Source organism: Vicugna pacos, chromosome 13, assembly GCF_048564905.1.
Source record: "Vicugna pacos chromosome 13, VicPac4, whole genome shotgun sequence".
Classification (NCBI taxonomy): domain Eukaryota; kingdom Metazoa; phylum Chordata; class Mammalia; order Artiodactyla; family Camelidae; genus Vicugna; species Vicugna pacos.
The window spans coordinates 65345544-65467439 of NC_132999.1; the positions used below are offsets into that span (position 1 = coordinate 65345544).

The following is a 121896-nucleotide window of genomic DNA, read 5'->3' on the forward strand; positions in this document are numbered from 1 at the left end:
CATGGTCACTTCCATCCACCGCCCCCCCCCGCTCCTCAGCTATAAATTCCCACTTGTCCTTGTTGTGTTCAGAGCTGAGACCAGTTCTACACCGAGGTCTCTTTTCCTCGATGGCAAGAGCCCTAAATACCATCTGATTTTACCACTTCAGCTGCTGCCTGGCTCTGGTTCTTTCTGACAGGCTCCACTCTCGCCCCCGCCCCAGGGTCCAGGGTGGGTGCCAGCGACCCACCGGTAGGCTGACTGGCCAAGGAAATTTGACTTTTGTTAATTGTGATAAAATTTATGTACCAGAACATTTAACCATCTTAACTGCTTTAAGGGCACAGCTCAGTGGCATCCAGCATCTCCACACTGTGGCGCAGCCACCACCACCGTCTCGCTCCCTCTCTTCCTGCAAAACTGAAGCTCTGTCCCCATTAAACACTGGCTCCCCACTCACCCTCCTCCCAGCCCTGGCCCCCACCACCCTACTTTCTGTCTCTGAGTTTGACTACTCCCTTGTACCTCATACAAATGGATTCATACAATATTTGTCCTTTTGTAACTGGCTTATTGCAGGTGGCATAATGTACCCAAGGTCCTTCCATGTGGTGGCAGGTGTCAGAATTTCCTTCCTTGTTCAGGTGGAATAATATCGCACCGTATAGATGGACCACATTGTGTTTATCCAACATGTTCATCCGTCCATGGACACTTGGGTTGTTTCCACATTTTGGTGACTGTGAATATTGCTGCTGTGAACACAGGTGTACAGCTATCTCCTCGAGACCCTGCTTTCAATTCTTTTGGATAAATACCCAGACGTGGGATTGCTGGATCACATGGTAGTTCTATTTTTAATTTTTTGAGGAATTGTCGTATTGTTTTTCACGGCAGCTACACCACTTCACATTCCCACCACCTGCGCACAAGAGCTCCCATTTCTCCACGTCTTCGTCAGCACTTGTTGTTTTCTGTATTGCTGTATTTTTGTGTGTTTTTGATAGGAACCATCCTAACTGGTGTGAGGTGGTATCTTACTGTGGCTTTGGCCTGTGTTTCCCTGATGATTAGTGACGTTTCATGTGCTTGTCCATTTGTCTATCTTCTTTGGAAAAATTTTTCATACAAGTCCTTTGCCCTTTTTTTAACATTTTTATTGAGTTACAGTCATTTTATGATGTTGTGTCAAATTCCAGCATAAAGCACAATTTTTCAGTTATACATGAACATACATATATTCATTGTCACATTTTTTTTCACTGTGAGCTACCACAAGATCTTGTATATATTTCCCTGTGCTACACAGTATAATCTTGTTTATCTATTCTGCTTATGCCTGTCAGTATCTACAAATTTTGAAAACCTAGTCTATCCCTTCCCACCCCCGCCCCCTTGGCAACCACAAGTTTGTATTCTGTGTCTATGAGTCTGTTTCCATTTTGTATTTCTGTTCTTTTTTTTTTTTTTTTTGAAGATTCCACATATGAGCGCTCTCATAGGATATTTTTCTTTCTCTTTCTGGCTTACTTCACTTAGAATGACATTCTCTAGGAGCATCCATGTTGCTGCAAATGGCATTATGTTGTCTGTTTTTATGGCTGAGTAGTATTCCATTGTATAAATATACCACATCTTCTTTATCCAGTCACCTGTTGATGGACATTTAGGTTGTTTCCATGTTTTGGCTATTGTAAATAGTGCTGCTATGAACATTGGGGTGCAGGTGTCATCCTTAAGTAGATTTCCTTCTGGATACAAGCCCAGGAGTGGGATTCCTGAGTCATATGGTAAGTCTATTCCTAGTCTTTTGAGGAATCTCCACACTGTTTTCCATAGTGGCTGCACCAAACTGCATTCCCTCCAGCAGTGAAGGAGGGTTCCCTTTTCTCCACAGCCTCTCCAGCATTTGTCATTTATGGACTTTTGAATGATGGCCATTCTGACCGAGGTGAGGTGATACCTCATTGTAGTTTTGATTTGCATTTTTCTGATAACTAGTGATATTGAGCATTTTTTCATGTGCCTATTGGTCATTTGTATGTCTTCCTTGGAGAATTGCTTGTTTAGGACTTCTGCCCATTTTTGGATTGGGTTGTTTGTTTCTTTCTTATTAAGTCATATGAGCTGTTTATATATTCGGGAGATCAAGCCTTTGTCATTTTCATCATTTGCAAAAATTTTCTCCCATTCCGTAGGTTGTCGTTTTGTTTTACTTATAGTTTCCTTTGCTGTGCAGAAGCTTGTAAGTTTAATTAGGTCTCATGCCCATTTTTTTTTAATTGGATTGTTTTCTTGTTGTCGTTGAGCTGTGGGAGTTCTTTATATATTCTGGATATTAACTTCATATTCAATATATGATTTGCAAACATTTTCCCCCACTCCACTAGGCTACCTTTTTATTCTGTTGATAATATCTCTTGATTCACAGAAGTTTTTCATTTTGATGTAGCCCAGATAACCTGGCTTTGAATTTCAAAGCCCAGTTTTTTCTCTTTTTTTTAAATTGAAGGCTAGTCAGTTTACAATGTTGTGTCAATTTCTGGTGTACAGCATGTTTCAGTCGTATGTACACACACAGATACTCGTTTTTATGTTCTTTTTTCATTATAGGTTACTACAAGATATTGAATATAATTCCCTGTGCTGTACAGTAAGACCTTGTTGTTTATCTATTGTGTATATAGTAGTTAGTGTCTGCAATTCTCGAACTCCCAATTTATCCCTTCCCACTCCCTTTCCCCCAGTAACCATAAGTTTGTTTTCTATGTCTGTGAATCTATTTCTGTTTTGTAAATAAGTTCATTTGTGTCTTTTTTTTTTTTTGGCTTCCACATACAAGTGATATCATATGGCATTTTTCTTTCTCTTTCTGGCAACAAGCCTTCGATTCCATCCAGGGCCAGCCTCATATGCGGTCCTGGGGACACAAAGAAAGACCCAGAGCTGCCCTCAGTGTGCAGGGTGGACGGACCCACAAAGGGACGAGAATGAATGGTCACACCTCGGTTGTGGCACCTACACAAAGCTCCCTGGGAAACACACAGGCACACGTGCACACGACAGAGGAAACCATGAGGAAAGCTGTCTCGTGACGGAGGAGACGTTGGGTCCTCTGAGGGCAAAATACTGCAGCCATATCAGCACAGAAAGGATGCTGCTGCCATCAAGTCATCAGCCACTACACTGCCCCCCAGTGGTGAGCAGAGGGAACTCAGGGAGCAGAGAAGCAGGCAGCCTGCCCTCTGCTGCCACCCACAGCGGTGCCCTCCGAGGACTCAGGATGGGAGAGCACAGGACACCGGCCCTGGACAGCGAGGTGCACATCAAAGGAATGGCTTCAATGAGCCCAGACCTTTGCACCTTCCCATACATAAAGCGCTAAATTCCTTAACTTGAGCTGTCGGTTCTCTTTAATTAACAGTAATCTTGATGTTCCGACTTCCTGGTCTTTGTTACAAAAACTCATACATCCTGGCTCCTCCCTTGTCACTTCGGAGCAGTCCCTCAGAGCCGAGAGGCTGTCCTCCTGGTTCGAGTCCTCAGAATGTCCGCCAAATAAAAAGTAACTTTCAACTTTCAGGTTGTGCATTTTATTTCAGTCAACAGCCCTGCGTACAAAGGGTCAGCCCAGGTCCCCAGGCAAAGGGTGGCTCCCTCAGCCCGACTGAAAGACAAGTGACAGTAGAAGGCCCCCGGCTTAAGAGGCAGGACACCAGAGAGGTGGGCTGGGGACTCTCTCCCTCCCCAACACTGAACCCCAGAACCTCACTAAGGCCCAGGGCCCGTCCTCCCCTGCGGCCCACGACCTGCCGGGGACCTGACCGGACCTGGAGGTGCGATTCTCCACTGTCTGTGGACGAGTAATGACCCATTTGTGTGTGCAAGACTAGTGCTCAGATTAATTAAAGGGCAAGGGTGGTTCTAACCATCTGCGCTAATCGCGGGCAGGAACTTAGAAACGGACCGGCCTCACCTGTAGCGCAGGGATCCCACCCACCCCTCCTGGCATCAGAGTGCGAATACATCTCTCCAAGAGACTCAGCAACACCAGGAAATCACTGCTGCCCATTCAATGAGGCTAATTCTAAATGTTGGGCTGGGTGGGGGAGGGGCAACTGTCAGCCACCAGCGAGGAGAAGAGGGGCCTTCCCCTCAAGTTTGGGGGAAGCGCGTCTCTGTCTGGCCCCTCTGCTGCTGCAGCCCCCTCCCCACCCCCCGTGGGCCTGGGCCACTGCTCATGCTGGGACGCAAGCCTGAGGGGGCGGGATGGATGTTCTGGGTGTAACTAATGCAATGGGGAAATCAGGTCAGACACTGAGCACTGGAGGGAGGTGTTCAGAGACGCAGCCCTGGGCCAGCATCCGCTCACTTCTGCCTGAGCAGTGTGACAAAGACGGGACCCGGGCAGCCTGTCCGGGGGGACCTGGGCTCAGCAGGCAAAAGCCAGACCCCCTCTATCGGGCAGGGTCAGGAGAGGGCTTGGAACCTCCCACGTTACCAAATCTTGTCACCCAAAACGTACCCAAAACTCACCGAGCCAGTGTAAACTGGGAGTACAGGGGGGAGGATCAGCAGGATGAGAGCAAAGGGGAAGCTGTTAAGATGGAACTGGAAACGAATTACTGCCCAAAGCACGCGCAGAGACCGCCTTGGCACTGGCTAGGGAGGGTCCGCAAAATTAGCTCCCAGTGTGCGCATGAAGATACCAGGAAGCAAAGCAACTGCTCTGCTTTATCCCCCCCCCCCCCCGCTCACTGAGAGCCCAGCACTGCCCATCCCCACCGCTCACTGAGCACTTACTACCGGCCAGATGCTACCATGCATCTACCAAAATCCATCAAATTGCACCTCTGAAATACGCGTAGTTTACTGCACAGAAATTATACCACAGTAAAGCTGTTAAAATAATAACGAAATAAAAGCCGCACACACAGGATGCGATCCAACCCCCACTTATCCCCACATTGCAGAAAAGGAGACGCAGCCCCAGCGGCACGTCTGAGGTCACCCTGCTGGCCAGCAGCCCGACCAGGATTCACACCAGATCCATCCACCGCGGACGCTCCAGCTTTTGAGCATCCTTCTGAAAGGAGCCGAGCGGGAGCCTAGGTGGTGGAGTGCTGCGCTGTGCTGCTCGAGACTCGCACTTACCAGCACTGACTCGAGTTCATCAGAGACAAACAAGGAGGTTTTTGTCCCGTGAGGTTTTGCCCCAATCTCACACAGTCCCACCGCCCCATCTGGAGCCTCTGCCCCGCCTGGCAGTGCGGACTCGTCCTTCCCAGGAGGAGAGACGCCACCTGGGGGAAGGCAGGCGGCTGTGCGGGAGCGACGGGAGCGCCTGGGCTGAGGTTAGCTCCGTGATGGCACACGATGGAGAAGGATGCATGGGTTTTGGGAACTAAATCATGCCCTGTACACAGCCTATCGATTTTTGCTTTTCCTCGGTGGCTGGAGTCGGGAAGGCTGCCTTTGCATGAGCTTTCTGGTGGCTCTCACCCCAGGGGAGACCAGGAGGGGCCTGTGTTTGCTGAAATTAGAGCGCTGGCCCAGAAAGCACACGTGGGAGGAGGAAGTGGGGAGCGGGTGGGAGATGCTGGGGGCGTCAATGGGGGAGACAGACGGGAAGGGAACTGGGCAAAGGCACGTGGAGCTGGGGGGTGGGCAGGGAGTGGGGCTTATAGTGAGCAGGGGCGCCTTGCCTTGAATCCCGTCAGGAACACAGAGACCCTCACGCTCAGGAGCCCCACAGGCCCCGCTGGACAAACTGCTCCGGGTTCCCCGGCCCGTCTCGCCTTTGCCCTTGACGTCGGGCCAGGACTCGGGCTCTAAGTCATTGCTCCTGGGGGTGCAGGCTCCCAGACCCCACCCTCCACCCGAGGGGCCTGTGAGTAACCCTGGCTCGCCCAGGCTCCCCCTGGCCGGGGACGAAGCCCTCCCCCCACCAGGGGCACCAGGTGCCCTCGCCTTTGCTTCTGCCCCCGGCCTGGCTGTGGATAAGAGGTTTCCTGGTTCCTCTGGAGGATGGCGTTCACGTGGCCTGAAAGAGACGCCCCCTCGCCAGTGGGCCTGTGGCCCCACGTGCCCAGATCCTGGCCCCCTGCGTTCAAGCCCCTGAGGCTTAACTGGGTGGGTGGCAGCTCTCGTGTGCACCTTGCTTCACACACACCACGAAACTCACCCTCCTCTGGGACTGGCACTGACACCACCACTGGCCGTCTGTCTGTCTGTTGTCACCACTCCTGTCCCTGCGCTACACAGCGTAACGTGGCAGAAACAGCAGGTGTGCGCACTGAAGCAGGAAGCACCGACGTGTGTGACCTCGGGAGTCACTGCCCTTCCCAGAGCCTCCGTTCCCTTCTCTGCGCATTAGATCCATGAGCGCTTCTGGGACCTTGGTCGCACGGCCGCCCCCACCAGATGAGCAGCAGGAGAGGTGGACGCGAAAGCGCTTTGTAACCGGTTGGCAGAGCGCCAGACCCAGGTGTGGCCGGACGCTGGTGCATCCGGGCTGACGGACACAAGAACTAGGGACGATTCCAGGCGAGGCCCGGCCGCCCCACCCCGCTCCACGCCATGCAGACGGAGACCCCACTGCGAGCTCGGTGTAAAGGGGGAGAGACAGAGACCCTGGAACGTCCTCCAGCGACACCGACCAGATAGCAGTGCCACATCCTGGGGGCAGGGCCGGCTGTGTGGGGTGCAGCAGTCAGGGACACGGAGTGGGGCTTGAATGAGAGGGGGCCGAGCCTGAGGAAGGTGTGGGGAAGAAGGTTCCATCCGGGCAGAGGGGCAGAGGCCTGCAGTGCCGTCTTGTGGTGTCCTGGGTATTAAACTGTGTCCCCGGATTCCTGCATTGCAGCCCTGACCCCCAGTGTGATGGGGTGCGGACGTGGGGCCTGGGGGAGGCGATCAGAGTGAGATGAGGGCTTGGGGCACTCACCCAGGACGGGGTGAGGGCCCTTGCAGCAAGAGGAGGAGGGACCAGAGCTCGGCCTCTCTCACACGAGGACACACTATGAGGGGGCCGTCTGCAAACCAGGAAGAGATGCCCACGAAGACCCAGCTCCTCAGCCGGCCGGCCTGCAGCACCCCGAGGAGTGAAGTCTGCATTACCCACTCCCCATCCCCACTATTTCTTTCAGCAGCCGGAGCTAAGACAGGGGTCTCTGCCCGGCTTTGGCATCAGGGTCACACTGGCCTCGTAGACTGAGTCAGGAAGTGTTTCCTCATCTTCTACTTTTTGGAAGAGTTTCTGAAAGTCCTGGTAATGATTCTTCTTTAAATGCCTGGCAGAATTTAGCAGTGGAGCCACCGGGGCAAAGGCCTGCAGAGCATGTGTCTGGCATGTTCAGGGCCCAGTCAGGAGCAAGTTGGTGTCACTGGGGGAAGAGATGGGGATGGGCAGAGGGAGCCACTGCATGCAGGGCCCTGTGGCAGCGATGAAAAACATGGGGATGTGCGGGCACAGGTGGCAAGATCCGCCTTGCGCACGAAGGAGCCCTGTGTCTGTGGGCACGGTGGACAGGCCCCGGCGGGGCAGCGAGGGAGGCCAGGAGGCCCAGAGCCTGGGCGGTGGCTCTCAGCACACCGCACTGCACATGTGAGCTCATCGGAGTGGATGCCGATCTGGTCCCCTTCCTGGAGCCCAGGGCAGTGGGGAGTCAGCCGGGGCTCACCTCCCAGCCTGCCCACCTGGCACCCCCACGGACCCCGGCCCCACAAGTGGGTCCCAGGACAGTGAGGACTCCAGAGAGTGTGTCTCCTGCCACCTGGAAAGCAAAAGCCACGCTTGCTGCAAACCATGACAGCCCCTGACGTGTCATCAGAGCCGCCGCATGAAGCAAAGAAGGGGAAAAAAAGACAATTTACAATTGCAAATTGGGACTCCTCATTCCAGCCTGCGCAGTAGGTAATCCAGCGCACGGGACAGATGGCGAGGACGCGTTCCAGGAACGTGTTATGACACATCACTGAGCAGCGGAGAGCAGACGGCTCCGGAAAGGATGGGCTGCCTGTCACCCTCCTTGAGGGGCTCCTGGAGGAACGCTGGAGACGGGGGCTGGGACAGACGCAGAAGCTCCGTCCCTCTGTGTCAACTACCGCCCGGGGGGCAGAACCTCGAGGCACAGTGACCCGAGAGTCACAGAAACACAGATCACACATCGTGCGGTGTTTTGGGGACCAGACGCTCCCTCTGCCACATTTTAAATCCAGGACAAGGACACGGCGCCTCCAGGAGTTGTGCCCAAACCTACCCCAGTCAGTGTCTCAGCAAAGAGCCCGGCTCAGGGTGGGGCCCCAGGGCGAAGGAGAGAGGCCCTCACGGAGAGGAGAGGGAGGGGGGCCCCCAGCAGCCTCTGCAACTTATGCAAATGAGAACAGGTGTGCGCCAACCCAGCCCTGCTGCCATCGCAGACGCACAGCTTGGGTCTCACCAATGCCACCAGCAAGGCCTTCCTCACTCCCAAACGCTGCTCATTTTAGGAAAAATAACTGTCCCCACATGAATGGGTTTTCTTAGTGACTGTATTGTCTGCCATTCCTGCTCCCCATCTCCCCGGAGCTCATTCACGTCCGTGGGGATTTGAAGGCCTGTCACCCGCAAAGGCCAAGGGCGATGGCAAAGCAGGTCCAGTGGGGACCCTTGGAGGGAGGCCGCAGCTCAGAGACCCGGCCCCGGGAGGCGGGTAGGGGACAGTCAGGGCCAAATGCCAGCCAGACGACACAGTGCTCCGGCCTGAGGCCAGGGGCAGGGGAGCCCAGGTGACACAGGACAAAGAGCCAGGCAGGTGGGACCCCACGGCCCGGGCCAGCCCCAGAGTCAAGGGGAGATGGGGGTGCGGAGGGAAAGGAGATTCCCCGGAGGTGGAGGGCCAACACCAGACGTGGCAAGGGGGCAGCTCGGGGCTCAGTCAGACCCAAGCGAGCCCGGGAATGTCTGTGTCTGAGTCCTCGGTGCAAACTGAAGCCTTCAATGAGCAGCTCCCGAACTGTCCGCAGGCAGGAAGAAGGAAACACAGAGACTCGGCGGGGCCGGGGCACCAACCGGCAAAGGGGTGCAACGGGGTGGGGGGCTCCGGCCCCTTCTCAGGAGCCTCTCTGCTCCAGGCCGCCCCCGGAGCGCCCACGTCCCAGCCTGAAGGCAGGGAGAATGGACGCACAAGGGTCCGGGGGGCTCTCGGGGCCGGCTGCTCCTCTGTGAGGCGGTGAATGTTTTCAGCATGAAGCCCATGAATCTCACAGAGTTTTCTGGATGCGCCGCCCACACCTCCCTCAGAGAAAAGAAGCGATTGATAATCCCGACAGCGGAAACAGGAGGTCCCTGAAAGGTCATCTGAGGCCGTGCCGGGCCACCCTGGGACTTGCGCCAGGCCGGTGGGCCTCACTGGGATGTGGGGAAGGCCCTGGAGGGCCGGCTGGCCGGCCGCAGCTCGGGCAGCATGTCCCCGGCTGTCCTCTCCCTGTGGAACCCGCTCCCGGCCCCGGGACTCCAGGAGGGCAGGACCCCACCCGGTTCCCAGAGGCTGAGCCCTCTCGGCCTCGCCCCACCGCGCAGAGGAGCGGGAGGCCTGTGTGCAGCTCCACGGTGGCTCCAGACACGTGGCCTGTCATTGTCACCAAACACGCAGCGCGGCCTTGGGGCGTCACCCTGGCGAGTGGGACTCCCTCGCTCCCTCATTCACTTATTCATGTGTGAATTGTGTAACTAACTCCACAAACGTTTACGGAAAGCTCTTCAAAGGGAGAGACGAAGGCGCAGGCAGAATTCCTGCTTAAGCCTCTGTCTTGCTAACTCCCAGGCGTCATGGAAGGTCTTAGGGCCACTTTGCAAAGCTGCTCCCAGTTCATCCAACCAAAGGCCCAGCAGGCTGGCCACAGAGGCCACGGGTTCAAACCCCGAGGCACTGTCTTTGAGCCTCGAGATGCCACTTTATCGCTGGGTGAACTTGCTCAGGCTGCCAGAACAAACCAGCAGAGGTCAACGGGCCTCAACAGCAGGGGTGTATTTTCTCACGGCTCTGGAGGCAGGAAGTCGGAGATCAGGCTGTCGTTGGCTTTGGGTCCTCCTGAGGCCTCTCTCCCAGGCCTTCAGACGGTGCACTCCTGTCTGCACGTCTGTGTCTAAGTGTCCCCTTCTCGTAAGGACACCAGTCATCGGGTCAGGGTGCCCCCAGTGGTCTCGTTTGATCATGTCTGTAAAGACCTATTTCCAAATAAGGTCACACTCACACGTCCTGGGGCTGACACTTCTACATTCGGGTTTGGGGGACGACAGAGCTCAGCCCACAACTGTCTCTGAGCCTCGTTCTTCTCTCTACTGACCAACTCTCCCCCAGGTTGGGGCCTGAAGGGGCCTGGAAGGGCTCGATTAATGGGAGAAACGGGTCTCCCTCTCCAAAGACAGGCGGCAGGAGACGGGCCTGGGTCTCCACCGCCCCCGGAAAACATGGCTCTTGGAGGGCACCAGAGGACGTTAGCACTCGAGCTGCCAGCAGAGAAAATCCTTTAAGAAAAGTCAAGCTGCCTTGAAGAGACACAAGCACAGGGTCAGAATCATGGCACTGGCCCATTCATTTCGCCCCGATAATTATGCCGCCTGCCTGGCCAGCGGGTTGGATGCTAATGGGGACCGGCTCTTCAGAGGTAACAGAAAAAAATTAGAGCAAAAAAGGCCGCCCCTGGCTGGGAGGGGTTTTGGCATTTCATCTGAATTCCATAATGAATAATTTATATAAAGGCTTTCCGGGAGCCCCACACGCCACAGTAAATGCTCCATGAGAACACACGTGAATATCTCAACGTCGATTCCTCTCTGGTGGGTTCAGCTGACAGCCCAAACCAGATTCGAGTGGCTACATTCCTTATGTACGAAAAATAGCATAATCTTACTTTTATTTGCATTTTCCCAGGCATCGGGGGGCAATGAATTTGAGGGGCACAGGCAGAAAATGCTGCTCCTGTCAGACCCAGGAGGGAATTCAGGAATCCCCCTGAATCTGGGAGCAAGAGGTGAGGAGAGGGGGCTCAGATGACTGCACCTCCTCACCTGCCAAGAGCAGTGAGAAGAGAGCATTGGGGGGAAGAGACCCCTGGTTCCCAGGGCGCGAGCTCCGGGCCGTCCTGGGCCAGGCGGGGTGCGGGCACAGGGTCTGGAGAAGTCCCCAGTTGTCCAGCTTGGGAAGAGGGGTCCAGAGTGCAGGCTTGGGGTCAGAAAGGTGGATTTAAATCCCCTCCCTCGTGGGCTCCTTGGCCTCTCCCAGCCTGCACGGTCTCACTTACCAAACAGGGAAGAGGGCCAACGCTCAGGACTTGGCGCAGGCGTGAGGGTCTCATGAGGTGCTGTGGGCAGCCAGCCTGGCCCGCACGCTGTCCCTCACGCACCACGAACGCTGGCCCAGCGGACAGGTGCGCGGGGGCGGCGGCCCGGCCCAAGCCCTGAGCAGGCGCCACTGAGGACCCCCGCCCTCCGTGTGCTTCTGACATTACTGCTCCCACGGCAGCCAGGAGGGCGGTCCTGACTCAGCAGCAGCCTCCTCCTCACCGCCCCCCCCCAGGGAGGGGCTCACAGAGCCTCAGCATTAATGCCCTCTTGATCTTTGATCCTCCTCTTCTGTGGCGTCACCTCTTTCTGCTGGTGGACGGCCTGTGCATGCTCAGCGGTACTTCAGCACCAGCAGACGCACACGTCCCCCTGCGGGCTCATGGCCCCCTGCCCTGTGCAGGTCCAGAGGGGCGGGACTGGGGGCCAGGGGAGGAGATGGGGAAGAGGACACCCCAGGCTGCAGCTCTGCCCTTCCCGCCGCAGCCAGGTAGGTGGTGGTCCTGGCTTCCAGGATTCCGTGCCACCTGCCTTTCAGGGACTCTGGGAAGGGCCAAGGGTGCATGAGCAGCCCGTGCTCTCTGCCCACTGAGGATGCCAGGCCCTGGAGGGAGAGGGCAGAGATGCGGGCAGAGGGAAGGTAGGATGGGGAGGGACCCGGTGCCCTGGGTACCACGGAGAACATCCCATCTTGAAAAGACCTTGCTGGTCATCCTTAGGCATCCTTGGATCTCAGTAGCCTGTCCTGTGGATGCAGGCATCAGCCCCCAGCCCCATCACTGACCAGTTGGGCAATTTTGGACAAGTTTCTTAATTTCTCTGCACCTCTGTTCTCTCAGCTCTGCAATGGAGTGATTGCAATTCCTTCCCAGGGGAAGGGGGTCCCGATGGGACTGTGCCCATGAAGCTCGAGGTACAGAGCCCACGTCACTCCAAGTATGCACCCAAGAAATGTGGGTTGTCATGTATAACCCACTTGTTTAGGGGAAAGAGGCAGAGACCTGGGGTAGGGGGGGCGTCCCATCGTCCCTCAGTGGGTCACTGCCACACAGGTTACCTCTCCACTCCGTCTTTCCCCCAGGACCCCGTTTTGGCCTGGTGCCCACTCTCCTCTCCTCCATACTCGCTATGGACTCGGGAGGCCATGGATGAATCCTGCTTGGCCAGTCACAGTTTGCCGCCCTCCCCACTGGTTAATATCTCAGCCAGTCGGCACACGGATGCCCCCGGTGACTGGTGCAGGTTCAGGAGCAGACGTGTGACTAGGCTGGCCAACCAGATGGGCGAGAAGGACTTTCACTCCACCATCTTTCTCCCTCTGGGCATGAATGAGCGGCTTGCCCCACCAACAGCTGGCAGTGCCCACCTCGAAGCCACGAGAAAGGGTGCCTGAGGACAGAGAGGCAGAGCCCAGGGGACCACAGAACCGGGGAGCTGGGGCCCTGACGACGCCGTGCCTGCCGCCCACCTCGCCCCAGAACCTTATCCGAGACGATGCATCTCGTCAGGGTTAGGCCGCCTGGACTTGGCTCCTCCGTTACTCACGACCCGAGGCGTCCTCACCGGCATGAGTCTCAGACTCATTCGTTCGTTCTTCATTCATTCATAATGTCTTCACTGAAAACTCAGTGCAGCTGGGCACTGTCTCCCTAGTGCAAGGAATAAAAACCCCAGTTAGGAAAAGCCCTGTGTCCCAAGTGCTCACAGCCCAGGAGGGGAGACAGACAGACACGCACCATCCAGCGAGCACAGCATGATGAGGGAGGGTCTGGCCGGCACCTGAGCAAGCCTGGCTGAGGGAGGGGTGGGGCTGGGGAGGGGCGGGGTCTGGGGGAGGGGCGGGGGAGGGGGGAGCCGGCTCAGGGAAGGCCCTGGTGGAGGCGGCGCTGGCTTCCCCTGCTCCAGTCGTCTCGCGAGACCCGTGCCTCTTGGTTGGGCTGTTTCCCTCGTGGTCCCTTGGAGGGGCCGTCTGACTACTGAGAAAGGCCCCCTGTCTACAGAGGGAGGGGGTCTAGACCTCCGGGCCCCTCAGAATTCGCATCAGCAGAGGAGCACACAGTGGGATAAAAGGGGAAAAAAGTCACGGCCAAACGAGGGTTTCACCAGAGCTCTATTCTAAGCTTTCTGAGAAAGGTCACCTCCGGTTTTGAAGACCCACACAAAGCACTGCCAAATTTAACGCAAACTCAGCCCTCGCTGTCCTAGAAAAGCCCTTGCGAAGAGCCTTCTGGAGCTCCCTGCTGAAGCATGATGGCCGCAATGCCTCTAATGGGGCAGGGTGACAGCGGGGTGGCCGCCCCACTGCCTGAGCTCGACCTCACCGCTTGCAGCCAGGTGACCACTGCAAGGCTCCGGCACCTTCTGTGAAAAACAGGGTAACAGTGGTGCCTACTTCTGAGAATGAATGTGAAAACTGTACAGATAAGAGAAGGTAATTCCTGAGACGCAGGGAATAAACACGGTGAGCCCAGAGATCAGCCACCGGCTCAGCTGGGCAGGTTCTCAGGCTGCAGCGCAGGGGCACGGACCCAGGCAGAGAGGGGAGGGGTAGCTCGGTGGGAGAGCACACGCTTGGCATACTTCGGGTCCTGGGTTCAAGCCCCAGCACCTCCTCTATGAATCAATCAATCGATCGATCAAACAAACAAGTAAACAAACAAACCTAATTACCACCCTCCCAAAAAAGTTTAAAATTTTGTAAAAGAACCCAGGAAGAGCCCAGGGGACCCCAAGAGGAGGAGACAGAGCTGAGAATCCAGCGAGACCAAGGCACCCAGCGTTGACAGGATAGAGCACTGGCAGGAGGGAGCTGCAGGCAGAACTCTGAAGGGCTGCAGGAGGCCCCCTTCAAGTGTCCAGCAAAGGAATTCCCAGTGCACGTGGGTGAGGGGACGGCCCGCCAGCGCAGGAAGAAGCCGCCAAAAGGGTTAGTGGGAACAGTGCCCAACGCTCATGCGGGGCTGCAAACTGCTACCATTACCCACCATCGGACTGTGAGTTCCCATCCTTCGTGAGACGCTGGGTAGAGCGCTTAGCGGGGTCTGGTCTCAGCCATCGGGATTTCTTATCCCCAGACCAGACGCTGATCTGGTCCGGGAGCAGTCGCCAGGGGTAGTTGCTGCTGGTGTGCTGGTCCCACCCAACCAACCTTAAAAGCAAGACCTGAGAGGGTCTGAATGCTCCCAAACAATGTGACCGCATCTCAGAACAAAGCTCGGGACTGCTTCAGGTCTATAAATGAACATCCAGCAGCCAGCAATGTAAAATGCAAAGTTCCGGTGTCTGGCAGCCAGTCCAAAATGTCTGGCATGCAAAGAGGCTTGAAGACAGAACCTACAATAAGAAGAGAAATCCATCAGATCAGAACTGACGAAGACGTCAGACTTAGCAGGCAAGAACTTCTTTCTTGAGTTATTGAGGTCAACGCAGTACTGAAGGAGGAGGACAAAGCTGGAGAACTGATCTGCCTTCAAGACTCACTGTAAAGCTATTGTGATCGAGACAATGTGGGTCAAGACCAGTAGGTGAAAAGTAGACAAACAGGTCAATGGAACAGAATAGAGCCCAGAAATAGACCCACAAAAACACAGTCAACTGATCTTTGACAAAGGAGCCCAGGGACTACAACAGAGCAAAGAGAGCCTCCTTGACAAACGGTGCTGGAACCGCTGAACGTCCACAGGCCAAAAAACACATGCAGCTGCGGGACTCACAGCCTCCACAGAAATTAGCTCAAAATGGATCACAGACCGAAATGTAAAGCGCAAAGCCATAGGCCCGAGAAGGTAACATGGGACAAAGTCTAGAGGGGACCCTTCAGCTACGACGCCAAAAGCGTGAGCCGTGAAGTAACTGGCGGATAACCGGGCTTCATCGAAGCGGAAAACGTCTGCCCTGTGAAAGACAGTGTCAAGAGAACTAAAAGGCCCGCTCAGACGACAGGAAACACGCGCAAAGGCACACTGCATAAAAGGCTGTTACCCAGGGTACACAAGGAACTCCTGAAACTCAGTAATAAGGAAAAAAATTAATTAAAAAAATGGGCAGGAGGCCTGAACAGACACTGTGCCAGAGAAAAGGTGCAGATGGAAAGTACCCATGTGAAAAGATGTTCCACAGTGCATGCTATTAGAAAAACTCAAATTAAAACAAAAATGAGAAACCACTGCACTCCTATCAGAATGGCACAAAAAAGGGAAAAGTCTGTAACACTGGCAACACGGAACGCTGGTGAGGAAGTGGAGCAACCGGAGCTCTCATTCATTGCTGTGGGAACACAACATGGGACAGCCGCTCTAGAAGACAGTTGGGTTGTTTCTTACAAAACTAAGCATATTCTTACCGTGCGAGGCAGCAAGCATGCTCCTTGGCCTTTACCCAAATGGACTGAAAACTTACGTTCACACAGAAGCCTGCACATGGATATGTAGAGCAGCTTTATTCATAACCGCCAGAACTTGGAAGCAACTGTGATGTCCCTCAGCAGGTGAATGGATAAATAAAGTAGGTCGTCTGAATGGAGTAATATTTAGAGCTAAAAAGATATGAGGTATCAAGCCATGAAGAGACATGGAGGAAACTTAACCTGAGATTACTCAGTGAAAGAAGCCGATCTGAAAAGATGACATAGGTAGGATTCCAGCTCTGTGACACTGAGGCACAGGAGACAAATGGGACAACGAAGGCTCAGTGTCTGTCGGGAGTGGAGGAGGAAGGGATGAGAAGGCAAAGTGCGGGGGTTTGTTGGGATGGTGAGAACACTCTGCATGAGCTCACGGCGACGGGGGAGAGCACACAGCTCAGCGGTAAAGCGTGCGCTTAGCACGCACAAGGTCCTGGGTTCAATCCCCAGCACCTCCACTAAAAAATTAATAAAATAAAATAACATGAGATCACTGTGACACATACATGTCATTATATGTTTGTCCAAGCCCATAGGACGTGCGCCACCAAGAAGGAACACTAAGGAGAACTGTGGACTCTGGGTGATAAAGACGTGTCGATGTAGGTCCTTCCTTGGTGAAAAATGTACCAGCCTGGTGAGTGATGCTGATCGTGCAGGGGGCTCTGCGTGTAGGGGGCACAGAGTACATGGAAAAGCGCTGTCCTTCCCTCTCAATTTCTTGTGAACCTGAAACTGATCTAAAACATAAAGGCTTTTTTAAAAGAAGAAAAAAGTTATGACAACTGTATCCCATATATTCAGAAAGTTATAAACATGTAAAATATTTTAAAAGACTCAAGTCAAACTTCTAGACGTGAAAACCACAGTATCTGAGATGAAAAATACACCAGGTGGAATTAATAGCAGATTAAGCCTTGCAGGGGAAGAGGTGAGTGAACTTGAAGACAAAGCAATAGAAATTACCCCAAACAAACACAGAGGAAGAACAATCTTTAAAAAGTGACAGAGAGTTTGTAAACTGGAGGATCCCACGTGGCCTCACCCTCCGGGCAGGAATAAGTGGTTTCTGCACCAGCGTTGTCCACACAGCCCTGGCCCAGTCTCCAGGTGAGCCTGGGGACCATCTGGACCACCGAGCTAACTAGTCACCTCCGCCTCCCCGGGGGCAAGAAACGTTGTCAGGGACAGCCTCCACTCTGCCCTGCAAGAGCACAGCCCCCGGAGTGGGACCGCTCTGCAGTTGGCCGGCTGTGTGGCCTTGGGCAAGTTCTCAACCTCTCTGTGCCGGGCAGATGGGGAAAAGGGCTGTGCCTGCATCACCAGGTGGTGTGAGTGCCGGGTGAGCTAAGGAAGCACTCTGGACGGTTGGGAACATAGGAAATCCTCAGAGCTGTTCAAGGCAACTGGCCAAGACATGGCTTCTCCAGCCCAAAAATGCTCCCGGGGCACAAACCAGCTCTCCACTCCCCACCTCGCCACCAGCAGCGACTTCCTCTCCACCTGCCGCCCCTCCCGGAAGGAACAAAATAACGGCTGTTTCAGTGTCGTTATTCTGGGGCTGCGGGAAAAAAGCACAGAGACTGGGCAGCTTCACCAACAGGATTTAGTCTCTCACTGTACTGGAAGCTGAAGTCCAAATTCAAGGTGTCAGCAGGGCTGGGTCCTTCCGAGGCTGAGGGAACGACCTGGCCCAGGCTCTCTCCTTGGCTCATAGGTGACTGTCTTTGGATTCACAAGCTTTCGCCCTGAGTGGATGTTTCCATGCCTGAAGTTCCCCGGAAGGACTCCAGTCCCGCCGGATTAGGGCCCATCCTAATGGCCTCATTCAATCTTAACTGCCTCTTACAGACCCCGTCTCCAAATGGGGTCACAGTCTGAGATACCAGGGACAAGGACTTCAGCACGTGAATCTGGGGAACACAATCCACCGTGTAGCCCACCCTCTGGGGTTAATGCCTTTTCCTGCCCGCGAGCTCAGGAAAAGGGGCCTTCGTGGAATAAGACAGGACCAATTATGAAGGACAGGGTGGCCTCAGCGTGACTGTAACAGAGCTTCTGGTGTCTGGTGCCCCCGAAATGGCCTTGTGTGTGTATTTCTCGCTCCACTGGCAGGTGGAGGGGGAAGACCAGTCCTTTGCAGTTGTGGCTCTTGTGCCTGTAGATTTGGGAAGAAACCAAGCAGATGGCGACATGGAGAGCCAGCAATGGGTGTCCTGTGTCCAGGCGCCTCTGCAGACAGCAGATCCAGACACACTACACCCGGGGTTCAGGGGGCTCCCCCACCGCCAGCCACAGAGCCCCACCAGCCACAGAGCCCTGCCAGCGTTGCACACGTGCGACAGGGTGCAGGGTAGAAGCTGAGTTCCCAAGTTGTCTGGGTCGCATTTCCCACCCCAAGAAGAACAACATTGACCAACAGACACACATGACAATATATAAAACAGGTAAACAACAAGGACCTACTGTACCTCAGGGAACTATATGCAATTTCTTCTAAGAACATAGAATGGAAAAGAATCTGGAAAGAAAAATACGTATGCATGTATATGTACAACTGAATCACTTTGTTGTACACCTGAAACTCACATTGTAAATCAACTTCACTTCAATAAAAAAATTTTTGAAATAAAAGGAACAAAATCACCAGGCAATTGCACTCTGGTTAGTCTCTCTGCTTCTTCCCCGGTTCCTGGAACGACCCCTGTGCTGGCAGCTGCCTCAGAGGGCAGCCCCGGGACCCCAGTGACTCGCGGCTGGCTCCAAGGATGACCCCAGGAACTCGTCTCTGGGGCAGGAAGTGGGGTCCCATTGGTCTCCCAGCCAAGACCACCCGGAGGCATCCTGGGAGGTGCTGTGGGTGGGACCTTAGTAAGCTGCAGCATGAGATATGTATCCACTTACACCAGCCTAAGTAATTTAAGTTCGCTGGAAATCAACATCCTGTTTCCATTTTCAATGAGCCTTCTGTAAAGCAGCCCCTCTGTCACTGTCAGGGGCTGGGAGCAGGAGCTTCCAGAGCCCGATGCAATTTTAATCTCCCTCCACAAACGATGCTGAACAGTGCACCACGTTCGCCCAAGGCTGGAGGAGCTCGGCCTTTCAGGCCACACAAGGCCCACGTTCGCGAAGGCGGCTCAGAGCCGTGGCTCCGCCCGCTCCCCCGACCGTCCGGATGTCAAGGATGCTTGTCACGGGCTGTGTCGGCTGACTGATGCCCCCCCCACCAAAGATGCCCCCCGTCCTGGTCCCCGAGCCCTGTGACTGTGTCACCTTACATGGCAAAAGGGGCTTTGCCGGTGTGGGTCAGGTAAGGATCTTGAGGTGGGGGTTATCCTGGTTGCCTGTGCGGATGAAGGCTGTCCCCTGTGGGGGAGGGTACAGCTCCGGGGTAGAGTGCTTGCTTAGTGTGCACAAGGTCCTGGGTTCCATCCCCAGTGCCTCCACCAAAAGATAGATAGATAGATAGATAGATAGATAGATAGATAGATAGATAGATAGATAGATAGATAAATAAATAAATAAATAAATAAATAGCAAAGAACATCTCCTGCCCTGTCAGCAAACAAAGGATGTTGCGGCATCAAGCCAGCGGCCACTGCAGCCGCCCCGACTGCACCCAGAGGGGGCCCAGGACGGAGGAACGCAGGAGTGCTGGCCCTGCACAGCGAGGTGCGCGTCAGAGGGGTGGCTTCCAGAAGCCCAGGCTCCTGCATCTTCCCCCACACAGAAAAGCACTAAATTCCTTAATTTGAGGCGTCTGGTTTTCTTTAATTAACAGCCGTCTTTTGACGTTCCGACTACCTGGTCTTGGCGGTAAAACTCCTGTGTGTCCTGGCTCCTCTGTGGCAGTCTCCCGGAGCGATCTGAGGGGCCACCTCCCAGGCTCGAGTCCTCAGAAAGTCCACCAAAGAAGATACAGTGCTCAGCTTCTAGGCTGGACATTATTTTCCATCAACACCTGGGTGGCCCGATGTCATCACAGAAGCCTTGTAAGAGAGGCAGCGGGGGTGGCAGTCAGTGGGAGAGGCTGTGCCACGGGCTTTGCAGACGGAGGAGGGGCCGCAAGCCAAGGACCACGGGAGCCTCTAGAAGCTGGAAAAAGCAAAGAAATGGATTCTGCCTGGAGCCTCCAGAAGGAACCATCCTGAAGACCCATTTTGGCGGCCTGGCCGCCAGATGGTAAAAGAACAGCGTTGCGGGGGGCGAGGTGGGAGGGTGTTACAGCCACAACAGGAACCTAACACCATGAGCATCCCTTTTCCAAACTTCCCCCCCAAACTCTTGGTCGACACCGGGCCCCTGGGTTCTCCGGACACCGCTCCAGGTTTGCCTCTGGTGGCTTCCCGGCCCCATGACCTCAGGCAGGCGCCTGGTTCTCGGCTCTGGTGTTGGGCCGTCAGTGTGTCCGGGCAGCAGGGCATGGACCGGGGCAGCCGTGCGCCCGCAGCCCTGCCTCCCGGGCCACACACGCTGCATTTGGAGAGCGCTGGCCACAGTGCCCGGCCCAGCAGACCTGCCTTCCGTGACCACTGCCGTCTGTCTGAGACTGCGCCTCCAGGAAGGATGACGCAAGTCACGCCCACGGCCCAGGGAGGGATAATTAAGGCTGAAGTTAGCCGGCTCCGGCTGGGTGAAGGGAGGGCTCAGGCCGACCAAGTCCCACACAGGGCTCTGCAACACCAGGTCTAGGACGATGACCTTGGAGGCCAGACAGAGGGTGGGAACATTTCCCACCCCCTCCAACCCCCGAACCCGCCTCAGAGAGAGAACCACACTCCCCTGAACGTTTGGCTCATGTATCCAAACTTCTGAGCCCCAAGGGGCGTGAGGAACGGACTGGGCCCCTGCCCTCCAGAAGCCTGGGGTCTGGACAGACACAAAGGGCTGAGCAGGGGACCGAGGTCCGTGGAGCAGCCCCGCCCCAAGGGCGGGAGGGCTCCCCGGAGGGGAGTGGGCCGGGCTCTGTGTGAACCGCATCTTCTGGGCACACAGCACCTGGTTACAAACTGGTTTCCTGGTGGTCTCAGCCAGGAAAGGTGGCTGTCATCTGGCTGTAGACAGACGTGTCCACAGCTCGCTGTAATTCAGAAATCTGTGGGAGGTGGGGAGGACCACCCAGGCCGGGGGGCTGCCGGGAGGAAGTGGACCCAGGGGCTGTTGAAGAAACAAACCAGTTGGGAGGCTGATTCTCTGAAGGGCCAGGAGGGACAGGGAGTTGCCGGTGACTGGGCAGCCCTGAGGACAGGGGGCCATCGGCCAAGACCAGGGTGCAGCCAGGGTGGGGCTGGGGCTGGACTTAGGGCGTGAGCCGGGTTGCGGCTGCAGCCTGTGAGGCCCAGCAGAACCCCTGTGCGGAGGCGCAGGCAGCTCAGGAGGCCACGAACAGTCAGAGTAAGACAGGCCGAGAGGCCTCTCTGAAGAGCAGAGCCTTCCTCCCACCAGCGGGAAGCTCCCTCCCCATCCCTGCTCTTCTCTGCCTGCTGGCAGCCGGGGACATCACCTGCCATTCCCCTCGCCCACAGTGACAGGGCAGCGCCAGCCGCAGAGGCGCTACTGAAGCAATCAATCGTCCGGAGGATGGGGGGTGCTCTGCCCCCGGGGGTGGGCTGCAGGCACGCTGAGAGCCCTGGCCAGGCGGTGAGAAGGGGAGACATCTGAGGGCAGGGCACCGCACCCGGCCCCTCACAGTGGCCCTGGGGTCAGTCTCTCCAGAAAAACCCTCAGGACAGCGAACTTCAAAAAGGACGAAATCCGGTGGCCTGTCTGTGGCTCAGCTGGCAGCTGGCAGAGTGTCTGTAACAATTTCAAACTTCTGCTTAATCCCTCCAACTCTGGGTGTCTTACATAATCTGTTTGTCCATCGCTGGGGAAACCTGCAGTGCGCTGGGCAGGCCTGTCCCCGCACGACCCAGCCTGCAGGACCTCAGGACCGCAGGACCGCCGGACCGCAGGACGGGGCTCCCCTCCTCCCGGCCAGCAGGCTGCTCCAGACATACTTTCCACAACTCGGCCCCGGGCCCTGGGCAGATGGGTTTCCAGACACCGCCTGGTGCCAAGTGATGGACAAGGCTGGCTCCTCTGACACCTTGTAAGAAGCTGGGTGCCAGCGGTGCCATCCCTCCCCAGGACACCCCCCCGAAGGCTCCGGGCCTGTCTGTCTCTGTCTGTTTCTCATTCCTCCTGCCAAGCCCACCTTCCTACCCATACTGTGTGACGTCACGGGATTCCCAGCCTGTCACGAGGAGAGTGAGGACCCGGGGAGGGGCCCCTGGCGTGACTCTGGAGTCCTGAACCATCTCCAGATTGTGACCCTGAGAAGATGCAGGAAGGCCAGTGGTCCAAGGAGCAGAGCCAGCACCGAGCACCAGGGCCTGAACCCAGGCTGGTGGCTGGGTGGCCTGGGCACGCTGCTCCTCCCTCTTTCGGGGGCCCCACTTGTCTCAGCTGGAAACTGGGGCAAGGGCAGCACGTCCTGCCTCCCAGACACTTTCTCGAGGCCCGGTGGGCAGTGTGGACACCGTTGCTGGTGGTGCTGGTAGGGAGACGGGCTGGAGCAGCTGGCTGGCTTGTCCCAGGCCCTCAGCTAGGCAGCAGAAGAAACAGGACCATGCTGCCTTTCAGAACAGCAGTCCAGATCCCAGTGTGGGCAGGGCTGTTTCCTGCTGGACGCTCTCTCCCAGCTCCTGGTGATTGCGGGTCTTCCTTGGGGGTCCCTGGACTTCTAGAAGCATCACCCTGATCTCTGCCTCTGTGGTCACGTGGCCCTCTGCCCCGTGTGTGCACCTGTGAGGTCCCTTTACAAGGCACACTCTTTCCCCTGCGCCTGCGTCCACAAGGACACCCATCATCAGACAAGAGCCCACCCCAACCCAGGATGACCTCCTCTTAACAGGGTGACAGCCACCAAAGCCCTATTTCCAAATAAGGTCACCATCACAGACACCAGGGTTTGAACCTGACACATGTTTGGGGAGACCCACAATTCAACCCACTACACCTGTGAACATCAAAAGAAAGTGACACCAGACATTACCAGCTGCCTCGCCAAGGGGACCACATCCAAGTCTGACTGAGCCTCTGGTTTCTGCTGCGTCTCACCAGGAAGTCCCGAGGACAGAGGAACATGGTGACCGGCACCAGCAGGAAGCAGTCAGCAAGCCCACAGTCCAGTGGCTCGAGCTCTGAGGCAGATACATGCAGGGGAGAGCAGGGATACAGGTGGCGTCTGTCCACCGAAAGAAACTTAAAGATTTATCAGGTTTAACAGAACGGATAAGACGGAACCAAGTTCCACTTCCTGATGGGGGTGGGGTGGGGTGGCGGCGGCAGGGGCGTCTGCCTTATAATAATGCGTTAAACTAAATGCGTCTCTATGGTTTTCCACACACGGGCTTTATTTTACAATGAAAAGGTTTTAAAAATTAACCACTGAAGGGAGACAGTATAGCTCTAAAGGTAGAGCTCACACTTAGCACGCACGAGGTCCTCGGTTCAATCCCTGGTACCTCTGTAAAAAAAAAGTAGTCTGCATAGTGAATAGAAATGAAAATATTTTTTTAAAAAACTGATTTAAAAATGGGCAAAAGACCTGAACAGACACTAAAAAATAAAAGTTTAACTGTTGTAATTGTCATTAAAATGATCATCATTTTCATCAGCATCCTTATGTCTTTCCACCAATATTTCTAAGGAGTTCCCTGTGTCCAGGACTGTGCCGTGTGCTGAGCATTCAGTGAGGAGTGAATGGGACTTGCCACGGGGGCAGGCAGGTGGTGGGCGGGTGGGAACCTGCGCGCACAGTAAGCACACAGTCACCGTGTTGTCCTAGCAGACACTGCACGAGGGTGACGAGGACCAGAATCTGGGGGGGGCACGTAAAGCCCCAGGAAAGATGGGTTTGAACCAACGGACATTCCCATCCACTGTCTTCAGAGTGGAGAGAAGAGAAGGCGTCTCGTGTCAGTGGAAGGGTGGAGGCCAGTCACTAGGAACAATAAAAAGTATTCTGGCCTTCAGTGTCCAAGTACCACGGCCTGGACGCTGTGCCAAGAGCCGCACATGGATTTCGCGTTTAGTTTTCATGACAATCCTCGTTACACACGTGGAAAAAAACAGAAAGAATTGCTAGTGGGGAGGGTATAGCTCAGCGGTAGAGCACGTGCTTAGCACGCACTGGGTCCTGGGTTCCATCCCCAGTCCCTCCATTAAAAAATAAATAAATAAGTAAACCTAAAACCTAAAAACCAAAAAGTAAAATAGTTGCTCAAATAAAACTATAATTTTTAAAAATATTTTTAAAAAAAAGAATTGCCAGCTGGTGCTGAGAAATGTTTTTTAATTGATGTATGATTTGCTTATCCCCAAAAATGCACGGTTCTGAAGTGCTCCTTTCTAAGAGTTTTGGCAATTGTACACACGCTTGTAATCACCTCCAAACAGGAGCTGTCTCCCGGATTGGAAGAATTAATGTTATTAAAATGGCCACACCTCCCAAAGCAATCTACAGATTTAATGTGATCCCTATCAAATTACCTAGGACACTTTCCATAGAACTAAAACAAAGAATCCTAAAATTTATATGGAATCACAAAATACCCAGAACTGCCCAAGCAATCCTGAGGGAAAAGAACAAAGCTGGAGGAATAACCCTCCCACACTTCAGACAACACTACAGAGCTGCGGTCATCAAGACAGCGTGGTCCTGGCACAAACACAGACACACAGACCAACAGAATAGAGAGCCCAGAAATAGACCTCCACACCTACAGTCAATTAGCCTCTGACAAAGGAGCGAAGGGTGCACAGTGGAGAAAAGACAGTCTCTCCGGCAAGTGGTGTTGGGCAAACTGGACAGCAGCATGTAAGCCAGTGACGTTAGATCACTCCTCACACCATACACACACACAAACTCAAAATGGCTTAAAGAATTAAACATAGGATATGACACCATAAAATGCCTAGAAGAGAACATAAGCAAAGCATTCTCTGATGTAAATTTTACCAATGTACCCGTAGGTCAGTCTCCCAAGGCAATAGAAATAAAAGCAAAAATAAACAATTGGGACCTAATCAAACTTATAAGCATTTGCACAGAAAGAAAACCATAAAGAAAATGAAAAGACAACCTACAGGATGGAAGAAGATATTTGCAAATGATGCAGCCGACAAAGGCTTAATTTCCAGAATATACAAACAGCTCACAGAGCTCCATTTCAAACATAAACAAGGTCCAAAAATGGGCAGAAGAAGTAAGCAGACATTTCTCCAAAGAAGACATACAGATGGCCAACAGGCACATGAAAAGGTGCTCAACGTCACTGATTATCAGGGAAATGCAAATCAGAACTACAGTGAGGCATCACCTCACACTGGTCAGAATCCATCATTAAAAAGTCCACAAAGGATAAATGCTGGAGAGGGTGTGGGGAAAAGGGAACCTCCTACGTGGCTGGTGGGAATGCAGTTTGGTGCAGCCACTATGGAAAACGGCATGGAGATTCCTCAAAAGACTAGGAATAGACTTCCCGTATGACCCAGGAATCCTGCTCCTGGGCACATATCCAGAGAAAACTCCAATCCAAAAAGACACCTGCTCCCCAATGTTCCCAGCAGCACCGTTTACAACAGCCAAGACATGGAAGTGACCTAAATGTCCACCGACAGATGCCTGGATAAATAAGCTGTGGGATATTTATACAATGGAATACTACTCAGCCATAAAAAAGAATAAAATAATGCCATTTGCAGCTACATGGATGGACCTGGAGATTGTCATTCTAAGTGAAGTAAGTCAGAGAAACACAAATATATGATATCACTTAAATGTGGAATCTAAAAAAAAATGAAAACACTAATGAACTTATCTACAAAACAGAAACAGACTCACAGACAGAAAACAAATTTATGGTTACCGGGGGGGAAAGCAGGTAGGAAGGGATAAACTGGGAGTTCAAGATTTTCAAAATTACTACTATATATAAAATAGGTCAAAAAAACAAACTTCTGTATAGCACAGGGAACTATATTCAATATCTTGTAACCTATAATGAAAAAGAATATGAAAACGAACATATGTGTGTACATGTATGGCTGAAACATGATGCTGTGCACCAGAAACTGACGCATTGTACCTGACTATAATCCTATTAAAAATAATAAAGTGAAAATAAAAAGTAAAATATGACACAAACGAACTTATTTATGAAACAGAACAGACTCACAGATGTAGAAAACAAATTTGTGGTTACCAGAGAGGGAAAGAGGGGGAGGACAAATTAAGAGCTTGGGATTAGCAGGTACACACTATTATACATAAAACAGATGAACACCAGGTCGTGCTGTGCAGCCCTGGGAACTACATTCAATGCCTTGCAGTAGCCTCTAACGGAGAGGAACCTGAATCAGCTGGACACGCAGAACTGAATCCTTTTGCTGTAAACCTGAAACTAACACAACATTGTAAATCAACTCGACTTCAGTAAAAGGAAAGGGGAGGTGCAGCCGGACTCCCATCACCCTAGAAAGTCCCCCGGCCCCGCTCCAGCCCAGCGCCCCTCCTCCAGGGCCTCAGCCTTTGTTTTGTGAAAAGCTGCCCAAGGCGGTTTTAAGAAGCTTTTCTGTCGTTGTTTGGCTGCAGCGCTCCCCAGAGGAGAGGCCAGGGCTGGCTGCCATCTCCAAGGCCCTTGGACCATCACTCCCAAACCTGCAGAAATGGGCAGGAGACAGAGCCAGGCAGCGAACCCCAGGGGCTGGGGGCAGGTGGGCATGGCTCATAGGTCTGCGTCACACACAGAAACGCAGGGTTCAGAGCCAGTCTTCATTCTCAGGATGAGGGCCCAGAAACCTCGGTGGCCCCGGGCAGCAGGCGGAGAAGGCACCCAGAGCAGTTCTTGGGAAGAGAGGAGACAAGGGAGGCGCCCCGAGCGGTCAGACGTGCCACCGGGACTGGGCCGTCAGGAGGCATCGCCCCTTCTCCTGGGTTCCCCAGGGCCACAGGGCGGGCAGCAGCCCCTTTCAGGGCACGCAAGGCAACCCATGTTTAGGTCTTCCTCCAGTAATTCTGTCTGTTGGTCAAAGCATCCTTGGAATTTCAGCAGACAGTCTCGGAGGTCACTTATCCTCTGCCTCCTGAAGCCCAGCTGGCCGCCTGGTCAACACCTGCCTTGAGCACAAGTTAAAGTGGCCAAAGACATCGTGGGGTCTCCAGGTAAGCCCCCCCACCCCCAGGCCCACTCACAGAGGATCGCGTCCTCAAACAGGGGGAGCATCGCCCTTCGATGCCACAGTTCAGGAGAGGTGTCGCGATGCAGAGGACTCGCGCCCTATCTGGGAAAGGGAAGAGACCATCCCTGCGGGAGCAGCGGATGGCCCTGGGCCAGGGCTAAGCGGCAGGAGCCGCCTCCCCCGCTGGCCTCCCTGGCACACAAAGGCCTCCTCCAGCCGAGCAGGAGACTCACGTGAGCAGCGGAGCCACGAATAGCGCAGGAGCAGGCCAGCCCTTTGTAGCTGAGAATCGCCCGACAGGGGTCCGGGGGTGGGGGAGGCAATCGGGGGCATCTTGCTGGGGGGATGAGGGTCCCACAGACACCCCATCCTCTGTGCCAGCCACTCCCACCAGCCCTCCGGCTCCACTTTGGCAAGTCCCAGGGGTGGTGATCCTGGAAACAAGCCCCCGACCCCATTAACAGCTCTCCCTTGGGGTGCCCTCCCAGCCCCCGCTGTCTGGGCACAACCTGATATCACACCAGCATGCTGGGCTGTTTGCAGTGGGAGGTTTTGGAGGAGAATCCTACCTGGAATTAGTTCAAGAGCTTCGTCGGAAACCTGCCACGTGAATGTCCCCTGGAGTCTGCCTTTCATCCAAGCCCCTGCCCACCCCCCACCCCGTGGGCAGAAACACGTGCTTATTCCAAGAAAGGAGGTTAAGTACTGGCTCCCCACCCAGGCTGACCCCTGCGGAGTCAGATGTGTCTCCGCACACCCCACACGTGCACAGAGGAGGAGGAAAACCACCTGAGCTCCGTCGTGCACGCGAGGGGCCCCCCGTCAGGATGCTGGCACCCTGCTCTCCTTTGCACCCTCCAGCTCAGCCTCAGAGAGCAGATGACTGAACGGGAGGACAGAGAGAAAGGCGATCTCAGTCTCTGTGTCCCCTTAGAAGGTGTCTTGTCTGCACAGAGAAGGGCACGGGGGACCGACTTGTGTTTGGGCACCCAGCACGGCCCCCCCACCTGGGACCCCCTTCTCCCCTTGCCTCTGGGGCGTGCTGGGGCGTCCCAGCTCCGGAGGGGCATATAACCCAGGCCTGACCCATGGGCTCCAGCCATCCCCTGGCTCACACGGGGGCTGGGACGCAGTGAGCACACAGTCAGCCCAGGTGCCTGGAAACTGGGAGGACCGGTCCTGAGCGGGCGTCCTGCTCCCATGCACAACGTGCGGTGAGGAGAACCAGGGGCTGAGGCCAAGCCTGGGACCCACAGTTCCAGGATCTGCAGTCGCTTCCCGGGTTGGAGCCAACGGGGGTGGTTTCTCCTCATCATCTGCAGCCAGGAGTCTGACCCGAGTGAGCCCCACGCTCAGGTAAGGCAGCGGGGCCAAGGCACAGCCCACGCTCTCACAGCTGCTGGGTCACAGGCTAAGCTTTGAGCTCAGGTCTGTGTGAATCTGCCTGAGGTAAATTCCATCCCATTTCATCAAATCCAAGGTGGATCATCGTTTTGTAAACCACTAGGAAAGAACGAAAAATGCCGCCCACTGTCCTGGAACACTGTTTTCTTATCGCTTATAATTTGATTTTAAAATTCCTGAAAAAACTCTTTTAGACTTAGAGTTTTTTAATTTCCTGTGGAAACCAAGTCCCCCAAAGCCGGGTTCCTCTGCTGAGCTCCCTCTCTTGCCCACACCTGCTCCCCGCAAGACAGACGGGCGTCAGAGGAAAGGGGAGAGTGAACTCGCACAGAAGCCCCTGTGCCCCTTACGCTTTAGCCTCCCTCGAGTCTCACGGGGCTCAAGCGTGAGAGGAAATGTGAAGATGCAGAAGTAACAGAGCACTTGTCAGACCAGAGACTGGTAACAACGGAGACCGTAAGCCAGCCACACAGCAGGGCACCCGAACACCTAGTTCCCTGAAAGATACAGATGAAGGGCTGGCACATTCTTAAGCTGTTTTTGTAGGAAGTAGACCCCCACCAGACAGACTGTTAACTTCAGGTATGTGGACCCCAGACCACGCTTGAAACCAGAAGGTGGGTGATGCTCCAAACTTCACCTTGCTCTCAACCCATCCGAGAACTGTGCTGAGCAGCTCACACCCCTGCAGCCCCTTCCCTGACACTGCCTTTAAGACTTGGAGGTGCTCTCGGGACGTGAGTCTGCCATCCCCCCAGGTTGCCAGCCTCCTGAGTAACACAGCCTTTCCTTTTCGACCAACACTTGTCTCTCGAGTGTTGGCCTTTCGAGCAGTGAGCAGCTGAGCTTGTGTTCAGTGCTGGTCTCATCTGGTTAGAGCATGTGCCCTATACACATGCATACAAAGGGACGGGTAAGGGCTAGGAGGCATCAAAGGAAGGCTTTGGCCACAGTCAGGACCCCTACTCTTTCCCCACCTGGTCCCAGGGTGGCCCACGGCCAGGGCCTCGAGGCTCCTGGGACAGGGGAGAATGTGAGTCACGTTCTGTGGAGGGGACCAGTTCGCACGTGGCCCCCACAGACTGCAGGGAACTTGCTTCCCACTTGATCCTGGAAGCATCGGTGAGACATTTTTTACCTGCGTTTTACGGTGAGGACCAGGGAAGTGTCCCCGGCCACGCATAAGTCCATGGCTGAGCCTGGATCCCAGCTCATGCATTCTGGGTCCGGAGCACGAGGGAAAAACGAAGGTCGAGGAAAGAGAGTTGCTGTTCCTACAGCCGCCTGCTGTCCAGGTCTCTGAAGAGCCAAATAATGTCCCCTTTCCTCCCACGCAAGTCCTGAACTGTCAACTGAAACATAGATGACAGCGGTGAGCTTCGGTTTTATTCAGGGACTTGCTGAGGACTCTCGCCAGGAGGCAGCCTCTCAGGAGCTCTGAGGAGCTGCTCCGAAGAGGCGGGGGTGGTCAGCGCACGCGCGTTAGGAGAAGGGGCGCGTGCGCTCAGAGCCACGTGTCGGTAGATGGCTGCTGCTCGTCACCGGGCAGGTGCCTCCAGCAGTGACTTCAGTGCTTTTCTAGGTGGGAGAAGATGCGAGCAGCGGGCTCAGCAACTCTTCTCCCCAAAAGCTCTAACTATCTGAAGGCCTGCTCTGCCAGTTTTCCCAGAGCACAGAGCGCCTCCTTCCTGAGCTCTGTCCTGGACTCCTTTCAAGGACGAGTTGAAGGTCAGTGACTGCAGTGGCTAATGACCTCTTCCTCATAGAACCAGAGGGCGAGTGACATTTTTTATCAGAACCAAATAAGAAATGGGACAAATGTGCCAGCAGGTGGAGAATCTGAATCGCACTGCTGTCATGGATGGTTGGGGGTGAGCTGTGGGCAGAGCCGAGCAGGGTCCCTGCCCCAGCGCAGACCTGGGGCGCCCTCACAGGAAGAGCTGAGTCGCGGGCAGACACGCTCGCCTGGCTGGCTGCCTCCCCTGATCCGGGCAGAGCTGGGGAGGAGAGGCCCCCCCATCAGCTCAGGAAGTCTCCTGTTTTGTCTGCCTCCAGCGGGCAGAGGTGGGTCAAGGCTGCCTGAATTGGAAGGTGCCCCCAGTGCAGAGGGAGGAGACAGGGCAGCAGACCAGCTAGGCGCCTCCAGTGGATGGATGTCTCTCCCCTGGAAGGGGAAGCCAGGAGCGGACAGTAAGCACCCCGTCCGGCACCACGTCCGGCACCCGCGTCCGTCCTCTGTGCCCTGGCGGTGTCAGGGCTTTGTCTGGGGAGCGTCTCTCTTCTGCTTGATGGCAGAACCCGCCAGTGGACCTCCTGGTGACACAGAGATGCTCCCGGAGCTGCTGGGATGTTCTTGTGTGACGGGGGTTGGGGAGCCAGAGATCTGGATGCTCAGTGCAGAGACGCGTCCACCTCATGGGAGCCAGGCCTCCGCTGGGAGTGCACAGTGCAGGCCAGTCTGGGGCCAACCAAAAAGACACAAGCACCCTCCACGTTGCAGGAAAAGGGAGTTTCTTACAGGAATTGAGGCCTTTATGCATGTGAGGGTGGCCAGGGAGTGAGGTCTGGGAGGGGGAAGGGAAACTGTGTCTTAGAAGCTAAAGCCCCCACATGGGACCGCAGCTGGGTCTCCACAGAGGGCCAGCTGAGCACCCCCCGCCCCATCCAGCACGATGTCAGAGCCGCTGTGTTCACCACCACATCTGGCTGCGGGGACCTCCCTGGAGCTCACGGCCGCCCCAAAGACCTCACCGCCTCTGTCTCACCGGCCAACCCCACCCACCCGGGGGGGCAGCTTCCAGCCTCGCAGAACGGGGCAGCGAGCCGACAGCAGACGACCCAGCCCTCTGAATGGGGGGGAGATGGAGGGTGTGAACCCTCAGGAGTTGGGGAGAGTCCACCGCGGGGGCTGAGGAGGAGGGGAGAAAGGCATGAGGACCCAGCGCAGACGGAAGGACCAAGGGGTGCTTCAGAGGGTGACAGTAAGGTCCCCTCCTCTTCCCTTTCCGGAGGAACTTGTGAGGCAGGGACCACCGAGCACAGGTGCAGCATCAGCCACCGAGGGGAAGGGGCTGCAGCGAGCCGGCTGCCCGCCCGCAGGGGCTGAGGGCCGATGGACCCTGGGGGGGCCGTAGGCTGACCTTGCCGGAGGAAGGGGGATGGCTACGTGTGCTGTGCATTAAAGAGAGGCCTTGCTGGGGCCAGTGGGGCGGCATCGGCACAGCCATCAGCGACACAGCCTAACGACGGGAACCTTTCACTCCGGCAAACCATGACGTCACACACACGCACCCGGTCGTTGTCGCGGAACTACGCGCAGACCCTTCCCCCAAGCCCGTGAGGGATGCTCTTCTCGCTGGGTGCTGCTTCTCAGACAGTCACCACCTTCCCCTCCTTCTGTCTCAGGAAATCTCAGATGTGTCCCGCTGTGTGTGTGAGTCAGGATTCTCCAGAGCCACAAAACCAAAAGGACGTGTACATGCACGGAAAGTTAGTCCAAGGACTGGCTCACACAGTCATGGAGGCCGTTGGCCCCAAACCTGCAGCTGGAGACACAGGAAGAGCCAGTGCTGTGGTTCAGGTCCCAAGTCCGTCTGCTGCAGAACTTCCTCTTGCTCAGGCCACGTCAGCCTCTAGTGCTATGCAGACCTTCACCTGATCAGACGCAACCCGCCACACCGTGGAGTCCACTGAGTTAAATGTTGATCGCATCCAGAAACACCCTCCCAGAAACATCCAGAACAACTGTAGGCCCTGCATCTGGGCACCGTGGCCTAGCCCAAGTGACACGTAAAATGCATTGTTGCAGTTGGCCTTGGGATGGTGCCCAGGGGTCCCTGCCAGTGCTTTGTCACAGGCAGGAATCAGACCATGTGCCCTGCAGGATGGGCAGGGCTGGGGGTGGCTGCCCTCCTTTCTCCCTTATTCCCCAGGAGGACGGCTGTCACGGTGCAGCAGAGCCACCTGCAGAGGCCCTGCGGCCCGGGAAGCCCCCAGGAGACGCAGCTGGCTGGTTCTCACCTCCCTGCAGGGGTTGCTGAGGCCATCCCGGCCTCACTCTCCAACCCAGACTGTGGGCTTTCATTGCCTCAATGTCTCTGCATTGCCGTTGCTAAAGCCACGGGGGCTTCCCCAGGGCTCCCCATCCCCCCGGCCCATTCTGTCTCCAGCGCCCATCCGTGGCCTCCCATGGCCTCCCGTGGCTTGCTTAGCTGTGCTATTTACCTCCATCTCCCTAGGCTCTGAGCTCCACAAGCACAGGCATTTGGGGCCAGCGTGCCCCCAGCATTGTCCACATCAATGACAGGCACCTGGAAGATACTCAGTAAGTTCTGGTTGAACAAATGAATAATCCATATTTCAAAATCAATTCTCACCTAAGCTTGCCCAGTGGAGGCCCCGGACAATAATGTCACAGGCAAATCTCAACAATGAGAGCCCCCCGAGGCCTCCGACCCCCTCTGTGAACACGGGATTTGGACCAGCAGATCCCCACGGGTGCTCCGCATGACTCACCGGTGACCCCACAAGACAGTGGGTGTTTTCTCAAAGTCCACAAGAGTGTGGAGCAGGAGAGGGAGGGGCAAATCTCCCCGAGTCCTAAGTCCCACGTGGCCTCCTGGGTCCCAGCGGGCCGGGCCGGGGCTCGTGGACGCCCTCTGGATGGGACGGTCTGCCCTGGCGGACTTAGGGGAGGGCTGGACTCCCGCCTTCACACAGGATGGTCCACGGGCAGCAAATATGCTTGCAAAGGCCAGCAAAGGATCAGAGGGGGATAAGCCAGCCCCAGGCCAGAGGCAAAACTCTGGGCGGCAGAAAGAAGGCACCCTCTTCACCAGGAAACCCCCACTCCCAGCACAGAACCCACGGGGACCCCCAGAGGGCAGGCCAGCCCCTCTCCTGCCGCCCCGCGCCGAAAACAGCTGCTGATTCTCCTTAATTAACTTTTAATTCGCTGATTTCACTCCCTGGTGTTCGCCAAGGTGTTTGTTGGGAACCGAGAAGCTGAAAATTCACATTTTCCAGAGAAGCAGCAGCTGTTCGCTTGGCTCCTGGCCAGCTGGGGGGGGTGGGGGGAGTCCTGAAGGTCGTTAGAAAAGGAGTCGCTTTCTCTGCCCCCGCTGTCCCTGAGAGCAGGACCAGCGGGGGAGCCAGCCTTCCCAGCCGCTGCTGCGGCTCCCTGTCTCATCCTGCCCCCTGGTGTCGGGGACCCAGGACGCCAGACTCGGTGGGCGAGGAGGCCCAGGGAGCAGCCGCCCCTACCACGGGCTCAGCCCCCAGCCCCGCCCTGCGGTCAGGGCTTCTCCCCTGCAGAGGCCCAGGTGGGGTGAAGCGGGGGCGTCTGGGGCCAGATCCTGACCTGCCAGCTCCTTGCTCCCTGCTGTGTGGCCTTGGGCAAGTCATGTCCCGTCTCCGGGCCTCAGTTTCCCAGGTGTACACGGTGCCGAGAGAGAAGCTATCTCGTGGTGGGGGGCGGGGGAGGAGATAACCCACGCCAGAGGCTTAAAGCCAGCCAGGCCCCCCCAGATGTGCTCAAAAACATGTGAGGCCCCAAGACACAGAGAACAAATTCATGGCTACCAAAGAGGCAGGGGAGGAGGGCAAACTGGGAGTTTGAGATTAGCAGATACCCGCTACTGCACACGGAACAGATACGCAGCAGGTCCTGCTGTGGAGCACAGGGAACGACATCCTGTGCCTTGTAATCGCCTAGAATGGAAAAGAATACGAAAAGGGACGTGTGCGTATAACTGAGTCACTATGCTGCGCACCAGAAATTAACCCAGCATTGCAAGTCAGCTCTATGCCACTGAAACAAAAAGTCAGCAGCGCTACGTGATGTTGACAGTATAAACCTCTGATGTGGTGGGGTGAAGTGGAACTTCACCTCTGTGGTCTTCCTCCCAAAACGCACACTCCAGTCCGATCACGAGAAAAGCACGAGGCAGACCCCTGCCGAGGAGGGGTCTACAAAACACCCGGCCAGCAGTCCTCAGATCGTCAGGGGCATTCAAAACAAGGCAAGTCTAAGACGCTGGAACAGCCCGGAGCAGCTTCAGGGGCCCTAGCTGGGCCCCTGGGACAGGAGAGGGACACTAGATAAACATTAAGGAAATGCAGGGGGAGGTGGAGCTCAGTGACAGAGGACGGCTTAATATACACAAGGTCCTGGGTTCCGTCCCCAGCACCTGCATTTAAAAAAAATTTTTGAAAAAAATTTAAGGAAATGCAAATAAAATGTGGGCATTAGCTTGTAAAAAAAAAAAGAAAGAAATGAAAGAAAGAAAGAAAGAAAGAAAGAAAGAAAGAAAGAAAAGAAAGAAAGAAAGAAAGAAAGAAAGAAAGAAAGAAAGAAAGAAAGAAAGAAAGAAAGAAAGAAAGAAAGAAAGAAGGAAGGAAGGAAGGAAAGAAAGAAAGAAGGAAAGAAAGAAAGAAAGAAAGAAAGAAAGAAAGAAAGAAAGAAAGAAAAGAAAGAAAGAAAGAAAGAAAGAAAGAAAGAAAGAAAGAAAGGAAGGAAGGAAGGAAGGAAGGAAGGAAGAAAGAAAGAAAGAAAGAAAGAAAGAAAGAAAGGAAGAAAGAAAGAAAGAAAGAAAAAAAAAAAGGAAAGGAAAACAGGGGCCGCACGAGGCCCGGCAGCGTGGGGCTCGGACACCAGGACGTCCCTGTTGTCACCACAACTTGGTTACTCACTCCGTGGTTACCAGTGGCCTCCTAGGGACCCCTCTTTTCCCAGCAAGTCCCACTTGAGTGTCAGCTGCCTTTGCAAGTAGACACCCAATTGTCTGCAAAGGTGAGGCCCTGGTGCAGCTCTGCGGGGCTGTGTCTGCAGAGCTGGGGCCATGCCCCTTACGACGGCTGCACAACCTGCTTCCCCGCCGTCCCCAGGAGGCGCCCCGAGATCCAGCGCCCGGCGTCGGTCCCCACTCCGCACACCCCACCATCCCGCTCGGCACCCCAGCTCCAGCCCCAGCCCTCTGGTGCGGCCCCGCACGCTGACCCCAGGGTTCAGGGTCCACGGCATGAAGGCCGCCCAGGCAGGGAGACTCGGGAGCGGGGTGGTGTTCCCGCCTGGACCGCGGACCCGGGCAGCAGCCCTGCTGCTTCCGGGAGTCAGTGGTACTTGATGCCGAGCATCCTGGCGGCAAAGTTTAAAGGGAATCACTGAGCATCCCAAGACAAAAGGGTCACTGTTTAGACTCAGTTCCCTGCCCTGCGGGTGATGCACATAACTACCCACTCGGGCGCCACCGTGGTGGGACTGTCAAAATTTTCCTGACCTTAAAACACAGCATTTTTTTTAAACTCCAGGCAGTAAATGAACAGCAGGCAGAAACAGCTCTTTGGGGATACGGATAATTCCACTTCTCAGCAGACAGGGAAGGCTGACCTCTGGTCTGCATGAGCACCCAGGGTCATTCTGGGTGGGGCCAGGGAGTGCAGCCTCGCTGGGGTCCCAGTGGTCTCGGGGAGGAGCAAGGCTGTGCCGCGTGGCCTGGGCTCCTGCTTCTATGGTGACGGCGAGACGACAGGGGTGGTCTTATAGATCACAGCGGTACCGCGGCCCCCAGGCCGTCGCTGGCCACCCTCCAGGGCAGCGCAAGTATTAAAATATCGTGATCTGCACGCCTGTCTGCTGGAAGACGGCATCCTAGAAGCCACAGCTTCAAAAAAATTTTAGTAAATTAAAAAATTATTCAAAAGAACATTCTCTCTCACTGAGAAAAGGGCAGGGTGCCTCATTTTTTCCTGAGAGGAAGAATGTTTTATAACATCTTTTCCTTTGTAATCAGGTACATACAATAGGCATTGGTTCCAGGGAATTCAACAGCAATCAGGAAAAAAGAGATAAGAAATTTCCAACCAGCCTGTGAACGGGGATGTTATGGACCCACAGAGCAACATTTTCTCTTTTTCTCCTTCTGTTTGTGTGTTAGAGAATTTAACCAGGCCTTGGCCCCTGCTTCTGCGCAGTCACCCCTAAGATGCCCTGCCTGATACGAATGTCTTTGGTTTCCTGGGAGCCTCCGGTCACCCCAAATAGTCCACTGATGTGGGTGGGAGACAGCCTCACCTGGAAGTCTCAGGGCGGGGCTGGCCGGGCCGGAAAGACCAACCTCATGATTTAGGGAGGGGGGGTCCCGGGTATCAGCCGCCTGGAGACGGGGGTCAACGATGTGAGAAATCCACCATTGATCAGTCCTCAGTCGCTCTCGCTCGATCATCAGTCATGCCTGTCATGGAGCCCCACCTAGTCAGGGCAGGGGGCACTGAGGCTCAGGAAGCCCTCCCTAGTGGGCAGTCGTCCCGAGTGTTGTCACACACCAGTGCCGAGACAGCAAGGCGTCCCGACTCCGTGGGGCAGGGCCTGCACCTGGGGTGCTTTCCCGGGCCTCGGCCTGCACGTCTCCTCCTTTGGCTGGTCTCCATCTGCGTCCCTTCCCCGCAAGTAGCCGTGGCTGTGAGGGTGACAGCTCCCGTGAGTCCTATGAGCCTTCCGGAGAACGAGCAAGTCTGAGGGTGGGCTTGGGGACCCCCAAACTTGCAGCTGAATGAGGTCTTTGCGGACTGTGTCCTTTAACTTTGTAGTTGGTCTGAACCCTCCAGCCTGCACCCGTGTGTGTGCCTTGTGTGCATGTGCACATAAGAGAGAAAGAGAAAGAGAATAAACGTCTTTCTCCATCTCCTGATCTGGTGTAAATCCATCCTCTGGAATACCGAAGGTAGATACCCTGGGACCGGCAAATCTGCAGGAAAAGATCATCCTCACCTTTTCACCTCTAAGCTCGTGCCAACTGCATCAGCTCGAAAATGTGCAAGATTTCCAGACGGCTCAGCTCTAAAACCCTCATAAAGCACAAACCTTTATATTAAGCTGCTCCCTGTCCACGAGCCAACATCCCACAAACCGAGAGACCAGATAGCAAAGCACGATCTGCCTCCCGTTTTGTGCTCAGGCTGAAAAGAAGGCAGGAGGGGAGCTTGCACCAGAGCCAGACAGGTGAGACCGTTTCATCAAGCAGCTGGCAGAGAGCGGAGCGAGCCAGCCTCGGCAGAGTCACCTGAGAAGCAAGGTTACATCCGTGATGTTAGCGCACACCTGTTAGCCACTGTGGAGGGGCCACCGGCATCCCTGTCTATGCCACTTAAATCTGTGTCCAGCGACATTTATCTAGCGCTGAGCTGCCTGGACACGCGCTGACCTGAGTCTGCTCTGGATTCCCAGGAGGCAGCAGGGTGGGAGTGCGTGAACAGGCCGGTGTACTTCAAGGATATGGGGACTCCTGCAGGCAGAGGAGCCAGCCAGCCTGAGCGGAGACTGGCCATTTGTCACTCAGCTGCCTGTGCCCGTGGAGGAGGGCAGACCCCGCTGACGGATGTGGGATGGGATCTTTCCAGCCCCCCTGAGGACCCCAGCTCACCTGCAGACTGGCGTCAGTTACGTTTTTGTGAGTTAACCACCTTCCCTATCAAATACCTCTCTCCCTTCCTGGACGAGGCACCAGCCACGTGGTTCGGGGAAACAGACGGGGTTCCCCCAGGCTTGCCTTGTTTCCAGGCAAATGCTGGTGGTGCAAAATCTCTCCAGTCCCACATCACTGAAAGCAAAACTGTGTAACAGTGACTTTCAGGTCTTTCAAGCGGTTGAAAGGCATCTGGAAAGAAGGGCTTTGTGCGCCACGCGTCCTCCCAGGCGGACACTCCTGCCATCCTGCATTTGTCCCCCCAGTCTTCCCACCCACGGCTGGGGTCCCCCTCTGAGGGCCTCGTCACCCTTACTGACAGCTGGGAGGTGCGGCACCTTGTCATGTCTCTGCAGCCTAGATGAAACTTGATGGATTTGAAATCTGATGAAATTTAGCTCCGTGAGGGCCTGGCAGGAACGGACCTAGACTTGAGGTCAATTGCTCCCGGCACTAACTGGTTCTGCGTCTAGCCAGAAAGGGACATCAGTGAGGACACGTGGAGCCACGGTGGTGCCTTCTCCTGGGTGGCCTTCCCCACGTCGGGGGTGGCAGACTCCCACAACGTTTGGGCTTTGATGGAGGCAATTTGCCTTGAAACCAGGAGGTGCCTGAACAGCTACTGCTCCTGTGCACAGCCGCATGCATCACATGGCCATGGAGGGAAAGCCGCCGTCACCCGTTGACGGCCGCCACATTTACGGGCAAATTCATATGCTTGGCGGCCGTCCCTAGCGTGCCAAACGAGCCGAGAGCGATGGAACCGGCAAGCGTGGGGCAGTGGGAGGCAGAGCTAAATCTGCTGCGAGAGACTCATTCCACGTTCCCTTCGCAGTCTGAGCCTCCCTGCGCGTGAGTGCCATCTAAGCCCACTTCCCCCAGTGCCGCCCCCGACCCCGGCCTGAGGGCCAGGGCACTCCCAGGAGAGACAGAGCTTTTCTTCCGTGTCTCTCTTCCTGCCTGCCTAGACGGCCCCATAACACGGCATCTTCTCCACTAGCTGGAAACAGCCTTTCCCAGGCTCAGCAAATCCCCGGGTTTTTACTCAAAGGACACGGCCACTGCGCTCCCCCCGCCCACCGAGCGGACCTGTTGAACCGCTGGAAGCCTCCAGGCCAGGACGCTGTGGGGGCTCAGGGCCTGAATGTTATGTTCTGAAGTCAGTTTCATTAACACCCGAGTGGCATGTTTGCTGTGATGTCAGAGTAAACGGGGACCACGGCGGCTCCCAAAGCCCAACCGCCCTGCCGTCCTCCGCTGGCTCCGCCCGAACGGCTGCGGGTCTCCCAGACCCCAAGCCCGGGCCCCTCCCGGCCGTGGGCCAGGCCGTGTGATGCGGCTGCCCGGTCTCCTGCGGGGCTGCTGCGCGGTGCACGCGCAGAGCTCAATAAATGCCTGATGAATGAAACGAACGGGTAACAGTGTCCGTCACGACGCGCGGTGCAGGCGTCCCGAGGCCTCTCCCGGCTGATTCTGCTGTGTTTCTGCCCATCGCCCATCAGCGGCGGAACGTGGCCACTTTACGAGGGCTTTGCTTCACGCGCGTTTCCACCCTGGCTGCCCCCCCCATGCGACCTGGAGTTGCTCTCGGTAAAAACAGAAGCACAGTCAGCCTTCCTAGAAACGCACACACGATTAATCGCAGATAAAAGACAGAAGCCCAGATTGGAAAGCCAAGTGAACAAGGGAAAACAAGAAATTCTGAATAAGGAATCTTCCGAGTTTCCTGCCAAGGAGGCAAAGAGGAGGTGGGAACAGCTGTGAGCTTGGGGAGCGCACCCTCGCCCAGGTCTCTGAAGGAGCCCCTGGAGCCTGGCCCCGGAAAGAACCTTCCACGATCATGAATTTACTGAACCGTGAGCTTGTGGAACAGACCCACGGTCGGCCGCCCTTCCCAGCAGGTTGTAGGAGATTTGAGGCAGAAAATGACCTATTGTTTGCAGGTGCTTTAAAGCCACTATTTGATGAGCCTGCAAAGCAGCCAGCAGACACCGCCCTGATGTTCAGCCACCAGGGAGACTCCGCGAAGAGCCTCACTGGGATCCGCCCACAGACGCCGGCACACAAATCCCCTCCACCTGCCGCTCCCCCAGCTCTGCACTGACATTTCCTGCACATGTAAAGCCCGATGCCAGTGCCACCTCCTCCAGAAAGCCTTCCTTGACCAACCTAACGCCAGAGACCTTTCCTGCTCGACACCAGTGGCCCTTTGAAACTTCCTGGCACATTCTGATGGTCGCAGGAGCTCTGTGAGCCTCTCCTGTGCCCCCCGGGGCTCTGAGCCTGCGCATCCTTGTCAACCTCCGTGTCCTGAGGTCGCTGGCACCTGGCGGGACCTTGGCAGACTTGCGTGGGATTGACTCACATGCAGAGTGAGACGCCGCCCTGCTGGACGGTTGAGACTGCCCCACCCATCAGGCAGGAGAGGAAGCCACTGAGGAAACTTACTCTCAGGGTCAATCAAGACTACAAATCAGGCTGTGAGCTTTTCCATTTTTTCTTAAATCGCTGCTGAAATTTATCACATATTTTTTCTTTCCACAGACTTCTATTTTTTAGAGCATTTTTAGGTTCACAGCAAAATTGAGAGGAAGGGGCAGGGATCTGTTTCCAGGGGCACAAATCCCTGCCCCGCTACACACACAGCCTCCTTCACCACCAGCATCCCCACCAGACGGCACCTTGGTCACAGTCGACGAGCCTACACTGACGTCACGACCACCCATGACCACCCAGAGCTTGCTCCGGGTTCACTCCTGGGGTGTACATCCTGTGGGTCTGGATAAGTTTATAATGACACGTAGCCATCATTATGGTATCACACAGAGAATTTTCATATTTCGCCCTAAAAATCCTCTGTGCTCTGCCAGTCACCTCTCCCCCCACCCCTCAGCCCCCTGGAAACCACTCATCCTTGTACTGTCTCCATACCGGTGCCTTTGCCAGAATGCCATATTGTTATAATCACACGGTATGTAGCCTTTTCGGGTTGGCTTCTTCCACTTGGAAATAAGCCTTTAAGGTTCCTTTATGTCTTCTCATGGTTTGGTAGCTCATCTCTTTTTAGTGCTGAGTAATATTCCAATGTCTGGAGGTCCCAGCAGTTTATCTGTCCATTCACCTACCAAAGGACATCTTGGCTGCTTCCAGGTGGTAGCAACTAAGAATACAGCTGACGCAAACACCGTGTGCAGCCCTGGGTGGACACAAGCTTTCGACTGCTTTGGGTAAATACCAAGGGGATGCCTGCTGGGTCGCACGGCGAGAGCATGTGTGCGTTTGCAAGAATCTACCCAGCTGTCTTCCAGGCGGCTGCATCATGCTGTGTCCCCTCCGGCGACAGAGTTCCGGCTGCTCTCATCCTGCTGTGAGGCTTCTTTGGTTTGGGGGGTTTTTGGCTTGTGGGCCTCTCACTTTTTAAAAACCTGTTACATCTTTCTTTTAAATATAAAAGGTCAGGGTATGAGAGACAATCTCTCATCATACAGGCCACCATCTGCAGGCAGTAGGGAGCCCCGCTCCAGCCAGGGTGGCCCTGGTTCAGGAATCCACTGGCTGCTGACCAGTGGGAGATTCTCTTCCAGCTTCCCGCCAGCCCCAAGGTACCTGTAAAAGGCAGACAATGAGCTGTGGACACCTCAGTGTTTCAGCAGCTTCAACATTATGTCAGGGTTGAGAATATAAAGTTTCCTCGGAAATTTCAATCCTCAGTTTCTCAGTATGCGTCACCACCACCATCCATCACTCGACAGGGATGTCCTGGGCACCTGCCAGAGTGTCCCAGCCACTATGCTGGGCTGTGGGACCATGGTTGGGAGCAAAATACAGTCCCCACCTTCAGGGAGCTTACAATCCACGGGGAAGACCAACCACCAATGAGAACCAACATCTTGCCGTCCTGAGGACACCCCTCTTTGGGCCCGTAACCCTGGAAGGGCAGGGGGTACAGCTGATCAGGAAGAAAAAGAGAGACAAAGTTCAGGTGAGGCGCCCAGAAGGACGTGCAGAAGCGTGACTTTGGTTCTGGGTCCTGTGTGCCCTCCAGGACGGACTGCACCCCATCGTGGCAGCTCGGGAGATGAGGAGAGCGGAGAATCCAAGAGTGGCGCGTCCGGCAGTGCAGGGCCTCCCGCCACATCAGGAGGGGGCGGCCTTCTGCCCAGACGGAGGCTCCGCTGGATATCAGTTACTTGTTGAGTTCCTGCGTGTTTCCTCCTGGGGGCCCTGAAAGGGGCTGAGGTCCAGGAGGGAAGACATGACTCCTGATCAACTTCCACTGTCGCTTCCTCCAAGGAGCCTGTCTGACCTCTGAGTGGACCTGACACCCACATGCTGCCCCTGACATGGCTTCTCCCCGTGGCTCTTACCACCATTGCAAATGGACAATTCCCTGTGTGATTATTCCAGCAACGCCCGTCCTCCACTGCACTGAAGCACTAAAAAGGCAGGTCGGGCGTGAGCTCCCCACCACCGCGACCCCAGGCCCAGCTCAGTCCCGGCTGCAACAGGAGCTCAGCAGACACACGTGGAGCCAGCGAGTGAAGGAAGGCCGGGCGGTGCTCCGGAAGGTGGGGCAGGAGAGCAGGCCCAGCCCCGTAGACGGAAGGAAGGGTGCGGGAGGCGGGCGGCCACCACTGACCAGTGACCACCCTGGGTGCCAGCAGTGCCAGCTAGTGCGCCTTTGCAGTCCAGAATTAGCAGGGACGGCTGCTTATGGGAGGTGGGCAACAAGCGTCCCCCAGCTCTTGAGGATGGCCCAGGGGTCAGGCCTGAGCAGCTGGGTCCCTGGAAATACTATTCATAGAAACTGGGGGCTGGGAAGGGGGAAGCAGAGCAGATCTGCGACCACAGATGGAGAGTTCTTTTGGGATGTTAAACTCCAGTGACACCGAGAGGACCCGGTCAGGCACGCTCAAGCAGCGGGGCACTGATCTCCACTGACACGAACCACCAATTACTGTAGGGGCCCAAAACTGGCTGGTGTGGATCAACCCCTATTTAGGACAACTCTGAGCTCTTATGGAGTCCAAATTAAAACCACAGAACCCAGCTTACTATGAAACCAATTTCACTGGAAATGCGCCAGGTGAGGTACTGAACACAGCATCACTTTGGTTTTTTTCTTAACAGCTGGCAGTGATTAGATTCATTTCCTCTTCAAATGGATTTCCTGCCAGCCCACATTTGTCTCTTCCCTTCGGCGTGCAATGGGGAGCAGCTCAGTGACAAGCACAGGAGTGGGAAGGGAGACGGCCAGGTAGGTGAGCATATGCACTTGTGCACGTGTTACTGCGGCACGACAGGCCAAAACATGGCGAGACGCGGTGTCGGGGCAAGGAAGAGCGACTTTCTTCGGAAAGCCAGCGGATAGAGAAGATGGCAGACTAATGTCCTGGAGAACCATCTTCCCCAAGTCAGAATTCAGTCTCCTTTTACACTTAAAAAAGGGGGGGGGGGGTGGCTGGTTGTTGCAAACTTCTTGGTGTAGGAGTCCCTTGTTCTTGGAATCCTTTGTTCCTGTAGCTGCCCACGTGTGTCAGACCATGGTGTCCCTCCCTGTAAACCTTCAACAAAACAAACTTAACTGTCTATTCTCCAACTTATCTTTATATGAATGGAAAAGTGCAATACTCTTAAAGGTCACAGCCTTGAGAGTAGGTCATCCTGCACATTTCAGGCTAGAGGCACTTTCACAAAACGTGCAGAACCAGCGTGACTCAGCCAGGTAACAGCACAGGGTTAGAGCTCAAGGAACAGATCTAAGGTGGAGTCAGGTTTGTTCTTTTCTGTTACACGTGAGTGTGCTCCGTGCGCATGGAAGGGCCCGTGTGCACACCAAACTGCACCTGTCTCCACGCACTGCCCACCTCAGTGAACGGGCTCCCCCTAACAGCCTAAGGAGGCATTTCTAAAGAGAGGACCCGCTGCAGAGCACCCTGTGATCCTGAAGGGCCCTCATTTTTTACGCACTGAACAGAGGCTGTACTTCCAGGCTTTGAGGGAGTCACTCCTTCAGAGCAAAGACCATGAAAGCCTCTGGAAGAGAAATGGACTCAGGGAACCACGCTTCCGCTGGGGAACCACGCGCAGAGGGACCCTCCAGCGGTACTCACTGCAGCCTTTGCAGTTTAACAGGAAAAATCACTGTTTCTGGCACAACTGCCTGAAACAAATGTTCACACCTGTTTAAAAAAAAAACGGTAGTAACAAAAGGAAACAGCACTGCCTTCCATTTGTGAAAGAAGTGCGGTCCCCGCGTGGCTAATGAGACGGGTGGGCGGTTCCCGGGGAGGGGTCTCTGCGGGCGCGGAGGGCGGGTGTCCCCCAGCCCGAAAGGGTTGAGGCCCAGACTCGGGGGAGCGCAGGGAACCCACCGGGCGGGCCTCATGCTCGTCCGCGTGGCGCTGCCGCACCGGCCTGAGAGCCAGGGCCGCGGGGCTTCGCGAAGGGCAGCGCGGCCACGCGCCCGTCTCCAGGGCCTCCAGCACCGCTGTTCGCGAAGCCCGGAGGTCCCTCCCGCAGGCCAGTCGCCTGCCGGGTCAGCGCGCACCGGACCACCGCGCAGGCCCTTCCCGCCCTCCGCCACGAACGTGGCCGGGGCCCCTCACAAACATGGCCACCGCCCGGCCTAACCGTGGCGGCCCCAGAGCCCACGGGAGGTGCCCCTCACAAACATGGTCGTCGCCCCGCCGCTACGTAAAACGCCGACTTTGTTGGATCACATGCCTGGAGACGCCGGGTTGTGATTGGCCAGCCCTCTGATGACGTCAGACGCCGCGCCGCGAGCCGAGGGCCGCCGGTTCACTGCTCCGCTGGAAAGCGTTAGGCCGGGCGCGGGGCTTTGGCGGCGGCGTTGGGGGCGGCAGTTCGCCGCTCACACTCATGAGGAGCCGGAAGGTGAGGGGGCCGAGGCCGGGGGGAGCTGCGCCAGGCCGGGCGAGAGCTCTGGCCGCTGGTTGTCTGGGGGCGGAGGAGGAGCCACGGGCCGCCCCAGAGGAGGGGGATTCGGCCGGGGCTTCGACCCCGGGAAGGGGCTCCCGGGCCACACCTCCCGGAAGGGGGCCAGGGCCCGCCCCCGGCGTGGAGCTCCCGGACCGCAGCCCCAGGGTGGGGACTCCAGGGCTGCATGCCAGGAGCGGGGCTCTGAGGCCACGGCCCCGAGAAGGGAGGGGGATCCCAGCCCAGCCCCGGGAACGGGGCCCCGTCTCCAGAGCTGGCCTGGACCCTCTGCGCTTCTGATACTGCCTGGCCAGGGGTTCGCGTGCCCCTGCTGTCGCCACCCGCGCCCGGGGTCGCTCAGCGTGTGACCTCGCTTGGTCCCGCACGGTTAGGGGTCCCCCCGGGAGGATGGTGAGGATTGAGGGGCACCCGTTCCTGGCAGTCGGCAGCTGGCGGGTGGTTGAACTGGGGCGAGGGACTGGGACACGATGCGCCCCTGCCTGGGGAGGGGTCGCCTTCGGGGATGGGAGTTGCATCTGGGCTCCCCTGACTTGCTTTCCTTTTTACTCTTTGTCCCTTGGACCCTGGAGTGTGTCTCCCGAAGACCCCACGTGGTTGGGTCTCAGCAGTGGCGCTGCCCCGGCCCCACATCACTGCCTTTTGATGGATTGTTTAGTGGGTTATTGACTTGGTTGGATTCACACGTCATTTTCCCTTTTGTTTTCTTCACACCTGTTTTGTTCTCCTGTTCGAACGTAGCATTTTAGTTCAATAACTTTTTCACTCTTTTTGCCCCCAGTGATTGCTCTAGGTTAACCATGTACCTTGTAAGCTGGAAGGCCCAGTTTCAGATTGCACTAGCTCAGTTCCAGTGAGACACACAAATGTCACTCCTGTTCAGCTCTGTTCCCTTAACCCACTTTTCTGGTGTGTGCTTTTAATGTTTAATGTTACAAACCCTATGATACACCGTCATGAATACTTTACCACCAGTGGTCATTTCCTTAGCCGGGGGCAGCCTTGCTCCCACCCACCTGCTTTGTGCTGTTGTAGGCAAATAGAGCACATTCCTGCACACATTGTGTACCCAGTGTATGCAGTTGCTCTTCACATCACCCAGGGGAAGTGGGTCATATGCATGTCAACGGCCTCCTGTAAGAACGCGATTACCTTACCGTTGCGCTCTTTTCTCTGTGGACTTGAATTACCGGCTGGGGTCACTTGCTTTCAGTCTCAAGAACTTCCTTTGGCATTTCCTGTAAGGGGCGCCTGCAGCAGCAAATGCTGTCCGTTTTTGCGTGCCTGAAGTGTTTTTGTCTTAATTTTTTAGAAGGATAGCTTTGTTGGGTGTAGTATTCTTGGTTGACAGTTCTCTCTCTGAGACTTTGAGTGTTTGAGTGTGCCCGCTGTGGTCTGGCCTCCACCGCTTCCGCGGAGTCAGTGGCCTTGTCATGGGGCTTTGCTTGTAAGGAGTCGTGCTCCCCTGGCTGCTTCCAAGGTCTTCTTGTCTGTGCTTTTCAGCATCTGTACAGTGTTGGCGTCTGTTTATAAATCTCTTTGCATTTATTTATCATATTTGGAGTTCCATTCTTTGAGATTTCTGGATTTTGTAGATTGTTGTTCTTCAGTAAATTCAGGGCGTTTTCAGCCATTATTTGTTCCGTTTCTCTTCCCTCCTCTCCCCCTTACACGCGTGTGCAGCACTGAATGGCGCCCCGTCTCTCCGGAGCGCTCCCCGTTCTCTGCGTTCTTGTCTCTGTCCCGGGCTTGTTCGTGCAGCCCAGCAGGCTGTCTTCCAGTTCACGTGTGCGTGCTCTGCCACTGCACACCCACCATTGAGCTCCCCCTGGTGAGCTTTTACTTCAGTTATTGTAATATTCAACTCCTGATTTACCGTTTGATCGTTTTCTAATTGGTCCTTTTATTGATGATCTCTATCTGATGCAGTCAGCCGTCAAATCTTTTTTCTTAGTTCTCGAACATGTTTATAATGGCTATTTTGAGGTCCTTTTCTGATAAATTCAACATCTGATCAATCTCACAGGCAGTTTTCGTTGCCAACTTTTATTCTAGTGTACGGGTGTGTGTTCCTATTTCTTGCATGCTTAATTTTTTGTTGAAAACTGGACATTTTAGATAATATATTTCAGCACCTCTGGGGACTGGCCCCCACCCCACCCCGGGGCTTGTTGTTGTCAATGTGCTTTTCATTCGTTTAGTGACTGGGTGGATTATCCTAGTGCTGCTCGCGGGGGCAGCGCTGGCAGTGCCCACCGCCACCTGGCTTGTCACCTGGGTCAACAGTAGTTTTAGGAGGACTCTCTTCCCCCCTCTCTCTGACCACACCCAGCTGTTAAACTCCACCAGTTGCCAGCTGGTGGCTCAGTTGTTTCCAGTGATGACACGGCATAAATTTTCTGCAGACTAACCCAATCACATTCTGGCTTCTTTAAAGGAACAGTTTCTAAGGTCACTGTTTGATACTTGTTCTGACCCCTGAAGGGCTCCCTCTGCTATGTTGTGTGATTCCCTGGTTCTTCCCTGCAGACTAGCCGGCTTACAGGTTACCTCGATTCTCCTCCAGCTGCTTTTCATCACAACGTCCGCTGTCTTTGAGGACCCCTCAGGCACGAGCTTCTCCACACTCCGCTGTCAGTGCAGGAGGAAGAGATGGAGAGCTCTAGGTTTTGATGCCTGCCTCTCTCCCGGGCAGAATCTCTGTGCCAGGGCTTCCTGGCTGGGGACAGTGGCAGGCCTTTCTGTGTGACGCCCTGCTCTAGGAGCTGGGTGCCGGGAGCGAAGTGGTGGGCAGCAGCCTGAGGCGCGCCCACCTCGCCAGGAGGGGCGAGGGTGCTGCGGTCCTGGTCTTAGTGCTCTGGCTCCACAAGCGGGGTCTCGGCAGAAGGGAGCCCCCTCCTCTCAGCTGCGCCTACTGGGCACTTCAGCCTCACAGCAGGTAGGGTGAGGACAGAATGAGAAAGGCAGCCATCCTGCTCCCCGGGGGAAGGCCCCAGCCGGGAGCTGGGCAGGCCTCCGGTGTGCTGAGCGCGGCCCCTGGAGTTCAGACACTACACATTCACACCTGGGTCACCGCAGTCTTTCAGGTGTTCTCGAGTAACTGTCCTTCGTTTTGCTCTCCCGTAGGGCCACTTCCGCAGATTGCGAGTGCTTGTACTTTGCACCAGTGTCACTGAGGCGAGGGTCGGTGGAGCGCCTTGTTCGCACTGCGGAAGCTGCCCTCTCCTTCCTTACGTCACTGGCTTTTCTTTACCTCCCCTTTAAGTGCTCTCTGCCAACCGTCACGTTTCTCGGAGCCAGCGGCCACCTCCAGGGGCCTCCAGAGGCATGAGGGCTGCAGGCTGTGGGCGGGGATAAAGGGGATGGGGGTGGATGAGAAGCAGCTGTAAAGATCTCGGGACTGCTTGTGTGCTTTCTGACTTTTCCCACCGTTGGGCGCTCGCCCTCATCCGGCCCCATCTGCATCCCTGGTCCTGGCCGTTGTGACAGCAGCTGTCGGGCCCTGCCTGCTATACCCTCTTCCCCAGCACCCACCTCTCTCATTTTCACTTTCTCACTTGAGCTTTAAGTGTAGTGTTTTCTAAGTGTCCGCGGTACCGACCCTGGAACGGAGAAAGGAATTTGTGGAAAAGCTGGTGAAATTCAGAGACAGGCGAGTCTCGTGAATGGCGCGGCACCATGCCAATCTCTTAGTTGTGACAGACGTGCCGGTCGTTGGCTGCAGGGAATCGGAGCGAGGCTCTGCACCATTTCCCTGAGCATCTTTGTGCTTTTTGGAAAACTTAAGATTATTCCTAAGTAAGATGATTGAGTTTCGTTGATTTAATTACCTTGTTAGCTAGACTTCCCTTTGCATTCTGAGAGAGGTGGCGGCGGAGGGTTGCGGGAATGCGGGGTGCATCCCCCAGCAGCCGCGCCTTTAAGCAGTCCGAACTAGGACCGGCTCCCCTGTGATCTGACGGGGAGCTGGGGGGGTTGTGCTTCTCCTCGTTTTATCAAGAACGTGGACGCCGTAGAAAACTCAAACAACCAATGATGCAAACACCCAGATTGACTTAACATCTGCTGACTTACAAGTGGAGGCTCTGGAAGCCTCAGGTGAGGGGCCGGGGGGCACCCAGTCTTCCCAGACCGTGGAGACAGGACCCCGCATCTTCAGCCCAGACCGCTGTGTGTGACCATGCGCGTTCCGGGCACAGGTGTCTGTCCGTCCGCGGAGATGACGAAGACATGGGCGTGGAGGGACTGACGTCAGGTTCCCCTACTCGGGGACCCTCTGTGTCCTCGCGAGGGCGCTTTCTCACCAGCCTCCCGGTCCAGCTCGCAGGTGGAGTGCGGTTCTCAGCGCGCCTCCGAGCCCGGAGCTGCTCGGCCCGCTTGGCCTCGGCCCAGGAAGCCGGCGTCGCCACGTCTGCCCGGACGGCATGTCAGGTGAGCCTGGCCGGCGCGGAGACGCGGACTCGGCTGAGCGTCCGCTTTCACACGGCACCTGTCTTGTTAGACAGCGTTGCGGGGAGAGGGCACGGCTGGGGGGGAGGGCAGCACTTGCAGGGCGCATGCTTGGCACGGGCGGGGTCCTGGGTTCAGCCCCAGTGCCTCCGTTAAATAAATTAATAAGTAAACCTAATCTCCCCCCCCCCGCAAAGAAAAGCACTGAGCGTCACTAACGGACCAGGGGAAGGTGGCCACGCCCTCCATCCACATGCTCCCCCCTCAGGGCCGTGGGCTCAGGGCCCCGAGGGCCCCCCCGCAGGCTGGGTGGGAGGGACAGGACCCCGAGGCTGCTGTGAGGCCCATCTGCTCCCTCGAGCCCTGGCCCAGGCAGTCCAGCTGGCCTTGGTTTGACACCAGCCCCTGGCTGAGCGCCTGCTGCGGCCACAAAGCACAGACCCTGCCTTCACGGCTCCCGCTCCAGCAGAGGTGAGCAGACACCAGGGCTGGCTTCATACAGCGCCGCGTGCTTCTGAGTCTGCTCGGGCACCCGACAGCCCTCGGGGGCGGCAGGTGCAGGATGGCATCGTGTGTCTCGATTCTGTCCCTGTGGTGGCAGGCACTGGAATGACCCCGTCCTAGAAGTCACGGGTGTGGCGCGAACACCAGCCCCCAGGATTGAGGCTTCACTTGCTGCTGCTCCATGATCTGGTGTGTCTGCTCTCCTATTCTCTTGACAGACTTCCTCGTCACACAGAGCCACCGACAGGCGGACTTCCAAGAAGTTCAAGTATGACAGAGGTCATCTTGCGAAGTCAGAGTTACAGAAACTAGCCCCCCAGAGGGACCGTGCTGCTGTGCCCAGAGTGCCTCCTGGGACCCCTTGTGAAAACGAGCCTCTGGCATTTGTCAAGGACAGCGCACCGCTCCCGGGAAGGAAGGCCGGCAGTTCCACACAGCCGGAGGCGGCCGGCCTCCCCGCAGGGCCCCGCCGGGCTGGGAGCGACGCTTGCCCAACCCAGACTGAGGACGGGCAGTCCCTGCCAAGGCCTGGTGCTCCCTCGGGAGAAGACCCCGATGGCGGCTACGCCAGGCGGGCTGGGGCGGCAGAGCCCGAGCCCGGCCCCGGGCCGCTGCAGTTGGACAACAGCGCCCTCCTGGACGACGACAGCAACCAGCCCATGCCCGTGAGCCGGTTTTTCGGGAACGTGGAGCTCATGCAGGTGAGGCCGATGCCCCCAGCCCCGGGGGGGCAACCCTCAGCAGGCCCCAGGCTCGGGCCTGTCCCCCCCCATGCATGGCCGTGAATGCTGCCATGGTGCAGATCAAACGCCATAGGGTTCTGACCGGGAGGAGAGGGCAAAACCAAAACCGACACTGATTCGCTGCCTGCCCCCAGCTGAGAACGGTTGCCATGGTGAGCGGGGGTCTCGCCTGGCCAGCAGGGGTGGGCGACGTGGGCCGGTGTGTCCGGACCTGACCTCCCTGCAGGGTAGCCGGCGTGTATGTGGCTTGTGGTTCAGGGGACACTGCCCCTCCCTTGCTGGGCTGGCTTCGGTTTCTAACCCAGTGCCCCTCCTCGCTCCCGGTCGGTCAGCGGGGGTGGGCGCTCCGGGGGTCGGGGGGGAGTGGCAGTCGGGTGCCCTGCATCTGCAGGCGGGGCAGGCGCTGCTGCTGGGTGACCTGTGCCTAAGGCGAGTGTCCTCTTCCCTCCAAGGACCTCCCCCCGGCGTCGTCCACCTGCCCTTCAATGAGCAGACGCGAGTTCAGGAAAATGCACTTCAGGGCCAAAGAGGACGACGACGATGGGGATGAGGCAGAGACGTAGAGTCCCCGCGCACGTGCGCGCGGCTGGCGCAGCCCTGGTCCAGCCGCGCGGTGTCCCCTCGGGAGCGCACTGGGTCAGAGCGGCCGACCCCGCCACCAGCCGCGGGGAGACCCCGAACTGAAGGGCCCTCGCCTGTAAAGCTGCTGTTTCCGCGGGATGTGTTCTCTCCGTCTGCACACGCGGTGGTGGTTTGAGCCACCCCCTCTCCTGAGAGACGTCTTGTAAAGAAAACCCCACTGGCGCTCTTTAGTTTTGATAATATGCAGGTTTATTTTCCATAATCAAAATTTGATCAGTCTCCTGACTGATCAGTGCGGTTCTCAAAGAGCTCTCCTTTATTACTGTATGCGGAGCTTGTGTTCACCTGGGAAATTCAGCAAAATACATATGGAAAAGAAAGAAACTATATTTTGAAAATGTTTTCGAAGAAGTTTATCTCCTTAGCGTTGTATTCCTTCCTAAAATGTTTGGGAGCCAAGTGCCAAAAACAAATCCTGTCTCGTCTGACACTCATAAGGCTGGCTCAGCCCGTGCACCCACCGCCCAGCGGAGAGGTGAGGGCCGAGCACAGCCCTCAGAGCGTGGGCTGGAAGGGCCACACCCCTCCTCATGTGTCCAGCATGGAGTCTCAGATGGCAGGTGTTCGCACATCCCTCTTCCCGGATGGCAGGGAAGCCAGCCGTCCAGTGAGGCTGTGCCCTGCGCCGGGGTGCGGGGTTGCCAGGCGCAGCTGCCCTGCCGGAGACGCTTCCAGCCACTGTTGTGTCCAGGAGCCCCTTGTGACGCATTCTCACCAGGGGGCTGTGGGGAGGGATGGTGGCCTGCTGCCTCCTGTCACCAGCTGCTGGCAGAGGACACGAAGGCTGGGTACTAGGAGGTCATCCCGGAGGGAGCCTGGATCCCCAGGCGATGCACAGGGTGAAAACCTGCCTGCACCTCGGGAGGCCTGTGCTGGCTTTTGACGAGTGAGCAGCAGTCTTACTGGGTTTGAGCTAAACGTTTCTGGTTTAGTTACGACAGCAGCTAGGCTCACCCCCTACAGTGTCCTGTGACCCACAGAAATGTCTTACCTAACATCATCTGGGGGCAAAATGAAGTGCCCTGTGAAGTGTCCCGCTCTCCGTGACCCAGCCACGGTGCCCACCTGGAGGCACCTTTCCCCACAGCCACTTCACTCCGACATGACCCTTGTCCCACCAGCCGCTGTGCCCTTCCCCTGCTCTGCGTGACTTCGGGACGTATTGATCCACAAGCTGTTTAGTAATTTGACAGTTGCTGGTAAAGCATTTCTATGGCAGCCAGGGAGAATAGTTTACAGCCGGGGGTTCTGCGGGAATGACTGAATCCTGCGCTCAGAAGAGTGGGTCGAGAGGCCTCGGGTCTGGAGATGCTGTCCCCCCTCCACCCCCCCACCCCACCCCCCCCCGGAGAGGCATCGTCCTGAAGCGGCTCACCTGCAGAAGAGGTGCCTGGTTGCATTCCTACCAAAATGTGACGCCTGAACTCCAGGCCTGGGACGCCCGCCCCCTGCTGGCTCCATCCTCGCCTGAGCCTGCAGCACGGGGGGGGGTGGGGGGGGGCAGAGAAGGGCCTCCCAGCAGGCCCAGGCTGCCAAGAGTCAGCCCCCGGGAGGGCCTGCATGTTCCTGACTCAGCGCACGGCGGGCCTGCCTTCCTGCTTCCTCGGGTGTCAGCCGGCTCCCCGCCCAGATCACTGCTGCTCAAAGCCCAGGGCCCTGGGCGGGCAGACACCTCCCCACGGGCGTCCAAGGCGCAGAGGTCCCCAGGGGTCCGGGCAGTCTGAAGACAGGCTTTCTTTGCAGTGGGCAGGTTAAGTGTTGGTCAGCCCCTCCCTAAATCTCTTCAGTCTTCCCAGAGTGTTTGGGATTGAAACCCACCCCTTCCCTGGCCTCAGCTGGCAGCAGGGTCTGGGTCCCCCTCAACCCAGCCCATCCTCTTGCTCACACCCTCAGCCACAGTGGCCTCTCGGGACCACGGCGCCTCATCTGGCCCCTGGCTCCCTCCTCGAGCCACTGTCCGCTGGAGGGGCCTCTGCCCGCCCTCCCCATCACATCCTTTTCTGCTCCCTGCTCCCAGTAGGGGCTGACCGCAAGCTGCCTTCCTTCTGACCCGCAAGGCCAAGACTACAGGAGTGCTGACCACCACAGCCTTGCAGGCTGAGCGAGCCCAGCACACAGCACGTGGAGGCCTCGGAAGGTCCCCCACCAGCTGCTCCTAGGAAGCCCGTTCCAGGCACCAGGGCCTCCCAGCAGTGGAGGACCCCTTCTCCATCCCACACCCACAGACGTCCCAGACCCTCCCCTCCCAGCGCCTAGATTCTTCTTCCCTGCTGTTGAAAATGGACAGACCAGACCATAAACCCATATTTTGCAGAGAGGTTCGGCTGCCTGCTCTCCCCTGGGGGTCTGAGGGTTTGGGTGATGCAACTCGTGACTGGTGGCCCCTCCCATCCATAATGATCCCCAGCACCCAAGCTCGGGGCCTCGCGCCCACCGCAGGTGAGAAGGGTGGGGAGGGACGCAGTGCAGGAGCCGATGGCGCTGGAGGAACGGCCAGAGTCCTAACAGATCAGCTCCCGAGGGGCCCTGAGGGCCGGGCAGGAGCCCCGCGTGGAGGTGGGGAGGGTCCTGGTACCAGCCCTGCTGAGCTGCCCTCAGAACTGCAAGGAGGCTGTCAGAGGCGCATCGGCCGCAGAGAGGGGCCAGCCATTCCCTGAAGGCTGTGGGGTCAGGTTCACATCCCTGTCACACAGAAGGGACCTGAGGCAGGACTTCTCAAATTCTGCACAGAACCGGCACCTTCTAAAGTGTGTCCGTATTTCAGTGAAGATAACAGAACAGTTTGGGTCACATTTTTAAAAGCCACGGACCCTGTCTTTTCTTTCTTCGTCATTCCCCACGGGTGCAAACTTCTCAGATACGTCTATTTTTTAAAAATCTTTATTGCTTTTGTGATTTTACAGTAAGTATAAAAAGTAAAATACTACAAAACGTAACTTTAAAAAAGTAAGTTTTAAAAACATGAAATAGATGCTCGTTTCAAAAACTTCCAGTACTATAAAATGTGTGATTTAGAGCATTAGTCCTTCCTGAGCCAGTCGCGCCCCCCGCCCCCCGGGACCCCTGCTGTGCACAGGCGGTGCGTCCGTTGTGACGGGCTTCGCACAACCAGCACGTGGAGTGACAGACACTGGGGTCACACTGGGCACAGCCTCGTGCCACCTGACAGCCAGCTTCCCGTTTCTCACATAAACGCCTGAAGCTGCCACGTGATTCTGCAGGACGCAGACGTGTAAGGCTGAACATGAAGTAGTATCTGACCACTTCTGACCCACAAAGACACAACTGCCTTTGGTCCGGCGGTCCCCTGCGGACACACACCTGGAGGGCTCCCACTTTCTGCGGTGACAGCGCAGCAGTGACTGTCCTTGCATCTTACCCCAAAAGGGTCACAACTCTCCCCAGCACCTAGAAGAGTCCAGAGGATGGAGCATCATCTCCCTGGGAGCAGAGACACAGCGGAGCTGAAGCCCAAACAGCAGGTTCCCTGAGCCCGAGGGGCCGGGCAGGCTGGGGCGCCGATCGGGGAGGCGGGAGCGGGCCGCGCCCGACCCCGCGCCTCCCGGGAGCGTCCAGACTCGTCCTCGGCAGCTGAGCTCGCAGAGGTCGGGAAGCAGCTTCAGGAACGCGCTGGAAGCCAGGGTCCGCAGGGCAGGCTCTTCAAGCTCTTCCCAGGAGTGGCGGCTGGCACCGCTGACAAGTCCATGTCACGGGCGCTTGCGGGCCGGCCGCTTCCTCCTCGGCGCCGCCCGGGCTCGGTAGAGCCTGCTGGGGTCGCAGCGGAGGTGGTGGGTGGTCTTCTTGTGGCAGGCGATGTGCACCAACTTGAGGTTCTCGGAGGTGAAGAGCAGGCCGTAGAAGTACTCCCAGTCCACCTCGCGGCCCTGTGCGCCCCGGACAGCCGCGGCCAGCGTGGGCACCACCGTGCGCCTCTTCTCTATTCTGCGGGGAAGGCCAGAGATGTCAGGCTGGTTCTCTGCTAACCTTGGAGATGGTCAGATGTGGTTTCTGTGCAGCGTGCTCACGGAGACACAGACGGTTTGGCCGCTTCCAGGAAAGGCAGGTGGGGAAGGGTTAAGAGGGACCGCTCAGGGACCATCCCAGCCAGAGCAGGACCATCCAGCTGTCACCAGACGAGCACAGGGGGACACTCCTGCACAAGCTGGTGGACACGCCATCCCTGCACACAGCCAGCTGGCCCGGCACAGCCCCATGCAGGCCCCCGGCCCGTCTCACGTTGGAAAAGTAGACAGCTGCGTAGTTTTTACGACACTGAGAAGTACACAGAAAAAAAATCATCATATTTATCAACAACTATTTGGCTTCCTTGGTTCCACGCTTATCTATGTGCGGAGGTACCAAAAGATCACACGACAATATACGAACATGTTTTAAATGCAAACTTACAAGTAAAGCTGAAGTCACCTCTGACTACAGCCTTCCATCTCACTCCTGCCTTCTCTCCCCGGAGACGACGATGGCTAAGGGTCCGACTTTGTCTTTCCAAGCCTCACCTGGTACTTTTATGACAAGTGAAGCAGGTACAACACCGCCTGTGTAAGCCTGTTTCACTTACAAACAACAACTCAAAAGACCTCCCAGGAACAAGAGTCAAAGGTGGCACCCTGATGGGACGGACTCGGACACGCCATGGCGAGGAGGGCTGGGGCAGCACGGGGACCAGACTGGCACGTAGATCGCTGTCCCCGCGTCGCCAGGAAATGCCGAACTAGAAATGAGTAAACATCTGAGATCAAGAAAAAGAAGAGGGCTCTCCTGCCAGACACAGGGCGGGGCCGCACCCAGCAGCTCGCCAGGGTCTCCGTCTCGGCAGAGGCCCAAGAGGCCCTCAAGAGCCAGGAGAGGAGGGCGCGAGACCCCCGCTCCAGCCGTTAAAGGAGGAACAGAGAGGCTGAGGGGGTGTCCTGGGCTTGGGGAGGAGGACGGAAAAGCCACCATGTCCATAACCAGCCCCCTAAAACGCAGTGGTTGCTGCGGGTTGGCCCGGCCCACTCACGTGGCTGAGCTCTGCTGGGGCGTTGGCAGGGGGAGCCGGCCCTTCACCCCAAGGGGGTCAGGGCCCTGGCGTGGCGATGGTGGCGCGCAGAGGGGACACACCCCACGTGCAGGCAGGGACCAGGCCTCCCAGCTTCCTGTCTGCTGGAGTCACGTGGCCAAGCCGGATGCAGGGGGAGGGCTGGGGGCACAAGGTAAAGATACCGGGAGGTGCCGGGCAGGGGCCCCCTTCATGTAACCGTCCTCCAACATCGCAGAAAACCAGGACCTGCAGAACCTCTTACGCAGGCACACGTCCAACGTCACGCTGCCCAGCAGAATGGGAACCACAGGCAAGAGCCACCCGTGGCTGTTAGAGAACCACTGGAAGCCGGGTGTCTGTGGGAACTAGCGCAGAGCCACTCGGAGGGGCACGGGGACAAGCCAGCTCACGAAGGCTGCCCACAGGAAACAGCGCCCACCGAGGACAAGCTCACCATCCAGACACACAAACCGCACGGAACGCGACCCACTGCCAACAGGCAAGAGGAGCAGTCGACGGCAGTGCCCTGGGCCCCCCGGCTAGTGGGGTTCACACAGAACCCCCTCTGCCGCTGACCGCAGCGCTCGGGCCCGAGACCGCCCACAGGCTCGCTGGTGTGCTGAGAGGACTCAGACGCCCCTGAGGGCCGTCACACTTACAGTTACGGTCTATGACCACAAAAGGATGCAAATTAAAATCACCCGAGATTAGGGATGCACAGGGCAGAGTCCAGAAAGCCCCAGGGAGGCAGGGACACTGCTCCCGGCAGTGGTGGTGACAACACACACACGAGTCAGCAGACAGGGACGCTCCCGAGCCCCGGTGTCCAGAGTCTCTACTGGGGCTCTTGTCACGTGAGCAGAGTTGACCACCCACACAGCTGACCTCACCCCCAGCGCCCCCGCCCAGGACGAGCTGAAACCATGTGACCCAAAGCCCCTACCCTCTTCACACTGTTAGACTGTCCAGTGACCCCGGCCGCCCAGGCAAACGAAGCCCCTAGCAGACAGGACACTCCAAGGGCTCAGAGCTGACCTCCAGGGTCGGGGGCAAAGGCCAGACCTGTCTTTGGGCACAGTTAAGTTCTTTACTACACAACCATAAAATAAACATGCTTGAAATAAATGATCATAGTGGTTTAAAAGAAATAAAAATAATGAAAGCAGACTAGTATGAAAAGGCTTGCTTTGTTTTTTAAATGACCCCAAGCACTTCCAGAAAGGGAGTGTGTACTGGGGGGCCGACTAGGGCCTGAGCTGCTGCGGGCATTCGGGTGCTCAATGTACGGGGCATGCATCAGTCGGCTCTGAGGCAGACGATGCAGCACGGGCGGGAGGGTTAAACAACGGGAACTCACCCCCTCTCAGCTCTGGGGGCTGGAGTCGGAGGGCAGGGCGCTCACGCGGCCGGGCTCTGATGAGATCCCCTCCTAGCCAGCAGATGGCTGCGTCCTCGCCGTGTCCTCACGCGGCAGAGGGACTCCGCTCCCCTAGTAAGACCACAGCCTCGACAGGTCAGGGCCTCATGTAGCCTTGGCCACCTCCGGAAGGTCCTGTCCCCAGTACAGTCGCCTGGGATTAGGGCTTCGGCAGATGAACGCAGAGGACACAGCTCGGTCCATGGCAGGAAGGCCTGGGGCGAGGCGCAGAGCTGGGAACACGCAGAAGCAGGCACTGCGCACGGAGCAGGTGCCGAGTGCGGCCAGAGAGTCAGGGCAGCCCTGCCCGACGCTGACCAGGTCGCCCAAACGAGAAAATCGTCTTCAGAACAAAGGAGACAAGTCTCACTCAGGATCTGAACTAAAGATCTAAGCTAGATGCATGTCATTTTCAGAAAGAAAGAGGAAAATCTAACACAGCCACAGAAAAGGCAGGAAGGGAACATCGTGACAGCAGCCTTGTCAGGAACAGACACCACAAGACGGCGGCGTCTGGGCTTCAAAGACCTGCTGGCCAGGTGGCTGCCAGCCTGAAACTCATGTCACCTCAGCCAGCACTCGGGGCCTCTCTACGACTGAGCGGCGCCAGCCCCCAGACCCTTGTGAAGGAAGCCCTCGGGGACACTCGGCGTCAACAGGGAGTGGACCTGAGCGCCGTGCAAACACAGAAACCGTGACCACCAGGCAAGCCAGCACTCTGCACAGCGCTCACGGGCAGCGGGGTGTGATGTTAGCATGACCCCAGGGGGCCTGGGGGCGAGGAGGACGCGATTCTGCTCCCGATGTGCTTGGCTCTCCAGGGCCCCTCCAAAGGACACAGCAAACATCTAATTCCCGAACAAAGGAAGGTGGGGTGATGGGCTCGGGGGGAAAGAAAATGCAGCTAAACCCACAGAGAGCACCAAGGAGGCCAGCAGGGAGCAGGACGGTGACCAGGAAACCGGGCAGACAGTGGTTAAGGGGGAGGGTGCAGCTCGGTGGTGGAGCGTGCGCTTGGCACGCACCAGGTCCTGGGTTCAGTCCCCGGTCCCTCCATTAAAAATAATGAAATAAAATTAATTTAAAAAACAGAACAGAATACAGTGCTTAAAATAAGTCCAGATACACTGACTATTTACTCAACAAACACCGACTGAGCGGCCTGGTGGCCAGATGCTGTCCTAACACCGGGAGGGCCGCCACCAGCCTGTCCATTCCCGACCTCGTGGGGCGGGCGGCGGCCCCAGTGCAGCCAGGGGCTCCAGCTCGTGTCGGACCCTCCCAGGCTCTGAGAGAACAAAAGCTGACACGACCCACAGGACACTCAGTCCAAACGTCCTGACACACCGAGGTCACAGGAAAGGGGCTGAGAGCCACCAGACCAGCTCCAGCCCAGTCGCGGGGGATCCAGCCACGTGCACACACCAGGCCGCCACCTCCAGGCTAAGACGAGGTGCAAAGGGTCACGAAGGGGAGCAGGCCACCAGGAGCGGAAATCAGGGACATGAGGCCACTGAAAACAAACGCACGTGTGCTCGGAAGCTCAGCCCACTTCTAACCAGCTCATCACGATGGAAATGACATACTCCTTAGGCCTGAACAATAAAATGGCCACACTCGCGGGAAGCAGCTAGAAGCAGACCTGGAATGAACACATTAGCCCACGAAAGAGGTGCAAATTCAAGGAGCAGCAAGAAGAAGCCTGAAACAGTGGACAGAAGGGATGAAAAGTAAAAGCAAAATGAACGAAGTGAAGGAGGAGGCAGAGGCGGTCCTGGAGGGAGGAAAGTGGTCCTGGCAGGAGGACTGGTCACAGCCCGCGGCCGGAGGGGACGCCCCGAAGCCCCCGGGGACCCCACTGAGGGCAGGATGGCTCCGGACGCACTGCCACACAGAAAGGAGGAGACACATCTCAGCGCGCTGGAATTCAAACCTGGCACGATCAAAATCAGCACAGAACTGGGAGACAAGCATGAACAGTGGAAAAAACACCTGTATCACAAAAACCCACCAAAGAACTAGCATCCAGGACGTGTAAAGCAGTCCTACAAGTTAGTAAGACCGAAGCCCTATAAAAAATGAGCAGAGGAAGCAACAGCCTCTTCACAGAACACAAACATGCAAGGAGACACTCAGCCTCCGTCAGGCCACCGGACCGGAGAATCCGTTTCTCACCATCACAGGGACAATGGAGAGACGCATGCTGATACCAAGCGGCGACAAAGCGCAGGGCGCGTGCGCTCACACAGCCAGCGAGCGCGTGGCCGGGGCCGCTCGAGAGCAACCCGGCGACGCGCGCAAGGGCAGAGGGGGCAGGTTGGGAGCCAGCACCCACGCAGGCAGAGGTCCGTGAGTAATTCTAGAGGCGGATCTCCGTGCACGGGTTCCTCTGTATCTACACTTCCATATCCACGGATTTGACCAACGCGCACTGTGCAGCCCTCCACCTAGCACGCACTGCTGCAGAAGCCGCGTAGGAGCGACCCGCACACTCCAAACCCCCGCTGCTCAAGGCTCAGCTGCGTGTTCGAGGAAAGCGTCTCAGTTACAACAACATTTCCACTTCCGCCCATTTTCCGGAGTGAGCGAGGACACACTCACAGCCCGGACCTGCTCACCCTGTGTGAAGCAGGAAACGCCCCGCACCTCACCATGGACGGGAGCTGGCGGTGGGAGGGGAGCTCAGGGTCCCACAGGGGTGGGCGGGGGTCAGAGGCCGCCGCGCTGAGGGACGCCCCACACAGGCTAGGCCTGGAAGCACAGCAGGCGCCCGCAGCCCCTTCCACGCCGCACGCCCCCGACACCGGGCAGTCCACCGCCCGAGCTGGGCGCAGGGGATACGAGGCGCCGGGGCCACGGGGCATGCGCACTGGCGGCTGGTGCACCGCACACTCACATGTGGTCCAGGTTCCAGGTGCTGAAGAGGACCCGGCTCTCCCTGTTGCTGTAGGGGTTGATGGAGTGTCTGGAGGCACAGTTGTCCACGTCAAAGGGGCCCTGGGCCAAAAGAGGAAGGTCATGTCCACGGGGCAGGGCAGCATCTCCCACACTCGCCCCCACGACGGGGTGCCTAGTCAGGGCTCAGGCCCGAGAAACAGTCTGTGTTCAGGCAAGTAGGAATCTGCCATGGAATGGCACCCCCGTCCCCTCGTCACCCCAGTGTGAGGCTCTGCAGTGGGGACAAGTCGGTCCTCCCACCGTCGGGGACGCCAGCCTCCTCACTGCACGCCTCCCACACCTGCAGCCTCCCACGCCACCACCACACACACCCTGCGGGAAACGGAGGCCCACAACCAGCGAGGGCTGTGAATGACCTGCTCCCTCTCTGTCTCCTCCACAGGCTCCTGGCGCGTCCGTGACCCCACACAGACCCTGGACAGCAGGGGTGCTCTAAAGCGTCACCTCTTCCCTGAAGCCCCCAGCTACACCCCACCCAGAAGACTGTCCCCCCACAGCACCCCCTGCCCGAAGCCCCCTAGCCGACTTGCCTACAGGCCCCTGACCGAGAGCCTGCCAGGGTCGGGGTGCAGGCCTGGTCTTTGTACCCCCGACGCTGCGGGGCTCAGGTCACAGTCCCGGGAGCGAGAGGTCACAAGGGGTAACGTGAAGCAAGTCGGGAAGGAGCAGTGCTGGGACAGTCAGGGCCCGAAACCCGGGGAAGGACTAGCCGGGCAGGGGCACGAGGAGCCTGTCAGGGGGAGGGAGGCCGCACCCGCCCCTGGGCCCTGCTCTGGATGACCTCAGTGACGCTAGGAAGGCCACCAGAGGTGGGAGGGGCCTGCCCTGGAAAGGAACCTTGTAAACACAGACAACTCGCGGCCCAGGCCCTCACCAAAGCCCCCGATGCCTGCGGCACTGGAGGCTGGACCAGGCCTGGCCCAGCACACGTGGGAGAGCAGGGAGGGCAGCAGGAGGGAAGCAGGGGCGGTGGGTCGGCCTCTGCTTGTCCCCCCGAGGGCCAGCGGCCCGCCCCCAGGGCGCAGTGATGCCCCCGCAGCTTTGTCCCGGAGGGGGCCCAGCCCTCAGAAGGCTGCATCTGCCTGGTGCTGCCCCGCAGGGCGCCAGGCTTTACCAGGGCCCGGAACGCCACGTCCAGCCTCAACCCTGCAGCCCCTGGGCTCTCTCGTCCAGAAGGCTTAGCCAGGGGAGCAGAACACTTCTCAGCTGCCCAAACAAATGCATGCCTCCTCTGATGCCTGGTCAGGGCCCTGCTCCTGCGCAGTGTGTCCTGCTCAGCCCCTGCAGCAGTTCTCAAGGGCAGGGCCCTGTACCTGCGTCCACATCACCTGGGAAGCTCGTCAGAAATGCAGGTTCTCAGGCCCCACCCCCAGCTGCTGGAACAGGAGCTCCAGGTGGGGCCCAGCAGCCTCCCAGAGCCCCCAGGGGGATTCCACCACCACTGACATTTGGGGCCCACCAGCTGAGCTGACGCACAAGGGCTACCCCACCTGTCCAGGCCATTGCCAGGGTAGCCCCAGGGAAGGCGCCCCGCTCACCTGGCAGGAGAACCAGCCTTCGGGCGTGCAGAGCCGGCCACCCGCCTTAGCCCCTCTGTCGAAGTAGCTGCCATGGTACCGCGCCTCCTGCAGCTTCCGGCACATGGCGCCCACGATCCGCTGATACTCTTCCTGAGCCTCCCCACCAACCAAGGAGGCGCAAGAGGTCACCTGGAAGAAGCAAGGGACATCGCTGAACGTTGGCCACGAGCCCTGGGCAGAGCTCCCAGTCCATTCAGCGCTACAGTCCTCAGAGCCCCTGCCCCCTGGGTCCCAGCACAGCCCTGAGGTCAGGGGGCGGGGGTCTGATTTCACACCTACCGTGGCTGTCTGACCCTGGGGAGTTTCTCTGGGCCCTAGAGATGGCGCTCTGGTCACAAGTACACAGATAAACTCAAGCTCTAGGCATCCTGGCTGCTTTGGGGCCAGAAACCTGAGAGGAAGCGGGCAGGTGGGGAATGACCACCGCGTCACCTCCTACCTGCCCATGAGGCGCAGCTGCGCACCTCGGGGTGCACCTGAGCCCGTGCTGAGCACTGGGGCAGAAGCGCGAAGACCGCCTGGCCTAGCGGGAGTGACAGCTGGACAGCACATGGACCAGTACAGGACAGAGGGCGGGCACCCAGCAGGGGTCGTGAATGACGTGCTGGAGACACTGGGTCACCAGTGCAGGAGGCGCATTCTCAGCGACAGGAGGAGCCTGAGGGTGGCCACGGGGAAGAGGGGAGCCGGGAACAGAGAGCGACTGCCCCCTACTTCCGTGTGGCGTCTGTCAGAGCTAACGGTGGACAAGATGGTTACTTGGGATGAGTTCACATCAAAACTGAACTGCTGGACAGATGAAGAGCTCACAGGCGGGTTCTGGTCCCAGCCCACAGGGAGAGCTCAGGCTAAGCGGAGGGAGACAGAATCTGTGACCCCAGGGGTGGAACTCTGAGGGGTGGGAGCCAAGTACCTGCTGTGCGGAGCACAAGGTGGGGAGCTTGCTGGGCACATGGTCCTGCTGGCTCGAGTCCGCCAGCACCCACACCCGCACCGCCCGGTGCTCCTCCGACGTCCACGCCCACCCTGGGAACAGAGTCCCGACAGCAGAGCCCGCTTCTAAACCTGCCCGGCGGCACACCCGGCATCAGCGGGGACCCACCTCTCTCAGGTAGCTCCGGATCCGGCTCTCGCAGCTGTACCTCAGGTAGCCAGACTTGTTCCGAAACCGGGCCTCCAAACCTGCCGGAGGAGAGAGACGAGACGCCTGGAGACCGGGCAGCGCGCTCTCCCAGGAGGGGCGGAGCGTGAGGGCCGCCGGCTCTGCTCCATCTAGAGCCGTCCTGACCATGACGGGCCTGCTGTCTCTGGATTTTGCTGGTCTGGGAAGGATCTGTGGTCCCCCTGCACGGAGCACGGTGGCACCTCCAGGCCCTCTCTCCAAGAGGGCTGCAGTCTCTCAGGGCTGCCTCCACCTGGCTCAACAGGCCAAGCCAAAGGTGGGAGCAGCCCAGGTGAATGGATAAAGATGTGGTCCATCCACGCAATGGAATATCACTCAGCCTGAGAAAGGAAGGGGATCCTGACACCCCACTACCACATGGAGGAACCACGAGGACACGGTGCTGAATGCAGGAGGCCAGGCGCAGAGGTAAGCACCGCGTGATCCCGCTCTCACGGGATCATTCACTGAGACAGGGAGGGCCGGGGGGGAGGCGGGGAGTGTTTAACAGGGACAGAGTTTCAGGTTAGGAAGGTGAGAAAGTTCTGAGAACGGATGGTGGGGATGGTCGCACAACGATGTAAATATATTTAATGCCAGTGACCTACACGCTTAGAAACGATAAAGATGTTATGCCGGCATTACCGTAACTGAAAAATAAATAAAAATGAAAAGGCCAGTCCCAGGGCTGCCCGGACTCTGGCCCCGCACTTAGGGAGCCCCTGGCGTTCGGAGCTGAAATAGAACCCGTCTCCCCGCAGGTCGGCTCTGAGGAAGCCCCCGCCCCACCCCCTTCAGCTCCCTCCAGGCCCGAGTCCTCCAAGCACCTTCAAACCACGGCGGATCCTCGGCCCTGGTCTCAGCCGCGATGTTCTCGCTGACGGTGTGCAGGAGGTCGGCCAGGAGCTTCTGCCGCAGCGGGGCCCGCTCGTCAGAGAGCAGCTGCCGGGCGGCCTGGATGAGCCCTGCGTGCGGCTTCTGGAACACGCTGAGGAAGCGGCTGATGTCACTCACATCTGCCATCGAGGGGGAACAAATGGAGAGGCCACCAGTCCTCGGAGCACCACCTCGGGGAGACGCAAGGATGCCCGCATGATCCCCCCTCCTGCCCAGCCCTGTCCTGACCTCCCTCAGCCTGGTGCTCCGGGCCTCGGGCCTGGCTGCCCAGGCCGGGGGTGGTGAGAGGACAAATGAGGAGGGAACAGGGCATGAGCTGGAAAGTGAAACCACACAAGCAAGTTGCGAGTTGCCGCCCTCCTCCAAGTGAAGTCTGCCGTCTCTGGGTCCCCCTGGAGACCTCATGTCTGATCACCCTGCCCTGTCCTCCTGTCCCTGGAGCCTTTCCGCACGTGCCCGAGAGCGGTGAGCCCCCGAGCGAGCACCGGGGTCAGGAGGAGCAGGCGTACCGGGGACACGGGGACGCTCGGTGCTCCAAAGCCAACCAGTGCCATCCACTCTCCACAGGCTGACAAAGAAAAGTCACATGATCGTAGCAATCGGAGCAGAAAGACAGAGAAAATCTCTGAGACCTAGGGCTTCGGGAAACGTTCTCAGACTGAACACCAAAAGCATGGGCATGAAAGAAAACCGAAAAAGGGACGAAATGAAAAACCTTTACTCCGTGAAAGACCCTGTTAAGAAAATGAAAAGACAAACTGCAGAGAAAGAGGAAACGTCTGCAGACCACCGACCCCACGGCAGACTGGGATCCAGAGGAGATTAGGGGGAACCTCTCAAAATTGACCGATAAAAAATCCACTTAGAAAACCGACGAAAGGCACGTGACCAAAGAGGATATTCAGAGGGTAAACCACCCCACGAGAGGGTGGTCAGCACAATTAGCCAGGAGGGAAACACAAGTCAAGGCGCCCGCTCGCCCCCAGATGCTCGCCCCCCAGAAGGGCTAAAACAAAACCAGCCAGGCACCCAGAACTGGGGAGGCCGCCCCGCCCCTGCTGTGCAAACAAGACGGGGCTGCCTTTCTGGAAAGCAAAGTGCAGCTCCTTTTCTTTTTTTTTTAAACAACTTTACTGAGATGGAATTTTCTAGAAGGACAAGGTCCAACAGAGGAAGAGTGCTTGCAACTTGGAGCACACACCAGACGTGTCGCCTTCCCTGCAGACTGCAGAGTTCCAGCAGAGGGGCGAGGCCACACCTCCGCTACTCTTAGACCTTCTCTGTCCTTTAGGCAGAGAAGGCAGGACCGTCCCGGTCCTCGGAGCTCTGCGTCCTTCCCGGGGCACCAGAAGCATCTCCTGAAACAGAAGCCAGAGAGCCAGACAGCCCTCCTGGGGGAAGTGCACACACCTTGCCACTGGCCTAGGTCTCCGGAGAAGCACTTGTCACCCAACACGGCCCCCCCACCTCTGACAGCACGGCTCGAACGCGGCAGCCTCAACGTGCACCCGAAGGCAGCGTGTCCGCAAACACCGACGCAGACCAGACACCGAGCGTGACAGGAGCCGCCAGCCCTCCCCCGAGAAAGCCCCGCAGCAGAGCAGCCACCCTCTCCAGTCCGCCTCACCCAGTGCCAGAGGCCTCCCTTCTGCCCTTGGGAGTTACTAGGACACCTTAAGTGAACAGAAATAAAACAAAAGGACGTTTTTAAAAAGGAAAAAAGACACAGCAAACAACCAATTGGACATCCAGGCTCCTGGCTTTCCCTCTTCTGACTTCAGAGCACGGGGACCCCTCCCTCCCCGAGCTGGTGCCCCACCCCCGGGGAAGACCCTCAGCACCTCCAAAGCCCCACCAGTTCCCCGCCCACCTCCAGGGTCCCCACCACTTACAGCCCTGCCAGGTCTGGCCCGCAGTGAGGAGCACGAGTTCCGCGCCGTCCGGGACGCTGCAGAAGCGATCTGCGGTCAGCTCCGAGCCGTCCTCATACAGACACAGGCGGGAGCCGGGAACGGGCAGCTGCGGGGAGGGGAGGGGACAGCAGGGCGGGCGCTGCCGGACTGGGTCTCGTGGGCCCACCGTGGGCAGGCAACATACGGGCTTTCCACCTGCAGCCCTCGCGGTGTACAGGGAGGACCTACGTTCTGAAGACTCACACTTGAGATGCTATCTCTGGGCATAGAGCACATCAAAACAAGAGCTCCTACTGCAGGTTGTTCTAAGACGTGGAAAGTCACAAAAATACACACACGGCGGTGACTGCTCTGTGGGAGTCATGACTCGGACTCCTTCAGAACGAGCCCCTCCCAGGCACTTCAAAATCCAAGCCTGTTTCCCGAAATGACGGCTAACTGCTTCCACTAGGCCTGTAAACACACCCGCACTGCCCAACAGGTGCCAGGATGCAGCACCTCCCGCTCACGTGTCTCCTTGGGCGCTGATTAATTAAGGGGACATCTTACTGAAGATGACTCACCGCCTCTGTCTACAGGACTGTGACCAGCATCTGGGACTGTTAACTTGCTGAGTTCTCTATTGCTTAACTCTGATCAATTTTAAGAATTTTTACAGTAAATTTTTATTCCTCCCCTCACCCCACCTCACACACATACACATTTGCAACCCCAGCTGGTCTAAGCCCAGCCAAGGGAAGTAACACAGTAAGGGTAAGAATGAGGGCTGAAATCCCTACAACGGGGGTGTGCAAGGGCCTTTAGAGGCCTCTGAGTGCAACCCCTTCATCTTACACCAAGGGAGACTGAGGAGGGGGGAGACTGAGGAGGGGAGATGCCGCGTGGCTGTGCCCCGGAGCACGCAGCAGGTTAGCCGGCGGCCACGGGAACTGGTCTCTGAATCTCAGGCCAGAGCTGTACTGACCTACACGGTCAGAAAGACGGAAATGTTGTCCCAGGTCCCTCCACAAAGTCCCCCAGCTCTGACTGGGGCTGAGGGGCCAGAGGGGGACTCTGGGAACCCCTCCACAGCACGGAAATAGGGATTCCCTGGGGCCCGGACGTCTCCCACACTGCCTGGTTTTGAGACAGAAAAGCAGCATCTCTTATTCTCCCCAAATTTCTCCCACGCAGGTGGGCACCTGAGCACTGGGGCAGAGGCTTCACTAGGGCCATCTGCTAAGACACGGCATCTCTGCAGACACCAAGCACGGCCAGAAGCCCCAGAGGACTCCAATTGCCCCAGCTTGCGGTAGCCCCCGCCCTCACAGAGGCTTTGCTAAGAGGCTTTGGGCTCAGCCAGTCCTGGGTTTAAATGCCCGCCGATCCTCTGCAGCTATGGCAGGTTGCTTAGTCGCTTGGCACCTCAGTTTCCTCATCTGTGAAATGAAGGTTTTAGCACCCAATTCACAGGGCCGCATGTGGACTCCACCACAACCCACGGAAGAAGCCAGAGGGGCCCAGGGACCGGCACGTGGCCGTCAGCCATGGTTAGGTTCAGGTTCTCCACCCATGGGACATGGACAGTGTCCCCTCCCAGTGACCAGGTCAGGACTCAGGGACACACTGTGTGGCTCGGTGCAGCCTGAGCTCCACCAGTCCCGAGGGTGCAAGACGACAGCTCAGCATTGTTCCATCTCACCAGCAGCGCTCTGGGCAGGCTCGCTCAGACCCCGAACCCCTGGCTCCCTGCCCCGCGGCGCCTGCAAGTGAAGGCCCCCAGTTCCCCAGCCCCCGGCCCCCCGGGGCGCCTGCAAGTGGAGGCCCCCAGTTCCCCAGCCCCCGGCCCCCCGGGGCGCCTGCAAGTGGAGGCCCCCAGTTCCCCAGCCCCCGGCCCCCCGGGGCGCCTGCAAGCGGAGGCCCCCAGTTCCCCAGCCCCCGGCCCCGCGGGGCACCTGCAAGCGGAGGCCCCCAGTCCCCCAGCCCCCGGCCCGGCGGGGCACCTGTAAACGGAGGCACCCCTTCCGCAGCACTTCCTCACAGCTCTTGCCCGCCACCCCAAACTTCTTCTGGCTGTGCAGAGCCCGCAGCTTGAACGTCTTGGGCTTCTGAGTCACCGCAGACATCCTCAGACCCTCGAGCCCCGAGGGGTGCACCGGCCTCGCTGGCAGCGCCGGGGTTCGGCGCGTAATGTGCTACACCGAGGGGAATCAAGAACGCGCGCCGCCCCCAGCCGGGAACTACATTACCCAGAAGTCTAAGGGAAGCGGCCGCGCGACCCCGCCTTGTGCGCAGGCGCCGCACTGCGGGAACTTCATTACCCAGAAGGCGCGGAAAGCGGCAGAACAATTCCGCCTTGTGCGCAGGCGCGGCACAGCGAGGCGGGGTCGCGCACGCGCGGAGGCCAGACCGGGCCGGCCCGGTTGTCATGGGAGCGGTGGCCGCGGCCCGGGCGGTGGGCGCGGGCCGCTTGGGCAATTCCTTCTCTGCCACCGCCACTGCGGCTCGGGGGTGCGGGCCGGCCCGAGGCGGCGGACGAGGCGCCGCCGGAGCTCCGCCGAGGAGAGGGGCGGAGACCCCCGGGGTCGTGCGGGCGTCCTGACAGGTACGGGGAGCGGCGGGGCGGCCCTGCGGGCCGGGGCGGCGGGGCGGCGGGGCCGGGCCCGCGGAGGCCTCCCCGGGCGGCCGGCCGAGCGGCGGCCCCGGCGGGCGCCGCTCGCGCGCTGCGTCACTGCCCCGGCGGCCCGCGCTCGGCTCCCGCGCTCGGCGGCGGTGCGGGCCGAGCCGCCCTCCCGCAGAACGGCGACCCCACGTCCGTGCCGGCGGGACGGGAACGAGCGGGCTCATTTACCTCTTGTGTTTCGGGTTTTCTCGGAGGCGCTTTCGAGCCTTGCGGTTGCTTGACCAAAAATCATTTAACCGTGTAACGTTCACGCTTTCTTGAGAAGAAAAGTGGATGCAAGTTTTGTCTCCCAGTCCTGTAGCAAGATGGTTTGGAAGTTGCTAAACTATTTCCATGTAATTTCGCGTTATCGATACCCCTGATACATAGTGACAAGCAGAAGTTACCCCGCCCCGTACCAGCGTGCGCACCGAGGGCGCGTGGGCCGTGACCGCTGCCCGGGGAGAGGTGCGGTCCGGCGCGTGTTCTGGGATGAGGACCGCTGTGCACCAGGGCGGCTGGGGCCCCGCATTCACCGGAGTTTTGGTTCTCCGCAAAATGTTAGCGATGATTCTTATAGAGCCTAATACGAGTGTCCTTTAGTGACACCTCAAGTATCTTTTGTAATACTTGAAGGTTGACACAAAGGGGGGCCCTAGGGTACAAGGTGGAAGGATGCAGCCAAAAAGCAATCCTTTTCAGATACCCAAACCCAGGTGATAAGGTTGCCTCTGCTGTTCCCTGACATGTCTCCTGCCTGGTTCCTAAATGCCAGCCCTGTGTTTTGAATTTATTGAGGCAACATAGTGTAGTTGTGGACACATCCTCTGTTCAGATTTGAAAGGTCCTGTTTCTAAGTCTTTGCACCATAACAGAGGCTGTTGGTCAAGACCTGAAACTCTGGAACCTGACCAGCTTTAGGACAAACCCTGCCTGTGTGGCTTCATAGCCAGATGGCCCTGGGCATCGGCTTCTCTGTGCCTCAGTTTCCTGGTCTCTACAGTCAGGGTGTCAGAGTTGTCATGAAGGTATAAACACATGCCCATCTACAAGCAGACATACCGAGTAAGGGCGTCAGTCTGACATATGCCAAGCAGGGTGAACAGTATCTCATATCTCCAGAATGTCCAGATACGTGGTCACATTCAGTTGAAAAGATTTCATTGATACCTACCGTTTTCGAGGTGGGATAGGAAGTGACAGGCCCTGCTCCTGAAGCTGACCAGAGGATGTGGAGAACTCCAGCACAGGGATGCGGCACTAAGCTTTAGTGAGTCTGGCTGGGCTTGACAATCCCTGACAAGAAGTGAGAGTTGGAAGAACAGATGGGGCTTGAGGAGGAAGGCTCAGCAGGCAGGAGCGGTCCTCCAGGGAGGGAGACCTGGCTGTTGTTTTCTAGAAAAGACTGTGAGAGCCAGAAGAAGGCGTGTGTGCCGTCACCATTCCAGGGCAGAACCAATGAGACGCGGCGCCCCGTGGGTGGGAGTGGGGAGGAGGATGCAGAAGTAGGTGCAGGGAGGTGGAGGTCGAGGGAGGAGTCAGTCCAGGCCGGAGCCCGGCACCAGGGCACCAGCATGCAGGAGGCGCTGCAGGCTGGGCGGGACGGCTCTGTTCCTGGCGCGGAGCCGGAGGGCAGCGGGCTGCGGGGGAGCTCGCGCCCACCGTCTTCTGTGCACTTCAGCATCTCCAGGTTGGCTTAGCTCTCCTCTTCTATCCTGTGACGGGCTGTGTGCAGAAAGTAACTAGGCTCTTTGACGATGGTTTCTGTCTGCTTTTAACACTGCCGACACTTACCAAGCTGGCCCTCTTCAGGTTCCCAGTAAGTCAAAGGAAGCCCTAGCCCGTGTACCAGCGTGTGAGGCAAGCAGGTTGCATGTGGGGCGTGCCTGCGTGTTACCTCCTGCCGAAAAGCCTCGGCCGACAGTGTGTCGCACCCCAGAGACCTCTGTGGAGAAGCCTGCCCCCGTGTCAGCGAGGGCCCTTGGTTGCGTACTGACACCTCACGCAGGTTGGCCTGTTGAAGAGGGATGGATTGGCTTAGTGACTAGAAAACGGGAGTCCATGAGTTGTTTGGTCTTTAAATCCTGAGGCTCCCACAGTGTGTCTGCCTCTCAGCACTGCTTCCCCCCAGCAGCCCTGCCCTCTGCTAGGATCTCCCGGTGGTGGCCTCCAGCAGCCTCCGGCCAACACTATCCTATGGCTGCAGCCCCAGCAAAGTCCTGGTATCGACTCACATTGGTCCTGTTTGTTGGGTCTTGTTCTCATGTCCCCATCCCTGAACCAGTTACTGAGGAGGGATGTGGAACTTGTGGACCGACCAAGCCCAGGACCGGTGCCCCCACAGGCGTGGAGCTGAGGAGCGCAGGGGGCGTCGGCTCCGCACATCCAGGCCTGGGGAGGGCAGAGTCAGCCAGGCAAACTGCGACTGGGGCGCCGTTTCAAAGCAGCAGCAGGCAAAGCCAGGTATCGCCACAGCCGCCCTCAAAACGAAGGTGTGTAACTATGAACCAAGTCGGGTCACTCACATGTCATGACAGAAAAAAATCACTCAGCCAACATTTAAACATCTCCCAAGACTCAGCTCCCAGCCCGGCCCCGGGGCGCGGCTACACACTTGGCGCTCTGACTGCGGGCCGGCGCCCCCGGCCGTGCATGTTCATGCAGCAGTTAGGGTGCTATTGATTCACCCGCCCCCTTCCCCTTACTTCTGTGTGGCTTACTAACACACTCGTTGTATTAATTTCTTAACTGATAGGAAAAACTTTGTTTTCATATCTTAGCAAAAAACCTTGTCTCTGCTGTAACAAAGTAACACAAACTGGATGACTTAAAACGATAGAAATTTATTCAAGAGGCTAGAAGTCCAAAAGCAAGGTGTGGGTGTGCAGGGCTGTTCCCTCTGACGGCCCCAGGGCCCGTCCTTGCCCGGCCAGCAGCTGCCACCCGGCCATCCTCGGCCAGCAGGTGCGTTGCTCCCTGCTGGGCCCTTGTCACATGGACTTCTCCCTGTCCACGTGTGTCCCTGGCTCTGCTCTGATAAGGACACCGGTCATGGTGGAGTAGGCCCACCCTACTCCAGTGTGACCTCACCGTAACTTGGTTACATCTGCAAAGACCGTGTTTCCAAATGAAGCCACATTCACTGGTCCTGGGAGTTAGGACTTAAGCTCAGCTTTGGGAGGGGCACAGTTTAAACAACACTGGCCACACTGTTTGGACATATATTTGGGAGACGTTAAGGTAAGTTAAATGATGCCTTATGTGGAATTAGAGGTGCCATGAAAAGTACTTAACAAGAGGGCAGGGATGGTATAGCTCAGTGGTAGAGTGTATGCTTAGCACGCACAAGGTCCTGGGTTCCATCCCCAATACTGCCATTAAATAAATACAAAAAAAAAAGTACTTAACAAGAAACTGGACTCTTTCAAAGTGATGGGACAGTCCTGGCCAGGTCGTGAAGGACTTTGAACAAACACTTTCAGTGTTACGTGCTTCTGAGTTCCTTGATTTGAAAGCTGTCTCTCCTGCTCCCATAAACAGCCCCGAGTGCAGAATGCCCCACAAGATTGGATTCGTGGTTGTCAGCTCGTCCGGACACGAAGACGGCTTCAGTGCCCGGGAACTCATGGTCCACGCTCCGACTGTCAGCGGGTGGAGGTCGCCGAGGTGGGCCGGGCCGGGGGCCGCGGGCGGGGGGCTCTCAGGAGCAGGCGGGCTCTGGCCTCCGCTTTGTTATCTGAGTTTTATTATGACTCAGACGGCAGAGCCACTGGAGGGTCGGGTTCCCCGTGGATTCACCAGCCTAGTTACCTCCTGGATTTCCTTCCTTCTGTTTGTAAAGACTTGTTTACCCTTTTCCTGATAGCAGTAGCCCATGCTCGCCCGAGCAGTGTGCACGTGCAGAGGATGGGGGGAAGGGCCCTGCCGCGCCCTCGACTGAGCTCCGTGGTAGAGGTTTTGCATCTGGCAGCTTTCGTGTAGCTTGGGACTTTGACCCAGAAAGTCTCTTTCGAATCCATCTGGAATGTTTGTACACCTTCAAAAATGCTCACTACTTGAGCGATGTAGTACTAGTGAGTGTGTTTCTGAAACCTTGAAGTCTTTTCCTGAGAGGCCTTCATTCTTCCCCAAAAGTGGAGGCAGAGTTCGTTGTGGAGAAGCCCCCAGGCCTGGTCAGGCCCCCTACACATCCTCAATGTCAGCCGCCTGAGGCCACTCGCCTCCCGGGCTGTCACCTCCTCGTGACTTGTTTTCCGAGATCGAGTAGAAGGTGCTGTTTGCTCCAGACTCACAAATGTGTGAACATGCATGACGTTTAAATTCAGTCATACACTTGCCACTTACTTTTATTCAGAAGATGTATTGCTGAAAAGTTGAATGTAAATCCTATTTAAAATTCAAATATATTTTCTTTTTAGAGTTGTTGAGGGGCCTCAACAATTAGGGCTCCATTCTCAATGAACTGAGAAATTAAACAGGAGTAAGCAGATGGGGGTAGACAGCCCCTTTCTTGCTGCTGAAGCTGATAACTGGGACCGAGGGCCTTATCTGCAGGCAAGGAAGCGTCCCGGGCCTGCCCCAGCTGCGCGCCGCCCTGCCCAGCCAGGGCAGCCTCCTGGGTGCCACGGGTGGGCGGGAGGGACGGGGGAGGAACACCCCACGCAGGCAGCCCGGGGCACATCCATACCCACCCCCTGCACTCACAAGTCAGTCCAGTTCTGCCTCTCCCCAGGCCGGAGGCCCGGAGTGAGCTGGGGCCACGGTTTTATGCGAACGTCTTCCATTCCCCCGCCTCCCCTGCCTGCATCCCCCTCCGGAAGAGGTCCTTTAGGCTAGATGCGCTTGTTCGGTGTTCATGCGTGAATCAAAGGTCCTTGACTGTACGGCCCGGACCCCGTTTCTAGAAGTATTTATACGAGCAATACTAACATGATTCTTTCCTGTATTGACACGGTGCCCCTTCTGGGACGTGCCCTCTCCTCGTTTTAGCAGTAGGCTTTCCAGTCCCCCCAAAGAAAGGGGATACGCACCTGGATCACCACTCAGACTCATCCTGGGCTGGGCCTGGGGTCTCCTGCCTTCAACACAGCGTTCCCTGAGGTCAGGCGCATCATACGGAGGCAAAGCAAAGTGCCCTCAAACCAAGTCTCCCGAGGGAGGGCAGGGCGCTGTTAGCCCAGGTCAGAGGGCCTAATAGGGCTGTACTGGGGGGGCCCTGGGGGGCTTTACAGGGCACAAAGGAAGTGCCTCCAGTGTCTCTCCAGCGTGGGAATCCACAGGGCCTGCCGTCTTCAGGGCGCGAGACACGCCTCCCCAAGAGAGCACAAAGTTTACACCAATGACCAGAGCCTCCAGGCAGGAACTTTTTGTCAAATTATTTTTATTCAAAAAGAAATCAGGGCGAGCAGAGCTCAGTGGCAGAGCACACACTCAGCACGCACGGAGTCCTGGGTTCAATCCCCAGCACCTCCATTAAAAAAAAAAAAAAGCAAAACTCAAGAGACACATAGAGCTGTCAGTTTGTCCTGAAAAATGACACACCAGCCTTTTTAGGTCATGTCAGCCTTAAAAATCAAACAGCCAGGGGTCTTACTAGCAAAGTGAGCTTACTTCACGGCGGCAAGGAACTGCAGTTCGGAACATGCAGACTGTGGCGAAACCGCAGGAAATGTGGGGGACAAAGGAGGGAGAGGAACGTTACTTAATGGAGAAAAGGAGGAGGTTGGGAGGGGCTGCTGGGAACAAAGCCCCCAGGAGGGGAGCGAGGGTCCCGGCCGCTGACATTTCCCGTTGGCCGGGCCGTGGCTGGGCAGGGAGGAAGTCCGCCTCTGCAGGCACAGCGCAGCCAGCTGCTTCCCACCCAGGAGCGAGGTCAGGGACACCCCCGAGAGCCCCCTTCAGGGCCCCCGGCTCTGCTTTGGACGAGGTTTCCCTTTGTTCACTTGCAGAGTGTGTTGTTTCTTCCTTTAATCAGCTTGAGGGTTTTTCTGGTTCATCTATAAACTCTTGATAAGCTGCATTTGAACAGCTGAGTCATAGCCCTTTTTTTTAAAGGGTTTTAAAATACACAACTTCAAAAAAATACAATTTGAAAATTTTGTCAATTGTCTTAATTTTCTTTAAACAATTTTGGAGGTTGTTTAAAAAATAATAAAGGATTTTTTTCACAATAGATTACCAAGAGTCCTTATGTCTAGAGTGGTCTCACCACAAGTTATAACACGTGTGCCTTGCGTTTAAACACAGCACATGTCGCCCGTGTCTAAAGCGGCACTTGGCTGAAGTGGGGAGGGAGGGTGTTGGAGGTTCGAGCTGCTGGTCCCCGGTCCTGGCTGCCCTCCTGCCTCACGAGCACTCCCCTTACAACCTGTGCATTTTTGAAATCTCAAGTGTTCGGGAACCCCAGGGATCACAACCCCAGAACAAGCCCGCTCAGCCCGCGGTCACCAGCTCTCCCCCACCCCCGCTCACCCTGCCGTGTCCCTCAGCTACACACAGAGGTTCCCACCCGCCCTGCCTGGTCTAGCCTGACGTTCCTTTCTGTGCCCTTCCTCCTTCTGTCCTGACCGCCCGCCCGCCTGCAGCCAGGTCACCACATCACAGCAGGGAGCCATCAGGCAGAGCTGGGGGGCTCTGGCCATCCTGTTAGGAGTTAAGGACAGGCGTGGGCCATGGGGTGGGCGGCGGGCCACTGCTGAGGTGGGAAAAGCTGGGGGAGGAGGCTGGTGGGGGTGGAATGGGGGAGCTGGGCGGGGGTGGGTTTTGTCTGTCACCTCGAATGCCTTGTGGGCGCATCCATGGAACATCAGGTTGCCGGCTGGATGCGCAGGTTCAGACACAGGTGGTGTTCACTTGGGGTTCTTCGTGATAGAACTGATGGGATCCCCTCCAGTGGGTCTTGCTGGAGCAGGGAGCCCGGCACCTGACCCAGACGCAGGAGTCCAGGCACAATCGGGCTTGGACAGGGAGGCAGCCTGAGGCAGGAAGGGGCCAGGAGGGGTGGCCAGGTGGGCCAGGCTCGTGGGCTGAGCAAGGTCAGGGCTGGGAGGTGCAGGTCACAGTCAGCATCACAGAGGTCAGAGTGGCCTTCACAAGAGTGACCTGTGACATTGGCTGGGGTGGCAGCTGAGAAACGGGCTGCGAGCCGGGGAGGGATTCAGGATCACGGGAGGGTTCCCTACAAAGGGGGTCCTAGAGTCTGTCTGTGTGAGGTCGGGAGGAGGCCGATCGGGTCGAAAGAAAAGGCAGGCTGGCTTGGCTGGGAGAAGAGGAGAGAGAGGGGCCAGGCGGGCCAGTGGATGGTCTACCAAGGCGCTTATGCAGGGTCGGACACTGGTGTTGGAAGGGCCTTTCCCAACAGCCCGTCCTCGGTGCTTCCCCGCTCTGATGCCCTGGGCAGCCCACTGCTGTGTGCAGCCGGTGCTCTGTGTCGCCTGGGCACGATTATACACCACGAGAGAGGTTTCCAGCGCACTGAGTCACTTCTGAGCAGGAGTAGCAGCTCCGGTGGGGACAGGTTCCTCCTCTGGGCTGCTGCGTGTGCGGGGCACGGGGCCGACTGACCGCTGCTCCATCAGCTCAGGGTTCTGGGAAGCAAGGGGATTTAGGTTCCTGTGGAAAATCCTGCGACTCACTAGCACAGCCTCTTTAGATTGATGTGTGACTCGTGATTAACTTGAAGTTTCATTCAAACCATGAACTAACTGCTCAAAGTGTGGTTCACACCGGGGGCGGCAGACCCCATCACACCTTCGCTCGGAGCCCCTGCTCCAACTGTGAGGCTGCGGGGACGGGGCTGGTGGCCTCGCGGCCTCGGACCCACAGACCGGCCACGTCACGTGGAAGCAGGGTGCAGACATCCAGAAGCCCTCTGCGGGGATCGTGCGGAAAAAACAAAGTGTGTTTGCTTTCAGATTTTGCCAGTTTCCACAAGAAATTGTTCTGCAAATGGTGGAGCGGTGTCGAGTGAGAAAGCTGCAGCTGCTGGCCCATCAGTGCCTGATCCCGAGCAAGGTGGAGTTCTACGTGGGCCAGAGCCTGCCCGAGCGCCTCGCACCGCGCCCGGCCGAGCGCTTTCGAAGGCTTGGGTGAGGACGGATTCAGAATGTATGGTGGCAACTTTCAGCCAGGCCAGTTCCACCTCAAAGCAGTGAAAGCCAAGGAACTGCCCCTTGCTCTCGGTCCTCCTCTAGGTCCTCGCATGTGGGTCAAGGTTGCGCGATTTCCTAACACCTGCCTCGTGGTGAATGCGCTTACTCAGCCAGGCCACCGTTGTATCCGCAGCGTTCAACCCCCCTTTCCAGGGGCAGAACTTGTCCTAAGACAGGCTGTTTAGAAGTTGACTTGGCGGCTTTTTTCCTAGGACTTTTTCAATCCAAACCTAAGTTTTCCTTGGAACCCACTGAGCTCAGAGGGTACAGAGGGGCAGCGTATTTCCGAATCACCGTGATTCTGGAGTCGAGTTTTTTCTTGCAGGTACGTGTCTCTCTGTGACAATGAAAAGACAGGCTGCAAAGCCCGGGAACTGAAGTCCGTTTATGTGGACGCAGTGGGGCAGTTCCTGAAGCTGGTCTTTCACCAGAACCATGTCAACAAGTACAACGTGTACAACCAGGTGAGGCGCTCGGGCCCCCGGGCGCCCGCCCCCAGGACTCGTCCTCCCCCTCAGGGTGTTTCAGGCTCTCTTTTGTTCTTACTGTATTAGTTTTAATATCTAATCAGCATTTAAAAGTTTCCCAGCAACACAAAGGAATATTTTACCTTTGAAACATTAATTAAAACTGTGCTTACATATGTATATGTAACCGTTACCACTAACATAAGCTACTCTATTTTAACACTTTTCAACGAGGTAAGCAGAATTTTCTGTACCAAAGTACCGTATTATTATTATTTGAAAATGTCCACAAGGCAATATCAGTTACATTAGCATCTGTTACAGAGTCATAAAATGCATAGAACGTCAGCAGCCGACAACATTATGCTTTAGAAAGAGCGCCCCCTTCACAGCGTGACGGGCTCAGAGGAGCCCGTTTGACATCAGACTGCCCAGCGGGGGGCATCTGTGCGGAAGGGTCGGGCGGCCCGCGGCCGCACCCTTTGCTTGGGAGCCCCGGCCACGCTGGCTGTGCGCGCCCGGAGCGGGGCCGGTCCAGCTGCGGGGGCCGCGCACCGGCTAGGCTCAGTCGCGCGAGGGGGTGACGCTGTTCGGCTGTTAGGCTTCGACATGTTACTAAGATCAGTTTCCTCTGCTTCTTTCACACCCTTTCCTGTGTCTACTAGAGAACTTACAATCGCACACATGATTTGCGTTGTGTTTCTGTTGGACAGCACCGCTCCGGGTAAACCCACTACACTTGTGCGAGCTGCAGCCCCTGGTGGAAATTGGGAACCTTGTTTCATGTCATGTGCAATCCAGGATCTCTCTAGCTCCCAGCCTCCCTTTCTTTCTTTTTCCTTTTTTTTTTTTTTGGCATAATTAACGGAGTGGAAATCACTGGTGTCCAAAGCAATCTTTTTCGAGCAAACTCGCACAAATATTTACCACACTCCCAGCCCCTCCAAGAGGCCGGCAGGCATGCCCACCAGGCAGAGCTCTGTGCGGAGCCGGGTGGGGAAGGGGGGCTCGGGTGGAGCGCTGTGGGCAGCTAACTGGGGTGATTCCGAGCCTCTTCCTCCCTCTCCCACGTGCGAGTGCTCGCCATAACCCCCGCTTGTTAGCTCAGCTGCAGTGATTTGATTCTCGAGGAAGGGGGTCCGGGAAGGCGACTCCTCCCCGTCCGGGGAGAACCGCTGACTTAGACGAACCCAGCTGTGTTAACGTGGGTTTTCATTTCGTTGTCGAATTTACCACCATCGTAGAGAGATGACCCCATCCTTAACCTTGAGTGGAGAGTTCAAGGCAAGTCTGGGCTAAAGTGTCGGAGGGTTTTTAGCTATTGTTTTAACATCCTTCAGACCCTGGGTTCAGCATTAGAGCACGGACTTAGGTGATTGACAGGAGTGGTGAACAGTGGTCCTGCGTGAGCGTGAGGTTTTCCAGCTCACACCCTGTGACGTGCGCCTCCCATTTGAGGGCGAGTCAGTGAGAGTTTGTTACAAAGAGTTTAAGTCACACCAGACGTTTCACATGTAATTTCTATCAATCGACTCTCTCTCAGGTTGCTTTGGTTGCAATAAACATCATTGGAGACCCTGCAGATGTCGGCGACGAAAGCGATGTTGTAAGTTTGGGACGTTCGTTCCTAAAGAGGATCATTTGTCTCTAACACGGAAGGATGGGAGGGGAGCATTTATTTTTGTCACAAAAAGTGTCATCCTAAAAATCTTTATCAGAGCGTCTGGTGAATACCTAGCAGGGCATTCTTGCAGCTGCTGTATATCAAACTGTCCTTGAGAATTTTAGTGTCCCTCCAGAGGACCGGGGTCGTCGAAGCTCGCTGATGTTTCTTACCGCGTCGTCTCCAGGTCAGGGTTTGTGTCACTCCTTTTCCTCTGAGACAGTAAGCGGGACTTCCTCTCCCCAAGGCCTCCAGGGAGAAGCTGATTGACCACTACCTGGGACACAGCACGGAGGACCCAGCTCTCGAAGGAACTTGCACCGCGTAAGCATCCCCTGCAGGGCGGGAAACTTGCGTGACTTTCCCCGGAATCATGAAAGTGTGAGTCATCTCCAAAGGACCCTGGACTTGGGGGCCTCGGAATTGAGTCCGGAGCTGGAGGAGCCACTGACAGGGTTGTCCTGAACCCACCGCAGGTGAAGTCCCCTGTTTTATTTAGCGCACCCTCCACGCCCGCCCTTCAGAGATGACTGCATTTCTCGTGTGTTCAGGTGTTACTAGAGAGGTTCTAAGATGTGCTCAGATGAAGGGCCTGTCGCCACTGGCTGGCACCTCAGAGGCACAGGCAGGTTCATGGGTGAGACTGGAAGGTATCACTTGGCCAGGTGGCCAGTTACCGGAGGCGCCATCTTGTCTGCTTTGGAACTTTCCTCAGGACGCGGACGCACGCCACATGGGTCTGTACAGGTCCCCTCCGGACACGCCCTCAGTGACCGCCCTCTCGACCTCTCCGTCTTGCTGCTTCTCTAGCGGGTCAGGTGTGGAGAGCGAGGCTGAAGGGCCTGGTGGCAGGGTCCTGCCCACCCCCTGATCCCGGCGCCCCTGGGGCAGAGGCCTCCAGCACTCTTGCCACGTGCCCACTGTCCGCTGGAGCAAGGGGCCACTCCCCGGGTGCCCGGCCTAAAGAAGGGGATTCAGAACGATACCCAGTGTGTCCCTGTCAGCAGCTCCCCAGCAGAGAAAAGACAAGACGCCGCTGGGCTCCCGCGGCCGTGTGGTGTCCGCCGTGACTTGTGCGCCATCTCTCACACGGGGTCAGGTACTGGCGCGGCCGCTAAGCCGGCTTCTCTGCATCATACACGGAGTCGGTGATGGCCCGGGCGCCGGTGGCTCTGCCAGGCATGCACCCAGCGGCCAGTGAGCCTGCTCCCTGCAGGGCCCCATCCCCTGCAGCCTGGGCTCCATGGGGCCCTTGAGCCTGAGGCAGGGGCCACCATGGTGGCGGTGAGGGTGGCATGCTGGGCAGTGGTGTGTGAGAGGTCGTGACAAGAGTGACCTGCCACACCTGCACGAGCTCCTCCTCAGTCTCGACCCAGGTCCTCGGCCTGATGGGGTCCTTGCCTTTCAAGGTGGGGACGAGGGATGCTGGGGCGGGGGAGTGCAGCGCTAAGGATCAGGTGCTCGAGCCACTCCCCGCAGGTGTCATCGTGGGGCCGCTCCGGGGCTCCACCCTCGGTGACCCACGAGGCTGAGGAGCTGGGAGGGCGCTGGCTGGCCGGTCTTGGGGCCCCCGATGTGAGCTCTCTGGGGGTCTCGTTTCTCTTTAAGTCAGTCTTGCATCGCGTTGGCCAAGTGGGCCGGTGGACTGCAGTCCTGCCGCGTCCCCCCCATTCTTCTGGAAGGTGAAGTGAGGTCCTGAAAGGTTGTGTGCAGTGCCAGAGGCGCAACCCATCTCAGGCACCTGGGGCTCCTTGGGGCCCTGAGATGCCCGGAATTCCGACCCCGCTGTGTCCCTCATGGACCTCTGTGCTGCAGCGACGGCTTGGTTTCACCTCTAGATTTTCAAGGCGACGTGAGTTAGACTTGAGGGGTCAGTGCGCACTTGGGCACAGTAGCCCCACGGATCTCGTCAACACGTGGGCCCTGGGCTCTTCACTCGCCACTGAGATGAGGGGGTTCGAAGCCGCCCCGGCCTCCCTGCCCGCGGCTCCTCCTGCAAACTGCCTGAGGCCAGGGAGTCAGGAGGGGGACTTGGTGCTTTTGAAAGACGGCCTGGTCCCCTGTCCTGTTTGAATGTACTATTAACCCACCAAATTTCTACGACAGATGCTCTGTCTAATAAGTTCACCTGTGTGCAGGGCGTCCAGCTCAGAGCCACCAGCAGCCTCCTTTCTGCCGCTGACCCAGCAGATCGGGAGGCTGTGAAAGGCGTCTGCCCAGCGTTTCTGTTGGGTAGTTAGAGAACGTCAGGCCCGGAGGAGAGCTGCTGGCTGGCTGGCTGGAGGGCTGGAGGCGGGGAGGGGGGCACCTATCAGGGCATTCAGGTGACTTGGGTCACTTACTCCGGGAGGGATCTTCCTGACTGCAGGGCTGGGCAGCCGCGTCTCACAGTCTGACGCTTTGAGGCTCAAGCCCGGGGTAGCAGTTCTCCATCTTTCATGTCCGTCACCGTTACTGCGGCAGGAAGTGCCTGCCTGGGCCACCGAGTCTGCCTCTGCCAGGGGACGGGCCTGGTCGCGGCTGGCTCTGGTTTCCCCACGTCTACCAATGATCCACGCGCACTGCCCTGTCCCTGCGCCCACAGCAGAGCCCGACATGGTCTGCACTCGGAGTGCCTGTCGAACGAGTGAGTGAAAACGAGTGAGTGGACGCGCTGAAGGTCAGATGCCCCGAGGGCAGCTAATTCATGGTCAAGCGCGTGAGCTGCGGCCTCAGAAAGACCCGCTGGGCTTGCTGCTTTGCGACCTGAGGCCTATCACGGGCTCCTCTGAGCCCCCACTTTCTCAGCAGGAAACATTCCAGTTTTGGAGGCGGGGGGCACTTTCCAGACCACCCTGGTGTCTTCAGCCCTGAGCCCACAGGCCCCTCTTCTGCAGCATCACGTGGGCTGACGCCGGCCCTGAAATACTCTTTTCTTTCCTCTAGGAAATCTGACTATATCTCCCCGCTAGACGACTTAGCTTTTGACATGTACCAGGACCCGGAAGTGGCGCAGATTATACGCAAACTAGATGAAAGGAAGCGCGAAGCCGTGCGGAAGGAGCGTTACGACTACGCTAAGAAGCTGAAGCAAGCCGTTGCCGATTTGCAGAAGGTACGTGTTCCGTCACCCTGGTAGCTGTTCAGACCAGTGAGCAGGCCTCGGAGGCTGCGGGGGTCAGTGGGGGTTCAGGGCGGCGAGCACCACCCGGCCCCAGATGGATGAAAGCGCCTGGGACGGTGCGCTCCTCCAGAGTCGTCCTGGGCCCGAAAGGCCCATCACTCCCCATCCCCCGGGACGTGGGGACGGCCGCCCACACTGTCCTCCAGCATTACTGCAAAGCCGACGCGTGTGCCCAGGTCGGGGAGCGGCTGGGCAGGTTCGAAGTGGAGAAGCGCTGCGCGGTGGAGAAGGAGGACTACGACCTGGCCAAGGAGAAGAAGCAGCAGATGGAGCGCTACCGCAGCCGTGTGTACGAGCAGCTGCGGCTGCATGACCTGCTGGACGCCGAGCTGGTGGGTGGGGCAGCCCGCGGGCGGCAGGTGGCTGCGGCCCCTGACGGCAGAGGAGGCGGTGGGGAGGCTCCCCGCTGGGTCCCTCCATCTCCCCGGCCCCTGTCGGTGAACTGGTGGCGGCCCTGCCCCTCGCACCCCTTGGGGCGTCAGCCGAGCATCACCCTGACGGCTCAGGCTGACTAGGGAGGGGTGGGGCAGGGGCCTCTGCCCTCGTCTCCAGAGCCCACGTCACAGGCCAGGACACTGAGGCCCAGCGCCAGCGCTTGGAGGATGGTGCTGGGGGTGCAGACTTGGGGGCTCCCTGCTGGGCCTGGTGCCCACCCTTCGGGTCCAGCTCTGCTGGCTTGGCCTCCATCCTTGGCCGCTCTGTGCCAGGCTTCCCCGCCCTGTCCACGGGGTGAGGAGGGGGTCGTGACCACGTCGTCTGCCCAAAGCAGCAGGTAACACCCGCCCAGTCCTTGCGCTCCTCAGGGCGACCAGGGGCCACCAGCACCACTGCTTGGTCCTGCGTGGGTGCTGCCAGCCCTGCCCGCGGCTACCCCAGCCCATCTGCCCCACACGGCAGCGCCCGTGCACATGTGCTCAGGGTCACACTGGCATTTGGCGTGCGTGTCGCTGGCGGGTCCACATGGGAACCACCCGGAGACGGTCCAAGGGCTGGAGGACGTTGTCAGTGTGGTTGCAGCCCTCTGCCTTCTGAAACCGCTCCCCCCCACCCCAGGAGCAAGAGGGCTGGGCCTGGCATGGCAGTGACATGGGGAGTAAGTGTCCCGTTTTCCCCCAGATGCGAAGGCCTCTTGACCTGCCCCTGCAGCCCCTCCTCCGCTCCGTCAGCCCCCACCACCAGCAGCTGGTGCCCTCACTGCCACCACCAGGACAACGAGGGGCAGGAAGCCACCTTGCAGACCCCTTCCTGCAGGAGAAGCCTTCGGCCCCTGCCCCAGACACTTCTCCTCAGTGCCCTGCGGTGGACCAGCCGCCGCCCACCACAGACCCTCCTCCCAAGACCCAGGTTGGTAACTCGGTGTCGCGCCAGTACAGTTGATCAGCAGGTGTGGCGTGAGGACTGTGTATGCGGGGCTTCCTGGTGCGGGCGGCGTGTAGGGGGGCACGAGTGGTACACCCTTTCCTGCCTGTGTTCCAGGGGAGGGGCAGAGCGCCGTGGCTGGGACGTGGGGACATAGGCAATCAGCCCCCGCCCAGTCCTGCCCCCTCGCCTGGCGGGGCTGAGGCACTCCCCACCCGGGCCCCTGCTTTCTGTCTGTGAACTTGCAGCCACCCACTCGGGGTCGTTCCCCGGACTGAGGGGAGTGTCTGTCAGGTACCCGACTTGAGGTGACCTCAGCAGAGCCTCGGCACACGCCGTGTGGTCACCGCACCTGCTAGAACTCCCTGTGTTGTAGGTAGTAGAAGGCCGGGCTCGAACCGGGGGGCTGCTGGCCTTTATAACCAGGAATTTAAGAGATTGTCGGGTTTCAGGTCGGTTTGATTCAGTAGCTCGGCAGTGTCAGCAAAGCCTGGCTTCTTCCTGTCCGGCGACTGTTTCCTGTGGTTCCGGGCACCCTAGGGGGACCCATCACGTGGCCCCCAGCCTCAGGGCTGTGCGCTGTGCCATCCAAGAGGAGCATGCATCCCACTGTGGGCAGAATCCCCAAGTCCTCCCTGATGAGTGCAGCCTCAGTCCCGCGCCCGCCCCAGGAGGGCGAGAACCAGAGGAGGCAGCGGTGCCGATGGCTCGTTAGGGCCTCCCTGGAGCGTCTGTGTGCTTGGCTGTGTGGCCGGTGGGCGCTGGGGAGGAAGGAAGGACGCGGGTGGATGAGGGTGAGCGTGAGCTGTGGCCAGAGGCCAGGGAGCCGGCTCGCAGGGGCCCTCCCTGCGCCCATACATAGTAACGAGGCCGAGTCGACATTGCCTTTTTTTCTTTCTTTTTTAAATTATTTTATTTTATTTGGGGGGACAGAGAGGGTAATTAGTTTTCCTCATGTATTTGTTTATTTAGAGACAGGACTGGGGATTGAACCCAGGACCTCGTGCATGCTAAGCACACCCTCTACCCCTGAGCTCCACCCCAATGCTGCCCTTCTATTGGGTCTATACTGAGCTTAGGAAGGAACAGTGACCCTAATGTAACTTTTTTCAAAGTCACTCTGTTGTGTAAGTTGTCCTGATCAGATGAGGCTGATGCTTAGTAAAACACCCTGGTTCTGACCAGGTGAGTCCAGAGCGGCAAGCCCGCGGGTGCAGACCCGGATCGGCAGGTGGGGAGGACGGCGCTGAGCCCTGCAGCCACCCTGTCCTCCTGCAGCCCGAGTCCCTGCCCTACGACGAGCGGCCTCTGCCCGCGATCCACCAGCAGCCCGGGGTGGCGGCCATGGAGCTGGAACGGAGTGACAGGGACAGCAGTGAGGCCCCCAGAGTGGGCGCCGCAGGCGAGCCGGAGCCCTTGACGGAGAAGGCGTTGAGAGAGGCCAGCTCTGCCGTGGACGTGCTGGGCGAGGCCCTGGTAAAGGGGAAGCCACGTGCACAGGCGCCACCAACCACAGGCCAGCCAGGGGGAGGCGGGCGGGTGGGCGGGCCCTCTGTCCCTGGGGTCCCCCTGCCCTGCATCCTTGCTGTTCGGGGGTCACGCAAGGCAGCACGTGCGTAAGCCAGACTGAAGGGATCCTGATGCGCATTCGCTTCAGGCGGGTGTCTGTGCTGCTGGATGCCAGCTCGCGTGTGGGCACCGCCAGCCCCGGGGCACGATCGCAGAGCAGGACTGGACACGAGGGCGTCACCTGCCTCCAAAGGTCGCTCGTGCTGGAGCCTTTCACACATTCCGTGTTCTGACACGGTCTTAAGTTCTCCGCATTAGGAAGGGTATTTCTCTAAATACACCTACTTAGTTGGCAGAGAAAAGCTACGTCTTCGGTTGAAACAAAGCAAGGCCGGGGTTGCAGGTGCCAGCTAGGGGGACGTGGCCCGGGCGCCCGCCTGAGGCAGCGGCCCCCACCCCTGCAGGTGGCCGGCGCCTACTCCAGGTCGTGGTCACACCGGGAAGGCGCGCTGCTGGCCTTGTATGAACAGCTGTCGGAGACGCCGGTCGGAACCCCGAGGGAGGACTTAAAGAACACGCTGCGGGCGTCCATCTTCCTCATCAGAAGGGCCATCCGAGACATAGTGACCCCAGTGAGTGCCCCGCCCGCCCTCAGGGACCCCAGCGCCTGCCCAGGAGGGCAGGGCAGCCCCAGAGGGAGCCTGGCCCCCAGCGCCGTTGTCCCTGGCACGGCGGAGTCACTGGGCACGAGGGTCTCCCGCAGGAAGTGCAGTCAGTGAGGGGTCTGGGGTCTGTCCCTCTGGGCATGACTCCACTCTTCAGAACCCACGGGTGCACAGGCCTGGTTCCCCGGGGCTGATAAACGTCCCGTTTGTGTTTGAGTTTCGTAAAGTGTGGGGAGCTGGGGAGGCACTGCTAAGTGTTCCTGACCCCGAAAGAGCCCTGAGTCAGCACCTCACATTACAGGGTGGCCTGCATTCACACGGGGCTCAGCCACGTGCGCAGAAATGTCAGACACGGGGCCTCCGGGGACCTCACGACACGGGAGAGGGGAGCGTGCGTCTCCCCTGCAGGAAGCGGGCTCGGACGGCAGCTGAGTTTGCCGTTTCCAGACCGCGTGTTATGTTCAGTATGATGCCCCTGCTTATCGCTACTGGCGAATCCCCTGCGGACTTCGGGTGGGAGTCAGCGGTCCCGGCTCACCTGTTTTTTATCGCTTTTCCCTTAGGTCTTCCAGGCGTCTCTGAAGTTGTTGAAGATGATCATCACGCAGTATATCCCCAAACACAAGCTGAGTAAGCTCGAAACCGCTCACTGCGTGGAGAGAACCGTTCCCCTACTGCTCGCGAGAACCGGAGACACTTCTGCCCGCCTGCGGAGCACGGCGTCCAATTTTATTCAGGTATGAGCTTCACCGTAAAATCGGAAACCGTGAGTGATCCACACACACCCCCAGGGGCTCGGCTTCCTTCACACCTTGCAGGGTTCTGTCTGCTCAGGACCACGTGATCCTTAGTGACTCCCTGTCACTTAGTCCTACAGAAGGTAAATTTCGCCTTAAACACGATTAAAGTGTACAGTTTGCTTTTTCTAGTGTTTCTCTTATTCAGTGTAGGCTATTCATATTTTAAATAAGTAAAAATATATGGAAAACTAAATCAGAACAGAGAAATGGGGTAAAGAGGTAACAGTAAACGTGTAACTGTCTTGATCTAAATATTCTTATTTTTCCAGCAAACACGCCTCCTCTAGCCAGGGCACGGGGAGATGTCGAGATGGAATTAAATGGCTAAGAGTTTGGGGTACTTTAGTGAATTCGCCTTGTCTAGGAGGTCTTAAGTTAAGTTAAGGTTCATGTCTGGGCTTCAGAAAGCCTGTGAACCCCTTCACATGTGGCACACAGTGCTGTGAGCGGCACGTCTTTCTTGGGAAGAAATCCAAGGCATCCGCGGTCTCTCAAGGGGCTCGTCCCTCCAGCACGAAGCACCACCGGTCTGGCCTCGTTTCATGGGTGTAAGTCTTCAGGGAGGACGCGCACGTAGCACCGCTTGGGGTGCTCGTGGGACACGGCGTGGCTTCGTCTCATCACTTTTGAGCCCCATGAATCTCTGAGACATCGGTGGGGCTGAGGGTCGCCTGCGTGAGCGTCCATGCTTGTCCTGCACCAGCCTCCCCTCGGCCGACTCCGAGGCCCCGTGTCTGCGGCGCGTGCCTGCCTGCCTGCCTGCGCCGCGGGGAGTTTACCGCTCGCACTGCTCTGAGGGACGCTCTCCCGCCTCCCCTCTCACTGTGGTTCAGAGCCGCTCTCAGGCTCTGAGAGAGAGCTCACTGTGCCGCCAGACAGGAGGGCACCGCGGCCGGTGCGGCCTGCAGCCCCGTTGAAGCGGACTGCTTCCTGTGCCACAGCTCATTTTATCCGCGTTTCGTCATGTTTCCAGTCTTTTTCTTTAACATTTTAGCAGTTTTTTCTTTTTCTGTGTCTGGGTAGTTAAATGATAAAGGACTTAACCATAGAAAGAGACATGTTTCATGTTTGGAGATGTGAAAACTGGGCTGGTACCTGCGCCCCTCACCCACCCCCAGCACTCCTGGCAGCCCGAGCGGCGGCCCCGTCGGACTCGGGCCCGCGCTCCCTGACCGCCAGGATGGCGGTTCTCACGGCAGAGCTGACTTCTCTCCGGGCTTTAGAAATCAGAAACTCTTCTTCTTGAGGCTGGGAAAATCCTGAGAAGAGAGATCTTAAGTTTTCAATCACGTTTTCTATGAAGCTTTCATTCATCTCCAGGTCATGCAGGTTTTTGTTTCTAGTTGTTATTATGTCTTAAATAGAAACAGGAGCTTAGAAACCAATGGCTTTACTGCCATTTGTCACTGTCACTGCTTAGTCCCTGTTGTTTCCTTCCTTGTTTGCTTTGAGCGCACACTGAATTGCACTGAGTTGCCTCAGCTTCCTCCAGTGAAAGTGAACAAATTCTGTTGGTTTTGTAGGAAATGGCCCTGTGTAAGGAGGTCAGGTCTCTCCAGATTATCCCAGCTTACTTGGTCCAGCCGTTAAAAGCCGGCTCTTCCACGCACCTGGCGATCAGTCAGACGGCCCTGCTGGCCCGGCTGCTGAGGGACCTGGGCGCAGAGGGCGCGGGCTTCACCGTGGACAGCGTGATGAAGGTGAGCGCCCCGAGCCGGGGCCTGGGCCAGGCGGGCGGGTGGCCTCAGGGACACGCCGGTTCCTCTGAGGGCTCTGGGGTCCCCCCACTGCCGGCGCTGCGCACACTGGGGCGGGGTGCGTGCCGAGCCCTGTCCCAACGGGAGCAGGTTGTGCAGCTCAGACAGCGCATCACAGCGCGTGTCAGGTCTGCAGGAGGAGACGCAGGTTTTGCACTTTGACGACCTAACGGGCCTCAGAAGGTGTAGGGGAGAAATTTCCTGTCAAATCAGAGGTCCCCTAGTCCTGACTCCAGACGTTGCCAGCACAGCTCTGAGCGTGCGGCCCCGGGCCACACGGATGAGAGGGTCCCGCCATGTCAGTTCCCGCCGGCCCTGCGTCAGCCCCGCGCCCGTTCCCGCCAGTGGCCGGGGAGGAGGCAGCTGTGCAGCTGATCCACGTGTGCACGGACTCAGAGCCCGGACTTGGACCTGACATGACTCAGTTGGCAGGAGCACACGGGGCCTGTTAGTACTGGCCTGTTTCACTCGTAGACACTGGGATAAATAAGCCTCCAGAAGCACCTTCTCCACTCGGCTCCCAGGGCCCCAGGCCTGTCTCCTGCAGCGCCAGCCTCGCCGTCTCAGCCCCTCGGTGGCTCCGCTCCACTTCCCAGCTCCAATGTGAGCGTCTGGGCCCTGGCTGCTCTTTTCTGTACACACGTCCCCATGAGGTCCCGTCCACGCCGCACCGCCGCTTTACGAGGGCTCCCGACCTGCGGCCTTGGCCTGTCCCCTCCCTGAGCGGCTGGGACTCCTCTCCCGCTGCCCGCTCAGCGGATTCCTGCCCCTCCATCCGGCTGCAGGAGGTATGCCCAGGACACAGACGTTGGGGTCCACTCCAACCCCTCCCTTTGTCTCAGACCTCCATCAACAAGTGCCGTGGCTCTTCCTTAATATGTTTCCAGAACCTGACCAGCCACCACTGTGTCTCTTCCTGCTGGTTGTCACAGACTCCTCGGTGGCTTCCACGTCCCTCTGGGCCCTCAGTCCGTTCCCAGCCAGCTCTCGGAGAGCGCCTGTTAACATGAGGTCGAGCCACACGCTCCCTGGCTTGGCCTCCCGCCTCGCTCACTCTGGCCGCAGACTGCCAGTTCTCTCCGGAGCTGGACTTGTTCTGCTGTGAAAACACCAAAGGCGGCCAGTCCTCCCCAGATACACCAGTCCCCTGATTATGCCCGTTCGTCTGTCTCACCACCAGCGCAGTAGCCCTGGCCCACCTTCTCTGTGTGACCCAGTGTCAGCTGTTTGCCCTGTGTGATGTGGATCGCCGTTTTCCCGGCCTCCACGTTCGGTTTTCCGGTTCCCCACCAGAGACCAGAGCCCGCCCGTGTTCACAGCCCACGTCAGGGTCCCGACAGGAGCCTCGGCTCCAGTCCTCTGAGCCACAGTGACAGACACGAGCCCTTCGGTGGCAGCTCAGCCTTGTCGCGGCCAGAGCCGTCGGCTGCTCTGCTCTGCGCGGGCCTTCAGGGGCTCGGCCTCCCCCACGTGTGATGTTGCAGCTCCCTACGTGACCGCCCAGGTCCCTGAGGAGAGGAAAGTGACCAGGGTTGTGAGTGGCCATTCCCGCCACATTTCTGTTGACCGTGGCGGCCCTCCTCACCGCAGGGGCTGGGAGGAAGACGAGGGGCTGGACTGTGGGGCACGCGGCCCTGTGCTGGTCCACTTGAGTGCAGCGCCATGCAACCAGACGGAGGGAAAAGGAGACGAATCGGAGTGGGAGGGGGGTGAGGGTTTGACAGCAGGAACAAAGCACCCCCTGTAGCTGGCAGATTGGGCTCTGAGCACACTCGGAGGGGCCAGCTCAGAGCAGAGCAGGGACCAGCCCTCCCCTTAACGAGAGGAGGTCAGCTCTAAGCCACGAGAGGATGGTGGGGGCTTGAGAGGCGAGAAGGAAGTGGGGGACACTGCCCTGGGCGTCTGAGAAGGGAAAAGGCCCAGGAAACATTACAGGTCAGTTCACCACACGACGCCAGGACCCCTAGGGTGGCTGCGGCTGCGAGTCCAGTGTGAAACCTGCCAGCACGACCCCCGGCTCTGCAGTCATGCTCTGCTTTGCTGGTGATCACAGGGAAGGAGGGAGGGCCCAGACTTGAGGGTGGGCATGTGTGCCGTGCCGGAGGGACTCAGTGACAGGCGTGCGGGGAGGAGGGGCTGCAGACTAGCGAGCTGGAAAGGGAGGTGTGATCATCGGAGGAGAGGGCGTGGATCCTTAGATCGGAGCCCCTGGAGGTGGGCAGTGGTTAGGGTGACAGGGTCCGGGGTAGGAGCTGAGTGCATGTGGCAGGTGATGACGTGGGCAGTGAGGAAGCCAGTGCGTAAGGCTGACCCAGGGAGGACCCCCCAGGTCGTGGATTTACCGCAAGAGGAGCTGGCGGTGCGTTGATAGGTCCGCGTGACACCAAAGTACTTGAAGCAGGAAGAACGGATGAAATGAATCTTGTCCGTGTGCAGATCTCAAAAAAAGAAGGCTGAGTCAGAGGCCGTGTCAGGACCATAGCACAGTGGGCCATCTGTCAGATAGAACAGAACGTCTGCGTGCGTACACGCACCCTGCGCACACCCATGTGCACGCGTGGCAGCCAGTGAGGACATCTGGCGGGTGCAGGCCCCCGAGGAGGAGGAGACAGTGGGCCGGGGGGACCGCAGGGCCCCGCACAGGCGTCTGTGCTCTGACTTTTAAACAGGTCTGAAGCAAACGTGGCCACCTGGTGACGCCGGGTACTGTGGGTGGCGGAGAGTGAAGTCTGCTGGTTCCCGCTCCTCTGTGGTTGAAACGTTGGGTGGCATTTAATATGAAGTTTGTGGGAGGATTTAGCTTTGGAAGTGGTAGTTAATGCTTGAAGCAGAAAAAGCAAGACTCTGAGTTGTGCCTACAACACGAACTCACCTGCGCGTGTAAAGAAAGAAGGTGGGAAGGACTGTATCTTTATGGCCGCAACTCTGTGGGCGCCGCTTTATTTTTCAGATGTTGATCGTGTACCCTTGTTTCTTTCATGCTGGAAAAATAAACACGCCATCTTAAGGGTCAGTGACAACAAGGGCCCCCACCCTTATGCTCAGTTTTCAGCACGTGCCTTGGAGCACAGAGTCCCCGAGGTCCGCGAGGCGGCGGTGCGTCTGATCCTGGGCCTGTACGCGCAGCACCGGGCCGCGGTTCTGGAGCACCTGCCCCCGCCTGACAGCGCCACCCGCAAGAACGTTCTCTATAAAACCATTTTTGAGGGATTTGCGAAAATCGATGGCCGACCCACAGATGCGGAAATTAGGGTAAGTTCACCTTCACAGAGTTTGCTCCGATCCCGCACGTAAGAAGTGACTTGCGCATGAGGGAACCGACCCGACGGGAGGCGCCGCGTGTCCGGGAACACACCCCCCGCAGCGCTCACGCCGGCGCCCACTTCTGCCCGCGAGCAGGAGCGCTGTGGCTGCGGGGGCACCTGCGGGTCCGGCAACAGCGAGCGTCCGTGAGTGAGGCCTGTTCTGCCGTTCGTCTCAGTAACAGTAACAACGTGTGAGAAACATGACTGACGCGCTGCGACTTGTCTCTCGACTCCTAAGACCACCCTAGGAATAAATCAGCTCTAACAGAAAAATAATTCTGTACCAGGCGCAGAAGAGAGTGGCCACAGGAGAAGCGGAAAAGCGGAAGAAGGAGGAGATGACAGCCCTGCAGGGCCAGGCGGCGGCGCCGAGGGAGCTGCAGGCCCAGGCGCAGGCCCGGGCCGGCCAGGTCAGGGCGACCCCGCGTGTCGGTGTGCTCTCCGTGGGCGCACGAGGGCTGTCTTCACTCTCTCTTGCTTGTTGGATTAGTTTGGGGGTGAATACAGGGAACCCTCTAGTAACTCATCTGCACGCCCCTCATCCCCTGGGGTCTGGGGGGCGAGGGGAGTGGCCGTCACTGCTGAGAGAGGGACCTGGGGACTGGAGGGCAGGAGCCCGGGGCGCGGGGTGCAGGGCAATGGCAGGTTTCCTCCCGGAAGCTCCCCGCCCCCTTCAGAGGCCAAGGAGAAAGGAAGCTTGAACACGAGGGTCTGACTTCCCTGCAGTGAAAAGCAGGCTTTGGACAAACGTTCCCCCTCCGGAAGCCCTGGGTCCTAGTCCGTGGGGGGTCCGATGGCGTGTGCTCGAGTGCACACGTGTCCCTGCTCAGCTTCCCTGCTTCTAGGGTAGACTGGCCTCATCACACTAACTTCTGTGACTCAGCTCCTTAAGTCGACAGTTAGGAGGGGGCAGAAGCTCGGTCGTGCACGAGCGAGTCGGGCCGCCACACTGAGCGGTGTCTGGGGCAGGCTCGTGGGAAGAGCTCTGACCACCACTTGTTAGAAAGGAGTGAATGGATAAGAGCGGAGAAAAGAGAAATGTGCTGAGTACGTGTTGAAGTGACAGTGACGTTTCCACTGAACGCTGCGGGTCAGTGACTTTAAAGGAGTGGGAATGGAAGAGGGGAGGCAAGGGGCCCATGGGCTGCGTGGGGACAGTGTCCAGCGCCCACTGGGCCCCTGTCCCAGCGGGCTCTCACCTCAGGTGGGTGAGTCTCCTTCCCCTTATGGTACAAATGGGGGAACTGAGTAGAGCACCCAGCAGGTGGTTCAGCCGGACCGTCAGGCTCAGCCCCAGACCCTCTGTCCTTGGCGAGCGCCGGGGACAGTGGAGACCACTCGCGAGGGTGACTTAGAAAGCCGTCGAGGGTCTTGAACTAATCACCTTCCAGAGGCAGTAACGGGGTCACCTGGCCCTAGGATTTGGGGCGGAGGAGGGCGTGGGAAGCGGAGGCTGGGTGAAGTGCCTGGACGCGGCATGTGTTCCGAAGTGGACCCTGTGGGGTTGGGAGGGTCCGGACAGGCTAGCCCAGGAGAGGGAGAGAGACGTCCCAATCTCCCCAAGTTGCAGCCTGAGTAGCTGGGCCACCGAAGGGGCCGTGACCCCCAGAGCAGGCTGTGAGGGGGCGCGGAGGGACGCGGGAGGGTAGTCTGGTTAAGTGGAGTTTAGGTGACGTTCCACACCCAAGTACGTGCTGGGTGGCACTGAGGGCTGGGGTGACAGCTGAGACGTCTGTGTCATCGGCGCAGAGATGGGTGTCAACTGAGGAACTGGGTGAGAGCTCCGGCAGGGTCTGTACAGACAGGCGGGGGGTGGGGGACTGAGTACAGGGTGCACCAGGGGAGGGGGCTGCACCCTGGAGCCCAGCTAAGGGACCAGAGGAGAGGCGAGGTGGGGTCATGGCTGCTGGGAGCCCATGGAGATGTCCCATGGGCGGGTGACCTGGAGGACGCATACGTGGCCTTGCAGAGCATTTCCATGGAGTCGGGAGACCAGAGCCCCGAGGTGGGGCCAGGGGAGAGCAGGACAGAGGGGGCGGCCGACGTTTGATGTGGACGACTCTTTCAAAGGGCTGTGTTGTTTCCTGGTATAAGTTCTCCAACAAAACCTAAGGACACGGATCGTGGAGAGACCTGCTCACCGCGGCCCGCTGTCCCTGACCTCTCTGTTCTTGTGTCTTAGGAGAAAGAAAGTGAAGCTGCCAAGGCGCAGGATCCGGGTACGTGGTGGGCACGCCAGGGGCCTTTGGGTGGAAACCGCTTTCATTCGTTCAGCAGACGGGTGCGGGAGGCCGGCCGCGCTCGGCCGCCGCAGGGCTGCGTGTCAAACGTGCTGCCCGGCGTCCCTTTATACCTCACAGCCTGCTTAGTGAAGCTTTGAAAATTGTTTTCTACAAAAAGTTATTTAAATTGCCTTCTTCTTCATTTCTCCAGACACTCCAGAAGGGAAAGCGGCCCCACCTAGTGCTCCAGAAATCCCAGACAGTCGCTACCTCGATAAGTGAGTACAGGTCTCTGCTCCGCCACAGAACAGTCAGAGGGCTAAGCGGGAGGATGCTGTCGGGTCAGCGCGCCCCCGCGTGCGTGATGCCCTGTGCCCTCTGGGCCCTCCCTGTCAGCCCTGAAGCTGGGGCAGCTGCCTCTGACACGGCGGCTGGAATCAGCGAGCGAGCGAGCTCCACTCACAGGAGGCGTCTCGCCTCCCGAGAGCCGCCCCCGGGGCCACAGACACCCACGCGGGGGCCCCTCCAGCTGCGGGGACAGGGCCACCGAGCTCCTGGTGACGGCGAGGCCGGCTGTGCCTCAGCTCTGGCCTTCCCGTCCTGTTTCAGTTTGTGTATTTTCTGCGGGGAGAGGAGCGAATCCTTCACAGAAGAAGGCCTGGATCTCCATTACTGGAAGCACTGCCTCATGCTGACGCGATGTGACCACTGCAGACAGGTCAGGCGCCGGGCACGGCCGGCCTGACCCCGGCGTGAGGCCGGACGCGCGGTTCCCCAAAGGCCGGATCAGCAGCGGCCCAGGTCTTAGTATTTGCAGAGGAAAAGCTGCGGGGAGAGCAACTGAACGTCTGTCGCCCCATTTGGCTTGGGGTTGATTTTTCTGACTTTTTCTTAAGGTGTAAGACACACGTGTAAGTGTCTACAAGTCACAGGTGCTGAGCTCCTGAGCCGTCACTGGACAAACACAGCAGTGTGACAGCCGCCAGGCCAGAACCCCAGGGTCCCCTCCAGAGCCCTCTCTGTCTGGTTTCTGCGTCTCGCTTCTTGAGCTTTAGGACAGCACGCTTCCTGTCATCCGACGTGTGCGGTGCTTTGCTTTGTCTCATCCGCCGTCTGAATCCAGGGTTTCCATCCTCCTTCCTGTTTGTGGGACTCGGGTTGTGTCCACATCGAGGCCACTATGAGCAGTGTCGCTGCAGACCTTCTGGGGTGGGTCTGCGGCGCGCGTCTGATGGCACTTTGCTGGGCACCGCCAACTCGTGGGAGCGCTGGCTGTGCCCGCGTCCCCCAGCCTCGTGCCAGCAGTGCCCCGCACGCCGCGGCCGGCTGGAGGGCTGCTCCCGCGCGTCTCCTGGGCAGCGAGGTGGCCGGGTGCCCGCGGCCTCTCTGCCCTCCGTGGGAAGCCCTGCTGGGCTCCCGCCCGTTGGGGGGTTGGGCGGCAGCCTCGGTCTCACTGACGCGTGGTCGCTCTCAGCACGGGGAACATGCGTGCCGAGCCGCGGGTGCGCCGGGTGCCCCCGCGTCTGGGCTTCCTTCTGACGTCAGGAGCTTTGCATTTTAACCTCGTCCACCTCGTCAGTCTGCTGTGTGCTCCGTGCTCGCGTGTCCTGTTGAACTTCTGTGCCCCGCAGCTTTTGTCTCTCCTGGGAGGCAGCCGGCCCCCTTTTGACAGCAGAGGGGCCTGGCAGGGAGGCCCCTTCTCCCCCCTCCTGGGGGCTTGGGCTTGCAGAGCAGAGTGTGGATGGGCAGCCCCCCCGCCCCCACAGCAGCTACTCCCTGGCTGGCAGTGTAGACGCCCTGCCCCGCGTAGCCCTCCGGCAGCACGTGTCTTTGGCGGGGAGCTCAGCTCTCAGGCGTGTACGAACCACCCCAAGCAAAGCTGTCAGAGTAGCGAGAGGCTCTCCCAGCATCTTGCTGCACTCCTGTCTCTGTGACGTGCCCAGAAACGGCAGGGAGCCGGGATGGGACCCCACGGCCACACTCCAGGCCCCTAGGATGGTCGTCAGTAAAACCGTAGCTCCTCGCCCCCACCCGCCCCAGCAGTGGCCTTTATATGTGGCTGAGGTGGCGTGACGTGCAGGATGTGGGGTCTTTAGCAAAGCGCAGCGAGGACCACAGCAGGAACAGGTGTGCACGCGTCCCTTCCCTCGTGGCGCTCGTGGGCCGGGGACCCAGGGCGGGGCCGTCACGCTCTCAGCACCGCCTTGTCCCTCCGGGCCCAGGTGGTGGAGATATGCAGCCTGACGGAGCATTTGCTGACGGAGTGTGACAAGAAGGCCAGCTTCGGGAAGTGTCACCGCTGCAGTGAGGCTGTTGTGAAGGAAGAGCTGCCCAGACACATCAAAGCCAAAGACTGCAACCGTGAGTCCGGCCCCTGAGCCCCCGGGCGTCTGTGCCAGCGGGGTTGGGGGGCTCGGATCTGTGTCCGCGGGGCTGCAGGGGTGCACCCGCCGTCCCCGGCCCCGGCCCCGTCTCACAAGAGTAACCAGGTCTCGTCTTCCTGAACTCGTTTCAGCTGCCAAACCCGAGAAGCTAGCAAACCGGTGTCCTCTGTGCCACGAGAATTTCAGCCCTGGAGAAGAGGTGCGGGGCCTGTTTGGGGGTGGACCCAGCCCAGGGGCGACCACGAGGATGGCGGGCGCCCGGGGAGTGGACGGGCTCTGCCCCCACCTCGCCAGGCTCTCTGGCCGGTTCAGCTCTAGTGTCTCTCGGAGGCGCCCCACCTCCTGGGGTAGAAGCGTGAGTGGTTTGGTTTTCCCAGGCCTGGCCTTCATCGCCGAGCCGGGGCCTCACTGGCATCTTGGCCAGATTCCATAACACTCTGGCCCCTCTTGACAGCTAAAGCCGAGCCCAGGCCAGTCTGGAAACTCCATCTTGTGTCTGGTCCCTGGTGCTCCCCGCCCCAGCCTGACATCGCAGGGTCTCCCTCTCCCACCTCTGCCTTCATGTGCCCGTCCTCGGCATCAGGGGTGATGGCTGTTCTGGCTCACATGTCAGCGGCGCCCTGCTCTGTGTGCCCGCAGGGGATGCCGAGCCCCATGGGGCCCGTAGTGGCTCAGCCCCCAGGACCCTGCCTCTGCCACCCACCTGCCGCATCTGGCCTCTGCTCTCTGGTCCCAGCCCAGCAGGTGGTGCAGACCAGCCCGTGGCTTTCTCCTGACACAGACTCGTGCCCAACGTGGGGCCGGGCACCCATCCCTCCAGCCCTCCCGCTGTCCTGGCTCATCCTCTGTGCCCCTTCTCAGAGAATGTCAAGTACCCAACAGAGAAGCAGGGGACCCGCACATCCCCACCCTCCACGTGTAGCTGTCTGCTCACCGCCAGCCTGGCCTCATGTGGGGCCCTGGTCACCTGCTCCCCAGACAGCGTGTCCTGTTACCTCACGCCCTGGAAGGACTTGTCCCGTAGCCGCAGCAGCATCCGCCCAGCTCCCCAGACAGTGCCCCCCGGGCCAGGGACCGCACAATGCTGATCTGTTCAGCGGCACCTGGACGAGGCCCCAGGGGGTGGCTGATGGCTCTCTCAGTGGCTTCCTTCCCACAGGGAGGGAGGTGTCTGTCCCGTGGGGGCTCCTTGTTGGATCTAGAGGCTGGGTCAGATACAGGGCTGAGTTATCAGTTTCCCCTGTGGTCAATTCATGGATGGCCATGGGTCCTTCCCCGAGGAGGCAGGGATGTGTGACTCTCGAGGCTCGATCGTGACCTCATCGGGGCTGCAGGGTCCAAACGCCCCAGCACTGCCCCACCGCCTTCATCGGTGGCTAGAATGCTTCTCTAAGCAGAAAGGTGTCCCCTCTGCCCTTGGGTCCCCAGGCCAGGCTGTGTGGGGGGAGCACAAGGGGGCCGTCCAGCTCTCTCCCACTGTTTACGGGTTTTCAGACTCACAGGCTGGGTCCCCGGTATCTTCCAGTGGGAGCGTACTTGCTCAGGTCTTAGTATCGGCATGAAATCACGGATTCAAGCTCTGGATGTGTTCAGTCATCGCAGTCACCTGCTTAGTGATGGTGGATTATCCACCTCAGGCCGGTGTCGCCCCTTCAGAAGGGCCCCCGGCATTGCTGACGGCCCCGGCGGACCTGAGCTTCCCGCTTTCTGGTGTGAACAGGGGCCTGGCTGAGCCTTCCGTCCCTGCGCCCGGCCTGGGACCAGCCCCTTCTTCACGGGGGCCTGGATCCCAGCTCCCTCCAGGGAGGTGACAGTCCAGGCCCCCCGGGTGCTCCTCGCTCCGAGGTCATCGCCGTTCTAGGGCTCTCAGTGGTCGGAGCCGGGGAAGCGTGGAGAGGAACACCTCCAAGACCCTGCCGGCACTTCCAGTTCAGAGTCGGAGCTGCACGGGTCTCCGCCCCGTCCGTGTCACCTCTGCGTCTCCTCCTGAGAAGTTAGAGTCGGAGTCTCAGGCATGGCCGACCTCCTGGGACAGTCTCAGGACGGCAGCGCTGGCGCCACCCGCCGGGACGGCCACGGGACATGAGCCTTCCCCGCCCCTTGTCCTTCCCGGGCGCCCCTCAGCAGTCCCCGGAGTCGCTCTGCTCGGTCTGGCGCCAACCGCGGGGCCTTTCGGCTTCGTTGTTTCATTTTACGGTCAAGTTTTAGGGGGTTTTAAAAATCGAGTTCTATAATTATTTAAAATATTTACATGGTTCCCGAGTCTATAAAACGAAGCGCCTTCAGAGAAGGCCCCACAGAAGCTGCGGCCCCGCCCGGCGCACCGCCCTCCTCGCGCAGGACGGGCTTCAGACTGTTCGGCCTTTTTAGAGAAGAATGTGAGCAGCCCTCAAGCCTCCTCCACCCCGGCTGGGCCCCTGCGGCGACTGCCACCCTCCCGCTCTTCTGTTACACAAGGCCAGCCCCTCCCCCAGAGACCCAGTGGGTCCCCTTGCTGAGCTCCCATCCCCGCCTCCCGCCCCCAGCGTCCGCCTTGACTGGGCGGCGTCTGGCCCCCAGCAAACAGCCACGAGGCGCTGGCGCTGCTCTCCGTCCCTCCGCGTTCTCCGTGTCTCTTAGCAAAGCGCCACACGCTCGCTGGGCGGCGGAAACATCCGTCTGCTCGCTCAGTTTCTGAGTTGAGAGTCCCAGCACAGCCTGACCGGGCCCTCTGCTCAGGGTCTCACCAGGCAGCACTGGGTGTCGGCCGGGCTGCGTCCCTGTCCGAGGGCTGGACCGGGGAAGGAGCCACTTCCCAGCTCCTCCCGGCGTTGCCAGAGCTCCCTTCATCACTGTAGGACCACAGTCTGTCTCCTTGCTGGCTGTGCAGCAGGGCCACCCTCAGCACCGCTGCCCTGCGCCCCGGCCTGTGTGCCCCTGAACCGCCGTCACACACCCACGCACCTCGGCGGAGCAGTCCTAGCCTGCTGTGCCCAGTGGCAGTGAGGTCCAGGGGATGTGAAACAGGCCAGCCGTCTTGCGAGACTGGGTGCTTCCCGGGCGCACCTGCCCGGCGGGCTCGGAGATGGGGAGCAGGCAGACTCAGGACCCACACAGAGTTTGGCGCTACTCCCGCAGCTGCGGCGCGTGGCTCCCTCTGGCTTCACTGTCTTGGTGGCCCTGCTGGTGGCCTGATGGCTGCCCCATGTGCCTCTCTCTTTCAGGCATGGAAGGCGCACCTGATGGGCCCTGCCGGCTGCACAATGAACCTGCGCCGGACGCACGTGCTGCACAAGGCCCCCGCGCCACCGCCAGGTGAGGCGGCCTGCCCCCACGCCGCTGGGCCCTTGCAGCCACCAAGCCTGTCCCCGCCCCAGCGCTTGCCGAAGGCCCTTCTTTGTGACCGTGCTTTTTCCCGGGCTCTGTGGTGGTGTCACGGAGCTGACAAACCAAACCGTGGGCCTCCCAGGGGCGCACACCCTGGTTCTCCGTGTCCTTCCACATGGCCAGCTTGAGTGTTCAAAGACACGAGGCTCAGTAGCAGGCCCACGGGTGACAGCACCGCCTGACCTCGAGGTCCCCACTGCAGCTGCTCTATGTCGGGCTGGGACGCCTTCCAGGAAAATGAGTTTTCATTGCAAAGTTATTCTTGACCTGGAAGACGGGGGGCGCACAGCTGTGCCTCGGGCGTGCGTCAGCGGGAGAACAGGGGACAGGTCTTGTGCTCTGCGGGTGCCGGTCCCCGCGGCCCCTCAGGAGGAGCGCCCGGCGCGTCAGCGAGCCCCGCTCACCTCGGGAGCTGAGTGTCTGAAGCTGATCATTAGGAAACGGGCATTTCTGTTTTCCTTTCCCACCTCAGGCTTCTTCTCTGGGCTCTCTCCCTCCTCTTCTGAGTCCCACATGCAACTTACTGTGTGGCCAGCACGGCGCCCCCAGCAGGGGCCTGCCTGGCCGGTTCCCTGGCAGCTGAGTGACCGCCGGGTGCGGTGCTGACCCCGTGGGTTCCGGCCAAGCCCAGTGGGAGCGTCACACCCCTGGTGCCCCCCCCGCCTGCCCAGCGTCAGCAGCGCCGGACCACTCGGACCGTGGCTGACCCCCGTCCGTCTTCCCCTGACACAGTGCCCGTGTTCTCTCCATGTGTCCACTGCAGGGAAAGGCCCAGCCACGAGCACTGTGGGGACCTCGGGGTCAAAAGTCGGCAGCAAGATCCCGACACCCAGGGGGGGCCTGAGGAGAGGCTCGGGCAGGACATTCACAAAGCGGTGACACCGAGGGCACCGAGCCACCTCCCGACCTGACCACACCCCGTCTCCTGAAGGCCACCTCTGGGTGTGGCGACCCCGCACTCCACCCCTGCTGCCCTGGACTCCTGCCACGCTGTCCTCACTGTGGGCGCCCGTGTGGAGCCGAGCCAAGAGCCCGCGTCCAGAGTCCGGCCCTGCCCTCACTGTCGCTCTGGCCATCAGGTTTCCCCCTTTCTTGGGTCTCAGGCCCAGTGTCGGTGCCAGAGCGACGCTCTGTTCGAAGAGGATCCGGAGCCATTGCCCCAGTCGCGCGCTGGCCAGGCGCCACTCACCCCGGGTGCAGGGGCCTGGTGTGAGCACAGCGCCCCTCCCTCCGCGGCTTGGAGCGTTTCCCATAAAAACCCCGCTGCGCACCCTTCCTATATCGGTCTCTCTGGCCCGTGGTAGCAGGTCCGCAGGGCACCGAGCCCCGAGCCCCGCAGGGCAGCAGACCCCACATTGTCCACGGCAGGAGAACTAAGGTCAAGACCGCAGCCCTCAGTACGGCCCCCTCGCTCCCCCTGGCCAGATGCTCATGAGGGTCTCTGCCCACCTGGCCCCACCCCTGCTGGCCCCCTCAGGGATCTGGGGTAACACCGGCGGCTCCACGCCAGGCCCCTCCTGGGGTGCTTCCAGTCCTTCACACGCACGAAGCCCTAAAGAACATGCAACGCCCTGCCGCTGACTGCCCGGCGCTCGCCTGGGTGTGTCGGTCACGGCAGACGGAGCAGGCCCAGCACCTGCTCGCCTGCCACCCTGTCCCGCCCAGATCTGAGCTGGAATTAAACTGCAAGTTCACTTTCCTTGAACACTTCGCATGACACTCTAACACCAAAAACCACTTCAAATGATGAAACCAAACCTCCAAATCCAGCCTCCTAACCAGCTCCTGATCCACCATCCCGTCCCGTGGAACTGGTTCAACTTGCTTCACATCCGGGTAGCTGCAGAGAAAAGCCAGCCTGTGTCCGAAACTTGCCGTCCATGCCTGTGGTCCCCAGGGGCCCCCTCCACCAGAGACCGGAGGAAGCTGGCCCTCCCCACCCCACCCCGTGCCCAGAGGTGGGCCTCCCTCCTGAGCGTCACGGGGCTCGGGGACACAAACATGGGGTCGGTGACTCCCAGGCTACACCATTGGTGGATGAGAATCTTTCATTCCCATCCATGTGAAATAACAAAACCTATTTTTTAAAAAATTAATAGCTATTTAAGCAAGGTATTCCCTGGGTATGTTAGTGACCATAAATTTGCACTAATCAATCTCCATTTTTGGTAAAATAGTATCTCTCATATGGTTGACTCAAAACACTGAGCAAGAATGTGACTGACTAAGAATTCCCTTCAAAACTGTACTCAGTTTAAAAGCATGGGGGAGAAGGGAACACTGCACCAGAGCAGAGGACGGACGCCAGAACAGTTACAGAGTGACACTTCCTGGTCTCAGAAAGGTGCTCCTCGATCCTCTAACCCGTTGCTGAGGCAAAGAGAAAACACTTGTTTACATAGAACAATGAGGATAGGTAGCCAAGAAATTATTCTTTTCTCTCCAGTCAGAACTTCCCAGAAATATATACGGTATGTTTTCTATGTATTGTAACTTAAAGAAGATATTTGTAAAAATACTTAATTTTTAGTGATTGACAAACAAAATCGAGTGCACTTAAAGCAGATTAGCCCTGCTGCTTACAGAAGAACCATGTGTTTACGTTCAGATGATTACCGGCAGAGATTAGTGTCTGTTAAAAGCTTTACAGGGTGCAGTACTATTAAGGAACCAGGAATAAAGGGTAAGAAGTGAAAAAGGCCCTGTAAGCTCCCTTGGCCGTTCGTGAATAAATATCTAAACTCGGAACAGTAATTAATAACAAATTTCATTCAGGAATTTGTCATCAATATTTAACACTATTTATTTTTATTATTTATACTTCAAAATATTCTATCAGTCTAACTTAAAAGAACTGTATCTATAAATTTGGCATTAGAATACAAATGTAAATACTCCATGAAAATTTACAGCTTTTTAATGTTTTAACATCATTTTCTATTTGTCTTTATTTCAGGTACCAGAATTATCAAATAAGTAATATATTTTTGCTGTTATTTTAGGGTTTAGGGGTTAATTCACCTGAGCATATTAAAATAATAAAAAGATTACTAAATGTTTTGTCGCTTTTATTTTTAGATCATGATTAAAAAGCAGTTCGTAAATGACATTGACTTCCGTCAACACGCAGGTGTAGCCCAGGCCGGAAGCGTCAGAGAACTGCTGAGATTTGCTGGGAAAAGGGCAGAGGGTGTGAAGTCGCTCTGAGAGAGTTTGGTTCCTAAAATAAGATGGGTTTACTGCTGAAGAAGCTAAAAGATTTTAAGCTATCTACAAATTAAACTAGTGACCAGTTTTACCCTGTGGAATAAAATGAGAAGTTTATAAATGCTCTAACTGTGCCCCGGAGAGGTTCACACATTATAGTCCCTCTGCTTTTTCCCCTTCGAGAGCGGGTACTGGTACCTGCCAACAGGGCTGTTTCGTTCCTCAAATGAGTAAAGATACAGTACCTTCTCTGGTTCACAGAGTGGTTTCAAGCTTTTATCAGCTTTAAAGATTTTATGCTTGTTTCCATTTTGAAATTATCATGCAGTGTTCCCTTTACACAAATACGCATATTAACGTAGCAGCGTTACAGTTAAACGGCAGGAACCAAGCGCAGCGCCGCCGCCGCCTCGCGGCCGACGCACCGAGGCTCCCCGTGTGCGTCGCGCAGCGCGCTGCTCGTTCGTGCCGCCGCTTTTTTGCTCTTGGAAACTAGATTCGTTCTTAAACACAAGGACCTGCCGGGGCGAAGTGCCGCCCGCAGCCCCGCGAGCGCCGCGGCCGGCGTGTCGGCCCCGCGGCAGCGCAGCTCTGGGCAGGCCTGGGCCCCCCCACCCCGGGCCGCGGCCACCGGCCAGGCCCGCTGCCGGACAGGAGGGCCGCTACCACAGCGCGGCGACCCCGCGGGGCGTCCTGGAGCCCCCAAGGGGCTGCAGGGCGGCTGCTCTCTCTCGCCCCCCGTCGCAGGCCAGGAAGTCAGGCAGCGCGCACGGCCTCACCCCCGAGGGCGGCGCCCGGCCGTGACCCCTGAGCTCGGCAGCCCGCCCCCCGGGGGACCGCGCAGGGGCGGGCGCGGGAGGACAGTGGGCGCAGCGCGGCTCCGCCTGCTCCCTCCTCCGTGGACTGGAGCTCGGGGAGGCACTGAGGCCCGGCTCCCGCGACGCGTCCTCTGCGCAAGCACAGCCGCCCCACCGTGGACCGTTCCAGCCCAGGCAGCCTCCCTCCCTCGTCTCAGGCGGGCAGATGCCGGGCCAACGGGGGAGTGAGACTGGAGGCGGGGGGCCCTCCACCTGCCGACGGCCCCCAAATTCCCCCCAAGCTTCCTTCCAGCCTCTGGGGTCCCCGGGTGCCTCCTGGGAGGGTGAGTGCGGGCCCCTCCCCGTCGAGACGTCCCTGCAGGGGAAGTGGGGAGCGAGGCTGGACTCCAAGCAGCAGGGTGGGGGTGCCTTGTGGGCACCGCACGTTTCATGACCCCTGTCCTCTCCCCAGGAGTGTCCTGCCATCGCCTCCACACCAGTCACCTTCTCCCTGGGGCCTCCCGGTGTCCTGGGACCAGGCCTGGAGAGGGAGGGGGGCGGTGTCTCGCCGGAAGTGGGGTCGTTGCTGGAACCATCGCTAGGGTTCCAGATGCAGACCTTTCTCTCCCTGAGTGGGGGAAGGAGACAATGCTCGGGGTGCAGGGATCCTGAATCAGATTACCCCGGAGGTGGGGACAGAGGCGGGAGGGCACGCACTGCAGGTGTCCGGGGTCTTGGGCTCCCAGCCTCAACCGGGTGGGGACATGGTCAGGACATGTGCGAGCAGGGACAGCGATGGGGCCTAGCACTGGGCGGTGGCGCTGGGGTCCAGCTGCACTGTCCCCAGCGTTGACTTTTGCCATCCTCACGGATTCGCCACACGTGAATGTATCCCTCAGTGACGTAACCTTGAGTCTGACCTAACTTGATGCCTGTGGACGGAATCACACTGCTCGTTTCCTGCTGACTTGCTCGTCTCCGCTGTGACCCTGACCCTCATTCATGCTGCTGGGGCCACGTCGTCATCCGCTTTCAGAAACGTCGCAGTTTTCTTTTCCATCCGCCTGTCGGTGGACATCAGCTGTTTCCACTGCTGGCTACTGTAAAACTAGCAATCTTCTTAGAGCCCGTCAGGATCGGTACATAACTGTATGAGCCATTGGACAGCGGCCCAGAAATCCACTCCAGAGAAACAGGAGGCAAGAAGATACACAGATCCAGGAACTGAAAGCCACAGGTGTTACACACGTGCTACTTTCTCCCAAGAAATCTGAGGAGATCCAAGGTTCTTTTGAATGGGGTGCGGCTCAGAAAGGGCAGGTGGAAGAAGTCTCAGCCCCACTCTCGCTGCTCCAGGCACGGCCTCAGGACACTGGCTGCTTGCCCTTTGCAGATGGAACTGGTCACAGCAGCAACCAAGACAAACATCCAGCGTTCCTGTGGGGTCACGGGGGGTGACGGGGGCGAAGTCAGGGCAGCACCAAGGCCCTGCTGGAAATAAATATGGTACATTCACAGCTTTCCTATGACCCATCCACAGGTGCCTCCCACGCATGGATGGTCCTGCAGGCATAAGGTTGAGCAAAGGAAACCAGGCACCACGGAGCTGGCCCTGCACACCATACAGGAGGTGCAAAAACCAGCAAAACTAGTCCACGGTGTGGGGGGACAAGGGGTGCGGGGGGACGGGTGAGCACCTGCTTCTGTCACGTGTGTTGGCTGCACGGGTGTTTTCTGTCTGGAGGAAGTTCACAACCAGGTGTGCACACTCTTCTGGATGTGTACTGCCCTTCAATACAAGTTTGGAAATTTCAAAACAAAACAACCGGAAACCCTGCTGGGGTGAGTAGTTTATGAAAACAGGCAGAGAGAACAAGGGAGCTGATCTAAGCGTTCATTCCTCCAACCCTTCTCCTCCTAACACCTCTGGGGAGTGGATCCCAACACGGGAAGACTGCCTGACCCAAGCAGTTTCTCAGCCTCGCCTACCCAGCAGGAACACCGGGGGGTGCTGCTAAAAATCCCACACCCAGACTATCAGGCCAGTCTCCAGACAAGGGACTGGGCATCAGTCACTTGTAATTTCCTGGAGACTCCAATACACAAACTACTAATCTGGAAAAGAAAAAAAAAATTGTTTTTTGCACTGGATGCTTGTTAAAAACAGCCAGGAAGACTTAACCTAAGACTTGCAATAGGGGAGCATGAACTCAACTCGGAATACATATGTGAACAAAAAGTACTGCAAACCGTATCAGTAAACAAAGCCATCAAGTCATCAGCCGCTGCCCCCCCCCCCACTGGAGACCAGCCTGCAGCCCGGCCTCTGCAGCCACTCACAGTGGTGCCCTCGGAGGGGACTCAGAACAAGAAAGGACAGGATACTGGCCCTAGACAGCGAGGTGCTTGTCAAAGGAATGAATTCAATGAGCCCACATGTTTGCTTCCTCCCATACATAGAAAAGCACTAAATTCCTTAACTTGAGATACCTGGCTTTCTTTAGATAACAAGCAATCTTTTACTGTTCCATCTACCTGGTCTGTGTTGTAAAGCTCCTATATATCCTGGCTCCTCCCCTACCTCTTCAGAGCAGCCCCTCAGAGCCATCTGAGGGGCTGCCATCCCGGCTCGAGTCCTCCCACCAGATAAAACATAGCTCTCAACTTTTAGGCTGCTCATTTATTTCAGTCGACAGAGGTTTACGGCCACAGGGCAGATGGGGCCAGTGGGTGGAAAATTACTGAAAGGTGCCTGGTTAGGTTTTCAAGGGTAGCGGAATACGCCACCCCGAAGCGTGCCTCCGAGTTCAGATCACACGACCGCAAAACATGACAGTCCAACACACTGACTTCTGAGCTGTGTGCTCTTGAAAACCAGCCCACGCAGGGAGCGGTCTGGGGAACTGCCCCCCCGTCTGCCGACAGACCCCCTCAAGGGCACTCGGTCGTCACAGGGCCCCCGGGGAGCCTCGCCTCCCCGGGAAGACGGGCTCACCGCCGGGAGGCTGCGCGACCTGCACCCTGCATCTCACCCCGTACTCCGCGCGTCCTCCTGGACCCTCCCCTCCTCCCTCCCTCGAGATGGTGTCCCCCGGAACCCTAAGCCCCCCCGGAGCCCCGCGTCTTCCTGGGCCCCTCCGCGCGCCCCCTCTCCGGCCTTCGCTCCAGGGCAGCCGGCGGTGGGACAGCCCCCGCTCCTCCCTCAGCCCCACGGGCGGGAGGGCTCCCTCGGGCGTGGGGCTCAACACTCGCCGCACCTCCAGGGCCCGGGCGCGGGGGCCGCCGTGCCCGCCCCGACGCCCCCGCCCACCGCGAGGACAGGGAGACCCGGCTGTGACCGCCTCGCAGCCCCGCCCCCGGGCTCCTCTGCGGCGCTCTAGCCTGCGGCGGCTCTCTACGGCTCCTTCCGGCCCAGACCGGAAGTGGCGCCGCGCGCCCCGGAAGCGCCCCGCGTGGGCTGCGGGAGCGGCGGCGCGATGGCGGCGGCGGCGGCGGCGCCTGAGGCCTGGCCCGAGCTGGAGCTGGCCGAGCGGGAGCGGCGGCGGGAGTTGCTGCTGACCGGGCCCGGGCTGGAGCAGCGGGTGCGCGCGGCGGGCGGGCGGCTGCCGCCGCGGCTCTTCACGCTGCCGCTGCTGCACTACCTGGAGGTGAGCGGCTGCGGGAGCCTGCGCGAGCCGGGGCCGGGCCTGGCGCAGGGCCTCCCGCAGCTGCACAGCCTCGTGCTGCGGCGCAACGCGCTGGGGCCCGGCCTGAGCCCGGAGCTCGGCCCGCTGCCCGCGCTGCGCGTGCTCGACCTGTCGGGCAACGCGCTGGAGGCGCTGCCGCCGGGCCAGGGCCTGGGCCCCGCCGAGCCGCCGGGCCTCCCGCAGCTGCAGAGCCTCAACCTCAGCGGCAACCGGCTGCGCGAGCTGCCCGCCGACCTGGCGCTCTGCGCCCCGCGCCTGCAGACGCTCAACCTCACCGGCAACTGCCTGGACTCCTTCCCCGCCGCGCTCTTCCGCCCCGGCGCGCTGCCGCTGCTCAGCGAACTGGCGGCCGCCGACAACCGCCTCCGGGAGCTCAGCCCCGACATCGCCCACCTGGCCTCACTCAAGGTCAGCAGGGCGGCCCGGCGCGGGCGGGGCGGGCGGGCCCTGTTGTCGCCAGGGAGGGGGATCTCCTCCCGGTGCTGAGCCGACCCAGCTGACGTCCCTGCTCATCGTGGCGGCACCTCTGGAAAGTCGGCCCACCCTCGGTCCCCTCCCACCACCTGGCCTCCAACCTCTGGTGGTCCTCTGGACGCGCATCGCACACTGTTCACGTCTGGGCTGTAACACTGTTTTGTCATTGGCAGCAAACAGCTTCTCTCTTAGGTGAAAAGCAGATCAACAACAGGGATTTATGCCTTAGTTTTTGTAGTCCCAAGTACTTGTGAAATGACCTGGTAGGCCCTGTGTAGGGGGCCATCCAGACGGTGCAGGAAGATGTGAAGTGACTAGAACTCCCATAAGGGCACAGCGTGTGATTTCACGTAGGACACTTCCCTTACCTCTAGCAACTGCTTCGCAAGGTAGAGGGTTGTTATTCCTGTTTTATCAAAAGCCGGAAGGTGTTGCCCAAAGTAGACAGCAATTTGGGGTTTCCTCTAGACTGCGTTGTCTAGGGACTGCTGGCTTATTCATCTTGGGTCCCCAGGTCCCAGTGGAATGCTTATCTCAAAACAAGGGACTATTAATATTAAGTCTGTTGAGTAAGAGACAGGAGGGCAGAAGTCACAATGATTGGGACAAAATCCAGGCTCCTCTCCTTAAAAAAGGCCTGCATTTCTTCCTCCTATTTTTCATCTTTTTATGCCTACTTTCTGTAACAATAAAATGTATATACAGTTTAACAACTGACCTATTTGCAGCAGAAATTACTTTTAAGATGTTGCCAACTCATTTTACTAACGTCTGTGTTGGGATAGAGCTGTGTGTGTGTGTGTGTGTGTTAGTGGTTAAGAGAAATAGATGGGACCACCCTGCACAGTGGCACATGCTTGCTGGCATTTCCAGGAAGAAGCTGGGGGGGCTGTGACTCCCTAGGACACTGTCACCCAGGGCTGAGGCCTCCCTCTAAGGCTCCGGTATGACACACGGTGTAAGCACTTTCTATTCTGTCTGATACATCCCTTGGTTTTCCAGAAGGCGCGTGTACCAGATGTGTAGCTTAACAGCATCATGTGAGTGCAGTTTTTGTATTTTTCTTTAAATCTGTAATGTCTCACCAGTATTCAAGTTTGGTTTGGGGATTTTTTTTTCAGTAATGTCCTATGCTACTCTTTGTAGTACCCACCCAGTAAAGTCATCTTCATTGTGTCCAGAACACCCTCATTCAGTCAAAGAGAACATCTCGCTTGCTCAGGTCCCCCTGGCCTGGCCCAGCCTGGTCACCACTTTAGACTTCCATCCACCCTCTTTCATGGGAAGAGACCTGTTTCTTGGAGACTGTCTTGTAAGAGCTACTTGGAATCCCTTCTGGGCTCAGGTGTCCTTTGGCACCTCCATAAGGAGCAGCTACCAGAACTGGGTGAAGCAGCGTCACTCCCCAGGCTGGAGCTTGGGTACGATCTGTTCTCGGTCCTTCCTAGTGCTGCGGGAAGACAGCTCGGCGTCCCGGGCCTGTCTGCTCCCCTGGAGAACTGTGAGGGTGACCGCAGCACCAGGAAGACCTGCTAACTTGCTCGCGGTTCTCCATTCTGGACTGGCCTCGCTCCTGATACTCGTGTGGCTGCGGTCCACGGGCTCCAGGCTGGGCCTCTCTCGGTGTCGTCTTGGGACCTCTCCCGCGCCGGCTCCATAGTCTGACTTCGTACGTGGCAGCCCAGGGCTCCTTAGAGCGCAAAAGCGGAAGCTGCCCAGCTCCTTAAGGAGCAGACCTGGGATCCGCAGCCTGTCACTTCCTCTGCAGCCTGTTGGTTAAATCGGTAGAGCTCAGTCCAATTCATGGGAGATGTCACACCAGGATGTGGGTACCTGGAGGTACTCTGGGAGCCACCAGAGTGACGCCACACAGGCCCCTGCTTGTGCCACTCACTCCAGTCGGGAGACATCAGATACAAGCAAGTGCCTTGGTGCCCACTCCCCTGGGAGCTGCCGCCAGGTGGTGGTCCCAGGCCTGCAACCTTGAAGGCCTGACCTTCCCCGATGCAGTCACCTGGGACGAGGCAGCTGAGGAGACAGCTGTCTTTCCCTCACCAGTTAACTCCACCTCTGGGGAGCCTGGCTTCACCATCGTCCCCCTGGTCTCAGACCCATCCAGCTGGGTTTCCCCAGTGGGAACCTAGGAGACTGTGGAGTGGACTTCTCCCCACTGGGGATCTGTTACCCGTCGGGCCCAGCCCAGGGCTGTGATGCGCCGAGGGTGGGGAACCCTCATTTTGAATGACTGTTCCCAGCCCCACGGCCCTGCACGTCTGGGACTGACGCAAGCATGTGCAGCACAGACGTGCCCCCAGACTTCCGCATCGGGCCAGGATGGGCCATTAGCTAAAGGACCACAGGATTCCTCCCACTTCCTACCAGAATCCCGCCCACTTACGTTGTCTGATTTCGGTGGTAAGCAGGGCTCCTCCCGTAACCAGGTTTCACAGAGACATTAAACTTTGCATGTGAAGCCTTTGCCTGGTAATAGGAGAAGAATCCTTCTGTCTTTTTATTTTCTCAGTGGCTGCCGGAGATGGTGGGTCCAGGTCCCCTCAGCCTGGCCACCGTCTGCTGGAACAAGGACCAGTCTCTTCCACATTTCTGGGGTGGAGTTGCGTCTCTGGGGCTCGCAACTGGGAATTAAGGGTCCCTTTCCCAGCAGCATGGCCCAGAAGGCAGTGGAGTCACTGTCTAAGGTCAGGGGCCGGCCCCACCCACCCTTTTGTGCTACCCATGGAAAGGGAGTGAGTGGGTGTCTTCTGGAAGACCCCCTCCCAATACCCTTGCCCCTGTCCTCTGTGGGCACCACCTGACCAGGCTGCTGGCCTGAAGCTGCTCTAGTTGGGGCTGGGAGCCAGCGAGGCACGGCCCCCCTGCCTCCACCCGCCGCTGCCGCCCTGTGGGCTCTTCCTCTGCTGCTCTTTCTGGGTCTTTTCACGTGAATGCAGAGACACTCCATCCACCCGGCGGCTGTATTTTCCTGCCGCAAGGGTGGGTGGCCAGTGGACTTCCAGCTGTTTGGCCAAAGCTCCCCTTGGACCATGCAGGAGACCCCAGAGTTGGGTGGGCAGGTCCAAACCTGACCTTGAAATGCCAGCCCTTCGCTATAACTGCCGGCCTCCGAGCAGGGTGAGCACCTGGTTCTTCTGGGCCAGGCCAGGCTCATTGTGCACACAGGGACATCCGGCCTCAGCTTATCCTCCGGCTCAGGCTCATTCTAATGCTGGGCATATTCTGCTGGGTCAGTCCCACAGGCCTGGGCTTAGAGCTGGCTGGTGCTGATGCTGCCAGTTTGTAGTGAGTTAGGAGGCCGGGCTGGGGGAGATGCCACCTCCTGGTGCCCAGGTGCTGGCAACATCGCAGCACAATGGGAAGTGTGACTCTGTGTTACTCCTGCTCTGGTCTTTCTTTTTTGCTCATTTAATTTAAAGAAACCTTGGTACCATTCTGCAGGGAACCTGTTTCTCATGTACAGTTCTTTCTGCCTTTGACCAAACAGCCCCCTCGTCCCTTGCAGTCTTTCTGCACCCTGACCACCGGCTTGAAGTTGTGCTGTTGTTGTCACGGCGAGAAATCTGTGGTCCTGCAGTGCCATCACCACCACTGTTTCACAGAGCTTGTGGGAGCCCACTCTCGCCTTCCCCTCCGAGGAGGCACCGGGCAGGAGCCGGTGGCCACAGGACTGCGGGTCCTTTCCCTCATCCTGGCACCTGGCTGGAGCTCGGAAGTCTGATGTGTCCTGTCTCCCTCCCAGACGCTGGACCTGTCCAACAACCAGCTGAGCGAGATCCCAGCGGAGCTGGCCGACTGCCCCAAGCTCAAGGAGATCAACTTCCGAGGGAACAGGCTAAGGGACAAGCGCCTGGAGAAGATGGTCAGTGGCTGCCAGACCAGGTCCATCCTGGAGTACCTGCGTGCTGGGGGCCGCGGGGGCGGCCGCGGCAGGGGCAGGGCAGATGGCGCGGACAAGGAGGAGAGCCGGAGGAAGAGGAGGGAGCGGAGGAAGCAAGAGAGCGGTGAGGGCGAGGAGGCGGCGGTGGACGAGGCCAGCCGGCTGCTGCTCAGGGTCCTGCACGTGTCCGAGAACCCGGCCCCACTGATGGTCAGGGTGAGCCCCGAGGTCAAGGACATCCGGCCATTCATCGTGGGCGCCGTAGTGCGGGGCATGGACCTGCGGCCCGGGAACGCACTCAAGCGGTTTCTTTCCTCCCAGGTGGGTGCTTGTGGCTGGCAGACGAGGTGGGGGCGGGCTGTGGGGCCGGTGACCTTGGCCTTCGCTCCTGCCAAATGCCTCGGTTTCCTCGCCTAGAAAATGGGGCAGGCCTGGGCCTCCTTGCCCGGGGCAATGAGCGTTTCTTGAGTCTCTGAACACTAGTGGGCTTCCTGGTTTCAGTAATAAATTCTACATTGAGTTTCACAGGAGATAGCATTAAAATTGTCAGCTCTTGCCAGCACATTCTTAGGTGAGTTGTTCAGTTTTGTTAGATTTCAGCTAGGCGAACTTGCAGGTTATTGCTTTTCTGTGAAGTCTGCCCGGCTTTTAAAATAAAAGGCACATCCTCACATGTGGGAGACCCCGAGTGTGGCCAGCAGGGCTGAGGCTGCCTCGTGGAAGGGACTCTGTTCAGGGAGGCAGTCGGGGCACGCGTGGCAGGAGCTCAGAACTCAGAGATCAGTGTCTGGGAAGAAAAACACGCTGGGGTCATCGTTCTGTTTAGGTTACACTTTTGTTCATTCAGTCATAAATTTTAACCAGGATGGTCCTTTAAAGCCTTGAATGTTGTGTACTAGAGTCAAGGAAAGAAGGAATTCTGCTGATCAATAGATAAGATCATTTTCTGACAGTGTTTCTACAAAAATGTGGCTTGGGGAGGCAACCGGTGAGGTGGTGGCAGGCGGCTGCAGTGACAGGTGGGCTCATCCCCGCCAGCCTCGCCCACTGAGACCTGCCCGCCCACCTTGGATCTTGTGTCGCAGACCAAGCTCCATGAGGACCTTTGCGAGAAGAGGACAGCGGCCACCATCGCGACCCACGACCTCAGAGCGGTGCGGGGGCCCCTGCTGTACGCTGCCCGCCCGCCGCAGGACCTCAAGGTGAAGCCGCATGGCCCTCCCGGTGTTTGCGATTTGAGGGCTCATTTTCTGTTTTTCGAAAAATACACGTGCTGTTGATTGAGTTGGAGCATTCTGCACGGACCCGGGCCTTCCTGTGCTCCTAGCCGACACATCAGATAACCAGACGGGCCGTGTCGCCAGGAGGTGGTGATTGAAAGGGGCCTTTCTCCACTAACTTTTAGCCAAACGTTGTGGTGTATATCCCACTTGCAAACGCTGTACTTTGGGATTGACTTCAACTGAGTTGCTCCATCAAGGTCCTGCTCCTAGTCTGTGAGCTCTGCACAGTGCTCGCAGGTCCCGGGCAGGGAGGCTTCCCGGTGGCCACCGTGCGGACCTCAGTGCTGTGCTGCTCGCCTGAGGACCAGCTCCGGCCACCGGCCCCACCTCCTCCCTCGGCCTCCTCGGGACGGATGGGCGTGCAGACGTGGTCGTCTGTTAGGCGGGTTAAGGTTCAGCCCAGCTTCTTAAGTACTGGAGTGTTTGGGCGTCCGGGTGCCCGAGGTGACCTCTGAAGGCACAGTGTGTCCACAGGTGACGTGAAGGGCAAATTCGGCCCTCAGTCACCTTGACCTCCACCCAGGGGTCGTCAGCTCTCAGAAGCATCCCACTGCCGTGGAGGTGGATAGAGGAGAGTGCGGGGGTCGTGGTGCTCAGAGCCATAGTGAGCGAGAGGACGGGGCTGTGGCCCCAAAGCCGGCTTGTTTCCACTCGGCTGATGTGCGGCCTCCGCCCCGCAGATCATCCCCTTGGGGCGCAGAGAGGTCAAGGCCAAGGACCTGGTGCGGCAGCTGCAGCTGGAGGCGGAGGAGCACAGGAAGCAGAAGAAGAGGCAGAACGTCTCAGGCCTGCACAGGTGGGCGCTGCGGGCAGCGAGCGGGGCTGGGGGCGGCCTCGGGAGCCGCCGTCGTCCGGGGAGCTCCTGAAGCCGCCAGAACTCGAGGAACCTCCCCAGCCTTCAGTCCCTCTAGTCAGGAAAGAGGGTACCGTGAGCCCAGCTTCTCAGGCCCCAGAGAACCAGGTGACAGGAGTGTCCCACGGGAGGGTGGCCATCGGCACAGATGCCAGGCACGCAGGGACAGAGGGGTGGGGAGAGGCACAGCCCCACCGCGTTTGCTCCAGATTGGGCAGGGCGGGGCCGGGCACGTAGAGGCCCTGGGGCGCCGTCAGACTGTCCTGCCTGGACATCCCTTGCCGCGCCGGGCCGCCACCCTGCGGACACAGGCCTCGGAGCCTTCCTCGGCCCGGCTGTTGACACGCGCCCTGGGCCTTGCGCCGCCACTGTCCGGAGGGCTCGCACTGCCCGCTCGCTGCAGGTCTGTCGTGGCTGCGCCTGTGATCGGTGCCCCCTCCCGCGCAGGTACCTGCACTTACTGGACGGGAAAGAAAACTACCCGTGCCTCGTGGACGCCGAGGGCGACGTGATCTCCTTCCCGCCGATAACAAACAGCGAGAAGACCAAGGTGGGCGGCGGCCCGGCGTCTGCCAGGCTCCCACGGGCGGCGCTAGCGCACGCGTCTCACCACATGCACCACACCTGGGGCTGTCTCTGCTCACGGAGGCGACAGCCTGGGTTTGGGTGACGCCGTCTCCCTGCTTTTCTTCAGATGAGGTGTTGCAGTTGCTGGTGGCCCTTGTATTACTTTATTCTTCTCTGAAATCTTTCCCGTTTCTTTTGAAGATTAAGAAAACCACATGTGACCTGTTTCTGGAAGTGACCAGCGCCACCAGTCTGCAGATCTGCAAGGACATCATGGACACCCTCATCCTGGTACGTGCACCCTGCGGCCACCTCAGAGTCTCCCCGGGCCACCTCTGATCTCGCGGTTAAAAAGATACCTTTTATTTGCAGAAAATGGCAGAAATCAACAAATACACTTTGGAAAACAAGGAGGAGGGCTCCCTCTCCGACCCTGAAGCTGATGCAGTTTCTGGGCAACTTTCGGGTCCCAGGGCGACTCCTGGTGCGGAAAGTGACGGGTACTCGCCGCTGGTGGTGGAGCAGGTTCGGGTGGTGGACGAGGAGGGGCACCTGAAGGTGGTGTACCCGTCCAAGACGGACCTGGACATCGCAGCCCACGTGACCGTGATCCGCTGACAGCCGGAGCCGTGCTGCTGGCGCCGCCGGCCCTGCCGGAGTCTGCCCCGTGACACTCAGTTATTCGTTCCCCTCGGGGCTTTTAAGACACATGCATTCTTTGTTCAGTTTTCCAGACGGCTCTGTTGGAAAGGGAGGCCATGTGGCCGTGAGCTGAAAGGGCGTCGCCTCTGCAGCACCAGCCTGACTTCACTGAGACTGTGTGTGAAGTTACTCGAATGTGGGAGCGAACTGTTCAGAAAGTCCTGAAACCATGTCAGCACACAGCCAGCACCTGTACTCACGGCGAAGAGGGCGCTGTCACTGGCTGGAGTGTTCAGCTGGGTGAGGAGCGAGACGCCCCGCCTTTTATTGACCAGCAGCTATTTTCCTACGACCCCGGGTCTCCCAGCGACACTGTGCCCGCAGCGCGGCCTGGACACGTGGGGCATCACGTTCTCCAGCTGCTACAAATCATAATCTTTTTAAAAAACTTCTTCCTGTGACCCTGGAACTGGCAGAGTCTCCTCAGAACTGCTGGTGGCCACGTCGGGGATGGAGATGCCCAACATCCGTGAGCAACAGCGGGCCCGCCTCCTGCGCTGGGCCGGGCTCCATGCTTGGAAAGTCGGCCCCGCGGAGATGAGGTGTGACACCCATGTCTCCAGGTCCGTGTACAGGTTTCCCATCCACGCCCAGATGGGACAGTTCCCTTTGTAAACTGTCCGTCGTCGACAGCCCACTGGAGGACGGGGCAGCAGTGACTGGAGAAGCCACCAGACTTCTGACTCCGGAGGTCACAGAGCCCAGACACGCATGAGGCCAAGACCCCGCTCGCCCGGGCCTGCTGCTCGGCCACAGTTTCCCCAGAGCCGAGCCACCCTGCCTGGAAGGATGAGCCAGAGCTGCCCGGTCACCCAGCCCAGCTCCCCGGTCACCACCAGGACGGCTCACCCCCAGTCCCAGGGGTGGCCGTGCTCGGCTGGGCCAATGTGGGCGCCAAGTGACAGTATCTCCCCCAAACCTGCCCGGCACCTGCAGATCGGTGGCTCTGCCTTGTCACTTCCTGACCCTCGGGCTGCCAAAGCCACAGATGCCATGGCTGGCGCAGGCGTGGGCATCTCGGCTAAGCCCTCCTGGGGGGCTGCGCCACAGCCGAGCTGCCCTCTTGGCTCCGAGACCACAGCCTCAGTTGCCACGTGGCATGTGGCCCAGGGTCTCCTAGGTGGAAGTGAAGCCCCAGCACCTGCTGCCCTTTTCTGATGCAGCTGGAGTCCACTTGAGGTCTGGAAACGCACTCCACTTGCAGCACAAAGTCCCTTTGACGTTTCTCCTCCTTGGCCCGTGTGACCCTCTAATTAAAAGCGTTCAGTAGGAACACGTGGGCTCCCTCTCAGTGTTTCTGGAGGCGGGGGTGGGGAGCATCCATGGGGACACTGAGGACCTGGGCCCTCCTTCCCAGCACAGATCTTGCCACCAAAGAGTGGGGCAACCCCAGGATCCTGGGAACCAGCTTCCTGCAGCATCTTCCAGGTCTGAAGCGCCAGGTGGGAACCCGTCCCCACCAGATCATCCCAATTCCGGGCCGTCTACAGAGGGGGAGGCCTGTCCCACCCTCTCCAACCCTCCTGGGGCTGTCAGGACGCCGCCTCCACCCTGACCACTTGGGTGCAGCCGGGGCCGGGGGCCCATTTCCCTGAGGTGGCCCAGGTGGAGGCAGGTATCCCGTGTGCCTCTGCCTGCAGCCTCCCCACAGGCCAGGCAGCCAGTGCCAGCAGAGCCCACGGGCAGAGGACACCACGTCCACCAGGGCGTGGGCCAGTGCCCCCAGCTCTCCACCCAGACATCTGCTGGGCCATGAGCATGCAGGGCAGGACCCCAGCACCAGGCTCTGCGGTCCACGGCCACCCCCAGGGCTCCCCCACCCTGGGGAGCAGGCGTTGTGAGGACCCATGGGTGGCACCCAGCATTACCAGACCGAGCTGGACAGGCTCCGGAGGTCACTTCCTCTCCTCCGGCCCCTGGTACTGCCCCCACCCCCACCCTCAGCATGGACCGCACCTGGCTGTCCCTCCTTGCCCCATCCCACCTCCCTGCCTTGCCCGTGGCCAGTGGCATCTGACCTGTCCATCAGCAGACCTGCCCCTGCCCAGGGGATACTCAGGGACGTCTCAAGCCAGGGAGGCCAAGGCAGCTTCCCAAAGAGGGAGGTGTGACAGGCAGGGGACAGCCTGGGCCCCTCCTCCCTTCTGTCCTGTACCCTCGGGGACGCCCAGCCCCTGCACCCCCAGAGCAGACTGCCCACCACTGAGAGCCCACAGAGGCCATGCAGCCGCAATGCACCCAGCCCCTGCCCACTTCCCCGCAGCCCCCACCCCAGGGCCGGTCCTGAGGTGACCGGAAGGGGCTCCAACTGGGATTCCAGGATGAGACCAGACAGGTGTGGGTCAGCTGGCGCCTCCTCCCCCAGAGCGTGATCAAACAGGTGGGGGCGGAGGGGTCTCTCTGGAGACAGGTACTGAGGCTCAAGACCAGGGCTGCTGGACCAGGCCCTCCGCCGCTGCCCCTTAGCCTGCTTCCCTTGCTCCCAGCACACAGCCGGCCGTGCCGGAGCACCGCTGCTGGGAGGCCCCGGCCCGAGAACAGGCAGGCTTGCCAGGTACCGCCCCGGGGCCATGCCCAGCCGCCCTCCTTGGGGTCAGAGCTAGGGATCACCTGGGCAGTGAGGCCCCACCTGACGCCCACCTGGCCCAGGCCTGCTATCCCCATAGGCCCATCCCGTGGGGGCCTCTGCTCCTTCCTGCCAGCTACGTCTCTGACACCCAGGTTTGCCATGTGGTCTCCGATCACAGGGCCCACAAAGATCCCGACTGTCCCTCATTCCCGCCCTCAGTTCTGGGGCGAGGGCCGCATTCCTAAGGTGTTTCTAACAAGGGGTCTGCGGGGCCTGAGACACGAGTTCACAGCAGACGAGGGCCAAGTGTGGCCCAGGAAGGCACCTACTGAGGCCGGAGCGGCCCCAAGGCGGGCGAGGGACCGCCCGTGGTCAGGGCAGGCAGGAGCAGGTCCGGCTACATGCTGGCCCTCAAGCCTGCCGGGTGTCCCCACCTCCCACAGGGGCCCCGCCAGGACCAGGACGGGGCACACCCAAGGCCAGAGCCAAGCAGTACAGGCCCTCCACAAGCCTCCTGGCCACTATCCACATGCCCCTGGCTGGCTTCACCCCAGCTGCCACGAGTCTCGCTTGGCTGGGGGGACCCATGGGAGAGACCGAGACCCATGCTTTTGTCCAACAGACATTTAATGACTGCCTCCAGGCACAGGCTCTGGTCCTCCCATGGGGCACAGGCAGGGAGCCGGGCTCCCACTGGGCCCCCCACCTCCAGAGGTGGACGGCCCCAGGGGAACAAGCCCAAAGATTCGGTGGTGGGTCTGGGACCAGGGCCGAGGCCCCTCCCCCTACTCCACCCTGGGCCGCTAGGCCTGTGTCCTCAGTGGGGGAACGACAGCCACCTGGTGCCTGGGGAAGGAAGGGGGTTCTGGGGGCCCAGGACTGCAGGACCAGCCTGGGTGTGTCCTGTAGCCCCAGTTCAGGCGGGGACCCATCTCCCAGCCACGTGAGCCCCGGGTGGCTGTGTGTGCCAGGTATGCACACGCCTGCCCTTGCTTGTGTACCCTGTCCTTGTCTGGCTGTACACCTGTGCCCTGTGCACCCCCAAAGTCTGTGTATGGGGAGGGGGGAGTGTCTGTGCCCGTGGGGGGGGGGCTGTGTATGGAGAGAGGGACCTGTACACAGGGAGGCTGTGCATACTGAGGTCTGCGGGTACAGATGGGCCCTTGTGCGTGGTGAGTGTCCCTCCGAGCCCCGCCCCCGGCTGCTGGGCAGCATTTATTTGCACTTGTGCACGTAGTAGCCGGTGACATAGCCCAGGATGAACACGGCCCAGAAGAGAGCCACTCCACTCAGCACCTTCATGGAGATGCCCAGCTTGCCCGAACACAGTTTCCAGGAGATCCTAGGGTGAGAATCACAGGCAGGTGAGCCCCAGGTGGGCCCCAGAGTGGACTGTGGGGGCTGGGTGGGGTGGGGAGGGGGAGGAGGAGGAGCCAGCCAGGGCAGGTGGGCCATGGAGGAGGGCTGCCTGGCTGCTCTGGACTTGGGAGACTGGAGGAATCCGAGTAGGGGAAGATGCCGGGGAAGGCATGAGGACCAGGTCTGCTGAGACTGCCCAGGGTGGGCACCCGGCTGGTGACCTGTGTGGAGCACAGGTAGGTGGGAGGGACAAGGTGGGGTCTGTGTTGGGCATGCTGGCCTGGGGGACCAGGTGGGGCACCTCCCGGCCCCTCACCTCTGCCAGCTGGAGGCCTCCTCTGTGCCGGGCCCGGCGGCCACGCTGACTGCATCCCGGCTGCCGTTGGCCCACCTGCTGTACTGGATGCTGCTCTCCTGGGGCTGCATGCGGGGGGCTGCGGAGGCTCTGGCGGGAGGGGCAGAGGGCAGGCTGAGGCCTCCAGAGGCACCCTGTTCTGGCCCGGTCAGGTTAATGGCAGGGCTCTGTGAGGCACTGATTTTAGGGTGAGGGTCTGCCTGGGGGCGGGGACAGAGCAGGGGGCTCTCAGGTGGGCTGGCTCCTTTATCCGCAGCCTCTCATCTGGCTGAGGAGGTGACCAGGATGCAGAGGGTTTAAGCCACGGGTCACATGGGAGGCGGCAGAGGGAATTCCAGCAGGGAGCCTGAAAGTCTGCCAAACCCTGCCCTCAGGAATGTGAGAGGCTGTGTTTCCACCCAGCCTGCTCCCCTGGGGGTGGAGGGACCCTCCAGGCACAGCTGTTGCCACCCTGAGACAGGACACGGCAGACCTGCGGCGTTCCTGTCACCAAGCCTGCTAACTGCTCCCTCCCCTCCCATTCCTACCAGATAAGGCCCCAGAGCCATCCCTGGAGGCTGAGGAGAAAAGGGATGGGGTGAGCGGGCAGGAGGCCTCAGGGTGGCTGGTACGACCTGTCCGGTAGGGGGAGGAGACCTGGCAGCCTTTGACAGCAGCTGCGTCCTCTGGCCTCTGGCCCGTCTGCATTGCAGCCCCTCCCTGACCCACTGCTGTGGGAGGAGCTGGGACTTTCGGGGCCCTTGGGCCTGCTGGGGGCCCAGGGGCTGGGTAGGCCCCTCACTTCTAGGGGTGAGACTTTGCTCAGCCCCCACCAGCCTGGGAAAAACTGACCTTTCTTCCAGGTAATCTTGGACACAGAGGCTTAAAGGTACAGTGCACCACTAGCAAAAAGCCAACGCTGAGTTTCAGAAACTCATGAAACAGGCAGTTCTTAAACCCCTGGCTTCATGAGTTCCCCGTTTGCCCCTTCCCAAGTCCCAGGCCTGCAGGAAGGAGGGGAGCTGGTCTCAAAGCCACGAAGCCTTTCCCCACGGGAGCCCAAGTTCTGGGGCAGCCATGCAGGCCAGGTCTCAGGCCTGGAGGAAGCCAAGAATTTGTTGAGTGTGGGTTCTGTTTTCCCACAGTGTCCAGGAAAGGGGCTATGGGCCAACTCTGTTAGCTACCTACCTAATGCCCACCCCCTCCCTCCTGTGGCCAGAATCCCTGGCAGCAGTATGCCAGCCCCAAGTGACAGTCACAGGATAAGACAAGTTCACTACTCTGATCCCTGTTTTCCCATGTCACCCAGGTGTGTGCTAGGGTTCAGCAGGGAATAGCAGGCTCTTGCTTTCATGAAAGAAAGAATAGCCACCTTCTTCCTGCCTTGATGTGATGGCTGGAGCTGCAGCAGCCACTTTGCAATCTGGATATCCTACAACACTAGCCCATGGTACTGAGTCACCAGATCCACACCAACTGCCTACCCATGGGCTTCTTGCTGTAAGGAGAGCCAATCCCAATCTGTTCAAGCCTGGGCCAGTGGGTTGCTGTTATTTGCAACAGGATGGTTCCTGACTAATATGGACTGTGACTCTCAAGTTGTCCTGATTAGATAAAGCCACCAGAACCTGGTGAGGTGCTAGAGCTGAGCTTCTGAGGGCTTCACCCACTCACACAATGGCACACCGTGTCACAGGACCCTGGGGCTGGGCTACCTAGCAGGGCCACCTGCTAAGCCTGGGAGCCTTACGGGCTACCATTGCCTCCAGGGAGCACGTGAGAACAGAATCCTGGGCACACAGGGCTGCACAGACATTAGGCCCCTTTACCCCTACTGCACCTCCAAGGGGCCCACAACTTACAAGGGGAGAGTCCTGGGTCGGAGTCAAAGCCTCCGGGGCCCGGAAAGATGATCAGAGCCTGGGCAGTGGATCTCACCACCTTTCAGCCCACGGCTCGGGATGTGAAGAGCCTCCGATGCCTCCAACCTTAAAGAAAATCAAGAAAAAGTGAAGAGACGTGGCAGTGCCAGGGGCCAGGAAAGGAAAGGGGCCCTGGGGCGTCCCAGGCAGCCAGCGGGAGCTGTGGGGGCAGCTAGCCTCAGGGTCGGTGGGCAGGGGACAGCCTCAACCTCGCCCCCACCCCAGCAATTTCACTCTCCTGGGCCGGCAGCTCGCAAGCCAGGGAGGCCGCAGCCTTGAAGGGCGCGGGGCTCCCGCACCCAGGCCCACCTCCTCCCTCAAGCTGCACGAGGAAGCTGCGCCTCGACCCCGCGTCTCACCTGGCTGGTCCGCGGCGGCTCAGCGCGCAGCAGACGTGTCCCTGGCCAGAGGCCGGCGGAGCCTGGGAGGGGGCGGGGGGCCGGGTCGGGTCGTGGGGCCGGAGCGGTGGCGGAACAGGGTCCAGCGGGTGGAGCCTGGGGCGGGGCCGGGTGGGCGGGGCGGTGGGTGGTGGGGCCCGGGGAAGGGACGCGTCAGATCGGCCAGGGCGCGGCCTGGGGGCCGTGGGTGAGCTGGGCAGGGCTTGGGTGCGCGCGGCCGCCGGGCTCCTGAAACCCGGGAGGAGCCTGGTGAAGTCGTGGGGAGGAGGGGGGCGCGCGGCAGGGGGCGCGGCGAGCGGGAGCGCGGACCGGGCTCCTGGCCTTCTGGGAGGTGCGCG

The 121896-nt window shown here is 58.5% G+C and overlaps 5 protein-coding genes across 12 annotated transcripts; 3 read left to right on the forward strand and 2 right to left on the reverse strand.

The window, feature by feature from the left end:
• Positions 1 to 44545: 44545 nt before the first annotated feature.
• On the forward strand, positions 44546 to 51423 carry C13H1orf174 (chromosome 13 C1orf174 homolog). 2 transcript variants are annotated; one of them, XM_006196599.4, is made up of 4 exons: positions 44546 to 44698; positions 49079 to 49189; positions 49930 to 50412; positions 50907 to 51423. In XM_006196599.4, the coding sequence occupies exons 1-4, from the start codon at positions 44684 to 44686 to the stop codon at positions 51015 to 51017; spliced, it is 720 nt and encodes a 239-aa protein (XP_006196661.2). In that variant the 5' UTR covers positions 44546 to 44683; the 3' UTR covers positions 51018 to 51423. The 2 variants fall into 2 exon arrangements, with proteins under 2 accessions (XP_006196661.2, XP_072831638.1); XM_072975537.1 differs by having other exon boundaries at positions 44562 to 44698; positions 48958 to 49189.
• A 2548-nt stretch (positions 51424 to 53971) lies between these two features.
• DFFB (DNA fragmentation factor subunit beta) lies at positions 53972 to 68337 on the reverse strand. 3 transcript variants are annotated; one of them, XM_072975539.1, is made up of 7 exons: positions 68044 to 68337; positions 66041 to 66167; positions 64079 to 64267; positions 63192 to 63271; positions 62048 to 62218; positions 60448 to 60548; positions 53972 to 55038 (listed from the first exon to the last, which is right to left on the reverse strand). In XM_072975539.1, exons 1-7 carry the CDS (start codon positions 68164 to 68166, stop codon positions 54804 to 54806), a joined length of 1026 nt encoding a protein of 341 aa, XP_072831640.1. In that variant the 5' UTR covers positions 68167 to 68337; the 3' UTR covers positions 53972 to 54803. The 3 variants fall into 3 exon arrangements, with proteins under 3 accessions (XP_072831640.1, XP_072831639.1, XP_072831641.1); XM_072975538.1 differs by having other exon boundaries at positions 64079 to 64318; positions 68044 to 68287; XM_072975540.1 differs by having other exon boundaries at positions 54902 to 55368; positions 64079 to 64318; positions 68044 to 68287.
• Positions 68338 to 68440: 103 nt separating this feature from the next.
• CEP104 (centrosomal protein 104) lies at positions 68441 to 102260 on the forward strand. Of its 4 annotated transcripts, none has more exons than XM_072975541.1 (22): positions 68441 to 68645; positions 72243 to 72368; positions 76616 to 76789; positions 77178 to 77316; positions 78863 to 78925; positions 79230 to 79306; positions 81908 to 82076; positions 82322 to 82477; positions 83262 to 83489; positions 84690 to 84980; positions 85478 to 85645; positions 86242 to 86415; positions 88002 to 88178; positions 91281 to 91487; positions 91828 to 91950; positions 93723 to 93759; positions 93974 to 94040; positions 94372 to 94480; positions 95985 to 96123; positions 96278 to 96345; positions 99350 to 99440; positions 100276 to 102260. In XM_072975541.1, exons 2-22 carry the CDS (start codon positions 72256 to 72258, stop codon positions 100389 to 100391), a joined length of 2886 nt encoding a protein of 961 aa, XP_072831642.1. In that variant the 5' UTR covers positions 68441 to 68645; positions 72243 to 72255; the 3' UTR covers positions 100392 to 102260. The 4 variants fall into 4 exon arrangements, with proteins under 4 accessions (XP_072831642.1, XP_072831643.1, XP_072831644.1 ...); XM_072975542.1 differs by having other exon boundaries at positions 84783 to 84980; XM_072975543.1 differs by lacking the exon at positions 82322 to 82477.
• A 4683-nt stretch (positions 102261 to 106943) lies between these two features.
• LRRC47 (leucine rich repeat containing 47) lies at positions 106944 to 116249 on the forward strand. Of its 2 annotated transcripts, XM_072975546.1 has the most exons (7): positions 106944 to 107610; positions 111434 to 111892; positions 112657 to 112773; positions 113535 to 113650; positions 114155 to 114257; positions 114476 to 114565; positions 114647 to 116249. In XM_072975546.1, exons 1-7 carry the CDS (start codon positions 106993 to 106995, stop codon positions 114890 to 114892), a joined length of 1749 nt encoding a protein of 582 aa, XP_072831647.1. In that variant the 5' UTR covers positions 106944 to 106992; the 3' UTR covers positions 114893 to 116249. The 2 variants fall into 2 exon arrangements, with proteins under 2 accessions (XP_072831647.1, XP_072831648.1); XM_072975547.1 differs by lacking the exon at positions 112657 to 112773.
• Positions 116250 to 117299: 1050 nt separating this feature from the next.
• SMIM1 (small integral membrane protein 1 (Vel blood group)) lies at positions 117300 to 121646 on the reverse strand. Its single transcript, XM_006196598.4, has 4 exons — positions 121520 to 121646; positions 121101 to 121226; positions 119221 to 119349; positions 117300 to 118887 (listed from the first exon to the last, which is right to left on the reverse strand). The coding sequence occupies exons 3-4, from the start codon at positions 119328 to 119330 to the stop codon at positions 118761 to 118763; spliced, it is 237 nt and encodes a 78-aa protein (XP_006196660.1). The 5' UTR covers positions 119331 to 119349; positions 121101 to 121226; positions 121520 to 121646; the 3' UTR covers positions 117300 to 118760.
• Between the last annotated feature and the right edge of the window lie 250 nt (positions 121647 to 121896).

Coding starts and splice junctions, on each gene's coding strand:
- LRRC47 (XM_072975546.1), top strand. CDS start 106,993: ATGGCGGCGGCGGCGGCGGCGCCTGAGGCCTGGCCCGAGCTGGAGCTG. Junction 112,774..113,534: donor GCCCGCCGCAGGACCTCAAG/GTGAAGCCGCAT, acceptor TCCGCCCCGCAG/ATCATCCCCTTGGGGCGCAG. Junction 113,651..114,154: donor AACGTCTCAGGCCTGCACAG/GTGGGCGCTGCG, acceptor CCTCCCGCGCAG/GTACCTGCACTTACTGGACG.
- SMIM1 (XM_006196598.4), bottom strand. CDS start 119,330: ATGCAGCCCCAGGAGAGCAGCATCCAGTACAGCAGGTGGGCCAACGGC. Junction 118,888..119,220: donor GAGGCCTCCAGCTGGCAGAG/GTGAGGGGCCGG, acceptor TTCTCACCCTAG/GATCTCCTGGAAACTGTGTT.
- DFFB (XM_072975538.1), bottom strand. CDS start 68,166: ATGTCTGCGGTGACTCAGAAGCCCAAGACGTTCAAGCTGCGGGCTCTG. Junction 63,272..64,078: donor GGATCCGCCGTGGTTTGAAG/GTGCTTGGAGGA, acceptor CTCCTCCGGCAG/GTTTGGAGGCCCGGTTTCGG. Junction 62,219..63,191: donor TCCGGAGCTACCTGAGAGAG/GTGGGTCCCCGC, acceptor TGCTTCTTCCAG/GTGACCTCTTGCGCCTCCTT.
- CEP104 (XM_072975541.1), top strand. CDS start 72,256: ATGCCCCACAAGATTGGATTCGTGGTTGTCAGCTCGTCCGGACACGAA. Junction 86,416..88,001: donor CGGCGTCCAATTTTATTCAG/GTATGAGCTTCA, acceptor TTGGTTTTGTAG/GAAATGGCCCTGTGTAAGGA. Junction 96,346..99,349: donor ATTTCAGCCCTGGAGAAGAG/GTGCGGGGCCTG, acceptor TCTCTCTTTCAG/GCATGGAAGGCGCACCTGAT.
- C13H1orf174 (XM_072975537.1), top strand. CDS start 48,989: ATGGGCGTGGAGGGACTGACGTCAGGTTCCCCTACTCGGGGACCCTCT. Junction 49,190..49,929: donor CTGCCCGGACGGCATGTCAG/GTGAGCCTGGCC, acceptor TTCTCTTGACAG/ACTTCCTCGTCACACAGAGC. Junction 50,413..50,906: donor GGAACGTGGAGCTCATGCAG/GTGAGGCCGATG, acceptor CTTCCCTCCAAG/GACCTCCCCCCGGCGTCGTC.